The sequence below is a fragment of the Trachypithecus francoisi genome, unplaced genomic scaffold (genome assembly GCF_009764315.1).
Source record: "Trachypithecus francoisi isolate TF-2019V2 unplaced genomic scaffold, Tfra_2.0 Lachesis_group17, whole genome shotgun sequence".
NCBI classification, from domain to species: Eukaryota; Metazoa; Chordata; class Mammalia; order Primates; family Cercopithecidae; genus Trachypithecus; species Trachypithecus francoisi.
In genome coordinates this window covers 46,678,611-46,822,789 of record NW_022681462.1, presented here as the reverse complement: position 1 = coordinate 46,822,789, position 144,179 = coordinate 46,678,611, and the positions used below count along the sequence as shown (strand labels likewise).

The 144,179-nt window shown below is 41.9% G+C and overlaps 1 protein-coding gene across 1 annotated transcript; it reads right to left on the bottom strand.

The window, feature by feature from the left end:
• Positions 1-38,211: 38,211 nt before the first annotated feature.
• Positions 38,212-126,194, bottom strand: ST6GAL2 (ST6 beta-galactoside alpha-2,6-sialyltransferase 2). The gene is made up of 6 exons (XM_033175552.1): positions 125,941-126,194; positions 80,807-81,806; positions 71,539-71,636; positions 69,895-69,996; positions 67,398-67,572; positions 38,212-43,516 (listed from the first exon to the last, which is right to left on the bottom strand). The coding sequence occupies exons 2-6, from the start codon at positions 81,747-81,749 to the stop codon at positions 43,245-43,247; spliced, it is 1,590 nt and encodes a 529-aa protein (XP_033031443.1). The 5' UTR covers positions 81,750-81,806; positions 125,941-126,194; the 3' UTR covers positions 38,212-43,244.
• Between the last annotated feature and the right edge of the window lie 17,985 nt (positions 126,195-144,179).

Below are 144,179 nucleotides of genomic sequence, written 5' to 3'. Positions count from 1 at the left end.
CAAGAATGTTTAGCAGCTGCTGACATTGGGTGAGAGACCCAGTGGATGCCTTGCGTTAAAAACATGAGGAGATAGTAAACACACATTGCCCTAACTGAGCCTTGGAATTCTTTGAGGGAAAACTAAAAGTCAACAGCAGAAATTATCTGTGCTGCTAATTACACATCCAGGGACTTGGGCTAAAGGTCTTATTGTGAGGAATTGTGAAACTTTGTGTCTACCAAGGTCAGCCCTGTCCTGACATAACTTGCTGGATACAGTTATAAATGAATTAGATATGACAGCCTAAACCCTCTGTTAACTCCAAAGTCACAAAAGACTCTATACAATAAATTCACAACAGAATAGATGCATGAAATCTGATTTTAAGATAAAAATATATGACTTTGTTTTGCTTGGCTCCTACCAAACTTACAGCATTCTATCCTTTCATGAGGTTGTAGACAGCTTTTCTCTAGCGAAAGCCAGAAAATTCTCCCCTTTACTGCCTAGAAAAACTTTAATAACCAAGAATAGGCATAAAAATCTCCCTTTGCAAATCTCCATTTCTGGTACAGAGTGACAGGAAAATGAGCCCCAGCATTCAACAAATCCCCTTTGTGTGTTAATAATCCTCAAACATGGCTGTGAAAAATTAGGAAGCCTGCCCATTTGTGGTGCATCACCCTTAGCTGTGTGTGATTGGTTCATTTGCCTCCTGGTTCTTTGAGTATACTGATCTGCATGTCAATTTGGAAACAGGGTGAGAAGCTGTTGATTTTAGGGTAAAAAAGTTAAGAACATTTAATGGCTACATTTTTCTCAATTTATTCCCTCAAATCAATGAAACGTATAACTCAGTTTTTTTTTCTTATGTAAAATCCATCTAAAGTGGTAAGAGGTAATGCTCACCAAGTGCTTTCCATGCACCAGGTACCACACAGGGGTTTTGCATTCATTTATTCACTTACTCTCAACAACAGCCTTATGAGTTAGGTACACAGAGATATAAAAGGAATAGAGCCCTTTAAAAAATGGTATCTTTGTCTGTTTTGTGTTGCTAAAACAGAACACCCAAAACTGAGTAATTTATAATGAACAGAAATATATTGGTTCATGGTTCTGGAGGCTGGGAAGTCCAAACTCCAAGACCAACATCTGATGAGGGCTTTCTTCCTGTGTCATCTCATGGCAGAAGGTAGAAGGCGAAAGAGAGAGAGAGGGAGAGGGAGGGAGAGAGAAATGGAGAGAGAGAGAGAGAGAGAGAGAGACCCAAACTTCCCCTTTTATAGCAGACTCACTCCAGTGATAGTGATAGTGGCAATTCACACCACCCTCATGGCCTAATCACCTCTCATTAGGCCTCATCTCCCAACACAGCTGTATTGGGGTTAAGTTTCCAGTACCAGCTTCTTGGGAAATACATTCAAACCATAGCAAATTGGTTCCTGGGAAATTAGCTTTTATATGAACACCATCAAGAACAGCATGTATGTGCCTTGCACTAAATATTGCCTCCTGGCTTAGCTTTGGGACAATGAAGAACTGAAATGTGCTTGCCATTTCAATCATTAATATGCTACAAAAGACTGCAGTGAATTAGAGCAGAGTGTCTCAAACATTAATATCTACCCAACTCACCTGGCAAACTTGTTAGAATGCAGATAATGTTTTCATGGGTCGGAAATGGGGTCTGATAATTTGCAGATCAAGCTGATGCCACTTTGCCACTTCTCAGAGCACACGTGAATTGTGGAGAACCAGAAAACAGACTTGATAGAGCCACAAGACAGGAAGGGCAGCTACTGAGCATCTTCAAGATGACAGGGATAACTGACCAAGGTTCACAAATGGCCAAGTGAGCTAACCAAGTGGATGGGTTAGGGCAGAACTATGGTGAGGCATGACAGGCACCAGGGCACAAAATCCAAGGAAGCCCCTGCTCTCATTTGTCTGTGAAAGTGAGTGTCGTCATCTTCAATTTGTGTTATAGACATTTTGCTTGCCTTCCTCTAGTTCCTGTTCTGATTTGCTTATCAAATCGATCTCATCCACATGAGAGATGTTACCTCATACTAAATTTTCCTGGTAATTCTGGGCTCAGGTGGCTCCAAGTCACAGACAAAGAGAGAGAGGAGTGGGGCAGCCTGGATAGCACCCAGGAGCCTCCTTCCCATGTCAGAGACACTGTCAGCTGAGATTACTAGATGGGCTCCAAGTGAGGTTCTGTGAGGATCCACACAGTGGGGATGCTGAAGCCATTCCATACTGTGCCCCAGAGGGTTATGCTACTTATGTGGCATTCACCCCAGGGAACCCTACGTTGTAGATTCTGGTTTTATTTGCTCAAAGTTATTCATTAGGCAGGGACATTCTGTTAATGGCATTCAATAAATAAAGTCTCTTCCTCCTAGCAGATATTGTTAGTCTCTTTCCCCATTTGTTTCGTTGCCACAAAGCTCAGACCAGAGGCATACTACTGTAAAGCAAGCGAATGGGTACAAGGCCAGCAGCTTCCACTCTTTCCTCCTGCTTCCCTGAGGCACAATTTTTATGTGTTCAGTGATTTTTGTCTCACTTGGTAATAGTATTATCAGCAGTTTGCAGGAAGTTTGCATAATTCATGCAACTCATGTAAATGGAGGAGTCAAGAGTAGTTCTCAGCAGTTGACTCCAGAGCCTATGTTTTTAATCACACAATGGACTCCTTTGAAGTCTGTGCTGACCACAAACCCTCCTTCCTTCCCACACCTTTCTGGATCTGTGAGCCTGGCCCATATGGATGGCATCAGTGGGCTTCCTTGACTCTAGCCTCCTGTCGACTTGGGCCAGTGGGGATGGCAGAGATCGAAGAGAGGAGAAGATGAGGCTGGGCATTTATTCATCCTGATCCCCTGCTCCAGTGTTACCTCAGGCTGGACTTCATCCCTGGACTAGGTCACAGCTGCTCTCAGGTGGCCGTCTCTCTGAACTGGGTTTGAGTGATCCCTCCTTCTCTTGCCTCTTCAGTTCCAGAGGTGCCCAGGTCCTGTGCTTTCCCTTATGGTCTCCAACACTACGCCCAAACCTTTACAAACAATCATTTGATTAAACTTCCTTGAATGATGCAATCTGAGTGTGATGTCTGTTTTCAGCCAGGACTCCCCCAGTTGGACTCTCACATACCTGTGGACCTCAAGTGCTCCTTCATATGTGTTTTCAATGAACTTCATCCAAACCACACCCAATGGCTGTATATAACACTAAGGAAATGTCATATTGTCTCCTAGTCCTCTACCACGGTAGGTTAAACTTCCATATTTTGAAAGTTCTCCCTTATTTTTAATAAAACAAGCTGTATGTATCCTATATAGCCCATGAATCTTTCTGTGTGGGATGTCATAGACAGTGACATTCGGGATATTTTGAGTCCTTTCTTCCTCTCAGCTCTCTTTGGACATAGATTAAAACTGTCATCTTCAATTAAGAGAGAAGCCAACTCCAGCAGAAAGCCCGACTTTCTCAAGGCCACTGCAAGTTGTTGACCAGGGCAACATCCAAGCTCTGGCTTCCTGCCTTTCCTATCACTTTCTTAGACTTCTGCAGAAACCCTGAAGTGTGTCCATTTTCTGCCTGGTGTGATTAGTCCATGGGATGAATTATTTGGAAAACAAAAATAATAACTGGCATAAATATCCCTGATGAATATAGAGGCAAAAATCCTCAATAAAATACTAGCTAACCAAATCCAACCGCATATCAAAAAAATAATCCATTATGATCAAGTGGATTTCATACCAGGGATTCAGGGCTGGTTTAACATGTATAAGTCAATAAATGTGCTATACCACATAAACAGAATTAAAAACAAAAATCACGTGATTATATCAATAGACACAGAAAAAGCATTTGACAAAATCCAGCATCCCTTTATAATTAACTAGCAAAATCAGCATAGACGGTACATACTTAATGTAATAAAAGCCATCTATGACAAACCCACAGCCAACATAATACTGATTGAGGATAAACTGATTTCCATCACGCTTTATTAAAGAACTGAAAATGGACTGAGGCAGCCCTAAATCTGAGCCTACTGTGGTTGTAGATGTTACTGGAAGTCGGTGACCACTCTGGACAGCCCACTGGGACTCTTTAGGCAGCTCCTCCCCTCTCCTCACCCCAGCTCCTCTATTCCCACTATAATTAAAAATTTGTCATGGCCCCAAAATAGTAGCATGGGACTCTGCAATGTACCAGTTCATCAAATTTACTACGTATTTGTAAATTGCTCTGGATACTAGTTGGATCTTAACTGCCTCTGTTTGATTGTTTTTAATACAAAAAGGTGAAGTTTATTCTTTAGGAAATAAGTTTACAAAGGACCACATGTGTGATTCTAGCCAAATTTGCTTTGAACATTTGAAAACAATAAGAAGACATGACAGACTCCTTGAGCTGTCCTGAGAACTTATCTTAGGGACAGAATCAAGCAAGAGCTGTTTTAGCTTGACCCCTTGGGCTTGCTTGGGGCATTTTTTTCAGAGGCAATACAGGGCAGGGGTCCTACCCTGCTCTGATCCTTAAGAGATGCACACTCCCCTGTTCCACTGTGTCTTAGTAGGGGCTGCAGGTGAGTTTTCATCACATGTTTGTGTGCTCCTCCCTCTGCGGTTGACTTTGCAGCTTTCTTCCTGTCTTGGACTGTCAGCAGGTATTGGAGGCTGGAGAACTACCTGAGTCTCATTGAAGAATTTTCACTATAAATGAAGGCACTGCAGTCTCAGACTATGACAACACTTGATATTGTCTGTTTCTACCATAGGGAGACACTAAGATGTTTCACCAAGTATCATGATATTTTAGTAGCCTCTGTAAATAAAATGCAAAATGCTGCAGCCCAGCCTCTTATTTCTTTTTTTTTTTTTTTTGAGACGGAGTCTTGCTCTGTCGCCCAGGCTGGAGTGCAGTGGCCGGATCTCAGCTCACTGCAAGCTCCGCCTCCCAGGTTCCCACCATTCTCCTGCCTCAGCCTCCCTAGTAGCTGGGACTACAGGCGCCACCACCTCGCCCGGCTAGTTTTTTGTATTTTTTAGTAGAGACGGGGTTTCACCGTGTTAGCCAGGATGGTCTCGATCTCCTGACCTCATGATCCGCCCGTCTCGGCCTCCCAAAGTGCTGGGATTACAGGCTTGAGCCACCGCGCCCGGCCCCAGCCTCTTATTTCTGCTGCTGGAGGCTGGGAAGAGAGACAAGGGCGGACATGGAGGATGTGAAATCTACAAAACTCTTAAACTTCAATTGGCTGAGGGTTTGTAGTCTCCTCCCTGGCCAAACTGTCCAGAAGAATTGTAAACAAGAGTACATTTGCTTGATTTAAGTTTTACTCATCATTTTATTATGAAGAAATGTAACCATATAGCAAAGTTGGAAGAATTTTACAGTGAACATCCGTGATATGGCCTGAATCATATTTTTATGTTAAAGTCATAATCCCCAGTATCACATAATGTGACTGTATTTGGAGATAAGATCTTTGAGTAGGTAGCTAAGTTACCATTATGTGTTAGGGTTGGCCCTCATCCAATCTGACTGGTGTCCTTCTAAAGAAGAGGAGATTAGGACATCCACATGCACAGAGGGAATATCGTGTGAAGACACAGCAAAAAGGCAAAGAAAAAGGCTGTAGAAGAAACCAGCCCTGCCAACAACTTGATCATAGACTTTTAACCTCCAGAACTCTAAGTCAACAAATTTCTGTTGTTTAAGCCACCCAGTTTGTTATGGCAGCCCTAGCAAACTCATACGAGCCATGGTGATGATACTGAACTATAAATGTCAAGGTGTGCGTGTGAATCCCTTTCCTCCCCAGGAGTTTCCATGGACCCTGTGTGCATTTGTCCACCCTGTCCCAGGAACCTTTGAACTGAGTATGAAGCAGGGAAGGCTTTATAAACATGAAAGGAAGTCTGATTATGTTATTTTCCCTGGAACAAAAGGTGTCAATCTACACCCATCACATAGATTCTACCGTTATCATCCTTGCTTTATTGTGTGTCTACTCACCCCTCCATCCCTGTCATCGATCTTCTCACTTGGTTTAAATTTACATAAGCCCAGAAGCATGTTAGCCGGAAAAGATGTTCTGACCCGAGAATAAGCCCCCAATAGCCCTCTCTGTCCCAAGGATTTCAGACTAACCTGGTCATTGAAGTTATTCAAGGTGGAGCCTCAAATGGAACTTCAGAGAGAAGTGGTCTCATTGCAGTCCGCTCCTGATAATCTTCACAAATATGGGTAGAAAGGCTCCTGGAACCTTGGTTCAGTACTACCATGTGAATTTTAGGGCACTGCTCTGGTTAGAAGAGAACCCCACTTCAGTGGCTATACTAAACTGCCAAGGACAGGCCCCTGTGGCCCTACAGGGAAGATACTGGAGGGAGAGGTTCCTTTCCTTTTTGTCTTTTGAAAGAGACTCAGTTTGTCCTTGTGATCTTTTTCTTAATCAATCATGCTTGACAGTGTGTACTCATCATTGATATCAGTGATAACTGTGCATTTCTGATGCACAAGTAATTGTGTGTCTGAGGAAGAAATAGTAAACAAATGAATAAAAACAATAACTCTTTTCCCTTCTTTGATAAAGAGGGTCTAAATTCTAATGCTGTGCCTCACTGATCTCCCCTCGAAAATTCCTGTGGTGCCTACCATGCATATCACCGATCTTGGCCCTTCCAATCCACTCAGTGTCACTCCACTTTTAATTTGACCTGACTGCTTGGTTGCAAGCTCTTAGAAGACCCATCCAGTCTAAAACATACTACTTGTTCCTGCCTCATCCACCCAAGTTCCCTCCCAGTGCACATACTAGGTCCTTACTAAACATGTTTTTAATGAAGGGCCTGATGGAAGCATTTCCATCTATCTTTTGTGCAAACCAATACCCAAAGCATCACTGATCTCCTGCTAGTCCCTCTGTTAGCGATCATGGCTCTGGGGTCTCTGCAGGAGACAGACACAGAGTGAAATGATCCTCGTGAGTTCAACGGGCAGTTGACTGCAGTCAGTTGATGCCTCTGTAACCAAAGCTTTTCCTCTTATTAATCATTGTCTCCACTGCTCTGCTCAACTAAAGTCTCCCATCAAGGTCTAGCCAGACACTTGTGTCTCTAAAGCCTTCCCTGAATACTCCATCCAAAGTAGTACATTGTGGCAAAGAACAACCAACCAGTTCCTGATAATATATCTAATAAATATGATATATAAATACATGCATATATATACACACACACATACATATATATACACACACACATAATATGCTTTTTTACCTTCAACATTTTTACATTTGGCAGTTTAGTTTCAAGTGTAGTAAAATAGTATAATGTTATTTTTAGTAGTATAACAAATATGTCCCCTTCACAGGTAGAGGGTACACATTAGGTCGCATTACTTTTATTAATCAAATTTAACTTCTAGGAGTCCCCATTCTGCCAAACCCAAGAAAGCATTTTGCTTCTTTGACTTCCTGGGTGATAAATTAATCCAGAATGTCAGTTCTAGTGTTTCGTGCCTTCTAGAGAGCTGGAAAATCCACTAAAGCAGAATCTCTTAAGCTTCCATGTGCATGTAAAGCCCCTGCAGACCTTATCGAAACGCAGGTTCCAATTTGGTGGGAAGGAGGCCCAAGACTCCATATATCTGATGACTTCCCTGGAGATCCCTGCACTGCCACTTTGTACACCGCATTCAGAGCAGCAAGGCAAGAGGAGGCCCTGTCATGGCAGGCTGGGCCCTTGTTCATTGCTGAGCTGTGTATGTCTGGTTCCCCAAGCCCAACTGTATCCCAGGGCCCTCCCTGCTCGTGGAGGGATTTAGTTAGGTGGCTGAAGCCTGCACTGCTGTCACTGGTGTGCCAGCAACAGACATCTCAAGGCTCCCTCTAAAGAAAGTCTCTTGCATACAGTACTATGGTCACTCTGTAACTCCAAGTGCTCAACCCCCACCAGTACAGCTTTGTACACACACACACACACAGATACACACACACACACACACATATTTTCCCCCAGGAAAGCTCATAGTGTTAGTGTTTCCAACATGACCACATGCTGTAAACAGAATGAGTCTTGTCCCTTCACACTCTAAACCCGAAAGTAGAGCCGAGGACTATTCTAGGCTTTTCTTTCTCTTGTGCTATAAGTGAGAACTTTCAGGTCCCTGATGTCCTTGAATGCCAGATTTCTTATATGAAGTCACCCCTATTCTTCAGCGGTGTGGTGATGATATTGAAGGTGTGTGTTTGAATCCCTTTCCTCCCCAGGAGGTTCCATGGCCCCTGTGTGCATTTGTCCACCCCGTCCCAAGAAACTTTGAACTAAATATGAAGCAGGGAAGGCTTTATAAACATGGATGGAAGCCTGATTATGTTATTTCCCCTGGAACAAAAGGTGCCAATCTACTCTCTGTCTATATATGTTACAGGAATCGCACATACTCACACTAAAGGCCACAGGTAGAATACCTCTCGAGCTGCACTGTATAATTTGGTGGTTATGGTTACATGCACAAGTGTGGCTAGTCTGAATTGAGATGAGCTGTGTGGACCCAGAAAATCTGAGACAGGTCTCAGTTAATTTAGAAAGTTTATTTTGCCAAGGTTGAGGATGTGCACCCTTGACACAGCCTCAGGAAGTCCTGAGGACATGTGGCCAAGGTGGTCAGGGCACAGCTTGTGTTTATACATTTCAGGGAGGCAGGAGACATCAATAAATTTATGTAAGAAGTACATTGGTTCAGTCTGGAAAAGTGGGACCAATCGAAGCGAAGGCAGGAAACTCCAAGCAGGGAGAGGGCTTCCAGGTCACAGATAGGTGAGAGACAAATGGTTGCATTCTTTTGAGTGTCTGATTAGCCTTTCCAAAGGCGGCAATCAGATGTGCATTCATCTCAGTGAGCAGAGGGATAGCGTTGAATAGAACAGGAGGCAGTTTGCCTTAAGCAGTTCCCGGCTCTACTTTTCCATTTATCTGAGTGATTTTGGGGGCCCAAGATATGTTCCTTTCACAGTTGTAACTAAAATACATGCAGAATGTCAAATAATTTAGTAAAACAATGAAAAGAAGATTTTAAAAAGAATATATCTCATTGATAGTGTTTATATTGCTTATGTGTTGATGGAGTGGAGGATAAAAACTTTTCTTCTATCCTCTTAGATTCGGTGCCTGGGATGAGCAAATGCGACTGACAAAAGAAAGATGAACATGAGAAAAGACATATAAATTTTTATTGATGTTAATATTTTTACATGCACAAGTACTGCACAGAAAAGTATAGACCCCATAAAGTGATTGGACTTGGGGGCTTAGATAGCTCTTTTTTGGGAGGCAGGGATGGAGTTTCTCTGTTGTTGCCCAGGCTGGAGTGCAATGATGCGATCTCGGCTCACTGCAATCTCCGCCTCCCGGGTTCAAGCAATTCTCCTGTCTTAGCTTCCCGAGTAGCTGGGATTACAGGCGTGCGCCACCATACCCAGCTAATCTTCTTTTTTTTTTTTTTAGTAGAGACGGGGTTTCTCCATGTTGGTCAGGCTGGTCTTGAACTCCTGACCTCAAGTCATCCACCCACCTCAGCCTCCCAAAGTGTTGGGATTCAGGCGTGAGCCACTGCTCCTGGTGGAGACCTTTTTAACAATGGGTGATCAATTGAGGAGAAGTGACTAGACAAAAGAAAGGGTTGAGGCTTCCAGGGGTAATACGTGACTAGGAAATCTATGAGGGGAACCAATGGAAGGTAGGGTTATTTTAGTAAGGTTTAATCCTCGTGATGCTGGCTCCTCGTATCCAGGGATAAGGGTCACCCCTTCATTCTAGTCCAGGAGAAGAGGGAAACCTACACTCCGATTTTAGGCAGAAAAGGAGAGAGCAGAGAGCTCTTCTTGCTCCTGCTGTTTCTCAGTTGCCATCAGCTCAACATAATCAATTTGCCACAGTAGCACATTTTTGGGTGGCATATTCTAATCCTCTTCATTGAAATGACAATATTTTGAATGCTTCAGGTTAAATAAAATACATCATGAAAATTGATTTCACCTGTTTCTCTTTTTTTTTAATGAGGCTCATAGAAAATTTTAAATTACATATGCAGCTCACATTTTATTTCCATTGGACAGAGCTGCTCTAGGGAGAAAACAGTTGTTTGTTAAGCAAATTATTTTGGACCCTTGGAAAGGGAGAAAATCATCCACAGAGTAAGGCATGAAAAGAGAGGAGGAAAACCACAGAGCTGGAGATAGGAGTTTGAATTGGCAGAAAGAGCAGAGGACACTTGTTAAAAGCAGGAAATCCAAATATTCAGTTACATTGTTTTCAAGTTAGTGATGTAAACCTTCTTTGTCTTTCTTGAGTTTCAGGAAAATCTGCTCAGCGGCTTTCAAGGAAAATAAAGGGTAAGAGGCTAGTCCAGCTCTCTCTGGTGTGAAGTGGGGTTACAAAGCCACAGATTGTGAAGTAGTGAATGGCAACTTGTCAGAAGCAGAAAGTCCAAATCAGAAGCCTGTACGCACAATGAGAGGCTCCAGAAAAATACAGAATTCTTAGGGAGACAATTGAAATCACTAAGAAGCCATGAAATGGGCTTGTGGGTCTTGCAAGTGGGAGAGCCTTACAAAAGGGGTCACCCAGATGTCATTTTCAGGACAGTAGAGGCTCTACCCATGAACACAGCATAGTTTCCAGCACTTTCTTATGAAAATTTGCAAACAGTCATCAAAGTTGAGATAATGTTATATATACTCACTACCTAGTTCTATCATTAACATATATATAATTTATAAATATAAATATTTATAAATATATATATATATTTAATTGGCTAAGTGTGGTGACTCATGCCTATAATCCTATTACTTTGGGAGGTGAAGGCAAGAGGATCACTTAAACAGGGAGTTTGAAACCAACCCTGGCAACATAGAAAGCCCTCATTTCTACAAAAAATAAGAGAAATAGTCAGGCATGGTGTCATGTGCCTGTAGTTTCAGCTACTTGAGAGGCTGAGGTGGGAGGACCTTTTGAACCCAGGAGTTGGAGGCTGCAGTAAGCCATGATTGTGTCACTGCACTCCATCCTGGGCAACAGAATGAGACCCTGTCTCAAAAAAAAAAAATTACAAATCTATTTCTTTATCAAATCCTCCATTTATTCATAATTCCTCTTATGTTTGATGCATTTGGAAGTAAATTTCATACCTCAGTATACATCCTTTTAAATACTATACTGTGTGACTGGGTACCGTGGCTCATGTTTGTAATCCCAGCACTTTGGGAGGTCAAGGCTGGTGGATCATCTGAGGTCAGGAGTTTGAGACCATCCTGGCCACCATGGTGAAGCAACCCTGTCTCTACTAAAAATACAAAAATTAGCTGGGCATGGTGGCGGATGCTTGTAATCCCAGCTACTTGGGAGGCTGAGGCAGGAGAATTGCTTGAACCCAGGAGGCAGATGTTGAGAAGGACCAAGACTGTGCCATTGCTTTCCAGCTTGGGCAGGAAGAGTGAAATTCTGTCTCAATACAATAAAATAAAATAGAAATACCATAGTGTGCATATTGCAGGGGATCAAGGTATGCCTCCCCAAAATATGCCACTTTGGCCTAAGGATTATTTTGAGCCATAGACAATTGAGAATCAACGGATGCAGGAAGAGTTCTCTCTCTTCCCCTTTTCTGCTGAAAAAGAAGGGCATACATTTCCCTTTGTGAAGTGTTTCTCTGTCCTATACCAGAAAGATGAGAGCAACTCATCACCAGAGACAGAGTTGGCACCAACGAGTTTGCATAAACAGACCTAAGGAAAATAACATTCAACCTCCATTAATTTCGCACGTAAGTTGGTGCAAAGGTAATTGCAGTTTCTGCCAAAGTAATGACAAAACTGCAATGAATTGTGCACCAACCTAATATTTCCTAGTCACTTTCCCATAATTTATCACTCCTAGAAGCTCAAACCTTCTTTCCTTGGTTAAAATGGTATGTAAGCCCCAAGTCTGCTTCTTTGAGTTTATCTTCTTTTCTGTGAACTCCCGTGTGTGTAAAACATTAAAACATACTGTGTTTCCGTCAATCTGTCTTTTGACATTCTTTGTTGTTGTTATTTTGCTATTGAGACAGTCTTGCTCTGTTGCTCAGGCTGGAGTGCAGTGGCGTGATCTAGGCTCACTGCCACCTCCACCTCCTGGGTTTTACCAATTCTCCTGCCTCAGGCTCCCGAGTAGCTGGGATTATAGGCATGTGCCACCATGCCAGGCTAATTTTTGTATTTTTAGTAGACACAAGGTTTCTTCATGTTGGCCAGGCTGGTCTTAAACTCCTGACCTCAAGTGATCCACCCACCTCGGCCTCTCAAAATGCTGGGATTACAGACATGAGCCACCGTGTCTGGCCAATCTGTTTTCTTCAGTTAAGTTTGCAGCCACTGTAAATTTAAAAAAGCAACGACTCTTCTGATTTTTTTTCCTACCATAGGTTAGTTTTGCCCCTTCTCGAAATTCATGTAAATGGAATCCTACTGTGTGTACTCTTTGATAAGGCTTCTTTTACTCAGCATGATATTTTGAGATTCATCCATGTTGTTGCAAAGCACAGCATTCAAAGGCTTTCCTCACTCAAACAAGCCAAAACAATTTTATTTCTACTAGACTAAGCATTCAGTATGAAATTTAACATGAAGACATAGACCATCATCATAGTCCATCTTACCCAATATTATCTTTCTGATGTTGATAATAGTAGAAAGAAATATCTGCGGGCCCCGTAGTATCACTTCAAACGTTCGTGAAGTACAACAATACTAAAACATCGTGTCTTCCTTTCAAGGACATTTGATGAATTCCTCAACCATAAATAGATCATAATGTTTCATTAATTTAGTGTATTCATTTCTTTTCTAATTTTTTATTGTAGTAAAATACCAATAAGTTACAGTTTACCACCATAACCATTTTTAAGTGTACAGTTCAGTAGTATTAAGTACAGTTAGATTGTTATATAACGATTACCATCATTTATCTCTAGAACCTCACCTTCCCAAATCAAAATCCTGTACCCATTAAACAATAACCCCATTCCCCCTTCCTCTAGCTTCTGAAAATCACCGTTCTACTTTCTGTATCTATGATTTTGACTACTCTATCTGCCTCATGCAAGTGGAATAATGCAGTCATTGTCTTTTATTGACTGGTTTATGTCACTGAGAATAATGTGCTCAAGGCTCATTCATGTTGTAGCATGTGCTGGAATTTCCTTTCTTCTTCAGGCTGACTGATAAGGAGAGACTTACTTTTGTCATTTTGCTATTTGTTTTCTACATGGCTTATAGCTTTTCTGTCTTTCCTTTCTTGCCTTACTGTCCTCTTTTGTGTTTAATTTTGTATAGTGAAATATTTAAATTCCTTTCTTATTTTTGTGTATATTCTATAGCTGTTTTCTTTGTGGTTACTCTGGAGATTATCTTTAATATTATAAAGTTATAGTGCTCTAATTTGTATTTAAACCATCTTAACTTCAATAACATATGAAAACACTGCTTCTTTACATCTCTGTCTCTGCCCCCTTTCAGTTGTCAGTGTCCCGTAATTACATCTGCATACTTCGTATGTTCAACAACATAAACCAATAGTTTTTAAAAGTGAATTAGTCTCTTAGATTATGTAAGAAACAAAATGTGGTTACAACCCAAAGTTACAAAAATTCTAGCTTTTAGACTACTCGTTTCTTATTTTGTTTTTTAAATAGTCTTTTACACACACTGAAGATCTTGTGAAGATGGTCATCTATACACCAAGTTGAATGACCCTCAGAAGAAACCAACCCTATGGACAACTTGATCTTCAACTTCCAGTTTTCAGACCTGTGAGAAAATAAATTGCTGTTGTTTAAATTTAAAAAAAAAAGTCTTTTAAATCATGTATAAAACAAAGCGGTGTTACAAACCATTGTTATATTACTAGCTTTTGTAATTGCCTATGTGTTGATCTTTACTGAGACGTTTATTTCTTCATATGGCTCTGAGTTACTGAGTAGCATCCTTTTATTTCAACCTGAAGAACTCCCTTGAGCGTTTCTTGCAGGGTATGTCTAGAGGTAACAAATTACCTTAGCTTTTGTTAATCTGGGAATATTGTAATTCTCCTTCACTTTTGAAGGACAATTTTACCAAATATAGAATTTAGGGTTCATATTTTTATCTCTTTTAGCACTTTGAATATATCAGCCCACTGCCTTTTGGTCTCCAATATTTATGATGAGACTCTCTTTTTAATCTCATAATTTATTATTTACTTTTTTAATAGTAATTAAACATATTTGTGGGATACATGTGATATTTTGATGCAAGAATATACAATGTGTATGCTGTGTATTCAATATACAATCAATGATCAAATCAGGATACTTAGGATATCTGTCAACTTGAATATTTATCATTTCTTTGTGTTGGGAGTATTTTACATCTTCTCTACTAGCTATCATGAAATATGAAACATTTTCTTGTTAACTAGTCACCCTACTGTGTTATCAAACACTAGAACTTATTCCTCCTATGTAACTGTATCTTTGGACCCATAATCTTATGGATGATCATTTTGTGTGATGAATCACTTTTCTGTTGCAACTTTCAAGACTCTGTCTTTGGCTTTTGACAGTTTGATTATATTATGTCTCAGTGTGGATCTTTTGAAGTTCATCGTACTTGGAGTTACTGAGTTTCTTGAATATTTTTACTTACGTTTTTTATCAAGTTTACAAAGATTTTGGCCATAAATTCTCCTAATAGCTTATCTTCCCTGTTTTCTCTTCTCTTTCTGAGCCTACCACCACACATGTGGTTGTTCTGCTCAGCAGTGTTCCAGAAGTCCCTTAAGCTCTGTTCACTTTTCTTCAATCATTTTACTTTCTGTTCCTCGGATTTAATGATTTCCTTTGTCCTATTTTCAAATTTGTTGGTTCTTCTTCCTTCTCATATCAGCCTTTGAAAAATCCTCTAGTGAATTTTTTATTTCAGTTATAGCACTTTTTAGCATCAAACTTATTTTTTGTTTCTTCATAGGTTTTCTATATGTTTACAAATATTTCTATTTTGTCCTTAGGTCATTTTCTTGGCTTTTTCTTCATCTTTCTTTAGCTCTTTGAGTATCTTTAAGATAATTGTTTTTGTTTAGTAGATCTGACATCAGATCTTTTTCGGGAGCAGCTTCTTCTTTTTTCCATTAAAATGGGCCATACATTCCTTTTCTTTTGTATGTCTCTTGACTTTTTTGTTAAAAATGGACATTTGAAGCTAATGATTTGATAACACTGGGAATTAGGTTCTCTCCATTCCCTGGGGTTTGTGGGCTTTTGTTCTTGGTTTTGTTTTTTGTTGTTGTTGTTGCTTACTGTTTTTTTTTTTTTTTTAATTGTTGCAGGCTGTCTCAGTGCTGAGGATTAGCCTGAGGTGTAAACTTAAGGTCTTCTCAGGTCTTTCTGAGCCTGTACCTTTCCTTGGGCATGCATAGTCACCTTCCAATGTCCCCCATATATGCAGTCACTTTGGAATGTTCCAGTCTCTAATGGATGTCTCCCAAAAGGGGAAAAGATAAAAATTAAAGAGAAGAAAAATAATGCTGGGCTTTTAAGTACCCTGGAAGTCACTTCAGCCAGAGAGAGGCTAGCAATAATGAGTATGGGACAATAGCAATGGCCACCTGCCTCTTTGTCTATACTTCTGTGATAAGAAGTAGCAATCAGTAATCACAACACAGATATTTGGAGGACTGGGTCCTTATTGCCCACCCTGGCTCCCACAAACTGTATACAGATTTCTTCAGGTGATGTGCACAGCCGCCTGCCACAGGGCTGGGGTGGTCAATAGGTAGTTACTACTGTGCTGAGTCCAAGTTGACCAAAATTAACTGAAATTTACTTCTAAGACATTTCCTGGAAGTTGCAATCCTTCAATAGACTCCAGAATTCCAAAATAGTTACATTAGGCAGATTCTGCCAGTGCAGTTGTTGTCTGGATGGGGAAACAGATTCCTGGAGCTTCCTATTTCAGCATCTTGCCAGAATCCTCTCCCTATGTGTATTTATTTTATCATGTCTTGAGACAGTTTTTGTTTCAGAAGTTTGCCATCCACTATGCTGAGTAGAACTTCAATAGCTGCCCCTGTGTCTAATAGACTAGTATTGGTAGACCGCAGCCCGGAAGTACACACTGTGGTAACACCCAACCATATGGCAGGAAATAGTCTACTGAATTTTTGGCTGCCATAATTCTTTGGCATTTCTGGTTTGGTGGCCATTGATTCCTAAATATTAAAGTGGTTCCTAGCATGTATCAGTTGTTTGTTTGTTAAATGACCTTAAATGTTCTGACACTTGCAGAAATGAAAAAAGCTAGTTTCTCTGTCAATAAGACTCTGATCTGAATGTGAATAAATATGCATGAGCAGTAACTTGATGCACATCTTGAAAATATGCCTTCTTAGAAATGTATCACTATTTTTTCTAATTTGGAGAGTTTTTCTCAAGAACAACTGAATATAATCAAATTTAACGAAATGCATTTTTTTTTTGTACTTTTTAGTAGAGACGGGGTTTCACAGTGTTAGCCAGGATGGTCTCGATCTCCTGACCTGGTGATCCACCCGTTTCAGCCTCCCAAAGTGCTGGGATTACAGGCTTGAGCCACTGTGCCCGGCCCCCCAGGAAATGCATTTTACAAAAAAGTATGCAAGACTTTATTAAACATGAACTCTTTACTTGAAGAAATAATGTGGTTTAAAAAAAATCTTGTGAATTGGCTCTTGGGAAGTTTGTCAGTGATTTCTTTCTTTCTTGTTCTTTTTCTCCTTATATAAAGTAGCCAAGCTTCATTCCTATAAGCTGTAAATTTTAACAGAAAGCAGACTCACACATATTTATTGACATTCCTAAATTCTCAACATCATTTATTAATCCCTTAAAAGTCATTCCTTCTTTATATTAAGATAATGGCAGCCATGAAGATATATAGTTTCATTATGATGTTCGTGTTTTGTCTCAAGTCTCTTCTGAAATGCCTCCACTGAGTTGGGTGATAATGACAGCACTCAGACATACAGCACAGAGGCAGGGGACAAAGGAATCCCAGGAAATAAGTAGGAAAAGGTATTTGGTTAGAATTTAAAGTCAAGTGGAGGAATCAATGAGCCAGAAAACAGACAAGGGAGGCTGCTTGTTCACCTGGAGCCTACAGCAGCAGCAGGAGTTGGAATTCACAAAGCAGATGACTGAGATGCATCTGCCGGAGCACAGGAGTAACAGACCAAGGTAGGATGCGGCAGCCTCTACTCTGGGAAGAAGGTGGCAGCCACTACTGGGCACCATCTCCTTTTGAGGGGTGGACCCACAGAGCATTTAAGGAGAAAGCCCAATAGATCTAGTTAATTAACATGGTATTGGGAGTCCCTAGAATTTAAGTCCAAAGCATGGTGTGATTTTTCTTTGTTGAACTACCATATATTGAAGTTCAGGAAAGAAACCATCCAGTTGATGTAGCAATAGTATAAAAAACCTGCTGGATTATGAGAAATTTCCAACATTCTTTATTCAACAAGCAAACACTTTTAATGCTTACCTGTGATAGGTTTGGAACTTTTTTTTCCAAGTTGTCACACAGAAGGGAAGCAAGAAAGAAAGCATGAAGACCAATTAGAAGGGTCCTTCAATATTTCTCAGAAAAGAAGATGATGGTTGAGACCAGTGGTGATGTTCAAAATCTCACAAAGGTAGAAGACTAGCAACATTTGTGACTGAATTGGATACGGGGGTGTGTGTGAAAGGGAAGAGTCAAAGGTGACTTTATTCTTCCTTTTCTGGGAAAATGGAGGAAGGGAGATTGTGTTTATTAAGATGGAGGTCTGTGGGAGGTTTTGAGGGGAAAAATTGGGAGCTGAATTTTGGACATGTTAACATTGAGATCTCTGTTAGAGATCTACAAGTCTCTATAAGTAGAGATGTCAAGGAAGCATTTCGGTATAAAATTCTAGAATCCAAAAGGTAAAGAATTGGTTGGTAGTTGTTGGTATGTAGATAGAATTTCAAGCTGTGAGACTGGATTTGATCATCTGAAAAAATATTTAACTTAATATCTGAAATGTCTATTAAGTAGATCCAGAAAAAACAAAAGGACATATTAACTAAAACATCAGTATTCAAGGAACAATAAAGATAGAATTTATAATTGGGCTTCTGAGAGAGGTGGACAGATTTACAGAAGACTGGAGCTGGGGAACACCTAACCCCAGCTAAGACACACAGTGGTTGTCTAATTTATGCCTGTACCTCAAATGGGTGGCAGAGTGCCCAAAACATCACAGATGGCCATCTAATATCTGACAAATGATAAATGAATGGATGAATAAATGAAGGAAAGAAAGCCTGGTGGAAGGGCAGTCAGGATTCCTGGAGATGGGACTGGATTGAGGGGGTACTATGTAGCAACTGGGTGTCCCTAGGTCTTCCTCACACTGGCTGTTTTCTTGGTTATTTATGACTATTCCTTTGGCTATGACTCTTTGACTTTCTTGCCTGTGGTATGAAAATTAACCTTACTATCTACCTTTTCTTTTACAATAGGGATTCATGGATGAGTGCTCAGGAATCACTAGGCTGAGAAGGGGAAGGGTGAATAAACCAGATACCCCCTAGAGAAGCTCAGGGAAAGGCATTATTGTAGGGTTTACTTCCACAATCACATTCTTTTATCTTGCAGCACAAGTTCTCGGCATAGAATAGCAATGAGCTGAGGCACATTACTAATTTGCCAGATTGACATAACCTCTAGGGAGAAAAGCAAAAAAGCATTCCTATTAACTTCAGCATTGGGATAATTTGAATCTCTCTTCTAAGACATCTTGTCTCTTTTTTGGTTAATTACTATGGCAAACCTTATTTTCTCTTTAAATTAAACCCTGAAACGCCTTTAATTCAACTAGGCTGCTACTAAAATGTGGTCTTCATGGGAAGGAATTAGAAGTCTTTCTTTTGAGAAAAAAACATATATCATGTTGACTGTTGTCTCTTTGCCACTGATCTTGGAGAGGATGACCTCATGTCACTAGCCCACACCTGTGGAGTAACACGCTTACTTACAAACCTGCTCCCAACAAGAAGGTAAGGATGCCTTCCCTGCACAGTCATGAACGTCTGCTGTTCTTCTTGAAAACCACCACCTCTTTCTCTTGTAGCATTAAGTGAGTGCTGTTTGAGAATCTCTTTTAACTTAGAGAGCTCTCAGGCACAGTATTGGCTTAGGCAAATTTCTGTGGTTGCTGCTCAGCAAAGAATAGGCAGACCTCACATGTGTAGAGCGTGCGTTGTATTATGGCTGCCTCCCAAGCACTTGATCCATGTCCACTCATCGAACACCACAACACAAGAGATTGGGGATATGAGTATATCCTCACTGTAATAAAAAGAAGAGACCAAAGGAGCTTCAGCAATTTATCAGCTGACTTGCTGCTAGTGGGGAGCAGGACTGGACAATAAACTTACCGTCACTGCGGTTTGGTCCTTCCATGCTCTCTAATTGGATGGTTCATTTATTCTGTCATTTCAACTGTACTGCAAGCTTCTAGAGGTCAGGGATGTTTTCATGGTGCTCATTCCAGGGCTGCGGGAAACCCCAGTGCTAACACCAAGCCAGACAGCTGACTGCTGAGCCTGTCCTGTGTACCAGGCTTTGGCCAGGCATCCCACCCTGTGCCCCATTCACGATGTAACATATATGCGCTGTCCTTTCTTAAGGACATGCTGATGGTACTACATTTCCTTTCTCTCCTCTAGAGAGAGCATTCCCCGAGAGTAGGAACCATTGCTTTCCATCTACCAACCCACCTCTTCTCCTAACTGACTCTGGGTGGTTAACGAACATGCCACTCTTCAGGTTGCTGTATATACTGTGTCCTCTTACTTTTCCTGGATCCATGTTATTAACTAGTATGGGGTGAACAAGAGAGAGAGAACAAGCAGTGGTGTCCATTGGGCAACTATTTGCAAATACTTGTATCTCTCTTATGAGATGCCCAAAAAGCAGAGATCTTGTGTTTCTCTTTGTTGAATGCCCCACCTGCTAGAATAGTACCTGATACATAGTACATGCTATTTGAAGGCATCACACAAAAATCCACATAAAATTTTTTGGATGAATTCAGTGCTGATTATTTTCCTTTTTTGATATTGTCTTTCTCCATTGTGAGTGATGAAAACTAGTATCCTATTCAAGAATTATTTTAAGAGTGTAGTTAGAGTGAAATGATTAAAAATGAATTCAAGACTGATGGTCTTAATTGGGGCACACTTCATAAACAACAGCAAATAAAATCTCCATGGCAATTTTAATATTTTTTTCTCCTACTGTTAAAAATTGTGACATGTCTTAATAGGCATGCATAGATGCAATAAGTGCTCGTATGAATGCAAAGCTTGCTCTGATAATTATATATTACTCAGTCACAGAGATTAGTGAAGTGCACAGAAAGAACACTAAGAACAATGCTATTTCATAATAGAGACTAAAGCTGCTGAACTTTTGCTATAGAACTTCTGATAAATGATGAATGATATGAATAGAATTGTACCAATAAACTAAGCCGAGATTCTAGTTTGAGTCTTATTTTAAAACTCAATACACGACAATAAGCACTCATTGTGTATCTTTTGTGTGCCAGGCACTGAAGATACAAAGTCAGTGAAACACACAAAAGCTAACAAAAAACTCAGAATGCTTAGATCTTTGACTTTCCATGATCATTTTACAGGTTGGAGTTATGTAAAATAAAAGAGACAACTGAACACAGCTCCTTTGGAAACAGCCAGGGCAGTGGTATTGTCTTAGTCTGTTTTGGGCTGCTATTAGAAAATATCACAAACCGGGCAACTTACAAACAATAGAAATTTATTTCTTATGATTTTGGGGGCTGGAAAGTCTAAGAACAAGGAGCCAATAAATTTGGTATCTGGTGAGGGCCCGTTTCCTGGCTCATAGAAGGCATTTTCTCACTGTGTCCTCACATTGTGGAAGGGACAGGGAGTCTTTCTTAGGCCTCTTTTATAAAGTCTTTAATCATGTTCACACCGATAATTAGGACTTTGTGGGAAGGCACGAACATTCAGATCACAGCAGGCATTTATATGCAAGTAAAGGAGTCAATTTCAATTTCTTTCTGATACTCGGCTTTGTAGGAGCTGGGAGATAATTCTCCAGGGGCAAGGATCTTTTCAAATGTTCTTTAAAAACATGGAGGAAAAAACAAATGAACGTTTATTGAGCATCTACTGTTGCACAGACAAATAACTCACAATGATAGTGATAAAGATTACTAAAAGACTTGTAAACAGTACAGATTTCTGGGCTCCACAACCAGAGGTTCTGACTTAGGGAGTCTAGGAATGTGGCATAAGAACCTGTATTATAATATGAGTGGCCTGAGGGTAGCATTATGAAAAAACGGATCTTGGTGGAGATGAGAAAGATGAATCTGAAGCAAATGTCTGTTATTTCTGGGCTCTATGAAGCTTGGCTGAGATCAACAAAATGTGGCTTTTCATTACAAACTAGATAGATGTCTGGTCTCAGACTTCTGTTTCTGGCAATATGGGGAAATAGGTACCCTGGGAACCCTCACCCTACAAAATGCCTCTGAATACTAAGTCAAATAGAACAAACACCACCTACTAGTCTTTTATATGAATATTTAGCTCTTCTCAGTATTGAGTAATACTAATGCAGCTTCCAACCTGATTACGGCTCCCAAGCCATTCTTATTTTAAAATTTCAGAGATTCTGGAACTACCTATAGTAGGTCTTTTTGCCTGACTTGACTGATTTACTGACTGGCTTGGTTCTGCCTCAGGTGTCACCTCTGACTGTCTCCCACACTCCTTCACTGAGCTTACATGGGTCTTGTTCTGGCTTCAGGCAAAGAACAAATATAGGTTTGTCCCAAGAGAGTGGCTCCTAAGTCTCTAGGTTCCCACGGCTTAGTTATTTACTATTTAAACTGTTTTCTCCCACATGCCTGCTACTCCTTTATGATTCTGTTTATTCCCAAACCTAGTTTCCTCATCCCCTCAGCTACCAGATGTCTGCTTTAGATGAAGATCAACTGCCTCACCCCTTACTGGCTCTGCCATCGGATCCTACCACGGGTGCTTTTGCTGTGGTGTTTCCAGGCCCTCTCATGAGTCACAGGTTCAATTCCATGTCTCCTCCTTTACCCCAAACTCTCCCCATCTGGGTCCTCAGCTAATCTTAAGTCATCCACTCAAGCATGGTGGAATCACACTCTTTTCACCCTTTGAAGGTGTTTACCCTCTTAGAATTCAGACCAGTGGTATTTTCACATGAATATGGGTCTCTTTAAGATAACAATAACAACCACATTTACTGAACATACAGAAAATTTACTGAACACACATGGAGAGGTCCAGAATACGCCACTTCAAAATATGCTACTTTGGGATGAGGATTATTTTGAGCTAAAGGCAGTTGAGAATCAACACATGTAAGAAAGCTTCTCTGCCTTCCCCTTTTCTGCCTAAAAGCAGAGCATAAATTTCCCTTTGTGCAGTGGCCTAAAATACCCTCAACCCCAGTCCCCATAACAGGATGAGGAGAGCGACTCTTACCACCACAGACAGAGAAGTAGAGCTAAGTTTACATAAATGAACCTTACTAAAATAACTCTTATCTTCCATTAGTTTTTCCTACATATTAGCTAGTTCTCTTCCCATAATTTATTGACCCCAGAAGCCCAAACCTTCCTTCCTTTTTCTAGTCACTTCTCCACAATTTCTCACCCTTTGTTAAAATGGTATATTAGCCCCCAAGTCTAACGTTCTTTGGGTTTTTACTTCTTTTCTGTGAAGACTCTCTGCACATAACAATATTATAAATATTATATGTCTTTTATTAATCTTTTGTCAGTTAATTTGCAGTCTACAGGTTTGAACCTAAGATGGCAGAGAAAAAGTTTTTCCCCATTATGTGTATTGTGTATCAGGCACTGTGCACAATATGGGCTAGATTTTATTTTAGCCATACCTCACATAGCCATGTAAGGCATTTCTGCTATTATCCACCATGGTTTTAAGACTCAGGAGTTTAACTGCTTTGCCTGAGACCAACAAGAAAGCAAACTGAAGAAAGTATCCCCAATAGAGAAGGTTTGGGTAATGGAGCACAAAGGGGCTGTGTGGAGGAGAGAGAGGCCATTCAACTATTGGTAAAATTGTAATTAAATGCACATTTATATGTTCAATATTGATTAGTGGCCTAGGGAATTGGGAAAACAGAAGGAGACAATCAGTGTATTATTCAGAGTAATGTTAGTTGGAATAATATATCAACCCCACAATATACATTGGGTTAAGACAAGCCTAAGCTTGTTTCCTGCTCATATGGCAGTTCCTAGTAGTTCAGGTCATTTGGGGAGCTTGGTTCCACGCAGCCATTAAGGAAAGAACCTGGAGCCTCATCACACATGAGAAGTGTTTTAGGCCAGCCCAGTAATTGGTACCTGTCACTTTCAGTCACATTCCATTGGCTAGAACTCAGTCATGTTGCCCCATTTAATTGTAAAGGAGACTAGGAGATACTGTCTAGCTGAGTATACAAAAGGCAGAATAGAACATGAAGTCTTGTGTTCACATTCTATTGGCTAAACGCAGTCATGTGACTACCAACAGCTGCAAGGAAGGCTGGGAAATGAAGTCTTTGTGTGTATCTTGAGTCAAGGCTCCTGGGAAGAAGGTTGAGAACATACCTTCTTCTTTCCCTAGAGGAGACAATTTAAGACCTACCCAGATACCACATCAAGTTTAAAGTCCAAGTTCTCCTGGTTATGTGCAGTCTATTCTACCAGGTCTGCAGGTAGCTTTGTATGGTTTGACAAACTAAAAGACAAGTTACCCTCTTCCTACCCTGCCTGGCATCCTCCATTATACTCACCCATAATGCTGAAGCAGGAATAAGATAACCACAACAAAAATGTCCCTATTAAAAAAGGGAATGGTTTTGCACATACAGCAGTCATTAGTCCGTAGCAATAATAAAATCCCTACAGGCAGGAATTGCAAGCCTCTGCCCTGGCATGGGGCAAAGTTCTTGATACAATCCTGTTGCTTCTGTGTAGCCTAGAAGGAACTTCCCTATCCATCAATGTTTGTGCTTCTGTCCTCTGGGAGGGCTTTCTTATTCTTTATTTTATGTGTTCACAGCAGAAGGGAACTTCAGAGTATTAGAAAGGATATCCTCTTAGGGACCATGAACTTTCACTGCCCACTTTCTGCTCATGTGAGTTTGAGGAGCCAAGGTTGCAGTAAGACTCAAACCATCAAAGGCGTTTGTTTTTGTTTTCATTTTGTCTGGCCTTCTTGGCAAGGTAATTCTTTCAAACCTCTGAAGGCTTCAGTCTAATCTATGTGATTCCACTCTGTTCTGTGTGGGAACACAAGACTTTTCCTAGATGTAATTATCAAGCCTGAATTTATTTTCTTCCTGGACTCCATTATAGCCTCAATGTAATGGCAGCTGCTCTGAGGCCATTTGAATCACTAGTAAGGGTAGGGGAGAAAAAGCCCCACCCTTGATCTGATACTTGCCACAGGACAAGTCACTTAACTGAGAAAACTTAATGGGTCATTATTGATGGAAGCCTTTTTTAGTCTTTTTCCTAAAAACATGTGGTCTAGATATTTTCTGCTCCTTTTAACCCTGCCAGACCCTAAATTTATGCACATTTTCTATTCTCTCTCTTTCTCTTTGATTTTTTTTTTTTTTTTTTTGCTTACAAACTTGCCAGAATTTCCCAAATTCATCTCTCTCTTGCATCATGTTAAATGCACCAGCAGGCAGCATTTCAGCTGGTTTCCCTCCTTTCCAAGTTGTGTTAAGCAACCGTTTTACCAAAGTTTTTGTCTTGACCTAACAGGGATGTGTATCGCTGTAGAACTCAGGATGATGGAAGGTCTGTCATTTTCAGAGTGGCTTCCCAAGGTCACATGGCCTTTGTCACTTGGTTGCAGAGGAGGAAAGAACTTGGACATGCAATGTGGCAGGTTTGTAGAGGCTATGGGCGGATATGGTGTGCACCATCTCTGCTCACATTCTATTGGCTAAACTCAGTCATGTGACTACTGACAGTTGCAAGGAAGGCTGGGAAATGAAGTCTTTGTGTGTATCTTGAGTCAAAGCTCCTGGGAAACTAGTCAGGCCCAGTAACTTCCCACTCACTCTTACAAAACCCAAGACTGACTGCTTTTAAGGCCCAGGAACACATCCTTCTATTGCAGGATTCTCTCGATCCTTGCACATTCCCCAATCTGAATATCTCATACTGACCTACTTGCTGGCCTCAGACATGCGAGCCTCTATGAGAGCTCTGAGCTCTCACAACCCAGATTACCCAAAGTTCCCATACAATCCCCTCCACCCAGCATTTTCCTTCCTCTAGGATGTAACACTTTGCAAATAAAGACTGAAATGTATGTTTTAGCCTCAGAATAAAATTATTTTGTACTCCGAAAGAAAAGAATCTGGATTTTGGAGAGCACTGACAAGGCTGACCACAATAAGGAAAGAGAAGCTTGTTCGCAGCACTTTTGGGTAGGGTACAGGATAACAAAGAAGAGATTTTTGATCTCCTGTAGCCTTGGAGTTTTGCTTTTGTTATTTTTCTTTGTGGGGTGAGGACTGGGAAGGGAAGGCGTTTCTCCATTAAGGCTGTTCACATATATCAAGGTATTCTTCTCTGCCATTGAAGTACTGCCTGCAAGTAAAGCTTGGGGAATATAATACACTGTCTGCTCACTCCTTTGGGAAAGGAATTATAAACTTGACATTTGGGCTCATGAAATTTTTAATCTCAAATGCTGCCTTTTAGAAACTCCAGGGTCAGCTGTCCGTGTCACTATTACGCTAAGTCCCCCAGGAGCTGTGGCAGCATATTAACTCTTAACCTTCCCAGAGCTCCTTTCCACTGCCGCTAGCCAACAAAGAGATAAATCAAAATGTCAAGGCTTGATCCTACATATACATCCCATTAGCACCTGCATCATTCTTGATAAGCATTTAATTGAGCACAATAAATGGTTTAGCACTGAATCATGGCAGACTGTACACTTGGGGTCTCCTGTAAGGTATCTGGGGAGGGAAGAAACATGGGCAAGGCATGGGTTGTGATTACAAGCCTAAAAAATCTTCAGTCAATTCTCAGCAATGTGCTAGAATCCACTGCCAGACTCTCACCTAAGGAGAAAACATCAAGTCCAAATGGAGATTTGGGTGAACCATCTAGGCTTCTTTTGGTTGTAAGAATAAAGCTTCAGTAACAAAAAAATAAATAAGTTGTGGCCTTTCCTTTAGGTGCAAAATGTCTTTAATCAACAACAAAAAAAATAAGGTTAGAACAATGCATGACTTGGACATATTCACATCTCTTCATGCTCAGTTGGCATCAGGAGTCTCATAACCAACGTCCAAGATCAATGAGGTGGAAATGGGGAGCCAATATTTTGTTGGCGGTTATGAGAAGTTCCTTGTATTCTAGTTCCAGGCAAAATGACAATATATATTGGTCTCTGGTCACATTGCTATTAGCTTGTTGATGCTACAATTTGTAGTGATAAGGTGTATGGTAAAACCAGTGGATTCCATGGGTATAAGGTCATCACCACACTTCCTGCATTGTAAAATGAGTTACCTGATCGGAAGACTTGTCCTGTGGAATACGACAGAGAATAAGGTCTTCTAAAAGTCCAATAGAGGCACCAGCAGAGGTATTGCAGGCAGGGAATGTGAATCCATATTCAGAGGAAGTGATAATTCCAGTGAAGGCGTATCCCTTCCTCTGCCCCCACTTGCTGTGATGGGGGAGGGGGTCCAATGTATCCAACCAGCTGGCCAGCTGACTGCCAGAAAGAAAGGTGCTAAATTAGAGGGCTTGGTGTTACCCTCTGCTGTGGTCAGGGTCAGCACTCAGTAGATGCTATGGCTGGGTCAGCCTTGGTGGGGGAAAGTCCATATTGTGGAGCTCATACTTGACCATCGAACCTGCCAGTACAATTACTTCACACATGAGTCTAGTGGGCCCACTTTGGGGAGGTGGCAGAAAGAGTGATTGATAGCCACTCATCAGGCTATCTTATTCTGCTGTTTGATAAGAGCCACCTCTATCATAGTTGGGAAGAATTTCCAAGGGGCCCAAGTCCTCATGCTCTGTGACTTCAGAAAGGTCCGTTCAAGCACTCTTTTCCCAGAGCATTGATTTTTCACTTCCAAGTACCTGAACATCCCATGATGCCATTAGGCGTGACCTCTCACTCAATATGGTTCCATACCTCTGGCCCCTCTCCTCAGAGGTATACAGAACAAACCTGGGAGGACCCCCCTTTCCATTGCCCTTGAGGTCATTCCCCTGTGGTGCTGTAGAGCTGCAGCTGCTGGCTTTCAAAGATGCCAGCAGAACCATATGAAAATGAAGTCAAGGTTTTTTTGTTTTGTTTTGTTTTGTTTCCTATTCTTCTTCTTCAATCCACTGGTGTGGCGTGAGTTGAGGTAAAGGTGTCAGTGCAAAAGGACAAGCTGCACAGAAGTTGAAGCCACTTGTTCAAGCAACTTACTTGTGCCTTTAAGCCCAATTTCCCATATAGCAGTTCGACTTGATGATGGACAGCAGCTACCATACCCAGCTTTATGGCTCAGTGACTTACAGCAGGGCTCCGTAATTCTTGGGCCATGGACTGGTACTGGTCTGTGGCGTGTTAGGAACCAGGTCTCACAGCAGGAGGTGAGTGGTCTGTGAGTGCGCATTATCACCTGAGCTCTGCCTCCTGTCAGATCAGCAGCATCATTAGATTCTCATAGGAACAGGAATTCTATTGTGAACCATGCAAGCGAGGGATCTAGGTTGTGTGCTCCTTATGAGAATCTAATGCCTGATGATCTGAGGTGAAACAGTTGGATCCTGAAACCATCCTACCCCCCACAACCACTGTTTGTGGGAAAATTGTCTTCAACAAAACCAGCCCCTGGTGCCAAAAATGTTGGGGATCACTGACTGAGAAAAGATGCACCTCTCAATGTGCATCTTGAGTTACATAATGCTACCAGGGCCCAGAAACAAGTCAGGAGTTATTTCTTAAAAGGAGAGGAGTTATACGAAGGAGCGGATGATCTTATTCCAAAATTTTAAGGGATTTTCCACATGTAATCTTCTGTCAGGGCCTGCTAATGCCCACACTGGACCTGCTAGACATATGGCCCCTATATAAGGCCTCTTGCCCAGCAGGCTAGATCAGCTACAGAGCCTTCTGTAACTATGGCACCCATTTAAATCTGGCAACCTGATGGGTAACAGATTGGAATAGTATGGTCAAATAGAGATTTGACCAGGAATCTATTTCAGAATCTATTTCTATACATATTCCTCAGGTTATACTCAATGTAAACCAATAAAATTTTGTAATTATTATTATTATTATTTTTTTTTTTTTTTTGAGACGGAGTCTCGCTCTGTCGCCCAGGCTGGAGGGCAGTGGCCAGATCTCAGCTCACTGCAAGCTCCGCCTCCCGGGTTTAGGCCATTCTCCTGCCTCAGCCTCCCGAGTAGCTGGGACCATAGGCGCCCGCCACCTCGCCCGGCTAGTTTTTTGTATTTTTTAGTAGAGACGGGGTTTCACTGTGTTAGCCAGGATGGTCTCGATCTCCTGACCTCGTGATCCGCCTGTCTCGGCCTCCCAAAGTGCTGGGATTACAGGCTTGAGCCACCGCGCCCGGCCAATTTTGTAATTATTTTGATGCATATTGTATTAGTCCATTCTAACACTGCTATAAAGAACTATATGAGACTGAGTAATTCATAAAGCAAAGAGATTTAATTGACTCACAGTTCCACACACTGCACAAGAAGCATGGCTGGGGAAACCTCAGGAAATGTACAATCATGGTGGCACGTTGAAGGGGAAGCAAGCACATTTTCACATGGTGGCAGGAGAGACAGACAGAGTGAAGAGGGGAGTGCTACACACTTAAACAACCAGAGGTCATGAGAACTCACTCACTATCATGAGAACAACAAGGGGGAAATCCACCCCCACGATCTAATCACCTCCCAACTGGTGCCCCTCCCAACACTGGGAATTGCAATTTGATATTAGATTTGGGTGGGGACACAGAGCCAAACCATATCACATATAGAATCTCTTTTGAGATCACATTTTATACCTCTCCCCTGATGGTCCACAGTGAATCCATAGCTGTTATTTTATTTTATTTATTTATTTATTTATTTTTTGAGACGGAGTCTCGCTCTGCCGCCCAGGCTAGAGTGCAGTGGTGCGAGGTTGGCTCACGGCAAGCTCCGCCTCCCAGGTTCACGTCATTCTCCTGCCTCAGCCTCTCAAATAGCTGGGACTACAGGCGCCCGCCACCAAGTCCGGCTAATTTTTTTGTATTTTTAGTAGAGATGAGGTTTCACTGTGTTAGCCAGGATAGTCTCGATATCCTGACCTCATAATCCACCCACCTCAGCCTCCCAAAGTGCGGGGATTACAGGCGGGAGCCACCGCGCCTGGCCCATAGCTGTTATTAGACTCTAATTACAGATGTGAAAGCTTTGAGAGTTGGTGAGGTGGGTCTGAGGGAGAATCATCACCCCCTGCAAGCTAACTACTTCAAATGCGGTTATTACACAGTCTTCAAGTAAGAGGAGGCTCACTTACTTTGCTTGGGAAGAAAGGGCTACTTTGGCAGGGTGGGGCGCTTGCTGGGATGTGGGATTCTAGGTCCTCAGAATCACAGGAATAGGATCATATTGATCCCATTCTAATCTCAGGGACGTTCTTTCCTGATCAACACTTTAACTTTGCGTAAGACACCAGACAACACTGCAATTTCAATTTGTATTATAATTCAGCTACTCTCAGGATTCAGTTTTGGCTTGGTTAGCTTCCCTGAGTCCTGGTTGTTCAACTATGAGAAATAAGGGATTTCTTGAGGACAGCTGTAGAACCTCTCTATGCATGCCTTAAGATGAGAATTTAAAGTGACAAGCGTGTCACTGCCTTTTCCCCAAATTTTTGGTCCAGTGAGAAATAACCATTAAGCCCCACATTAAATCTTGGACTCTTCATTTCCATCAGAACAGTCCATGTAGCAGCTGCTCAGTTTCCCATACTTGGCCTTCTATAGGCACTTGGTTCCAGGCAACTAACTGCATTTGAGAACTTCAGTGGCTTTGCCACAACATGTCATGGGTGGTAAACATCCCATTTTCCACTGGCAATAAGGTGTCCACTACGTTCATATCTGGTCAGACCTGAGGAATCCTTTGGTAAGAAAAACCGTGTCCTTCAACATTCAGATAGCGAACAGAAGCCACACTATGCACTCAAGGTTTAGAGCCTTTAATGTAAGGAAATAGTGGCTTGCACAAACAGTTGGAAGAGCTATGAGTGAAGGTCGGGGAAGCTGCCACCAGTGATCTCCAGCTGGCACACCTGAGGGCAGTTCTTAAGTGCACCCCAGGAAGCCCCCATAATTCTCCAGAACTTCTGGCAAGCTCCTGCCATTCTCCCAGTAGAAGCAATGAAGTAGGGGGGTCTTCAGAAGTTGCTGGGAAGCTGCTGTGAATCACGCATCTGCTCACACCTTTGTCTCCAGTTGCCTCTAGAAACTCATGGCCCTTCACTCTCTCTTATCTTTGTAACCTCCTCTGAATGCCTCTGATTGACACTCTTACCCAGACCCACATGGAGTGAGGATTTCGGGGAGATGGGGTGCACAGCCTCTTTTCTGCATTGTAGAGGGGACCCCAGGGTGCAGCACTGGCCATAGCGAGTCAACTGCAGACTGTCCTGTGCAAGAACATCTCTCTGCTTTTCCATGGGTGGGGAATCTTGCTCCCAATTTGGATGAAGTCATGGGAAAATGGAAACACAGTGACTTGGGCAAGGAGCAATTGGCCTGCAGCAGGAGAAGTGAGGGCTCACACTCAAGTGTGGTGAGCTGCTCTACAGCCACCAATTGTCCCATCCTGACACATGTCCCTTTTCCAGGGTCATTTGGCCACCTTCTCCCTTTTACTCTCTTAGGACCCTACTTTGAGGTCTGCTGGAAGGGACCCACCCTGGCTCACTGGAGCCTGAGCACCTCCATGGAGGAGAAAGGAGGGAATCCAGGCGATGGTCAATGCCACCTGCTGGACATGTGAATGTGACCATCTCGAACCGCCCAGCCCGGCTGCCTTTCCAGCCGAACATAGCTGCTGGAGCGTGCCAGGAGAAGCGAGCAGAGGAGCTGCCCAGCAAAACCTCGGAAGCATGAGGAATGACACATCACTCTTGTTTTGAGCCACTGCCGTCTGTTGTGCCACAAGATAACCAATACACCACAGTGGGAAAGCTCCAGGATGGCGCAAAGCTGGAAAGAAGAGAACGCAGAGGATCGCTGTGCTGTTACAACACTCCCTCCTTTTGCTAGCTTCATTTGTTTAGTGGGTGTGTGCATTCTGACAAGCATCATTTAGACATCTTTGATCCCGTCCTTGGGGCCATGAATCGGAGACCTCTCAACAACAGACGCAGATCCTCTATATGGAAAAAACAAAACAAACAAACAAAAAGCACAGGACAAGAAAAAATGTTGAAAAACATTTTTACCTATATTTCTCATTTCACGAAAAAGGATTCCTGCAGAGTTTTGTTTAGAGGACCTTGAAAACAAATCATCACCACAAAGACTTGGTTTTATTTCACTTTTAAAAATTAAGCAGATGAAACTCCCCTGAAAAAGCAACCATCTGCAACGTCTAGCATTCATCAGTGTTCTCCTCTATTAATTATTTAGATATACTGGACTGGGGAGATCAAAATATAATAATAATAATAATACCACCACCAATTCATATTCACTAGGTGTCAGACTGTGTTAAATAATTTATATGCAGTGTCTAAATTAATAATTGCAATAATTCAATGAGTAGGTACTGTCAGTATCTCTATTTTATGCATGAGGAAACTAAACTCAGAGAAAATAAGTAATATACACAAGGTCACATAGCTAGTTTGGGAGGCAGGGACTGACCCATGCCTTTCTAATCATAATGTGATCTCAGGTGCTTGCCCCAAGGGCTTGGATATAGATGCAATTCTGGTCACCGGGTGCTATGCAGCCTGTGTTGCTGTGGACATTTGGGGCTCTGGCCCTCATCACACTTGGATTAAAACAATGCAGAAACAAAAATCAGGATGTGAATGTTCTTCTCTGATCACTCACACCATTTATCAAAGCCCAGTCTCTTTTCACTAGACCCCAAGTCTTCCCTAATATTTTTTAAACTTGCTTTTTAAAATTTGTGATTATATTTACTGTCCTTCTAAACATGTGTGTGATATAAGATATTAGGACAAGAGAGAAACTACCCTTTTCCCCACTGCCCAAAGATGATAACTATTGTTATATTTTGACATCTTTAAAGATTTTGGTTTTTTGTTTGTTTGTTTGTTTTGAGACGGAGTCTAGCTCTGTCACCCGGGCTGGAGTGCAGTGGCCTGAGCTTGGCTCACTGCAACCTCCACATCCCAGGTTCAAGCTATTCTCCTGCCTCAGCCTCCCAAGTAGCTGGGACTACAGGTGCCCGCCACTATGCCTGGCTAATGTTGGTATTTTTAGTAGACACGGGGTTTCACTATGTTGACCAGGTTGGTCTCAAACTCCTGACCTCAGGTGATCTGCCTGTCTTGGCCTCCCAAAGTGCTGGGATTACAGACATGAGCCACTGCACCTGGCCATCTTTAAAGATTTTTAAGTCATAGAAGTATATAGGCAGGACTCATATACATATATCTGTGTATAAATTTATAAGAAATATATGTGTCTATATGAATAATAAAGAGATTATGACATAGATAGCTTTCTATCATACTTGTTTCCCTTAACATTACATCATATTAGTTCCCGCATCATGCACTTTTGTTTGAAGACATGGCTTTCATGGCCGCATGGAACTCCCCAAGGCTTTGTTACAGTCATTCTATGATGTTTTCACTGAGTTAGGACATAAAAGAGCTAGAGTCTAAGACAGTCTTCTTGGAAATCCCATTCACGGTGGATGTCCCCATGTTTTTGACACAGGCAAGCCCCCATCTTTGTACGCTTTGTTCCTTACGCAAAGAAGTGGGGGTGAACATATTAGAGACTTTGAGCCAAAGGACCTAGGCTGATATCCTGCCCTGCCACAGTGACCTTGATCAAGGAAGAGAGCCTCCTAGAGCCTCTATTTCCTTGTATATCAAATGGGGGTGATATCTGTCTTCCAAGGATGTTGTGAGAATTAATGAGGTAATGTTGGTGCAGCATCTGCTACCTAGTGGGTGTTCAGTCTCAACATGTATGTTATTTTCTACTTTCCGGGCCTACTTTTCTTGGGGAAGGGAGACAGAGGCTAAATTTTAAATACTAATTATTTGTCTCATACTGTCCATTAAGTATGGCTGTTTAGTATGTCTGGTGGCTAATAAGGCTTTGTGGCAGGCTCCTTTTAACAGTTGATAACACAGTAATAGCATAACAAAGGGATCAAGGGCTATGGAGCCAGCTACCCGGATTGGCTCTGCCCCTTACCAGCTCTGTAACCTAGGTTATTTCTCCATGTCTCAGTTTTCTCATTTGTCAAATGCAAAATCAATGGTATTTTGTCTATAAGATTAAATGCATTCTTTCATGTGGTATGATATGGTAGGACATTAGGCAGAATGAAGTGCTCAATAAATATCAGCTCTTACTATTCAACATCATCTTCCAAATCAGGTAATATACAAGGTCACATAACTAGCATGTGATTGATTTCAGCACAGTGGGCAGAAGTCCTGCATACCATCCCAGGCTAGACCTGAAAGTGCCCAAGAGGTCCTGCAGCTCTCTCCCCATCTGGTGGCTCGTGCAGAGGCTGCGATGGGGGGCGCTGCAGCCTTCAGGCAGGGGGAAGAGCCTCAAGGTGTAGAAACCTGTATCTGCATTCCCCATGTGGAAGGATGTTGACCAAGCACTCTATTGAACTATCATGGATGCACAACCCAAATTTTATATTTGGGAGTTGTTACAACAACTTGCTTTATTAATGTAGTAATCATTTCCTAATTTGCAAGTGTAAAAACTATGATAATTGCTAAATTTTTCTCAATGTAAAGTATACCATCCATATTTTTCTCTTAAGCCGTTGGCCCCTACTGTTGTCTGCTAATGATGCCAGCAAATGACAAAACTATTAAGTCACAAATGAAAAAAAATTGTAAATTCGAGGAATAAATTATCATTCTTTTTTTTTTTTTGAGACGGAGTCTTGCTCTGTCGCCCCGGCTGGAGTGCTGTGGCCGGATCTCAGCTCACTGCAAGCTCCGCCTCCCGGGTTTACGCCATTCTCCTGCCTCAGCCTCCGGAGTAGCTGGGACTACAGGTGCCCGCCACCTCGCCCGGCTAGTTTTTTTGTATTTTTAGTAGAGACGGGGTTTCACCGTGTTAGCCAGGATGGTCTCGATCTCCTGACCTCGTGATCCGCCCGTCTCGGCCTCCCAAAGTGCTGGGATTACAGGCTTGAGCCACCGCGCCCGGCCTAAATTATCATTCTTAGCTCAGAAATTTGCTTTGTTGATCTTCACGCATACTCATGGTTATAATCACAGAATGTATCAGTAGCTTAGAAGAAAATCCTGGAAACAGTCATGGAGTGCTCTTTAAAAGTAGTGCATTGTCATTGCTTCTGATGGTGCAGAAGACAATTTGGGATAGAAAAAAAAATCATAGAAATTGGCTGGGCACGGTGTCTCGTGCCTGTATTCCCAGCACTTTGGGAGGCTGAGGTAGGTGGATCACTTGAGGTCAGGAATTCAAGACCAGCCTGACCAACATGATGAAACCCTGTTTCTACTAAAAATACAAAATTAACCAGGCGTGGTAGCATAAGCCTGTAATCCTAGCTACTCAGGAGGCTGAGGCAGGAGAATCGCTTATACCCGGGAGGCAGAGGTTGTACTGTGTCAAGATTGCACCATTGCCCTCCAGCCTGGGCAAAAAGAGTGAAAACTGTGTCTGAAAAAAAAAAGAAAGAAAAAAAGGAAGAAGTACCAAAAGAAAAAAAGAAAAAAGAAGAAGTAATTAATGATTTCTTCAAAAGGTGATTCAGAAGAGAACTACTGTAAATATAACTGTTTTAAGAGTAATTTAAATCATCAGTTTCACACATATTGTGCTTTCTTTTATATCCCTTGGTGATATGTAATGAAAAATCTATGCCTAAATAAGTCTAAAATGGTTTTTCAGCAAATAGGGAAGTTCGAAGTTACTATTGTTTACTGGAAATACAATGTGAGCAGACAATTTTAAATCTTCTAGTAAGCATGTTCAAAGATATAAAAAGGAACGTCAAAATTAATCTTAGTAACATGTTTTTATTTGAAGAAATATATTGAAAATATCAGTTCAACATGTACTCAATATAACAAAGTTATTGAGTTATTTTACATTCACCTTTTCATACTAAGTCTTGGAAGTCCAGCCTGTATTTTCCACTTCACACCTCAATTCAGGACTGGCCACATGTCAACTACGCCAAATTCATATGTGGCTCACGGCTACTGTGCTTCACAGTGCACACCTAAGTGGGACAGGAGACTCATGTTCTAGTTTGATTGCGTTTTTCTTTGTACTGGGGTGCAAAAGAATGGTGCATTTTATACTTAGCGATGTCTTAGATTAGATGAAATAGGGTAGTTTTTACCTTGCTTTGAAAAGGGGATTCAAGGTAAGAAATAAATTTAGTTAGGGAAAAATATTTGTTTCTCACACATACCTACTATGTAGTTTTTAGAAGAAAGTCGTCCGAGAATGCAATTACTTGCACAATATTCCTAAAAAATGAATTCTGTGAGTCACCATCACTGCTGGCTCTTCCTCTACTTGGGCCCACATGGGTGGCCAAGGTCCCTGGATGTCTTCTTCTAGGTTTTCTAGCACCCACCTGGGCTCTCCCATACCCTCTTTAACCTCTTCATGCCAGCATTGTTTTAAAAACTAAAGAGCATGTTGCTGTTTCTATCTCCTTTTTTTCCCCATCCTTGGGATGGTAAGCCAGCAATGACAAGAGAAGACATATTTTTCAAAGTCATTGATTTTTCTTTTGCTTTACTTTTCTAATCAGTTTCTCAGAGGGTTCCTCATTCTTAAGTACTGCCTGTTTCTCCAGCATGATACAATTGAGCTAGGAGAGTGGCTGAGCACAGAGTTTGTGGAATGTCAGTCTTTCCTGGCTGCGTTCTCTACACCGCATCAGAGGCACTCTTTACACTGGGCTGTGACAATCATAGAGGCTGCCTTCTTATAACAAAATAATTGTACTTGACTGGCTCATACAGTTCAGGATTCCGGGGCTCTGGGGATTTAGAGGACAGGAAAAGCCTCTGGAAAAGCCCAGTGTTAGTCTCCATAAATTTGAAAGCACAGTTTCTCACAATATTCAAAGTGCAATGATCCTCTGTAGAATTTTTGAGTGTTAGGGCAGCATCCCAGGACAAGGCTGCTGTTAGAAGACTAACACAATGCTCCTGACCAAAGGCTTTGAAGCCAGTCAGAGATTGCATGCCTGGCTCTGTTATTTCCTGGCTGTGTGTCAGAGGCTGACACCTAACCGCTCTGACTTCAACTTTACTGGGCTAATATAATACCTATTTTAGAAGGTGGTCTTATGATGATTGCATGTACATCATCTACCACAAGACCAGCCTAGAGTTTTCCACAGATTGTATTCATGATCAGAGGTCAGCAAACTGTTTCTGTAAAGGGCCAGGTTGGCATGGTGGCTGCAGAGTCTCTGTTGCAACTCAACTCTACCCTTGTAGGGTGAAAGCAACCATAGACATGTGAATGAATGAGTGTGGCTGTGTTCCAATAAAACTTTATTTACAAAAGTAGGCTGTGGGCCAGCCCCTGCTCTAGGCAACGAGGGGCTTGCAGAGATCTAGTGCAGGAGGGCCTTCTCCCTGCCACGCTGTGTGCACCAGGGTGTCTTGAACATAGCGCTTCAGTGCATTCAGTGGGATTGCCTGGGTAGGCCTTTGGTTGTGAGGTAGTTCTGTTTCTGAGTCGTTGATTTTGATATGCAAATGGCGTCTGGGACCCCTGGACTTACTTTTCACTCCCTCTCACTTTAGCCTTCTCTCTCTATCCTGCTGTTCACTTCACCTCCTCCCCCTAGCTCCTGCCGTCTTGTGAGTGCAACTTATCTTATACAATTCCTTTCTCTTCCTCTGAATCCTCCCAGCAGCATATAGCGCTGACACCAAGTCTCCTATGTGTGCCCCTCAAAGTCCCTGGGGCTTGCGCATGCGTGGCTTCTCCGAGAACATGGAAAAGTATCCTTCCAGTGATCTACTCCAGCCCTTCCCGATCAGGGCTGGTGTAGCCATGTCTACCTCTTAATTACCTGGAAGAAAGTGGTCATCTGTGGGGAATGAAACATGACAACAGCACGAAGGTGGTGGGAGTCCTCTCTGATTCAGCACAGCTGTTTGCGGTGATGGAAGACTCTGAATTTCCTACCTGCTCACACTGTCCTCACACCAAAAACCCCAAAGACTTCCTTGATTTGAGGATTTCCTCACATTCTGAACAGAAAGCGCAAATGACCGAGAATTTCTTTCCAGGAGCCTAATTAACTGACCCTTCATGTCACAAGTATGAAAATACCAAGGCTAATTTGACTTTGTGGTGGGTTGCAGGTGACTCAGCTGTCTTTAGGCTTTTCTCAAATAACTTATTTATGTTTTCCAAGACGGAATGCCCTGTCAAGCCGAGGAAGAGTCTTCCAAAAACCATGCAATCATCAAAATCCTGGCTTAAGTCAACATCAAGATTTGTTAGCCTCAATATGCCTTTTCCACTTGATTTCGCCACTTTCATTCTCCTGCATGTGGCAATTAATCCCTGGAAGAAAAAAACCCGCCCACCTGTGGTTTCAGGCCCAGGCTGCGTCCATATTCATGGCTGAAGGCCCGCTGCTGTTCCTTCTGTTGCCACTCAGTCTTCTAATTAGATTTCAGCTTTGCCATTTGTTTTCCTAGGGATGGATTGTTATTTTGCCGCTTGCTCATTTGTATGTGTAACTTCTATGAATTAAAACAAGAAACTTCTAGACAAATGAAAACATGTTTTATTTACAAGAAAAAAGTCTGTACATTGTGTATACATAAAAATATACAAAACCAAAATAGAAAATATCAAAGTGTTAAAATGTGTACAAACACTTTTAAAATGCGACTCCTGGAAAACTTCAAGCCTTAATTAGTTGGAAGAGTACACATTTCATTTTAAAAGTTATTATACAAAAGAATTCCCAAAGCTGTTAAAAAAGTTCACTGGTTTCCACTGGAAGAACTATTTTATCTAGAGTACAACAGGATTTGTTATAAATGTTAGATTTTAACACTCCCAGTGCAATTTCTTTGTTTCAAATCTACCTGGCAAGAAGACTATTTTCCATAGAACCAGTAAATGTTTCTTCTAGTCTTTGAAAGCCATGAGCGATAGCTAAGCTTCCCTTCAAAGTTCAGTGTTAAATCAGGCTTCTGACTAGGATACAATATTAAGGTAGTGTTCTACCTACATAGTGCCTTTTAAATAATTCTGTCAGACCATTTTAACGTATCCAAGATGTGCAGAGTATGAGTGTGCGGGAAGTGGTTGGCAGAGGACTGAATTTTTTTTTTAACAAAGGATATATAACATTTGCTTCCTTCTCTTAAAATATTAGTGGTTACATAATTAAAATAAAATTTATAGTAAAGGTTTCAGTCAAAAATATTGGTGAAAAAGCAATATGAAACCAACCATGTTTGTAGATATGTATATACACAATTATATAACTATATCTACTACATGTACGCTTTTTATACTAAGAACTAGATCGATGTCTTTAATTCTTTAATTTCATTAGCTCAAGTTTGAACAGAAACATGTTAGATTACTTTTTTTTTTTAACCAAAAGGCTTCATTCATTTAATAAAACAAGAACTTACATTTTATTTCCTTGAACGGGCAGAGAAATACCTTTCATTTATCAAGTGTGTAAATAATGCCCATGTGACACAAACATGCATAATAATCTCACAATGAGAATATCCAGAGTATAAAAGACAAGTTGAAACTCGGGAACGTTTTACCTAAGCAATTAATTTCCAGATAGAGTTGCCTTGATCAGTCATGTAACCACTGGGTAAGAGTTCTAAACTACCAGAAAGTCAGAAATCGAAACAGACAATACAATAGAACAGACTTGGAAGCTACCCGGCCAATAGGTTCACTCATGTCTCTCTGATAATTCCCCTGATCCCACCTCACTCCCTTTCTCTGTCTCTTACCACAGCGAAGCAGAAATTCAACCAGGTAACTGACCACATGTACTGCGTGTTGATCGATAAGAAAAAATGGAGAGAAAACTTGAATCATGGCATTTGTATATATGAAATTCTTCTATCACATACTGGCACTCATCTAAGACTGATCCCACTTAATGCACCCGAACGGGATCTACCTAATTAATGCAGGAGATGTGTTACTGCTTAGAAGAGTCTACCAGCAGCGTAAGTATGATCTGTCCCAGCAGAATGACTTGGCTCATACACATGTAAGAGAGTGACCCAGCTACTTTGATTTCCTAATTTTGAAAATGCTAATGATTATTTTAGCACTTCTTTTTGTGCAGATGCTCTGGCTACAATGACTGAGGACTACTGGAGAGTCCAGGGTTGATTAAGTGTCTAGCTGAGAGACCAAGAGGACCAGACACATGGGAAGTGCTATTCCTCAAAGCTCTGCCTTCAGGCAGACAAGGAAAGACCTGGTCATTCAATGATGTATAAAAGCCCCCCCTTGCCCATTGTAATGCACAAGCCTGATGCTGACATGCAACTTTTAATTGACCATCCCTTGGTCCTGAGCACAAAGTTCTCTGTAAGAGCAACTCTATAAGGACAGAGTGGGAAAGGTCAGCTCCCTGGGATGGGCATTGGTATTCCATGAGAACACCAGGTCTGTTAAAGGTTACCCGCCTGCTTGGTGTGACCGGCTGGAGAAATAAGTTAGAGAGAGAGAGTCTAGATGTGGTTGAATTGTCACTGCTGGTCAAAATTTGTTTTTTTGTGATAACAACAACAACAACGGGTGAAATTATCTTGAAATACAAAAGAATGTTTGTTGGTCCTGAGAGTGCAAAAAGGAATCCTTAACAGCTTTGGCTTGCACCAAGAGGATTTTTTATCAGCTTCCCTTCATAAGAGAGGATGGAGGATTTTGGAAGAGACAGAACCTGGGAGAAATTCAGTGAGCTGCCACTTATTGTTAACTACTCCACAGAAGAACTGTGTGTTTACTGGACTTCTGTAAATGTAAGGATTTAGGCATGTAAAGATTTAGTCAGTGTCTGGCAAAATACGGCCACTTAGGACCCATTTGGCTAATACTGGAAGTAGTCATCATGTTAACTATAACTGCCTAACATTTTTTAGAAGTTAAATAACTTAAACTTTTATAGAAGAATGCCCAGTCAATACTATATTAATATGTGTATTACATTTACTGACTGTTGAACAGACCCTGATTCCCAAGAGTCTTTCAGGCCATAATAAAAGCAAAAATTGTAATTAAATTTCTGTCGTACTCTTCGGTCTTTCTTGTAACCTCAATGAAACTGAAAGTACTATTTTAAAGTACAATGATTACAACAAAATTCTATTTAAAAATCTTTTAAGTGTGGGGTTCTGAGGCTTTTGAACTTGAATACTTACACTGACCCCAATAAATTCTCCTCTAACCAAGTTCTCATGTCAGCCAAGGGGAATTGTGCTGGATAGTAAGGATGCCTACAAGTAAATCCACTCGCAAAACTATAAAAGGAGATTCAATAGTCAGGGGTATTTAATGGCCGGGAAGATCTAGAAAGATCCAAGGATTGTAGGGAGTAATATTCACCCACCAGAGCCACCTCACCCACATTCCAGAGTTGCTGAACTTATTACACACATGTAAACATAAGGATGAGACCAAGTTCTTTCAAGAAATTAGAAAGGAACAGCCGGGCACGGGTGGCTCACGCCTGTAATCCCAGCACTTTGGGAGGCCACGGCAGGCAGATCACAAGGTCAGGAGTTTGAGACCATCCTGGCTAACACGGTGAAACCCTGTCTCTACTAAAAATACAAAAAAGTAGCCGGGCGTGGTGGTGGGCACCTGCAGTCCCAGCTACTTGGGAGGCTGAGGCAGAAGAATGGTGTGAACCCAGGAGGCGGAGCTGGCAGTGAGCCGAGATGGCACCACTGCACTCCAGCCTGGGTGACACGAGACTCCATTTCAAAAAAAAAAAAAAAAAAAAGAAATTAGAAAGGAACATGGCTTAACCATGTCTATTTAGACATAAGTTAATACATAGGACAAAGTTATCTATCCCTTCTCATAGACTTAATAACAAAACTCTCAGAATGGGCTTTTATTGGATATTGTTGTGATTAAAACTTTCCAAGTTCTCCTTCACTATTATAATAAGCTATAGGAGATGTCTGTTATTCAGCTCCATATCTGCTGAATAGACTAACCAAACAGAAGCCACCAGTCTCTGTAAGCCGTTCTTGCTCAAGAAAATAGTCCTGAGAACAGTCTAGAAACCAATCCTGAAACAAAACTTTTCCACTAAACTCTCCTGACATTCATACACTTTGCAAGGGAGAACGCCTTTAATTAAGCTGCTACTGTCATTGCAACAAGTCTTCACTGTACCATGGAGATACGTTTTGGTTATACATTGAAATAATAGCATGTTTAATTAAGGTATTACAAAATGTTTCTGTTTCACTATATTCTTGGCAAAAAATGTTCAATATATCAGTGACAGTTGAGATTTAAAAAAAAAAAAATCAGCCCTGAATATAGCTAATATATTGGGATGAAAATTTCCCTCCAGGTGCCTTTCTCTCTGAAGCATCTAGATATTTTCCTTGTTAATAAGCAATGCTTTCGCATAAATGATTTAATTATATGGCTTTGTCACGCTGCCGACATAAAACATATCTGCGAAAGCAAGGATTGGATTCCTAAATGTCTGTAGGCAGATTTAGTGAAGATTCAGTGCTCATCACTGTTGAGCTCCCCCTGGCTGATAAAAACCTGCCAGAACCCATACAATAAAGACAGGCATGCATCCCTAGAAGCACAGGGTGACGGCTCCAAAATCTTTCCTTCTAGTTTGGAAGGAGCAAGGTGTTTCCTGTCTTCCCCAGCATGGCTGTGCCAATTGTCAGGTGTGTCACTGACTATGCAAAAGCTGTGGGGTAGATCTGCAGGTGAGGAGGTACAAGGCAGAAAAGCCAGAACCAGGGAGTGTCCAGGGGCACCTGCAGCCCCGTGATTCTGCAATACTTGCCAGTGATGTGCCTCCTGGTGGATGTGGTACTAATGCTCCTGGTTGAAATACTGCAGGGAGACAAAGGGCCTCCTCTGTGGTGCTATATGGAATTTGGCTTTTTCTTGGACCTTTCAAGGTGGATGTTTTCTGGTTTTAGAACTCCGTCTTGACGCACAGAAAGCAAAGCATTCAGTGGGCAATGGGAAGCAGAGATGGAGAATGCAACGGTTGGAAACACAAGCATTTGCCAGGATGTGCTGGGAATTTTTGCTGTTAAACACATCTGTTTGTCATGTTTGTCATAAAACCTAGGATATTTAATGATGAAGGCATGTATCAGTGATGCACTCGATGCTGTAAATGATGTCCCTCAACTTGGATGTTTCTAAATATAAACCACTTCATGTGGTCAGGAGCATCACCAAAACCTATTACTGAAACCAACCCTGATGAGGGGTACTCATGGCAGAAGAATAAGTTGTTAACATTTCTGGAGGTACCATACCCATGGTCATACACATGTTTTCTTTATAGCTATCCTTTGTTCTGCATCTTTCTTGTGCCCTATTTTTTAAAAAATCCGTTTCTATATTCAAAGCAGTAATAAATACTCAATGGCTTAGAAAGTGAAGAATTCTCATGACCACCACTAAATTACAGTTTAAAGACTCAAAACTACGTTGTCTAAAATCTATCTTCAAGTATTCATTTGTGACTTTGAGTACAACAGTAGTACCTTATTGCACATTGATTCCCAAGAAACCCTTTTTAAGAGTGTGGAATGACCGGACTCGGTGCAGGGCAGTGCACCGTCTGGAAGCCGGGTAGAACCACCTTGCCCTTCCGATGCAAATCCCCCTGCGTGCCCGTGTTCAGGCGCTGCACCAGAAGCTTCTCATAGAGCAGCGGGTGGTACGCCCCGAGGGTGCAGGCTGCGTCGTAGTACAGCTCGTGGTAGTGGCACAGCTCCGTCTGCCGCACGGATGGGATGTATTCGTACACGTGCACCTCTCTGCACATGGACATCATGATGAGGATTCCTGACATGAAAATGAAAAATTAGAATCTAATGAACAACTCCACATGAGAGGAATGATTGTTTTGTAGGGGGAGGTGGCTGTGATGGGGTATGACTGTGGCCAGAGACACTTGCTTTGCATTCATTTTTTTGTTATTGTTACATTTGCAATGTTATAACTTCCATTAAGTGGTGTGTATGCAGTTCATGGAGTATGGGTGCATATTAAAATGTAATATTATATACATATATTTATTCACTCATTCAATTTATCACTGTGGGCCTGGTAAGGAGAGATGAAAAGAAGTCAGTGAACTTAAGGGAACCACACTCTAGTGAAGGACAGATTTGCAACCCCCAAATCAGAGTCTCCTATATCACATTCTACACACATGTCCCATCTGGTTTGCAATGGTGGGACTGTTACGTTCCAAAGAAACAAATACTATAAAAACTAAATTATAAAATAGTTGCTTGATTATATATTGACTATAATACAGTTGTTCAAAGAGTTGTAACATAAAACTGTACAATGGACCAGCTCTTATAAAATACTATAGTTCTCTGAATGGAAAGAAATGGAGTTAGAGGGACACAGAGTTTAAGATTCATATTAACAAAATTATTTTTCTCACTGCACTATCACTGCTAAAGGTTTAATTTTTTCATGTTTCAAATAGACAGCTATAACAGCTAATCATCACTGAGTACATTTTATTTTATTTTATTTTTTTTTGGAGACGGAGTCTCACTGTGTCACCCAGGCTGGAGTGCAGTGGCGCGATCTCCGCTCACTGCAAGCTCCACCTCCCAGATTCACGCCATTCTCTTCCCTCAGCCTCCTGAGTAGCTAGGACTACAGGTGCCCACCACCACGCCTGGCTAATTTTTTGTATTTTTAGTAGAGACAGGATTTCACCGTGTTAGCCAGGATGGTGTCAATCTCCTGACCTTGTGATCCGCCCACTTCGGCCTCTCAAAGTGCTGGGATTACAGGCGCGAGCCACCGCACCTGGCCTGAGTACATTTTATTCTTGATCTAGACTAATGGCTTTCTTTCTTTTCTCAACACCATCAGTGCCACTATTAACTTGAAAGTTAAAAAAAAAATGCTTATCTGCTTTCTGAAAGGGATATCCCTTGTTATAAAAAACATAAAGCAGCACGGTTATTCTTGTTTTATAGCCAATATTTATCTGAAGATGACAGTAATATTCCCGAATTAGTCAACCACGTGTGCAACACAGAAATCCCATATCAGAGGAGTCCTGTATAAGGGACACTGGGAGAGAAGAGAGAAGGGGCCTAATTTTGCCGAGGGGATCCAGAAAGGCTGCACAAAGGTGGAGAAGTGTGAAGCTCAAGGGGCTGCCTGGTAGAAGGAAACAGGAGAAGGGATACTGCTCCAGGGACAGCAAGGATAGCTTGCGTAGAAGACGTCTGAGTCATGATACGGTATCATAGTTGAGAGTAAGAAGGGGATTATGCAGTTCAAATTCTATGCAGTCAAGTTGCTCTCAAGAGCGATGGTCAGAACCTCAAGTTACTGGATCAATTCCTCTTGTTTTTCTCCCAGGTCCTTCTACCAGTTTCCTGCCTTCTTCCATGGCTGCCTGGCTGCTGCCGCTCCCTTAGGTCAGCCCAAAGCATGTGATTCAGGCATTCAGGTGGCACCAATTGAGAACAAGGACGCAGCACCCCCCAGATGCTCGGAGTGTCTGCACCCGTGGAGAAACATGGACGCAGGTGGTCAAAAGTTTGCCTCCTGATTAGCAATGACTGCTCTCAAACATTTTTTCTCCCCTGCATAAAATCATATACAAGGAATTCACATGGTGAATGGTATCTGCCCATGGAGAATTAAATTATTTTATTTCCAGTCACTTGCCGACATGGTGAAATCCCATCTCTACTAAAAATACAAAAAACTACCTGGGCATGTGCCTGTATTTTTAGCTACTTGAGAGGCTGAGGCAGGAGAATCACTTGAGCCTGGGAGGCGGAGGATGCAGTGAGCCAAGAATGCACCACTGCACTCCAGCCTGGGCGACAGAGTGTGACTCTGTCTCAAAACAAAACAAAACAACCCACAGACAAACCTAAACAAACAAGAAACACTCTGGTGTGAATGTTCTCTGGTGGCTGAAGTTTTCCCAGAGCCTGTGTCTGTGGAGCTGAGGACAGCTGCATGCTTTCCAATCAGGGGCTACAGACCAAGTTGCTGTGCATTGCCTAGTGTTGGGGGCTCCCTCTCACCTGGGCATGACATATGCTCTGCCAGCTCTGCACAAGGAACCACGTTGAAGGGGGTGGACTTCATCACGGGCATCATTAATCAATATATTTATTACAACACTTTCCTTGCACATGGCAGGGAGGTGGCTCCAAGGGTGTCTTTTGCACAAAGTCACTGTATAACCTAGCAGTGGAACTGTACCCAGAAACCACAATTCTTTGCTACTTGGGCATTTCTATGAGCTAATAACACAATGGCATCCGTAAGGACTGGAGTCAATTGTGTTGGAGTTGTGACCTTTGCAACTCTGGTTCTTAAACTGCATGGTTTTCAAAAGCCAATCTTATACTTAGGGGAGTATGTTAGCCATGCAGTTGATCCTCCCCATAAAGCAGTAGTCCTCAAAGTTCAGCATAGAAAAGAACGACACAGGCAGCTTGATCAAATGCAGGTTCCTGGGACTTGTCTTCATTTCCAGAAATTCAGGTTCCATTGGTTTGTGCTGGGGTCCAGGAATCTGAATTTTTAACAAGCATTCCCTTTAGGTGAAAGGCCAGTTAGAGAAAAGCTCCAAACTATCACAGACCAATGCTTTTGTAAAACACCATAATAAGGAATTATGAGAAAAATGATCACCTATTTGGATGCCATGCCTATGTGAAATTGCTGTAAGGTGTCTAAAGCCTTCCAGTTTCTACAGTCATCTAGTTGCAGAGCAGTAAGACACGTTCCTGGACCAGTGCTGGTCTAGTCTCCTGCTTTAAAGAAAAGGTTGTTCTAACACACATTTTTTGAGAACTGCTGAGGAATCCCTAAGTTGTCTCATAAGCAGGAAGACATTCTGCACGTTGACAGCTAATCTAGATTTGAACTGCTACCAAATCCAAGTAACTCTGGGGAGTTTCCCTATACATCCTTGCTATCCTCTTGGACTCAAAGAGCTATCAGATGCTTGAATCTGATTGTTTTTCCAGAGAAAAATTTTACCCTTGCTGCTAGTTAACCATTCTATCTTAAATCATGTTATCTGCTAAATATACAATATAGATTTTGTCACAGACTATGCAAATAGTTATGCTTTCAATATATGTAAATAGGTACACTTTTAGTATTTTCTTATATAAGTACTCTATATTTAAAAAGAACTTCTTCAGCTTCAGAAATAGAGGGATTTGTCAGTTAGCTCATGGCAGTCCAAATTGAAAGCCAATAGATGCTATGAGAATGGGTGTTGGTCCTAAGTTTTCTGCACAGTTCTTCCTGATTTTTGCCTATTGGATACACATTTAGCAACAATGATTTCTGCATCTTGTTTTGTAGTCTCATGAACTTCTGGCTGCCTGAAACTATGAACCATGGCTTGGAGCATCCTAAAATTAAAGTAACAGTAGAATCTACCCTGAGTGTTTAAGTGGCAGCCAGCTGCAGCCACTGATATGGAATTGGTATGGAGGCATCTTCAAAAAAAATGAAAAAATTAATTTAAAACTCACTATGGAGTAAGGCGTGCGGTGGCTCACGCCTGTAATCCCAGTACTTTGGGAGGTCCAGGCAGGTGGATCACTTGAACTGAGGAGTTTGAGACCAGGTTGGTCAACATGGTGAAACCTTGTCTCTACAAAAAAAAAAAAAAAAAAATACAAAAATATCAGCCAGGCATGGTGGCTTGTGCCTTTGGTGCCAGCTACTCAAGAGGCTGAGGTGGCAGGATCACTGTAGCCCAGAGGTTGAGACTGCAATGAGCCATGATTGTGCCACTGCACTCCAGCCTGAAAGATAGAGTAACATCCTGTCAAAAAAAAAAAAAAGGCCGGGCACGGTGGCTCAAGCCTGTAATCCCAGCACTTTGGGAGGCCGAGACGGGCGGATCACGAGGTCAGGAGATCAAGACCATCCTGGCTAACACAGTGAAACCCCGTCTCTACTAAAAAATACAAAAAAAACTAGCCGGGCGAGGTGGCGGGCGCCTGTAGTCCCAGCTACTCGGGAGGCTGAGGCAGGAGAATGGCGTGAACCCGGGAGGCGGAGCTTGCAGTGAGCAGAGATCCGGCCACTGCACTGCAGCCTGGGTGGCAGAGCAAGACTCCGTCTCAAAAAAAAAAAAAAAAACTAGTAATAAAAATAAAACTAATTGTGTTATGTGAAAGGTAGACAAGGAGATTTATGGTGTCAAAGACGTAGAATATTCTTTAATATTTTTCAGACAGCATGATCAATTCATTTAGCATATGCATACTTTGCTTTTTAATTTTCTTTAAGGCTGTTGTTACACATAAATTTGAGTTTAGATTCAGACTCTGTCATATAATAGTGAAAATTATTAGTATTAAATTTGATTCCATCTACACATCAATTTTCCTAAGAGTTAATAATAGTACTTAGTAATACACAAACACTTGAAGAGTAAATTTCTTTATACTTTGCAAAAAAGAACTAGGTAGATGTCAATGTTTGGACATATACAATAATAGCTCTTACATGGTTCAGAATGGGGTATGTGGGGAATAGATACTGCAGGCAGGCAGAACGGGGACAGGATTAGGGAAGAATAGAGTCTTTAAGTGCTGTTTGAGGCCTCCTCAATTAAATTAAACATCTATCGGCCGGGCACGGTGGCTCAAGCCTGTAATCCCAGCACTTTGGGAGGCCGAGACGGGCGGATCACGAGGTCAGGAGATCGAGACCATCCTGGTTAACACGGTGAAACCCCATCTCTACTAAAAAAATACAAAAAAAAAAAAAAAACTAGCCAGGCTAGGTGGCGGGCACCTGTAGTCCCAGCTACTCTGGAGGCTGAGGCTGGAGAATGGCGTAAACTCGGGAGGTGGAGCTTGTAGTGAGCTGAGATCCAGCCACTGCACTCCAGCCCGGGTGACAGAGAGAAACTCCGTCTCAAAAAAAAAAACAAAAAAAAAATTAAACATCTATCAAACTGCCTACGGTACTAATCATCAGAGATTTAGAGCACCTTTCTTTAAAAATAAAATGAAATTAAACAAAACTAAAGATTTCACCTTTAAATTTAATGACAGATAGAAGGCCCATGACCATTCTCAGGATGGCTTGAAGAAAGTATCCTAAACGTCATACTGAGAAAAATGTTTATGAACTACCGTCAGATCTCTTCCGCAATGCCCCAATGCTGAGCCTTGTCATTCACAAATGACTACCAACAGCACACAGCTCTCAGATGAACTCTGCGTCACCACCATTAAGGTAGTCAGTTCCCAACACACCCTTAGGTTCAATGATTCAATAGGAAGACCCAGCATCTAGCACAGGGTTTTACTCACGATGATGATGTATACAAAATGATACAAAGCAAAATCAGCACAAGGAAAAGGTGCACGGGGTAAAAAGTCCAGGGGACACCAGGTGCGAGCCTCAAGAATCCTCTCCCAGGGAGTGGCACAGGGACTGAACTCCGCCAGCACTGAGTTGTGACAACGGCTATGAACCAAATGTGTCTCCATCCCCCACTCACAGGTTGAGATCCTTCCTAATCCTTAATGTGATGGTGTTAGGAAGTGAGGCCTTGGGAACTGATTAGGTCATGTGAGTGGAGCCCTCATGAATGGGATTAGTGCCTTTGTAAGAAAAGATGTTGTGGAGATGATTTCTCTCTGCAACAACACCATGTGCGGAACCAGCAAGAAGGCTCCGTCTCCGAACCAGGAAGAGAGTCCACACCCGGAGCCCAATTGACCAGTGCCTGCTCTCTAACTTCTCACTTCCAGAACCATGAGACAGAACTTTCTGTTGTTTAAGACATCCAGTCTACGGTATTTGTTATAGCAGCCAGAAATAATGGAGACAGCAACACAAATGAAATGTTGCCAACCAGGGAAGCTTTTCAGAGACTCGGTACTCAGTGTTTTTATTTGAAACTGGTCATGTCAGCAGTCTCTGGCTGGCGTGTACTAAAATTCCAGACTCTCGGAAGGAAAGCAAGTATACAGCATAAAACACATTTCTTGCATAAACAGTACACACACAGTGAACAATGCTTATCAATTAGAGGGGTGGGAACCTTCCCAAAAAATCCAAGTTCCCAGACATCAGCCAAGGACCAGTCTTGCAAGCACGCCTTCCTGAGGATAAGCAGTCAAGCTGGCCGTGTTGTCTTTTCTGCCCCGATACCATATATGCACAAATTCAAAGTCTCACATTACTTCGTAATCATTTCCCCATGCCAGATTGATGTGGGGAATTCACATCTGGTTATGCTAAAAATGTTATTGATTCTTTTTTTATTTCCTCTCTTATGTCTGCTCAGGATGACCCAAAATGCAAGAAGAATACAAATCATCTAATAATATGCAATTCAGTAAAGGACAGCTTGTAAAAAGCATTTAAGAAACTTTTATGTTAAGTAATATTGTTTAAGGACTACCAAAAATTAACAACTTTAATCACTAATAAAAGTTTTACTGCTTTCAACATGAGGCTGGACTTTTTGATAGGCAGATCAAGATTTAGACACTTTTTAATGTATTTTTCCAAGCCAATCAAATGGGTGTGGGACCAGCTGTTTAGAATCTTTAAACGGTATGAATGTTAAGTTTCTTATATGGCCAGTTTTTACAAATGAGTCCATATGAGGGATTCATTTGAAGAAAATAAGCATTAGTATTTTCTAGGCAATTATCACTCAAGAGGCATTCATTTGCTAAACTGTATGCTTTTAAACGTTGTATAATGGGCCAGGCGCGGTGGCTCAAGCCTGTAATCCCAGCACTTTGGGAGGTCGAGACGGGTGGATCACGAGGTCAGGAGATCGAGACCATCCTGGCTAACATGGTGAAACCCCGTCTCTACTAAAAAATACAAGAAACTAGTCGGGCGAGGTGGCGGACGCCTGTAGTCCCAGCTACTCGGGAGGCTGAGGCGGGAGGATGGCGTAAACCTGGGAGGCGGAGCTTGCAGTGAGCTGAGATCTGGCCACTGCACTCCAGCCTGGATGACAGAGCGAGACTCTGTCTCAAAACAAACAAACAAACAAACAAACAAAAACCAAAAAAAAGTTGTATAATGCAAGACAATTATCAAAACAATTAAAAAGCATTTCTACTGGTCTTTATAAATGTCATGTTATATGATTCAGCATAATAAGCGGAATGAGCACTTATTTGTTCTAAAACCTGAATAAAAGGCAAACTTTGACACATGTACAGATTATCACAAATTCTAGATGGCTGAGGTTTCCTTTATACATCTTTAATTGGCATATATAGATATATTTGATGTGTTATCAGAGTCTAGTATAATCATTTAGCATTTAGCTTAACTGTGGTTATGCCAAAACTATCTTGTTTTTCACTTGGCAGAATATTTAAAATAACATCCCAAATCATTGAGAAAAACAAAATTTTCTCCTTGATGAAAATAGCCTTTCATTAAATAGCCAAATGAGCTATGGATATAAAACAGAACATAATACAAATAACAGGAAAACTACCAGTTTAAATCAGTTCTAATAAACACTTGAACATAACTCACACATGAGGTAAATTAGCAGTTTCTAAGAGTCACCAATAGAACACTGCAGAACACTTTTCTGAATGAGGGGTGAGGGTGAAAGGCTAAGTGTATTAAATATGCCAGGCTAATAAAACTCTAGCAGCTGTTTTGTGGTTTCTCCTTAAATTCAATCATAAAATGGAAAATAATGAGAGCTACACTTGAGATTCTTGAAGAGATAAAAGTGACTTTTTAAGTGGCAGTTCTAGAAAATATTTGTAACTAAAAGATGCTTTGGAAATTTGAACCTGATGTAATTTAAGAAGACTCTACCACCCTAAACAAAATAATATAATGCAAGAATAATACTGGAAGGTCAATTTTTAGCTCATTATTTCTTGTTATCACACACTCAGGATTCATTATTTACAGGAAAATACAAAAAATTGTTCCTAACCAACAAAATTGCGACACATTTTACACAATCCTAAATATAGATGTTAAGTAGCTTATTATTTTGTGCTAATGTTCTGAGTTTGGGTGACATATTAAAAAATGGGATTCCAAAAACCAATATAAAATGGAAAAGAAAGAAGTTATGACATGTTTTTAAGCCTATTATTCTTGTGCATATATAAATTAGCCTGAAATTACAGTGTTTGCACCTGTAAACTTCAGAAATATTAGTTATAATATTATGAGTAGTGGTTGCGTTAAAAAAAAAAAAAGGGTGGGGGTGTTGGTGGCTTCTGCAATAAAAAGAATTGGCAATTGTACCTTAAAAAGGAGTTCCACGTCCGTGTATATGTCAGGCGGAGCCCCTGGCTACAAGGTCTGTCTGCCTGTCAGCACTCAGGCTGGGAGCCAGGGTGGGTGAGGCTGGTGCCTGCTGGTGTGCCTGGATGCCCTACTGCATGCAGATGGCAAACCCATCCAGCCATGCTTGAAGACCCCAGGTGAGATCACTCACCTATAAAAATATGTCATTACGTGGGCAAAATAGAAGCTGCAGGACTCCAAGTAATATTCCTTATCCTCAGTCAGGCACAGTCAAAATGACTTCATTGCACGGAATAACAAGGTAAAATCTCTAGTATCTGACTAGGGATGAAAGAGAGAAATGCTCTTCATATGTGAACAAGTAGCTCCCAATGGGCTGAGTGTAAGGAAGCTAATAAGATGGAGAAGTTGTTCCAAAGAAATGAGTCCTTATGGATCATCTAAATTACCCTGATTCATGTTACATCTTTTTAGTTTTAAAAATACATGTGCAGTCCAATAATAGGTGTATGAATTCCTTTATTGCTTCTCTAGAGAAGGAGATAGTACATGCAATCCAATCTAATGTATCTACTAGTGTACTTTCTTCTGTGAACCCACAGGACAAATATGGAGTCTAATTAGAAACTCAACTACATAATTCTTGGGAAAGCAATATATCAGCTCTTATCAATAATCACTAGAATGTCATACCCTTTGCACTGGCACTAATACTCCTGGGAATTTATCTTAAGGAAATAGTTTAAAGAAAAGCCTATATAGTCACATACTGCACATAATTTGTATTAACACATAAATATAGTAATGACTTGTCAACATAATTGTTTGATAATATCAAGCACTCTGAAACAACCAGAATACTCAACAACTAACAAAGGCATACATTATGATACGCCTGTTTGATGTAATTATATGATCTCTGTAATAGCAAAGAAAACAAAAGTCTATTTTCACCTTGATTATAGGTCCTAATGAAAGAACAGTCCTTTTCTGTTTGGGAAAGAGTCTTATTTGACCTGGCATAAGTTTTTAGATGACACACATTACAATAACAGCAAATAGTAAATATTAGTTATTGTGCTTAGGCACACGGTAATTCAAAGTTAAAGGTACTATCAGCATCTTCATTCTATAGATGAAGGAACTGAGGTTTAGAGATGCTAAGTAACTTGTTCAAGGTCATATAGCTATTCAGTGGTAGGGCCAAGATTTGATTCTGGTCTCTGTAGAATCTAAGGTCTTAGCCACAGTGCACACATAAAGTGACAAGCCAGGAGGGTGGCCACCCTTCTACATATGAGACCAGTTAAATCAAAGGTGAGAATCTGTAAGATGATATAAATTACAGCCTCCCATTCATTCAATTTGTTTTTTCATTCAGGGAACACCGTGCACTGGGCTGTGGTGCTTCACAGTGAGGGAGCCTCGTTCATTACAACAATGTTAAGATCTGGATGTGGTCAAGATTTGGAAGGGTATACACTGAAGTCAAGTCAGGATGGCAGTACCAGAAAGTGGGGTGGACTTACTTGGTGTTTCAAAAAATGTGTAAACATTTAGTTATATTGTTATTTTCTTTCTTTTTATAAGGACTGCAAGGTTCTAGGGGATTATTCAAAAAAGTTGCAAAGAGAAACTAATGAAGTAAGGCAGAGTCATTCTCTTCCTTAAGGTTTGGTGAAAGCTTTGGACACATACTTATGTGAGGATAAATAGTAACTCTAAACCTCCTCTGCCTTACATATGTTAATAAAATGGGATTTCTTAAAAAGCTATCAGGCTTTGACTGAATTCCAAGTAATAATCTTGATACCAAAAGTCAAAACATATTTGCAAAGTTATGGCTTAAATGTTTTGTAAAATAATTATCAATAATCGATATGCAACTTTGATTCAGGTTTCCATGATAAATTGCAGTAAAGAGTCAACTCTAATAATGATTCTTCAGAATATTTTGTTAGGTGGAGTTGCTCAGTAATAACAAAAATCTGATGTTAAAAACATAGAAAACATGATTAAAAAATATTAATTTAGAAATTTGAGAGGGCTAACTTCAGTAAATATTAGTTTTAAACCTTCAATAAAGATATAGGGAGGCAGAGCAAGATGGCCGAATAGAATCCTCCACCAATTGTCCTCCCAGCAGAAACATCAAAGTCAACAACTATCCACACAAGAAAAGCATCTTTATAAGAACCAAAAATCAGGCGAGTGATCACAGTATCTGTTTTTAACTTCCTATCACTGAAAGGAACACTGAAGAGAGTAGGAAACTCAGTCTTACACTGCCAACACCGTGCCTCCTCCATCCATCAGCAGGGAGGAGAACCTGTGCACTTGTGGGGAAGGAAAGTGCAGTGACTGGGAGACTTTGCAATGGAACTCGGTGCTGCCCTGTTACAGCAGAAAGCAATCCCGGGCAGAACTCAGCCAGCACCTATGGAGGCAGCATTTAGACCAGCCCTGGCCAAAGGCAAATCATCCATCCCAGTGGTCACAATCTGAGTTCTGGCAAGCCTCACCACCAGGGGCTAAAGTGCTCCTGTGTCTTCAGTAAACTTCAATGGCAGTCTAGGCCACAAGGACTTCCGTTCCTGGGCACATCCTAGTGCTGTGCTGGGCTCAGAGCCAGTGGACCTGGAGGCATGCGACCTAGTTGAGACACAAGCTAGGGCAGCCAAGGGAGTGCTTGTACCACTCTTCCCCCAGCTCCAGGCAGCACAGGTTGCAGCTCTGGAAGAGACTCCTTCCTTCCTTGTGAGGAGAGGAGAGAGAAGAGTAAAGAGAACTTTGTCTTACAACTTGGATACTAGCTCAGCCACAGTAGGATAGGGCACCAAGTAGAGTCCTGAGGCCTCCATTCCAGGCCCTAGCTTCTGAATGACAATTCTAGACACACCTGAGCCAGAAGGGAACCTGCTTCATGGACAGAAGGAGTCAGTCCTGGCAGGATCCATCATCTGCTGACTAAAGAGCTGTTGGGTCTTGAATAATCAGCAGTGGTACTCAGGCAGTACTCACTGTGGGCCTTGGGTGAGACTCAAGAGCCATGTTGGCTTCAGGTGACACTCAGCATTTTCCCAGTGGTGGTGGCTACAGAGAGGAACTCCTGCTCGAAAAAAGGAGAAGGAAGAGTAAAGGGCACTTTGTCTTGCAGCAAAGATACCAGCTTGGGCAAAGTGGGGTAGAGTACCAAGCAGGCTCTTGGGGTGCCAGATTCCAGGCCTTGGCTCTCATACAGCCCTTCTTGACCTGCCCTGGGCCAGAGGGGGGCCCCCTGCCTTGAAAGGAGACTCCCAGGTCTGGTAGCATTTACCATAAGCTAACTGAAGAGTCCTTGGGCCTTAAATGTACATTGGTGGAAGCCAGATAACGCTCACTGTGAGTCTGGGCTGGTAGTGGCCATGGGAGACACTCCTCTGCTTGTGAAAAGGGGAGAGAACAGTGGGGAGGACTTTGTCTTATGCCTTGTGTGCCAGGTTGGCTGTACTAAATACAATACCAGGTAGACTCCTAGGTTTCTGACTCTAGGCCCTGGCTTCCAGATGGCATTTCAAGACCCACCTGGGGCAAGGGGGAACTCATTGCCCTGAAGGGAAGGACATAAGCTGGCTGGCTTCATCATTTGCTGATTGTAGAGTCCTGGGACATTGAGTGAACATAGGCAGTAGCCAGCCAGTGGTTACCATGGTCCTTAGGTGAGACCCAGTGCTATGCTGGCTTCAAATCTTACCCAGTACAGTCCCAGTGATGGTGGCCACAAAGGTGCTTTTGTCCCCCGTTCCCCAGTCTAAGCAGCTCAGCACAGAGAGAAAGACTTCGTTTGTTTGAGACAAAGTGAGGGAAGAGAACAAGTCTCTGACTGGCAATCCAGAGAATTCATCTGGATCTTATCCAGGACCACCAAGGCAGTACCTCTACAAGTCTGCAAGGGCCAGAGTGCTACTGGGCTCAGGGTGCCCCTTAATGCAGATACAGCTGAAGTGACCAAAAACTTAGATCATAATACCATACAACTCCTTTCAAAAACCTGGAAAGCCTTCTCAAAAAGGCTGGGTACAAACAAACCCAGACTGTGAAGACTACAATAATACGTAACACTTGAATGCCCAGACACCAGAAAACATCCACAAGCCTCAAAACCATCCAGGAAAATGACCTCATCAAACAAATTAAATAAGGCACCAGTGACCAAACCCAGAGAGACAGACATATGTGACCTTTGAACAGAAAATGCAAAATAGCTCTTCTGAAGAAAGTCAGTGAAATTCAAGATAACAGAAGGAAGAAATTCAGAATCCTATCAGATAAATTTAACAAAGAGATTGAAATAATTAAATACAATCAGGCAGAAATTCCAGAGTTGAAAAATGCAATTGACATACCAAGGAATGCATCAGGGTCTCTTAATAGCAAAATTATTCAAGCAGAAGAAAGAATACTGAGCTTGAAGACAGGCTATTTGAAAATATATAGTCAGAAGGGACAAAAGTAAAAAGAATAAGAAAGAATAAAGTACACCTGCAGGATCTAGAAAATAGCCTCAAAAGGACAAATCTAAGAGTTATTGATCTTAAAGAGGAGGTAGAGCAAGATATAGGGCTAGAAGGTTTATTCAAAGGGTTAATAACAGAAAACTTCCAAAACCTAGAGAAATATACCAATATTCCAGTATAAGAACACCAAGCAGATTTAACTTGAAAAAGAATACCTCAAGAAATGTAATAACCAAACTACCAAAGGTCAAGGATAAAGAAAGGATCCTAAAGGCAGCAAGAGAAAGAAAAACAAATAATAATAGCATACAATGAAACTCTAATATGTTTGGTAGCAGACTTCTCAATGGAAACCTTACAGGACAGGAGAGAGTGGCATGACATATTTAAAGTGCAGAAGGAAAAACAAATAACACTTTTATCCTAGAATAGTATATCCAGCAAAAATATCCTTCAAACATAAAGGAGAAATAAAGACCTTCCAAGACACACAAAAACTGAGGGATTTCAACAAAACTAGACATATCCAACAAGAAATGCTAAAGGGAATTCTTCAATCTGAAAGAAAAGAATGTTAATGAGTAACAAGAAATCTGAAGGTACAAAACTCACTGGTAATAGTAAGTCCATAGAATATTATAATACTTAATTGTAGCCTGTAAACTATTCATATCTTGAGTAGAAAGACTGAAAAATGATAAAAAATAATAACTATAACAACTTTTCAAGACACAGACATAAAAAAAGATATAAAGAAAAGCAACAAAAACTTTCAAAGTGGGAGGATGACATTAAAGTGTAGAATTTTTATTGGTTTTCTCTTTATTTATGCAATCAGTTTTGTCATCAGTTTAAAATAATGAATTGTTAAGATATTATTTGCCAACCTCACGGTAACCTCAAATTGAAAAACACGCAACAGGTACACAAAAAGTAAAAAGCAAGAAACGAAAATACCACCAGAGAAAATCACCTTCACTAAAAGGAAGACAAGAAGGAAGGAAAGAAGGAAGAGGAGACTGCAAAAACAATCAGAAAACAACAAAATGGCAGGAGTAAGTCCTTACTTATCAATAATAACACTGAATGTAAGTGGACTAAACTCTCCAATCAAAAGACACAGAGTGGCTGAATGGATAAAAAAACAAGACCCAGTGATCTACTGCCTACAAGAAACACACTTCACCAATAAAGACACATATAGACTGAAAAGGAGATAGACAAAGACATTCCACGCTAATGGAACCCACTTCCCAACTAAAAGCAGGAGTAGCTACACTTGTATCAGATAAAATAGATTTCCAGCCAAAAACCTATTAAAAAAAGGACCAAGTAGGTCATTATATAATGATAAAGGGGTCAATTCAGCAAGAAGATGTAACAATCGTAAATATATATTGGACCCAACACTAGAGCACCCAGAACCATAAAGCAAATATTACTAGAGCTAAAGAGAGAGACCCCAAAACAATAAAGGCTGGAGACTTTAACACCCCACTTCCAGCACTGGACAGATCATACAGACTGAAAATCAACAAAGAAACATTAGACTTAATCTGTATCACAGACCAAATGGACCTATAATTATTTACAGGACATTTCATCCAATGGCTGCAGAATACACATTCTTTTCCTCAGCACCTGGATCATTCTCAAGGATAGACCATATGTTAGGGCACAAAACAAGTCTTAAGAAATTTGAAAAAAACTGAAATTGTATCAAGTATCTTCTCTGACCACCATGGAATAAAACTAGAATTAACAAGAGGAATTTTGGAATTAAAAAGATGAATTTTGGAAACTATATAAACACATGAAAATAAAATGGTATTCTCCTGAATGACCAATGATCCAGTGAAAAAATTTAGAAAAAAATTTTAAAGTTTCTTGAAACAAATGATAATGAAAACACAACATATCAAAACCTATGAGATAAAGCAAAAGTAGTAGAGGAAAGTTTATAGCTATAAGCATCTACATAAAAAAGTAGAACAACTTCAACGAAACAACCAAATGATATATCTTTAAAAAGTAGAAAAGCAAGAGCAAACCAAAACCAAATTTAGTGGAAGAAATAATAAAGATCAAGCAAAATAAATGAAATTGAAATGAAGAAAATGATACAAAGGTCAATGGAACATAAAGTTGGCTTTTTGAAAAGATAAACAAAATTGAAAAAATCTTTAGCCAGACAAAGATAAAAAGAAAGAAGACCCAGATAAATAAAGTCAGAGGTGAAAAAGGAGACATAATACAACTGATGTCACAAAAATCCAAAGGCTCATTAGAGGCTACTATGAGCAACTATACACCAATAAATTGGAAAACCTAGAAAAATGAATACATTCCTAGATGCATACAATCTAGTAAGACTGAGTTATAAAGAAATCCAAAACCTGAACAGACTAGTAACAATTAATGAGATCAAAATTGTAATAAAGTTTCCCAGCAAAGAAAAGCCAAGGATTCAAAGGCTTTATTGCTGAATTTTATGAAACATTTAAAGAAGAACTAATACCAATCTTACTCAAACCATTCTGAAAAATAAAGGAGGAGGGAATACTTCCAACCTCATTCTACAAGCCATCCTGATACTAAAACCAGACAAAGGCACATTACAGGCCAACATCTTTGACAAATATTGATTTAAAATATCCTCAATAAAATATTAGTAAATTGAATTCAACAACACATTAAAAAACCATTCATCACAACCAAGTGGGATTTATCCCTGGAATGCAAGGATGGTTCAACATACACAGTCAATCAATGTGATACATTAACAAAATGAAGGACAAAAAACATATCATCATTTCAACTGATGCTGAAAAAGCATTTGATAAAATTCAACATTGTTTCATGATAAAATCCCTTCAAAATAGTGGGAATAAAAGGAACATAATTCAACACAATAAAAGCCATAGACGACAGATCCATAGCTAGTATCATAATGAATGGAGAAAAATTGAAAACTTTTCCTCTAAGATCTGGAACATGGCAGGGATGCCCACTTTCATCACTGTTATTCAACATAGTACTGAAAGTCCTAGCTAGAGCAATCAGACAAGAGAAAGAAGTAAAGGGCATCCAAATTCAATTGGAGGCAGTCAAATGATCCTTGTTTGCAGATGACATGATCTTATATTTGGAAAAACCTAATTAGAACTGATAAACATTCAGTAAAGCTGCATACAAAATCAACATACAAAAATCAGTAGCATTTCTATATGCCAACAATGAAAAATCTGAAAAAGAGATCATGCAGGTAATCCTATTTACAATAAGTACAAATAAAATACATAGGAATTTACCAAAGAAGTGAAAGATCTCTATAATGAAAATTATAAAACATCCATGAAAGAAGTTGAAGAGGCCACAAAAATATAGAAATATATTCCATGTTCATGGGTTGGAAGAATCAATATTGTTCACATGTCCATCTGACCCAAAGCAATCGACAGATTCAATACAATCCCTATCAAAATACCAATGACATTCTTCACAGAAACAGAAAAAACAATCTTAAAATTTATATGTAATCACAAAAGACTCATTCAATAGAATGACCCAGAATAGCCAAAACTATCCTGAGTGAAAAGAACAGAACTGGGGGAATCACATGACCTGACTTCAAATTATACTAGGTTGGTACAAAAGTAATTGTGGTTTTTGCCGTTTTTGCCATGCAGTTTCTCCATTAATAAGAATCTTATGAATATTGAAGTAAGCTTGTAATAAAAGCACAGTTTAATTTCATATTAGAATGTGTTTATATTGTGTCAATAATATAATTGTTCACATGTTTTGGAATTCATTTATTATAAGGAAAACAGAATCATTCTTATCTTTGATAAATTTCCTGTGTTCGTAAATTGCAAACTTCTGAAATCAGGTGTTTTTCCAACAATAAAATGACTTTTGTTGAAGAGGTTCTTAGAGTTTGCTTTCTTCAATGGTAGGTCAATGTGTTCTTCAAATTTTGAAACTTACTATTCTTTCTCTTTAAGCAGAAAAGGAAGCCCTGTTATTTTCAGAAAAACAGGAAGAATTTATTTGGTTACAAACTAAGTATTTCTGTCCAAATCTGATTTCACTAGGAAATCTGATTTTCTTTTCCATAGGAAATAGTGCACAGATCTTACAGCACCATAGAAAAAGCTCAGCCCTGCCTATGGGGTACTGGATCAATGACGATTCTGATGTCACAATATCTCCAGGCCTACTAACCAAGAAACATTCAGACTGGTGCACTGAATAGAAGTTGCTTCTATACTCCTTTTCCTTTTAATATTTATTGCTTTCCTTTTCCCAGCAGAAAACACACGTGCACGCATGCACACGCACGTGCACACACACACACACAGAGAGAGAGAGAGAGAGAGAGACAGACAGACAGACAGAGTTCCTAATCCAATAAGGCAAGACCATGTGATATATGAGCCATCAAAGAGACTACTGGCACTGGGCTAGGGGTTGCTAATGAAAGTGCAAAAAGTATGTTATGCTGTTTGAGAGGAAGGTGTTGGCTGAATGCTTTATTCCATTTGGGCTGCTGTACCAAAATGCAATAAACTGGGTGGCTTATAAATGACAATAATTTATTTTTCATAGTTTTAGGGGCCTGAAAGTCCATGAACAATATGCGACAGATTCAATGCCTCGTGAGGGCCCACTTACTGGTTCATTGATGGCCATCTTTCTGTTGTGTCTTCACAGTGAAAGAGGCAAATGAGCTGTCTGGGGTCTCTTTTACAAGGGCACCAATCCTATCCATGAGGGAAGCTCCACCTTCATGACCTAATCACCTCCCAATGGTCCCACCTGCTAATATCACCTTGAGGGTTAGAATTTCAACATACAAATTTTACAGGGAGAAACATTCAAGTCGACCACACCGAATTTCATCTGCCCAAATGTTAGTGAGAGAATGCCTTCCTGAAATCAATGAGAGTTGGAACTTTGCTTGCTTTTTACAAACTTATACCCCACTAATCAGTATATCCAAGAATCTGGGTCCCAACTTGATAGGAACAAACAAAAATCCACTTTTGAGGAAAACATTTACAGGCCACACTGTTATGTATGTCATTTGACAATAAGTTTTAAGGACAAAACCTGAGTTCATTAGTAAAGTGAGTAAATTTTATAGTTATGTCTTCCAAAGAAACAAAAAGAATAATTGTATTGATAATTAAAACATCCAATAATGCTGGAATAGGCCAGGCACAGTGGCTCACACCCATAATCCCAGCATTTTGGAAGGCCAAGGTGGGCAGATCTTGAGTTCAGGAGATCGAGACCATCCTGGCTAACACGGTGAAACCCTGTCTCTACTACAAATACAAAATATTAGCCGGGCATGGTGGCATGCACCTGTAGTCCCAGCTAGGTGGGAGGCTGAGGCAGGAGAACTTCTTGAACCCAGGAGGCGGAGGTTTCAGTGAGCTGAGATCGCTCCACTGCACTCCAGCCTGGGCAACAGAGCGAGACTCCATCTCAAACAAACAAACAAAAAACACACAGACACATCCAATACTGGTGGAATATAGGATTTAATGTTACAGAATTTCAAAAGGCAAAAATATATAAAAAGTTATATTTTTAGTAATATGTTACATTATTTTAACTAAACACAAATAAAAATAATTATCCCACTTGGGATTGAAGATTGCAATAAGTACATGATTAGTAGTTATTCAAGATTACTGAGTCCTCCTACTGAGCCAAATGCATATCATGATGCTGGTACATCCATCAGTACAGAGCCTGTGGACTAGACTTCTGAAGTTCTTAAGATTCCACAAAGCTAAAAGAATGGTTCTCAAAGCGTGGCCCCTGAACCAACAGTGTCAATATCACTTGGGAACTTGTTCGAAATGCAAATTCTCACAATCTCCAGCTACTCAAAAACTCTGGGAGTAGGCTCAGTAATCTGGTTTACAAAACTGTGACAGCCACCCTCCAAACTGACTCCATAATGATTGGTGCCTGCTATTCATGTTTTTGTGTAGTTTCGTCCCATAACAATGGTGCTGACTTGTGTAACAAAGATAATGTAGCAGATGTGTTAGCTTATGACATCATAAAAACATTGGGCCTTCCTCCTTGTTCTTTCTCAGATCCCCTGAGATCCCCTGTTCTCTGGAAGCCAGCTGCCATGTTGTGAGGATGCCCAAGCAGTGCTATGGAAAGAGGTTCATGTAGTAAGGAACTGAGGCCTCCTGCCCTCAGCTATGCAAGTGAGTCATCTTGGAAACACATTATCCAGCCTGAATCCAGACAGCTTGATTGTAACCTTAGGAGACACTGTGAGCCAGAATCATCCAACCAATCTGCTCCCAAACTACTGACCCATGGAAACTGTGAAAGAATAAATGCTTATTATTCTTTTTAGAATCTAACCTTTGCTTCACAGGAATGGTTTATTAGCACACAAACCTTTTGTGTGATTCTGACACATGCTAAAATTTGAAAAACATTGAGCTAAAACATTCATTCATTCACCAAGTAATTATTATTTGTATCTACTCTGTACCAGGCTAACAGCAGAAATACAATGATGGGCAAAACAGACACAGACCATTCCTTGATGCATTCTTTTCTTTTCCTTCGTTGGACTTATCATACTTTATAACGATTTTATTTACGTCTGTCCTGCAAATTTTGGGTGGGGAGGACCCTTGCCTGGTTTCTTCACCACCAGGTTTCTGAGGCCCAGTCCTGTGTCTGGCACATAGGAAGTGTGCAATTAATATCCACTTGAGTATGACCCTTACCTTCCTTGCTCACCACCTTTTGCCTGTATGAAAGATTCAGGCCCCAGTAACGAGGCCTTGAATAGCACTAATAGCACTACATTTAAGGGGCTCAGTAACATCTCCCTGGGAATCCAACTGCCACTGGATAATCTCCATACGAAGAAATGTCTTTTGTGTTCAAAATAGTCAACTTTTTAGAGTCTCTCTCTTTCAAACATGCAGATTCCTAAGCATGTATAAAGAAAATGTATGCAGTGGATGTGTTAGTCTGTTCTTGCACTGCTATAATAAAATACCTGAGACTGGGTAAAATATAAAGAAAAGAGATTTAATTGGCTCATAGTTCTGCAAGCTGTGCAGGAAACATAGTGCTGGCATTTGCTTCTGAGGAGGCCTCTGACTTTGGAAGGCAAAGTCAGAGTTGGCACTTCACATGCTGAAAGCAGAAGCAAGAGACAGAGTGGGCGGGAGTTGGTGCCACAACGATCTCAAATAACCAAATCTGTAGTCCCAGCTACTTGGGAGGCTGAGGCAGGAGAATCGCTCGAACCCGAGAGGCAGAGGTTGCAGTGAGCCGAGATCATGCCACTGCACTCCAGCCTGGGTGACAGAGCAAGACTCTGTCTCAAAAAAAAAAAAAAAAAAAAAAAAAATCAGAAAACAACCAAATTTCATGAGAACTCACTATCATGAAGACAGCACCAAGCCATGAAGGATCTGTCCGCATGATCCAAACACCTCCCATGAGGCTCAGGTGAAGTGGGGATTACAATTCAGCATGAGATCTAGGTGGGGACAAATACCCGAACTACGTCAGAGGGTTTAGAAATGTAAGTAATTGCATGAGAGACTATAAGGATGGACACACTAGTAAAGGTTTTAGTTCAAAAATATTGGAAACCAAAAGCCCTATGAAGCCAACCATGTGTGCAGCGATGTGTATATATATGTATCTAATGAGTACATCAGTAAAGGAAGTGGGGCACCCTGTTTCACCTCCAGGACAGCCCCTTGTGGATCAGAACAACCAGAGGCCCGGGACACTGCCAGGGTGATCTTTTGTGATGGTGACCGTCCTGCTGACCGGTGTACCCAGGGCTGAAGATGGGACTGTGCAAACTGAAATGTTCTAATCCCTTCTAACAGCTCTTCGATGGATTTTTTCATTCAGTAGCTGACGTTAGAGGTTAGAGCACTTGGAAACAATGAGGTGCTGAGACAACAAGTCAATGCCTTCTCAACATGACCTCAGTACATGAAGGGGGCATTTGGAGAACATTTTTTGATAACAGAAAAAAAGAAAAAAAACAGTCACTGATTTTTAAAATTCTCATAGCAGACAGATTGAGATGTGGGTGACATCATTTTACTGCTATTTAAGGATGTCGGATAAATTATAAAACAGATTCTGGCTCTCAAGCCTATTTATGATCAAGATCAAAGACGAGGGGCAAAGACTACTGCAGTCTTGTGGGTAATCAGAAGGTGCTGGAGGTTTTCTGAGCAGAACTCATTCAAGCTTTCTCCACTGCCCATCCTTGGTGAGGATTCTCACATGCTTCACCATGACAAGGCACAAGGGCCACAAATAAACTTAACAACGCCAGACCACATCTTCTGTTGCCTCTTCTATCCTCGCCCGACCCTAACCCTTACCCACAGAACGCAGCCTGCCCAGTGGGAACGGAGGGATTTCTTATCGACTTGCTGTTTTTCATTCTTTTGTGCCTAGCAAAACATAACAGTGCTGTCCTTCATAACTTTCTGGCACAATGGAATTGTTCTGTCTCTGCACTATCCAATATGGTAGCCATCAGGAGCATGTGGTGACTCAGAATTTGAGATGGGGCTAGTGAGACTGAGAAACAAAAGATTTCCTCTTATTTAGTTTGAAGTCATTGAAACATAAGTAGCCATATTGGTCAGTACAGTGTTAGAAAATAATAATGATTATTAGTACTTCCATTTCTCATCTGTGGATATGCAGGGTCAGAGGATTAAGTAACTTGCCCAAGGTCAGCAAGCCAGCAAGCGGCCGAGGGGAATTCAAACTCAACCCATTCTGTGCCACCTCAACCTCTTGCAATGACATCAAACTGCAGCCCCTTCTTCATGTCAAAGAAGCCTTAAAGATAATCTTCAGCTTCTGAAACTTTAAATTCTCAGTAAATAGCTTTAAAAGGAAGCTGGCTATATGTGGCATGATTTCTTTTAGCAAAAACAACATAGGAAAGTACTTTTTTTCAGTTATGACTATCTAACTTGAAATTTTTAAACCACGTGTTGATAATAAGTGTATCTGACAGGCCCCTCTAACTGTGCTTTAAAACTTTTGCTCTAATCAAATATTAGCCACATGAATTTATGAGAGGGTGAGGATATGAAAAAGGCTTTATTAAACTTCTGCCACATCTTGTTATGCTGTCTAGGCATTATTCTATCCTGTTTACTCTTTGCTGACAAACTAGATTATACTTTTTTTCCTAAATCAACAAGATCCTATGAAACCACACAAAAGATAAAGAACTTAGGATTTCAAAAGAGTGATTCAGAAACAAAGAGTGTCAAAGGCATGAGTTTAAAAGGGAGAGAAAAAGCTGAGCTTATGGAAAATAGTATGCAGTCATATTGTACATTTTTTTCTTAAATTTATATGTAAAATAATTCACATTACTATGATACCAAAAACCCACTCTAAAATCTGCAAGCTTCAATTCGGGATACCTGTGTGTCCTGAATTCATAACCAAACCAGTGTTATCTCCACAAGTCTTTCCTTTATTCATGGGGAACCACTGTGCAGCCCAAAAAAGGAAAAGGGTTGTAAATTCATTGAAATTGGGGAAGAGAACATTACAGTTCTTTATAGACAAAACCAATATCGTTTGGTTCTTGTGTAGGTTTTCATATTGCCAAAAGGGTCTAGGATATTCCTTAATATTACCCTACTCAGGTAATATCAAAGAGACAATGGGGTGATGAGCTAGAACACAGATAAAGAAATGAGGTAAAAACCAAAAACTCTGAGGATCAGAGCTTGACTGGAAGACAATGTAGGCCCAGTGTGATGCTCTTGTTACATAAAACCCATCTGTAGATGAAAGATGGTGTACTCTTCGGTTAAGAGAGCTAAATGAGATACTGGAACTAGTCTCATCAAAGCCCATACCAACTCATAATCTTGAAACACAACACACTCTCCTGTAGTCACAGATTCAGCTCCACAACCAAGCATGGCATAAGCTCCGTGAACAGGCATGGGTGGTAGATTCACAATGCCGCACATTGCTGGACATGCCTCCCTCACCTCCCTCAAGAGGTGGGGTCTATGTTTTCTCCCCTGGAATCAATAAGCCCTGAAATGACTCTGGCCAATAGAATTGCACCTGTGACGCTGTACCAGTCCCTAGGTGTTGGCCTTAAGAAACTGGCAGTGGCAGAGAAGAATTCAAATTCTTGATTTCCTGTGTTTTCAAACGTTCTCCCTGGGATCCATAAGCTGCCATTTAAGAAGTCCAGTTACTTTCAGACCACCATGCAGGAGAGACTACGTGCAGGCACATGGTCAACTGTCCCAGCCCAGCTGGGCCTTTAGCCATCCCTGCAAAGGGACTGGACGGATGTGGGAGTGAAGTCATCCCATAAAGCAGTGGAATACCCCAGATGACCTCCATGGATGCCATATGAAACAGAAAGAACTGCCCAGCCAGGCCTGTCCTGGCCTATAAAATCATGAGAAAAATAAAACAGTTCTTTCTTTTACACCTTGAAATTTTGGAGTAGTCTGTTACACAAGTGTTTCTTTTTTCCTTAGTTAACCTACCTTTCCTCCAAAACCACCTGTTAATGGCTCTTACTGTACAGGTGGAACATGTCTAATCTGAATAACCAAAAGCTGAAATGCTCCAAAATTCAAAACTTTTTGTGTGTCCACATGGCACTCAAAACAAAGGCTCATTGAAGCATTTTGGATGTTTGGATTAGACATTCTCAACCAGTTAAGTATCTGTGAATATTCTGAAAACTGAAAAAAATCCAAAATCAGAAACACTTCTGGTTCCAGGCATTTCAAATAAGGTATTCTCAACCCATATAACATGACTGTATATTTGTTAAATATTAGATCTCATCCTGTCTGCCCCCCACTCATTCCAATTTTTAATACGACACCTACCAATGAAACCAGAAGAAGGTGGGTTTGGCTGAATCTTCTCTTTAGTGTTCTCCTGGATAATATCCCAGAGCTGCCATATAAATTTAGGATGAAGAATGTAAAATGGCTGATTTGGGTTTCTCTGACGATGCTGAATATATGGAGTGAACAGGTTGTAATCCGGTTTTTTGTACCACTAAGGAAAAAAAAAAATCAATGCAGTGAAGTAGAAAGAACTAAACCGTGAAAGGAGACAGGGCATGGCTGGTTGATTCGAGGCAGAGGGGCCAGGTTGGGGCTAGAGGATGGGGAAAGATCACGACTTATTCCATCTACGGACACTTCCTCATTGGGATAGGGGATGAGAACAAAGAGAGACCAGGGTGCTAGCCCTAGCAGAGATAATGCTTTGTGCTTTAGTCAAATGAGGAAAATGGACTAGATCACGGATCAGCATACCTCTTCTGCAAAGGGCCAGATAATGAACACCTTGGGCTTTGCAGGCCATAGAGTCGGTCGTCTCTACTCAACTGTACCATCGTAGCACAGAAGCAGCCATGGACAATAAATACTGAATAGGCGTGCTGTGTTCCAATAAAACACTATTTATGAAGGCAGGTGGTGGCTAGATGTGGCCCATGGGTGTAGCTTGTTGGCCCCTGGGGACTGGATCAGTGTATATCAAAAGTAAGTTTTCCAAATTTCATCTATAGTGACAGAAATTGTATCGTTGCTGCCTGGGCCTGGGTTGGGGCTGGGAAGATTGACTAGGATGGATTGACAACAAAGGAACTCTCTAGGGTGAAGGAAATATTCCAGTTTTTCATTATGATGGTAGATACATGAGTATATAGATTTGTTATCATTCATCAAAATGTACACTTATATTTGTTTACACAATGTATGTTATTGTATCAAAAATCAATAAGGATGTTTTTCAAAAAGGAAGTTTTCAGAAGCGTCTCAGCTGTAACCATGACATGGATTTGGAGAGGGTGGGTGGGAAGAAGCTTAGCTCATAGAACTCCCTTTAAACAGACAGCAGGGGTGTATAGTGGGTATACATTAAGATCACAGGTAATATTCCACTAATGAAATGGCACTGTCGCTTTAAAAGCTTTGAGAATGACTGGACCAGAGTATCTTTCATAAACGAAGCCCCAAGCCATGCGGCCCTGGCAAGGGAGCAAGAGGAATGTGGGGTCAGAGCGAGAGTCGCTCCTTTACCCTCCTTCCTCTTGGGGCCTCACATGGCAGCAAAGGCCTTACAGAAAGCAGACTTGCCACTGGGATTTTAGCACTGCCAGGTGGCCAGCTCTGTGCCCTGGGCTGGGCTTCTTCCAACAGAGGAAGAAATAAGGTCCAACAGCCAGAAACTCTCAGTCTGTTCACGAATAGCAAGAAAGCTGCAAGAGTTTAAAACCAGGGAGCCTCAGGCTGGAAAGGAAGTTGAAAAGTTCAAACACCCATCTGATGCTTGATTCTCAGTGGAGGGTACATATGAGAATCAAAGAGCCCTCTCAAAAAATATACATCGAGGCTATATATATCCTACATTTCTGGAGATGGGGCTCTGACAGATTTTGAAAAATACTCTCCAGGTGATTTTGACTTGCACGTCTGGTCAGGAATTGTAAGTAATCATACAAGTAATCATCCAGCCTCAGTCTCAAGGTCAGCAGTGACCAAAATGCTCCTTCTCCAGGAGCCGCTTCTATCTTGGGAGGTTACCTCTCGAAGAAGCAAAGATCTTTCTCTGACACTCATCTTAAGAAGGTTGCATCCTCTCTGGTCTTCACTAAACAAGTCAAAGACACTCGTTTACAGAAATGACAGCATCTCTTACTAGGCTAAATGCTATCCATCTTTTCCAGTCCTCATTGAAAAACAAGCATGCTGGCTTTTCATGAAAGGTTTCACCAAAAGTAGCTGGTTGCTTGTTTAGATAGGCAATGAGTTACCAGAATATCCCAAATATAACCTGTTTGTGTTTTTATGGCCAGCAATAAACTTGTTTCAGCCCTATTGCATAAAATTAAAAAGATTCAGAAGCAGAAGCCAAAGAGGAACACACTCAAGAAAAGCCTGGAACAGGCCCCATTTAAATAAAAATGAGCTGTGGATTCACAAAGTTGAGATTTGCGTACCAATCACTTTCAATTTATTTCAAAAGGTCTTCCAACTACTTGAAAGGTAATGTAGCACCATCACATCACAGTGAAACAATTCTGAGTTTAATCAGTCAACCCTTTAGTGTAACTAGAAATTTCTGAATATTTAGATATTCTACATTTCCCCCATCCGGCTGCCCTGCCCACCAATTCTGCATAAAAGCCTAATGTTCACAAGTGTGCTACTGTAACTGGGTATCAATGTGGTCTTCACAAACATGCATGAAATTGACATTGATGGGTACTTTCGTTGTCTGTCAAAGCTTAATCCTTGCCTAGATCTTATGATCAATTAGTCAAAGCCATTGTCTGACAGTTGGGGTGGGTGAATCCACGGAAACACTTACCAGGTTAAGATTTGCGGAATACGGGGCAGGATCCCAGGCCACCAAAATGACGTCTTTATACAGTGAACTGTCAATGAAGTGATGGCTGGGGTTGGTCAGAATCTGCAAACACACAGAAAAACCATTTCAAAGCCAGGGTTTGGTTTTTAAAAATTGCATTTTAAAAAGAGGTGAAAATTAAAAAGAACTAGGGCAAGAAAAAGGTGGCTCTGACTTTGTACTTTCTTCTGGGGGAGGGAGAGAGGCAGGCATTGCATGCAGAAGCACTTAAAGAATGTTTGAGGAAACTACTTTTTTAAAAAAAAAAAACACACGTTCTGACATTTTCACCAGCAATGTACTCATGTCTGGTGGTACTGAATCCAGATCCTGAAGGGTGCAACTCCCCAGCTAATTCAAGTCCCACAACCTCTTCTACAATTGCCTCCACATGTAATTTGGAGAGACAGTTGCAGGTGTGGATGAAGTGAGTTCTGAAGGAGCCTCCAGGGTGCCAGCCACAGCCTTCCCTCTGTGGCCCTACCTAGTTCTAAATGAGTTCTTCAATCTCAGCTGCCAATCATCTTTTTAAAATTATTGTTTCAGGAAATAACGTATTATTTTCCCTCGATTTTAAGACTTTTTTTAAACCATTATTACGATGTACTTTTTTCCTTCATATGTTAAAGTTTCTAAGTTAGAATGTATGTTACAGATGATATGTATTCTAATTTGGTGGCATTTATGTCCTCCTTTGCAAAAAGTTGTTACGAAATGAATGGCAGATTTTACAGTTAAATGACATCTCTGAATTAAGGAAATATGGTAATTGTTTCTTACCTTGCGGCAGGCTGCCTGGTGCAGTGAACTGTGCAGAAAGCTAATCTTTTGCTCTGTAAGCAACTCACCATAAATCACTCATCACCTCATTTTTTCTTTTTTTTTTATATATATTTTTTATTATACTTTAAGTTCTAGGGTACATGTGCATAACGTGCAGGTTTGTTACATATGTATACTTATGCCATGTTGGTGTGCTGCACCCATCAACTCGTTAGCACCGATCAAGTCATCATTTATATCATGTTACCTCATTTTTTCTACATATTTTGAAACTCCAGAAATTGTTGTGGTTTGTTCTGAGGATAATTTTGCTATACATTTGCAAGGCATTCTTATTAAGAATGTGAATAAATGAGGTATTTTCATTTCCAATTAAATAATTCCTTTTCATTTTTTAGAATTTCCAAATGGCAGACTAAAGTTGCAAAGATCTCCTATGAACTCTCAGATTTTATACTTTGCTTTTCTCCCCTTTATCCTCTGCTTTCTTTATTGCCATTTCTTCTAAGTTTAACTTTCGTCAGTTCACAAAATGCAACATGCTAAGTCTATGATTACAAATATATATATATTTCTATTTCTACTGATTTTTCCTTTTAATAGTATTCATTTCCTCCTATTCATGTCATGTCTAAATTACCATTTCTCTGCAGTTTCCCTCATTAATTTGCATTAATTATAAGATTGATAGAAATAAACAAGTACCTGGTCATAATTAACCAGGTAACTTCTCTTCACTCATCCAGTTAAAACTCATTTCTCTTCACTCATCCAGTTAAACCTAAGAAACATACATTCATGAAAACACTCCATCTGTCTTACCTGCGAATTAATGATGCGTACGGTGGTTTTATTCCCAACATCTTTCTCATAACCACGTGTAGGAGCAGAGTTAAATCTCAAAACTGCGTCATGAGAATCTAAGGGTACATAAGTGACAAGCTTACTTTTGTTCTCTGTAGAATCACATAATCTAGGAAAAAAATGTTAAAGCAAACCTTTCAATACCTGAAGCTAATGATACACCATCAATAAAGTTAAGATGTCCCCACATGATTTTCAGAGAATTTACTCTTCACTGAGAATGAGATCTTGGCTAGAGGAAACATCAATATGGAGATATATATATATATATATATCTAATCTGTTCAATTATGGGCGATAATGTATCATCTAAGTGATATTTAGATAACTGCTACCTTTACGGCATTCTTTACAAGTGTCATGCTTGATGCAGCCATTCTCCCAAAGCTTCCAATACATCTTGAGGGAGACTCTAATGGAGCAGATAAGGAACTGGGAGACTCTAATGGAGCAGATAAGGAACTAGAAGGCAAGAGCTGCTTTTTGGTGCTGATGTATGCTTAAAAAGCAAGCCAGCCCTTCAGCAGAGATTCTGCATTGAATGTCGAAGAAAGCAAGCAAGCCAGCCCTGACTTCCACGCAACCTTACGTACTGCTGCCGATGGCAAGAATACCTGTGTGACAGCAACCTTAGAGCATTCTGCGTTCACAGCAGACCAGACCGCTGTAGCCCCGAGGACGGGCAAGATGGAGAGACCACCAATGCCACCAGCTGCCAGGGCTCTTATGTTCTATAATCACACACTGCGCTTCACCGAAGTTGAACTATGAATGCAACATAAATCTACATCTCACTTCATTCAACTTGACAGCCCGACTTGCCCAAGTTCTCTGAATGCTGGGCTGGGAGGACCTGGATGAAAACAAGGTACCCCTATCCTGGAGGCTGACAAGGAGGTGAGGAGTGGGAGGCACAGGAAAGTGGGTTCACCTGATTCAGCACTGGGAACAGGAGATATGTTCCCTTTGCATAAGGCAGTCTATAAATATACATGTGTCTTGAAATTCCTAGAAACCAGCCTGAAGAGTCAATGAGCAAGAAAGCAATTTTCTAAGGGCCATCTTTAGCTGCAAATATCTCATGCAGATTCCAAGTTCCGCCTGGAGCAAGGACAGTGCCTGTCTGTGAGGGAGAGGTGAAAAGAGGTATTTCTGTCATGCCCAAGGGGAGCTGCATGTACAACCCCCGAGCCCCGCACAAGTGCCTAAGGCAGCTGCCTTCTTCCCCAGTCCCTGCTACCTGCTCATTTGGAGTCTTCTTCTTGCTCCCCAAATAGTAGAAACTTACCACGCATGTCCCCACTAAAACAATGTGAAAAAAAGTGTCTTCACTGACAAGCCTTGAACTAAAAGAATTCAAAGTCCAGCTTTAGCACCAAAATTAATCCACTTTTGGAACACGTGAATGCGTAAAGTGTAGGTGGCTATGTCATCAAAACCCTGCAATGTTCTTTTAGGGGAAATTTTGCAGGAGTTGGTAAACTACGACCTTCTGGCCAAATCTGGCCTGCCACTTCTTTTAGTAAATCAAGTTCCACCATGACATCCACTGTACACACTGTCTATAACTGCAGAGTTGAACTGTTGAGACAGAGACAGAGATATGGTTCACAAAACCTAAAATATTTACTACCAGGTTCTGTAAAAGAGTCTGCCAATCTCTAGATTCACGGGGATCTACTCTGTGTATAAATGATGCCAACATACATGAATGTCTCCAAGTTAAAACCTATTCTTTACTTCACAATTTAAGGATTTGTTCATACTTTATTGAGATAATGGATTTATTATTTATTTTTATTGAGTAACGTTTTGTCAAAAAATTCAAATAATATTTGAGGTGGAAAAACTAGATTACCCAAAACAGTAGACTCTTGAAATTCATTGATAATCCAAACACTTTTTAGGCATATGGAATATATCTACTGATATTTACCATACTAGAAAGTAAAATAGGGAATTTAAAAATGTCTATTAATTTATTTTAAAATAGAGTTTTTTCAATTAAAACAACCCCTATATTTTCAAAAACCAACAGAATACTGAGAAGACTGGCACCGTTTGAAATGTTTGCAAGTCTCTTTTAGGTCTGGTTTTTTAGAAAGTTGGTTTCTCATATCTGCTTTTGAATTCAACTTGTTGCAGTATGTTGTTTTATGTGAAGTATATGAAGGCTCAGACACATTGTTGAATTGAGAGAGCTATTTAAAGAATCCTTCCAAAGAACTGTGAATATTCTTCTTTGATACCTAATAAAACTCTACAAGGGCTAGTTTCTTAGGGTTGGTTATAATTTGGAATCTGAAACCTGTCAATGAACTTTTTGTGCTCCGTTACATTAAAACTTGTGGTCTGTTTTGCTCTTAAAATGGACCTTTCACTCATGCGTAATTGTATAATATTGTACAATGATCACCTGAAAACTACCAGCTAGGCATAGTTATATATAAGTTATATATATATATATATATGTTAGGCAGATCTTCCAAATGGTGATGCATTTTGTTATAAAGAGTTGAAACACTGGCTGGGCGTGGTGGCTCATGCCTGTAATCCCAGCACTTTGGGAGACCTAGACGGGCGGATCATCTGAGGTCAGGAGTTGGAGGCCAGCCTGACCACCATGGAGAAACCCCGTCTGTACTAAAAATGCAAAAAAAAAAAAAAAAAAAAAAAAGAAAGAAAGAAAGAAAGAAAATTAGCTGGGCGTGGTGGTGCATGCCTGTAATCCCAGTTACTCAGGAGGCTGAGGTAGGAGAATTGCTTGAACCCAGGGGGCAGACGTTGCAGTGAGCCGAGATCGTACCATTGTACTCCAGCCTGAGCAACAAGAGTAAAACTCCGTCTCAAAAAAAAAAAAAGAATGGAAACACCACATTGGTTAGTATCACCATGGAGTTCACCAGTTTTTAAAGTCTGGATAACTTCCAAGTTCATGGTTCAAAGCTTGAATTTTATCATTGGCAAGAAATACTATCAGTTATTTTCCTAAAAGTGACACGCTCCCTTGATTCCTTTTTGAGAACATATCTGTCAAATATCCAAGTCTGAATAATTAACATTTCTTTTCAAGTTGAAATTGCATTTCATGAAAAAAAGTGGCTAGTTCAGCCCACAATGCAATTACACAGAGGCTTTTCCTTTGTGAACTGGCACACATAAGCGCTTTTCTCCTATTTCCCCATGTGTCCCACTGAATCTGAAAAACCAAGTATTCAAAGGTTGAGCTTTGGGTTCTGCTGCCCTGACTTGTGCTAAGAAGCCCCATTCTCACGCATCATTGTGTTTGTACCACCAGTGCAAATGTCAACAACTGGAAGGAAAAGAACTCTGAGTATACTTACCACAATCGTTTTTTTCTCATGGACCCTCGAAAGGGCCTTGGAAAGTCTAAGGGTAAGCTTAGATCTCACTGTTCCAACTGCCAAGCCAGGGCAACCCTCTGGTTGCAGACAGTGAGAGGAGACTCCAGACAGCGAGGTGACTGCACGTGCTGGGAGGGAGTTACCCCAAGCCTGAGGGGAAGTGTGATGCCAGCAATCCTCAACCCCAGTTCTCTCCAAACTACGCTGCCCACCCCTCAGACACAGCCCAGCCAAGGGCCCCCAGCGGTGGGTGCATTTCTATTCGTTGACTAATAAATCTGAATTAATTGCATCGCCCTTGAAAACATCCCAGCATTTAAATGCCCGTTGTCTTATTGTGGAGCTGTGCCCTAAACCATCCAAGGACTTCACGAGGCACAGGGCACAGAAAGATAAAGCAGTGTAATTCCTTTGGAGGCGGTATTAGTCTGCACAGTTAAAAGGCCACCTGCGTAGAGATGACAGGGAGGTAGGGTCATGTAGGCTTGTGGCTAGGCCCAGTGCAAGCCCTCTATGAACAGCCTCCATGAGCAGCGTGGGGTGGGGATAGAAGGGGAGGGTGCACTGAGACTGTCGTCTGTCACACAGACATGTTTGGTAAACGTACACCTGGCTGTACATGCCTTGATAATGCACTGTGAGAACAGAAGCTGTCCATTCCTATTTAGACAAAAAGATATAGGTCAGACAGCAAACACAAGGGGAAGAAAGTCAAGTTTCATTTCTGGAGAAGGCATTCCCAGGCCAGAACCATGCTGTGTTGACCTTGAGAATGGAGCCAGACAAGTGCATCCATGGAAGGAAAATTAAAGCCCTTCAAGGAGCTCCTGGGCCAGCAAGCCCTCCAGCATCCGGTCACTGCCCTGCCCTGGGGCCCATCCCCCACATCCACCTCCTCTCCTACTCTGATGAGAAAATTCACACAGCAGGAGAGCAAGCCTCCAGTCACTAGAGAATGGCCTGCCTGGGATTGGACAAAGCGATGCTTTCCCACCACCGCGGAGGCCCTGTTTTTCCCCAGGACCTGTAACCCTCACCTCTTGACTTACTTCCCTCGCAGCCTCAAGCCCAGGCTCTGGAGTGATCTCTACAGCAACTATCTGCAATGGCTGTGCATTGCCAGCACAGGGGTGAGAGCTAGTGTTTCTGGAGACCCACACTGGGGTTTGAACCCAGGCTCTGCACATGTGACTGGAGGTATTTCCTTATCTGTAAAATGGGAACAAACTTATCTATCAGTTAGGGTTGTAAGGTTTACAACAGTTAGCACAAAAAGAGCATTTTGGGCTGGGCACGGTGGCTCATGCCTGTCATCCCAGCACTTTGGGAGGCTGAGGCAGGAAGATCACTTGAGGTCAGGAGTTCAAGATCAGCCTGGTCAACATGGTGAAACCCCATCTCTACTAAAAATACAAAAAGTAGCTGGATATGGTGGTGGGCACCTGTCATTCCAGCTACTTGGGAGACTGAGGCAGGAGAATTGCTTGAGCCTGGGAAGCGGAGGTTGTAGTGAGCCAAGATTGTGCCACTACATTCCAGCCTGGGCAACAGAGGGAGACCCCCTCTCGGAAAAAAAAAAAAAAAAAAAAAAAAAGCATTCTGAACAGGGCCTTGTCTGTACTGTAAGTGGTATCTATGATTACAATTATTAAGTGAAGTCTAATTTTCAGAGTGGCTTGCAAGGACATCTAGGAAGATGATCTGCCTTCCAAGTTGGCTTCTCTCTTCTGTCCCTATGAGCTCGTGTACTACCTGTAGCTCTCACCACCTGTACACCATGCTGTTTCTCACTTCCATATGACGCTGGGCTTTCAGCTCGGTCTCCTCTCCCTGGAGCAGTCTTTACCAACCTCTTCCCTCTGCCCAGCCACTAGCCCTCAGCGGAGTTAGGAATTCATCATCATTTCTGCCTTGTCAGCCTACATATCTCCCTGTCCTTCTCCAATCCACAGCACGGGAATTGTCTGTTTACCACTGAGGTGTGCCAGTATGGATGGTCGGGCCCGTGACCTCTTCAGTTTTGTGTCTAGCACAGGATCTGGTGGAGAGTTGGTGACCAATAAATAACGCTCATTGGAAGAGCATATGCACTGCTTTCTTCTTTCTTGCTTTTTTAAAAAGTAACAGGACACGTCAAATCTCAAGCCCTCTCCACCAGTCTATGCATCCCATCCCCAGTCTCTCCCTCCACGTCCCACTTCCCATGCACTTGCCAGAATTTGAGTTTCAAGTACACAGATCTTGGTTTCCCACATGAAGGCTATCACTGGGGGTTTAGAGCAGAACTTTCTCCTCTCTAACGTGTTTCCACATGGATGCCAGTAGCACTGCACAGAAGCAAATTATTATTGCTTATATGCAGGGGTGAAAACAGATCATCTTATGACTCTAGGAGAGAATGATCCAGGTTTCCAAAACAATTAGTTTGTTTTTCAATAACATATTTATAATGGAAGTGTTTACAAATGCTATATTTTTCTTTTTTTTTTTTTTTTGAGACGGAGTCTCACTCTGTCGCCCAGGCTGGAGTGCAGTGGCCAGATCTCAGCTCACTGCAAGCTCTGCCTCCTGGGTTCACGCCATTCTCCTGCCTCAGCCTCCCGAGTAGCTGGGACTACAGGCGCCCGCCACCTCGCCCGGCTAGGTTTTTGTATTTTTTAGTAGAGACGGGGTTTCACCGTGTTAGCCAGGATGGTCTCGATCTCCTGACCTCGTGATTCGCCCGTCTCGGCCTCCCAAAGTGCTGGGATTACAGGCTTGAGCCACCGCGCCCGGCCTACAAATGCTATATTTTTCTAAACAAAACCTATTCCTTTGTATGACTCAGTTCCAACAGAAGGGTAGGGGGATGGGGGCCGCACTGCCAGTGGAACAAACACCAGTGGGAGCTAAAGGGCAGCCAGTAAGCAAACCTGAGACTGACTGGGTCTTCCCTGGACATAAGCGTGTAGAGGTGGCCTCCTGGCAGAGCGGAGGTAGGGCTGATAAGCACTGACCATCTGAGATACTTTCTAGTTCTGTCTTCAATTTTTCATAAGACTGTGATCTTTGGTAAGTCTTTTGATCTTCACTTAGCCAATTCACAAGTAGATACTTAGGGGCCAACATGAATTTAGCTGCAGCTGCCCCCAATATTCTAAGGTGCCTAAAGGAATCTGCTGCCAGAGTTTGTTTGTATTCTGCAAGCCATTCATAACTACGTGGGTTTGCTTGCATATATTCAGGTGAACAGGAAGGAGCGAGGTCGGCACCTGGCATGTAAACTGCTGATGCTGAGATACCAACTTATACAAATGAAACTTTTGGTTTATACAAATTGAGCCACGCTATGGTTACATGTTCTTAAAATAGTAGATACACAATCTGATCCAAAGGACCCTAGACAAAACAATAAAGAGAATTTTAAAGAAATTTCCAGGCATGTTCTTCAGTTGTGATTCTACCGTTCTTAAAGGCATGCAAAATAAATTAGATTTGGATACTAGAAATTAACAAACATATAACTGGCATTTCAAGTTTCCCAGAAACACGGACTTCTCAGTGTCTCTCACGCTCTCTTCCAAATTCTAGAGTTTACAAGGTTCTGGTCAGGGATATTTACACAGAAATAAAGAACAAGGGACTGCTCACTGGCATGCAAGAGCAATCCGGATCTTCACCTCTGATGCAGAGGTGTTTAAAACAAAACCAAACCAGAAGCAAGTTACTGCCTGCTTCAAGCATAATACTTAAATTCCTTCTCTACATTATTAATATTGGTCCTCAGAAATGAGAAAGAACTGTGGTGTTATTTCACCCCGGGGACCTCTAAACCACTGCTTCTTCTTAATAAATTGCAGGCTGCTCTGCTCTGGCTTTGGCTACAAGCTTATGTGACACATGGACTGTGTTATTATGAGCCTGCTGTAATGTCAGCACAGGGACACAGGGACCCCAGACCTTGATTCCAGACTTACTATCTTGTTTTTTTTTGTTTTTTTTTTAACTTTAAAAATATTTCTCATTTAGCCTCATGAGGCCCAAGGACTTCTGCTGAGCTGAGGTCTGGGCTTCTGAGCCTGTCTACAGTGGCTTCACCCTATTCTAAGACAACTCTGGAACATGGGCCACTCTTCAAGGACACAGAACAACTAATGGATCCACTTAAAATGAAGACAAAAAAGATTACTTATTTGCAAAGACATTCCCTGAATGTCGCTTTCAGACCAGTTATGACCTAACACTGAGAGTGTACAGGACATGATTGTCTTACCTCTGGACTTGAGGCTAATGCTGTATTTGATTCACATTTGTTTTACTGTTCCTAGTACAGAGTCAAGCACATATTAGGGGCTAAACACGTATTTGTCAAATGAATGAGCCTAAAGGGCCAAGCTGCTTGCTGACTGGTGCAGCAATGGAATTAGCCTGGGAACGGGGGGAGTTCTGGGAGCAAAGGGATCTGAAACTGCTGAGGGAGAGCCCAGCTATGGGAACACAAGAGCCTGGGTATCTCTGGCAAGACAGGGTGAGAGGCCGGGGCAGGTAGGGAAATGAATGTGATCCAGCCAGGAAGGGGAATTCTGAGGAGAGCCAATGCTGGCCCATCTGGTGCAGAACCTACACCACTCTGCAGGAGGGAAATGTATTTGAACCCTGCCATGCCCCTATCAATCAAAAAAGATTAGAACTGGCATTTTACTTCAAAACTAGGAAGAAATAGTGATGGCTAACGTTGTGTGCCATCTTGGCTAGGCCACAGTGCCCAGCTGGTTGGTGAAACACTGGTCTAGATGTTGCTGGGAAGGTGTTTTTAAGATGTGATTAACAGTGAAATCACTAGACTTTGAGAAAAGCAGACAACTCTCACAATGCAGCTGTGCTTCCTCAAGCCAGGTGAATGCCTTAACAACAAAGACTGAAGTTTCCTCACCAAGAAATTCTGCCTCAAGACAGCAACACAGAAGCTCCGCCTGAGTTTCCCATCTGCTGGCCTGCACTACCTATTTCAGACTTGCCAGCCTTCACAATCACGAGAGTCAAGTCCTTAAAATAAATCTTTCTGTCTCTGTATAGACACATATCCTCCTGGTGTGAGTCTCTGGAGAACCCTGACTGATACAGGAGTCGGGAAACAGATGTGTTCCAGGGCTCTTGACAGGGATGTGAAGACAGAGCCTGGCAGGGAGGGAGGAAGCCCAGGTGTTGCATGTTATTTACCATCTTGGAGAAGGTCCCCGGTAGGTGCACTGGCAGTGCCCCAAAGGTTGGATTTGCACCAACAGTTGGGAGGCCAGAACTTATTCTCCCATGGGAAAGATGTTCCCACCAGCAGCTAGCTGGGCTCTTCTCAGAGCCCACAGTAACTAACATCATCTTCATGCACCCTGCTCTTTGGAGCTGATGCCCTGATTGAGCAGCTCCTGCTTTCCTGCCTCCTCCTCTTGTTCCCTTCCCATATTCCCACTGCAAGATGGGTTCACCTGGCTTTCGGGGGCCAGCCTGGGAGCCTATTCATGCAGACTGCGGTTTCTATGAGATACGAAGTCTGAACAGCCAGAAGGACACCGGAAGCAAGGGGCGGGGCTTTCTTTCCACTGCCCACTGGCATCAGCTATGGGGAGGGCCCTTCTTGCTCCCCAGCATTCCCCAAATCCTTGCTCTAAGAGTCCCCCGAAGAGTACTTCTGCTGTGACCCCAGACTCATTCTGCGCCAGCAAGGGGAAATCACCTGAAGAATCTCCAGCTAACATAACAAACACCTGGTGTGGAGACCCCAGCCTGCCCCGCCAGTGAGATCCAGAGGGGCGCACTGAAAGAACCAGCTCCCAGGGACACACTGGCTCAAGACAAGGAGACCTGGTCCCCGCACTGAGACCTACCTATTTCCTCGCCCAAGGAGGAGTTGAGGATTGAGCCTGCAGACATGACGACAGCGCAGCTGCGCAAGCCGCGCGGGTGCAGCTGGCTCAGGGGCACGGCCGGCACCAGGCGCCGCCAGCCCAGCGCAGAGAAGGGCGCCTCGGTGCCGTCCAGCGTCCGCACGGGCGCGCGGCTCCGCAGCTGGCACAGTAGCTGTGCCCTGCTCAGCCCGGTCTCCCGCTTCCCGCGGAAGCGCACCCCGTGCTTGTTGGCGGTCAGGTAATCCTTCATCGCCTTCTGCAGGCGCGGGTTCAGCATTTTGGAGGAGACGTTCCCCTTCCAGAGCCGGTACAGGAAGGCCCTGGACATGGAGGAGTACAGCCTGTCGCCGTCGTCGCCCTCCTCCAACACGTGGCTCCTTCTCTGCCTCCGGTGCCTCTTCTTCACCCGCCTCCTCTGGACCTGTGCAGCCGGAAAAGCCCCATCCCGCGGGCCTGCCTCCCCGGGGGAAGGGAATCCCAATGTCCCCTGAGTGTGGCTGTGCCACCCTGGCTGCCCAGCAGCAAAAAAGTAGTCGTCATCCTCCGGGTAGAAAGCACTTTGAGATTTTCTTCTCACCTGGGATGAAAAAAACTCTTCATGTTCAAACCCATCTTGGGACTGGGCCCATTTCTGCGGGTCTCCAGGCCCCGCGTGAAAGGAACCGGCTGGGTGGGCGCGGGACAGCGCCTGGCGTGCGTCCAGACCCCCAGGCGGGGAGGGCTCATGCGCGGCGCCCATGATGGCCCGCTGCTTCCCCTGCACCGGCAGGAGCCTCCTGGTCTCCAGGAAGGAGAGGGAGCTGGGCACAGGCTCAGCGGGGTTGCTGTCGGTGAAGTAGATGAAAATCAGCAAAAAGAGGAGCCCCCAAGCGAATATTCCGAAAAGCATTCGTTGTCTCCATTGCTTCAAGTGTGGTTTCATGGCAGGTCTCTGCGGTCAGCACCTTGTGTCTTAAAGCAGATGAGTGGCAGAATGAACCTGAAAAACAGCCAGATGGCACAGTTAGCCAACATAGGGCATCTGCTCAGATGCTGCTGGGGACATTCTATCCTGAGCAGTGTTTCTGTAGGTGGTGGAGTGGGGTTGTAGAAGGGGTAGAAACCAGAATCATCCAGGAGTTTTAGCTAAATCCAGGTGTCATATCTGTCCCCCGCCCCAACCCCACCTCCCACCAACCTCTGCAAAACAAGGGATCTCACCATTTCAGGTGAGTCTTTGGAGAGAGGCGATGGATGAGTGTATATTTGCAAAATCCTCCCCACGGGACTCAGGGACAAGTCTGCCTTCCCACTTTGATAAAACAGTAGGGCCCCTGCCCAGAAGTTCCCCCTACTTTTGAGATTATAAAATTCCAATTTGATAAAGCAAACCCAGAGAGGTAAGCACAGTTTGCCCTCTCTTGTCTGCTTCTCAGACCACCAAAAGCTCACAGCTCATAGATATTACAGTAGCTGCTGTGCACTTCTAAGGAGTGACAACCATATCTGATTCTTCCTGTTCTCCCCAGTCTGGAAGGCTGCCTAGAACATACCAGAAGTCCGCCGATGGCACTGAATAAAACAATGCTTCACTGACTGTGTCTGTGGGTGAATGTTATTTCAGGGTGCCTGAACAATGTCCTCAAGACTACCCTCCTACTTCACCCTTACCATGAACTTTTGGTGAGATAAAAGGGAAGTACATTAAAACTTTAAATAGGAGGAGAGATGAAGAGAGAGCTTGCTGATTCTAGATGAGACTCAGACAAAGGGTACAAAAGGGGCAGAGATGAAAAGTAAGATACAATGAAAGACAGAATGAACCTCTCCTCTGTACAGCATTGCAACTAATATGTATTGCTACGTGGGTAGCACAGCACTTGGTACCAAAGGAAACAATAAAACATTAATAAGAAATGCTCCTAACTTCAGGAACTTAAGCAAAGTCTTGGAAAGGGAATATAACCTAAAGTATGTTTGTGGAATAATAAAATAATAATTAAGCTTGCTGGAACTTCAAGCTGAGCACAAAGCCCAGCACAGGCAGATATTCAATAAATATTGGCTGGGTAAATGATGTGAGCTTGTGTTTGTGTGTGTGTTTTGCAAAGGGCCTTGTGTGTCTGTGGCGATGCATGGGTGTTTTGGTGGGGATGCTGAAAGAAGAAGCAAGACCATTTGGGGAAAACATAATTGGAAAGCTATCCTCTTCCAGCTATGGAGGGTCTGTAGTCCCTACCTGGATGTATGGGACAGATGCTGTATAAGACATAGGAAGAAAGTGAAGTTCTGAGAGCAAGGGAGTGATGCACTGGTTCCACGGGCTTTCAGGAGATTCCTTGGTGGCAGGTAAGGCAGAGAAGAGTGCAGGGAGGCACACAGACTACAAAGAGGTCACTAGTAGAAATCAGATACTCAGAAAGTAGGCTGATTCTGAGGGGAGGGTCTGCCAGGGGAAATCTGTGACCCCCATACTCCTTCCCCAGTACAGGCTGACCAATGCCAAAACACAAAGGCATGTAAGGCATAGCTGTAACACAATGGTTGTGTTTTCACTCAAAAAGAAGGAACTGCAATCAAAATGAATATTCCTACCTCAACGTGGTCACCTTGGGAAGTCATACAATGTCGCTGGTGGGAAAGGACATGCTAAAGTAAGAGAACTACATTCCTTTTGTAGCTTTATGGCAGGTTAAAGGTGGACACAGATTCTTTGACCCTCCACCTAGAGAGAGGCAGGGTCTGTGTCTCCCCCTGCTAAATAACGACAGGCTCAGTGACTGCTCGGAGTAGTAGAATATGGCGGTGGTGATACTATGCCAGTTACCAGGCCCAGATCTAGCATTTTCCACTTCCCGCCTCTCAGAACACTCACTCTGGGGGAAGCCAGATACCAGTGAAGACATGTCCCTAAGCTTAGCCCAGCATACATCTAGGAAACCCAAGCTAGGAAAGTCCACATGGAATGAGAGATACCCAGCCAGCCCCAAGCTATTCCAGCCATCCCAGCCATCCCAGCCCAGGCACCAAATGTGAAACGCGAAGAAGTCATTCTGGATGTCCAGCCTGTTGCACTTTCCAATGACTCCATCCCCAGCCACCATCTGACTGCAACCCTGTGGAAGGCCAGACAGGAGAGCCAGTCTAGCCCAGTCAGTCAATGGTGAGTGATAATGATAGATTGTTGTTCTAAACCACAAAGTTATTTTTTGTTGGCTTTGGTTTGAGATATGTATAGATGTGTATAAATACATTTATATACCTATATATGTATTTGTTTTAAATTTTAGATTCGGGGTACACGTGCAGGTTTGTCACAGGGGCATACTGCACAATGCTGAGTAAACTCCTACATTTTAAGGTGATTTGTTACATCAGAGGATCACTGGAACAGGTTCTAATGGAAATGCTAAATAAGTTCCCAGAATCACCAGTAACATATACAACTATCTTGTACCCATAATAATTAAAAAGAAAAATTAAGCAAAAAAGAAAAAGTCCTAAAAATGCTTTCAACAACTGCAACATTTTCAGATAGGACTGTAGCATCCCAGAGGGATTCTACAAAAAGCAACATTCGCTTACATGTATAAATTGTGGCTTTTAAACAGTGTTTGCTTTATTTTGTATTCACATGAGAGCAAGGCTATAGATTTTATATACAGTAATACATCAAACCTACATAGACAGAATATACTTTAACCAAGCCAGGACCACGGATGCCAAGAAGCGAACGTAGAAGAATTAATACCTCAGTTAACTTACTATATATACAGGTTTGTGGTTAGCATTTGTTCTGGATTATTTTATTTGGTCTTTCCAGCATCGAATTAGATAGGAAATACTGTCATATCCCTTTTCTAGATGAGCGAACTGAGTCCCAGAGCAATTAAGTAACTTGCCCAGGACCACAGAGCTAGCAAGCAGCAGATATTACATGCAAATCCATCTGCTTCATCCTATGGCTCACACCTCTCACACTAAGTTCTAATTCCATCTGATCATACCAACCAAGGCTATATTTTCTAAATTTACACTCCTCAAACTATCTGTGGTGAAGGATAATTTTTTCCCCAAACTGTCACTGTGTGATATTTTAATATTTCCATTTCTGAATGTCTTGGCATTGTCCAAATGCTATAAAAGTTTCTAAATGCCTGCTCTCAAGTTCTGTAAACACCTTACCAGGAACTGTTAATGAACAGTTGTGGATGTGCATAGTCTGGGCCCACACTTTGAGGGGCACCTTCCGCATGATCTGTCTAACCTGTCCACCCAGGGACAGTGCTTTGAGCTGTAATGCTCAACATAAAGGTCTAGAAGCCGTTTCTAATATTTCAAGACTTCCATAAGAAATTGCAAAATTATCCTTAATAACAGTTATTCTGTTGCATCCCACTGGGTGCACGGCAGTATAATTCTGACACTTGCTACTGGGAGTTAGTGCAGACCCCATGTGTTAAGGTCTCAGGCCTCCAGGAGACTGCCCTCATTTCACATGCCAGCTATGTGGATTTGCATGTAGTATCTGCTGCTTGCTAGCTCTGTGGTTCTGGGCAAGTTACTTACAAGTTACTCAAAGCCACTCACACTTTTACCTGTTCAACTACCGATCCCCAGACTCCAGGACACACTTCAGGTTTGATAATCTGCTAACATGACTAACAGAAGTCAGGAAAGTACTATATTTATGGCTATGGTTTTATTGTAAAGGATGTACACAGGGTGAGATTTGGGGCAAAGGCAGTTCCACGTTCTTTCCCTGTGGATTCTGGGTGTATCACTCTCCCAGCACATCAGTGTGTTCATGAATCAGAAGCTCCAGTGAACCCTAGAATCCAGAGTTGTTATTAGGGTTCCATTAGATAGGCATGATTGATTAAATCACTGGCCATGTGAGTGAACTTAATCTCCAGTGCCACTGTTCTCCCTGGAGGTCTGGCAGCCCAAGGTTCAAAGAGTTCAAGCCCTGCAATAACCCTGAAATTTCTTTTTTCTCCTTTTCCTTCCTTCCTTCCCTCCCTCCCTCCCTCCCCCCTTTTCTTTCTTTCTTTTCTTTTCTTTTTTTTTTTTTTTTAAACAGAGTCTCACTCTGTCACCCAGGCTGGAGCATGCAGTGGTACAATCTTGTCTTACTGCAACCTCTGCCAACCAGGTTCAAGTGATTCTCCTGCCTCAGCCTCCTGAAACCCTGCAATTTCATCTGGTTGACCTTTCTGGTGATCAGAGCCCAAGGTGAAGCTATCTGGGAGCGCAAAGTAAGTTCCCTCATTAGCAAAATGAAAACAGTCCTATCACTAAGGAAATTCCACAAGTTTTAAAAGTTCCATGCTGGGAATACCAAGGCTGCAGCAGCTGACTTAAAAGCCAGTCTTTTTGTTTCTAACTGGTAGTCACCATTTCCTGGTTTCCCTGCACTGAGCAACAGCTCTGGTGGGCAACTGAAAAACGAGATAGGTTTCGGATTTCAGCATTTGCCCCAGAAAATATTTTTAAAAAACAGAGGCAAAGATGAGATGTGTGCAGAGTGATGGGAAGTGCAACAACAACAAAAAAGTGTTGAGCTGTTGGGAGGAGCTCAAAACCTCTGGCCTAGAGGGCTTGGGGCTGAGAGCCAGTGCCCCCCACACCACAGAAGCTAATACGACCTTGGTTTGATGAGTCAAGAAGCTGCAGGAACTCTAGCTGAGAAAGTGAACTTGGGAAATTTCATGGCAGGATTCAAATGATCAGATGTAAAATTAAATAATTCAAATTTAAAATAATTCAAACTTAAAGCGATTGGAACTTGAAATTATCTTGAGCCTTGAGAGGAATGTAGCTATGCCGCCTGCGTCAGACAGCTGCAACTTCTGCCTTTTTGTTCCTGTAAATAATTAGAAAGACCAAGCAGCACCAGAGATGAGACCCTCTCAGATCATTACACCTCCTCATGGAATAGTAAAGTATTCTTGCTTAAAATGGAACAATCTGTAACCAATCAAACAGCTGTGGCATATATACCTGGTCTTGTATGGAAAATGCTGTGATCCTGCTGGAACTCCTCTGTCTCTGCCTATATAATTGAAACTTTAACTTCTACATTTTGGAAAAACTGACCCCATTCATCCGCAGTTGGTGCTTTCCCAGGTGGCCAGCCTCAAGCTTTGCGCTCAGATAAACTCTGTACTTAACCGTATTTTCTGAACCTCATTATTTAAGGTTGACACAGATGTAAACTAAAAATAAACTCCTAAGCCCCTCAACTGACCCCGCAGACCCTTTGTGGCCAGACAGACCCCAGAGAAATCTGAAAAACTGAATTTCCAGTCATGACTGGAAGGGAGGTCAGACAGGCCTCCAGATAACCCCTCTCCCTTTGGAGTTTGGACACAACTGACCAGGATTAATATTAACATAGACGTCATAAACCGACCAAACTCTTCGTGGTGATAAGATACCAAATTCCAACCTGACTCTGGTATAGCATCACATGACAGATAGCAGACCCTGAAGGAAATAAAAATATTTTACCCCAAAATATATTTCTTTGACATATTTTGAAATGGCCAAGCTAAGCTGTCTTTTGTGGGGCAAATTTGCATTGGTAGAGAATCTCCATTAATGCAGCCTACCTTTCCTGTTCTAGGCCTTTCCTGGACCTAGGAGAGATTAAATATGAGTGTGACACCTTTAAAGTCCCAAAAGAGACATGTACATCCATCCTCTCTGAAGGATATTCCCTATGAGGCATCATCTCTATAACAAGAACCTTGGCTTCCACAACCCCTCTTAACTCAGGCAAATATTTCTACTGACTTCAAGTCTTGAGACAAAGGTTGACTCTTTCAATCAACTGCCAATCAGTTGGTTGCCAATCAGAAACTCTTTGAATGTACCTATGACCTATAAGGCCCCATTTCAAAATATCCCACCACTTTAGGCTGAACCAGTGCACACCTTTCATGTATTGATTAATGATTGTATCCACAATTCCTGTCTCTCTAAAGTGTGTAAAACCAAACTGTGACCCAGTTGCCTCAGGCACATGTTCTCAGGACTTCCTAAGACTGTTCCCTGGGCCATGGTCACTCACATTGGCTCAGGTTTAAATATTTTACAGGGCTTTTTTGTTTTTCTTTGTATCAACACAGACATAGCCTCCATTATATGAAAACGCCTGGTTTCGAACCAGAAGATGGGAAGCCTTGTTTGTCATGGGGAGATGACATGCGAGAAAGGAAGAGAGAAGGATGAGAGGATGTCAGAGGACACAAATAAAGAGAAGAAGCACCTGGCAGGATAGAGGGGGCTGCATCGGTGCCATGACCCTGAGGCAGAGTTTGCTCTCTCTGCCTGCTGTGCTGGGGAGTAGAAAGAGGCAGGATTTGTGAAGCTCTCTGGGCATCTTTAAAGGAGTATTCCAATGCAAAGAACGAAGACTCTTCATTAGGTGGAGCTTAGGTGGCTCCTAATGCACAAGAATAATAGGAAGGAGTGGATTTGCTGCACTGCCTCAATTTGTGATTAGGTCTCAACTTTTAATAATCCAAAAGCCTCCGCTACAGCCTCTGGAGCTGCAAACCTTCTGCTGCCAATTAAGGGAACATTCTCCAAAATGATTAAGTCTCAAGGCAACGTCAAATCCTCTGCTAGCAAAATGCTACAGAAATCACGATCTGCACCATGGGTCTCAGTCATCAGCATATCTGTAACAAATCCAGGTTAGAGAGAGGCGAGGGACGTCATCAATGTTACAGCCCTGGATCATTGTTTTCTTTGAAATGACCATAAGCCTAATAATAGGAAGGCTTGGCTAAGCAAGAGAAAACACGTCTTTTCCTCTGATATAGTATATCTGAAATAGTATAATTATACAGCTTAAAGAAAGTTGTCAGTAATACTCACTGCCATATCCCATCATTAGCTGGTGTGATATAAATGACATCAGGGGATATAAGAGGCCCATCAGGCAAATTGTCTGTCCCCAGGCACCAATGGGAAAGTGCTCCTTAATCACACCTTCACATGTGCTTTCTCTGTGATGGTTTAAGTGACTGGGGCTGTCGAGTTCTTGCCAGTTTTCCCCTGGGAAGAGCACTGGCAAGATTATACTCATACTGGATTGGGTGTGACTTTCTTTTCCTTTCCACTGCAATTCTAACATTATTACCTGGCAATGCAAAGGTCTGAATTCCCAGTGGATGTTCGCTGCCTATTTGGACTACTTTTCTCCATTTCCATTCTTTCTCCCTGTTCTTTGCCCTTTCTGGCCAGGCCTCTAGGGAACTTCTATTTTTAGAGGCAAAATCAAAAGTGCCCCTCTGCTGGAAATCTCGGTGATTGTTCCACTTGCTTAGGAAGAAGTCAGTATTCATATCTTAGATACTAATTCCCAAACAAAGACACGAGTCACATTTCTTACGGATATTCGAACCAGCACAAAAGAGTGCTTAAATTCTCCTTCAAATTGTTCTGAGAGAAATCCCACTTTCCAAAAGGCACAATTTATTAGGAGTTGTCAGATGAAACTATGAAATGTAAACACTGCCACAGAGGAACATTACAATGCAGCTTAAGGTTAATGCAGCTAACTTCTTATTTTGTTCAAGGGCAAAGAGAAGTTAATTCTAGGTCTTACCACTTTAACGATGTCCCTCTTAAGCCTTGTGGTTGACAAGCTTTATTGCCCATTTTCTTGACTGGAGAGTGGTTTTCATTTTTTTTCCCACACTTTGATTGATGTGTCTGCTATGAATTACCAGCTGCCCAGGTTTTCTGTGGGTCTGAGACACCCTCACGTCCTTTTTTGTGTCGAAGAGTTGTCTGGACTAATGTTAAGTCTAAGTGTTTATTTTAATGTTGAAATAATAAAGAAGATTTAGCATGTGAGCTGTGGTGAGATACTCGTGTATCTTAATGGCCTTCAGGAGTCATTTTCTTTCAAGAATCATTTTTTCTAAAATTAGCTCTTGTCACATATCCAAGAAAACATCCAGTCTACAGCAAAGAGGAAGATGCCTCCTGCAGCTGGAATTCTTTTATCTCTTAACACCCTTATTGGCACTTTTTACAAACGGGCCCTTCTCTTTTCTTTCTTTGCTTTTGGTAAATGTGAGAATGTCTCCAGACTGCTAAAGCCAGAACACCAAGGAGGCACTCCCTCATTCATTCTCCCTCTAGTCTCTGTCTATTCTTAAGCCAATGTCCAGAAGAAAAGAAAGAAAAAGGTCGGCCAGGTCAGCGGAGCCTGTGGTGGGGGAGGCCATCCCCCTCTCTAAAGAGTACAGCCCTGCGGGATTGCAAGTCCTTGCCTCCTCAGAAGGGCAGCTCCCCTGCAGGCAGCGCCCCCTCCTTGTGATGGCGCTGTTTGACACCAGAATGCATGGGGCAATCCCACCTGCTAAGAAGGGCGCCGCTGGCCGACCCAGTGACCTCACTTGGTTGAGTCATAAGTTTAAAACACTGGTGCCTGGGCTTCCGGTTAGTGTAAAATTCAGATGTTTGAGTAACCCTCAGTGGGGATGCCTGTAAGGTTCCTGAAGGCAGGGACTACATCTTATTCAGTCTTGTATTCCCACCAACCAACGTGGGCTGGCCTGTGGAAGGCTCCCAGTAAATATTCCTGAAATCAATGAATGTCTGAAATGAAGAAAATAAGTGGGGGAAATGTACTGTAATGGCACTGCCTGACCAGGGGCTGTTGGTTGGTTCTGGAGGGCAAGGGTTCCTCATCTACTGTGTTTCTCAGCCTGGCAGAAGTGTCTGGGTGTCTCCAGGCAAAACCACGGTTAGGCTGTTGTAGGGTTAGGTCCGAGTCATTAACAGCAGTCGTGGCAGGAGTCAGCAGGCTGGTGGGTACACGAGCAGCAAAGGTATCCCAGGCTGCCACTGGCCAAATGCCTATGCTGTGCTGGGCACCGTATCTACCTCACTCACATTGTCTGTTTTCAATTCCTCGTCTCAGTTTAATCTTGACAACAAATTCCTTAGTAAACATGATTTGTCTCTAAGCTTAGGCCTATGAAAGCTCCAAGTGGTTCCCTTCCAGTTTACTGTCCCAAAGCCCCTGTCTTTTTTTCACTAGAACACGAAGCCAGAAAAAATTGCTGCAGTCAACTCAAGCACCAGCCTTAAAATTTTAATAAGATTTATTTTTCCTTTTGGCCACAAAGTACTATGTCTAATTTCACTCCAGCTCCCTACATTTAGCAGAACAAGTGATCCTCTGACACCCCTATCTTTGTTTGCTGGAGTAAATGATGTTCCTAGTTAGGCTTTACAATCCACACCTTCGCATGCCCTGCATTTGTCAGAGATAGCTTAGTCTTGGGACACCTGCCAAGCGGATTTTGCCTGGGCAGAACGGGCTACCAATTTACTAACATTTCCAAAGAGACTACAGGTGTTAGGCCCATGGTTGCAGGGGTTTGCTGCCTCGGCAGGAAGGCAAAACGGTTCTGCCTGCATTGTTGCTTGGTCCCAGGACTGCTAAATAAATGACAAGCAATATGGATTAAAGTAAGCCTGGAAGCCTTCAAAGAAGAGGAGGTCCAGAGCTGGACCTCGAAGGATGCATGGGTGTGGAGGAGAATCAGTGATTTCAAGCCAGTGGAATGCCTGGGCCCAGTGTGCCAGGGATGAGAACGTGTATGCTGGACAGACTCACGGTGAGCTGGGGCTGGACAAGGGTGAGCTGCTCTTAGAAAGGTGATACCATTATCTTTCTGGGTCAGGTCATTCCAGCAGTACAGGGTTTTTGCTCAAGAGACAGGGCAGATGGAACTAGTTTAAAAGGCAAAGATTCACATATGTGAGCCACTCTGGGCAGCTCCCAGTCGAGGAAGGGGGAGGTGGAAATGATTCCAGACGTCTATCAGTGATTGTGCAGAGACACAACACAAGCTGCCTACTAGTTAGGGTCTGCTGGCTTCCAGAAACAGCATTCATCTGCTTTGGACTCAGTGGCCTGTTTGTTTTACAATAATTAGCATTCAAATATTTATACTTCATACCAGAAATGTGCCAAGGCTCATGACTGGAGCTGTAAATTCGCTTCAGTCCTGATGGCTAATACTAAGAAGATGGAAGATGCCACTGAGACTTGAAAGATTAGGTGAACTCCTAAAATGTGAAGCGGGCTTTGAGGTAAAAGCATAGGTGGCCAGCAGGTGGCTTTTACAAGGAGGCTTCTGTACCAGCGGAGGCCGCATTTCTTTCAGTGGGTGTTACAGAGTGAGACAGATAATGCTACCTACTCTGAGGAGTAAAGGCCATGCACGGTTGACCAGAAAGCCCTGTTGGCAGCTGCATAATTTTGGATAAGCCCTGATTTTGGATAAGCCTCAGTTTCATCAAATGTAAATTGTAAGATCATCACTGCTTTATGAGATGAATGAATAAAGTAATGTGCTTAGCACTGTGCCTGGCCCAAAAAGAGAGCACAATAAATACTTTGCAGTCCAAGTTTTGAAATTCTGTAAAAGTGGACAAGATGGTATAACACACATGGATTTCGCTGTATTAGTGTATTGTATTGTATATTACTGTATATTATACTAAATAAGTTAATATCTATTACATACAATAATTTGTTACATTATATGTATTATAATATACTGTATTGGTGCCATGTGTATAAACTTGAAGGTTTACCAGGAGGCACCTCTCTTTAACTGACCATAAACTGACATACTCCGGTTTAGATAAACACGAGTATCTGACTCAAGCTAATAAGCATTGAATAAGGGCTGCCTAAATAAAGACCTCTCTCTAGTGTCTCAGTCATAAAAAGTAACCCTGTCAGGGACTGCATACCTGATAAATGTCTTCTAATGGGTTCACTGTGCTAATCAGCTTATTATAACTTATGCTGCTATAATTCAGCAAATATTATTAAGTCTATCATAAGGGGGCACATATAGCACATGATACCTTGCCCTTGGAGAACTGACTCTGTTCTTGGGAAGCATTTAAATTCTTGTGTAACAAGCGTGAACAAAAGGATACTGTAGATTCAAATTCCAGAATCTCTCTTCAGTCCAGACCAGTGGGGCCTCTTACAGGAACCCAGGAAAGAAAGGGTGCTTAGGGGCACCCATCCAGAGGACTGCAAAGGCCTCACATGACATCTGTCTCTCTCTTTGGAAATGGTGTTTTATGTGGTAAGAGCTACACCTAAAAAGATAAAGCAAAGCTAAATCTCTTAGCTCTGTCTCTGTGGGTCAACTTCCTGTGTAACAGTTGAGAGAAAAATAGAGGCTGCAAAACAAACATACAGAACTGGGCTATTTATGTAAAATGTTTAAACACATAATATAAACCACCAAGTAGCTACCTCTGAGGAGGGAGGAAAGGGGTCTGGATGAGTGAGAGAGGGGATGCCTGCTTCATTACTAAAGTATTTCCTTCCTTACAGAGAAAAAATTGGAAGTAAATACGGCAAAATATGAGTATGTGTTACATCTAGGCACATAAACTCTCTTATATTAGTTTATCCATTTTACCACATAAAGTATATAATAACTTTAAACAATAAAAATTTATAAAAACACAGTTGTAATAAAAGTTGTAAAAAGTTCTAAAGTAAGAGAAATAATACATATTTCATGTCGATTTCCAAATCAATCCCCTTAGGTAACAATTCTTGCTGATCTAGTAACACAAAACATACATCTAACATTTTACACTGAACTCCAGATTTAGTTAAAGCTTTCGTCTGGTCTTGACATGACCAGTCAAGACAAGAATTACTGAATGCTATAATGGTTTATGAAAGCGTCGCAGAGCGCTCAGCTTCCGGTGGAACAATCCTGACTCCTACTCTCCATGTAAACTTGGGCAGGTTTCTTTACCTCTTTGTGTCTTGGCTGCATCTTCTGTAAAATGAAGAGCATCCCAACCTCACAGAGTTGAGTGTCGTAGAATAACACATTTTAAAAGAGAAAATGCAAATAAAGTGTAACTCCTATAAATAATAGACATGTAAAAATCCCAGCTCTGCTGTGTGCCTGCAGGCTGAGCTAAGCACTCACGTATTCCATCTTGGCTCCTAACTGCCTGGGATAATGGCGTATCTCCTCTTTCCATGTTAGGGGACAGTCCAAGGGTACCATCCCTGGCTTCTCACTCCACCTTTTAATCCTTCCCACAGAAAAGGAGTCCCCGGTCCACTGAGAGACATGGATCATGGTGTGAGTCTCTGGAGACCCAAACTGTCCCTCAGATGGGTTTGTTCAAGATCTAGACTTGAGTGTGGCAGGGAAAAGGGAGGACTGGCTACCCAATTTGTTGCTCACCTCCAGGACACAAGCTTCACTTGGCTTTTTCACTAGCATCCTTGAGATTTTACCCTCCTCTGTTTGACATCCATGGCACCAACTATGGTGTTGAGCAGTTACTATTTCAGTTTCCCTCATATCCTATGACTGAGGAGCTATGGTCAAGCCCATTTTATGGATGAGAAAAATGAGTGATAGTGAGGTATTAATTACTTAAAAGCACCACTTGTTACTGTGTGGTGAAGGTAAGACAGGACCTGGTATCTTTGAAGACAGTCAAAAGAAGGATATTTGACAATGACATTTGCTCTCATCACCTCCCGGTATTATTGAAAATAACCAAGAAAAAAATGCATTGGCAAGAACATTTTGAGTTTAGATGTTCTACCAGTTTGTTCAATTTTCATGACATGAGGAACAGTCAATAGATTTAATAATATCCCACAGGAATCTGGGTCAATTTTTGGTTTCATAAAATAAGTGTAAATGAAAAGATGATCCTGGCATGCAGAAAAATCACCTTGGCAGATGCAGAGGGGCCAGTGAAAGTCACAGATAGGTGAGCATTTTTCTGGGCATGTGCAGATGGAAGTTTGCTTTGCAAGGCTATGAAGAGGCTGTGGTAGAGTAGTATCGACACTACTTAAGTTTGATTTCTGAGGATGGAATGTTAAGACCTTATTCAAATAAAATGCCAAGTTGCTAATGACCTAACACCTTGCCTTTTATGATGGGATACATTATCCATAGAAGTCACAGGAAAAGTCAGCCATGGGGTGGTGATTTTAATAAAAGACTTGGGCTGAGAGAAACCCATTAATTTTTATATTAAAACACATATACGGCCAGGTGCAGTGGCTCATGCCTGTAATTCCAGCACTTTGGGAGGCCACGGCGGGCAGATCACCTAAGGTCAGGAGTTTGAGACCAGCCTGGTCAACATGGTGAAACTCTGTCTCTACTAAACATACAAAAATCACCTGGGCGTGGTGGCAGGTGCCTGTAATCCCAGCTACTCGGGAGGCTGAGGCAGGAGAATTGCTTACATCCAGGAGGCAGAGGTTGCAGTGAGCTGGGATTGTGCCACTGCACTCTAGCCTGGGCAACACAGCAAGACCCCATCTCAAAAACAAAACAACCCCCCCCCCCCAAAAAAACACACACACACACACACACACATACACACACGTTTTGGAGTCAAATATAAAATCAACTTGAAAATTTAATACAAAATATGGCCCTTCAAAGAAATTTCTTCGTGTAGGGTTTTCAGCTCTGCCCTCTGATCATCTTGAGCTGAGTGTTCTCTGTCCGTAGAGTGGCCTCTCTGGGCAGGTGTGAGCAGCACGCCCTTAGGAGGTTGCTGGGGTGACACTCAAGAACAAGGCCTCGGTGCTAACAAGAATAACCTACATACAGGTCAGGTGTTTTCTCTCCAGTCTACTTGTCCAGTGTTCACTTTTCAATGCCAGTAAAAATAGATACTAGATTCTGAGTAATTTCTGAATATTACAAAATAAGTTTTGAGGTTTCTATCTCTGAGCACTATCTCGCTGTCATATCTTCTTCTTTTTTTTTTTTTTTTTTGAGGCGGAGTCTCGCTCTGTCGCCCGGACTGGAGTGCAGTGGCCGGATCTCAGCTCACTGCAAGCTCCGTCTCCCAGGTTTACGCCATTCTCCTGCCTCAGCCTCCCGAGTAGCTGGGACTACAGGCACCCGCCACCTCGCCCGGCTAGTTTTTGTATTTTTAGTAGAGACGGGGTTTCACCGTGTTAGCCAGGATGGTCTCGATCTCCTGACCTCGTGATCCGCCCGTCTCGGCCTCCCAAAGTGCTGGGATTACAGGCTTGAGCCACCGCGCCCGGCCCATATCTTCTTCTTATCAATAAACTCGTCATGACCAGTCAGTGAGTCACTGTTCCCATGTGAACAGCAGCATAAAAGCTTTTTTGTGTATGTGCGCCGTGTGTACACATGAGCACAGAACTGATCATGAGTTACACATTCACCTACTTTACTCATTTTACTTTTTTACTTGCTTTACTCATGTTTTTTACTCACTTAACTCATTTTGCAGACATTTGAGCACCTGCTCTGTATTGAAGTCTAGGTAAAAATGCTGAGCAAATCAAAAAAAACTTCTCCCGCATTCAGCTGACAGTAATGTGGGAAAGAGAGAAATTATACAAATTCTTCAGGACACTGTGTAGTTTTACTTGATTTTCTTCCATTCCCTTTAACCCCATGACCTTCCTCGATTCACAGTGATAAACTCAAGACTCCCTAGCCCTAAAGGATAATTGGGGCAAAGGAATCAGGAGAGTTATGTCAATTCTTGGCTTTGAAGTTCAAACGCTGTGTTTCAAGGATTGAAGAAGGGAGGTCAAAAAATGGGAAGAATACTTGCTAAGCCAGTTTTCTTTTGGCCAAGGGAAGATAAAAATTATCTCTGGGCTGATGGAAAACAAGAGTGGGAGTAGATGAGTTAGACACTGGCAAGTGTCTCCAAAGAGGATTCCCATATCCTGCCTACACCAAACCCTCTTGGGCTAGCACCAAGAGGAAGAGGATGCTAGAGCCCTAGGTGAGTTTGGGGGTTGAATGTAGAAGGGATCTTGACCCCCTCTGCACCTCTGAATCTTAGATGTGAGGATTTTGCAGGAATTCCCTACCCTACTGGAAATGGAAGCACTGTGATGAATGTGTGAGCCAGAGTTGTCTGTGCTCAGAATGGCAAGGGAGGACAGCCAGATGGGCCCCAAAGAAGGAAAAATCTGCACAACTAAAGAAGAAGGTGTGCAGGCATGGGAGTGGGGGCAGGCAGCAGACGGCAGCACATGTTGTAATGCTTCACAGAATGGGAGACCAGGCTGGCTGCCAATGCTGGGACAGTACAACATATGTGCAAGTGGATGCTAACTAAGGACCAGACAATCTTCCTGATGTCATGAGGCTGTCTATGCCCCCAGGAATTAGAGGGAGAATAAAGAACCTACGTTTACAATGTCAACTTTATTTAATCACCTAAAAGCGTTGGCTGAATTGGCAGTAAAATTTCCCTGTTCTCAGTGGAATGTGGTCTCAAAATATAGCCTAAGTCGAACTTAGATAAAGTTGCATTTTTTGAATACTTGTGGAAGTGGATGGAAAATACACATCTGCTACACACATGCACAGTTATAATTATGCTGTGTTCTCTATATACGGATGTTGCCATGTTGACATCTATACCATTGGTTTCTCCCCAGGACTGTAGATCCACATAATCAATTAACTATGGTATATCACCACTTAAATGTGTTCTGAGAATCTCATACTTAATGTCCAAACAAGTATTTGTTATTCTTTTTTTCTTCCTTAGTCCCATCCAGTAAACAGCACAGCCAGTCATTCAGTTGCCCAGGTGTTGTTCTTGATTCCTTTTTCCACTTACAACCATATCCAATCCCAACCACAAGCAAACCCTGACAATCCTAACTCCAAAACGCATCTAGACTTTGACAATGTGTTGCCTTCTCCACTGCCCCCACATGGACCCAGTCACCTCTCACCTGAACTGTGTAAGAACTTTTGAACTGGTCTTCCTGCTTCCATCCTGTCTATCTTCTGTAGATGCTCCATGCAGCAGTTGGAGTGACACTTTTCAAATGGAACTTTAACGTGGAAAATTCCTGTGCTCAACTCTCCATTATTCTTCCTTATACTTCAAATTAAAAAAAAAAAAAAAGACAGACCCTTTGCAGTGGCCTGCAAGGCTGTGTCCCCGCTTGTCTCTCTGCTCTCATCACTTACCCATTCCCTGGCCTCCTTGCTCCCTCCTACCCGGCCTCTTGCTGCCCCTGAGTCAGCTCACGCAGCTCCTGGGCATGTGCTTGGGCTCTTCCCTCTGCCTGGCACAAGTCTACTCTAGAACCCGGCTTGGCTTCCTCCTAGTTTTGTTGAAGTCTTAGCTCAAATGCCACCTATTCAGTAAGGGTTTCCCTCTAGCACGTTTGCATCCCTTTCTCTCTACCTCTCTTGGTCATCTTTGCTTGGATTTTTGGTAGTGACGCCACCGGATATGCTTATTTGTTTACTGCCTTTCTTCTCTAGTGAGCCCTAAGATCCTGCAGAGAGATCTCTCTTTCTGGCTGACCATGCATCCTCAGAGCCTGGAACAGTGCCTGGCACGTAGTAAGAAGTCAGTCAGTCCAGGAAGGAGGTCGAGGAGGAAATGATTAAGGTGCTGTGGTGAGACAAAAGACTTAGGGCATAATTTCAATGGGGGAGCCTGGGAAGGTCTTTTGGAGGCAGAACAATTTAAGCAGAGAACAAATGGCTAGTGAGGAGTTAGGTACTTGGGGACGGAGTGCATCTCACGTGCAGGAAACAAGAGCTGCAAAGGGTAGGGCAGCTGAGAGCTGTACACCGTGTACTGCAACACGGGCAGGTACATGGCTGTATCACAGGTCCTCTTTACAAAGATCAAACCACCTGTTACTGACTCTATAAACACATTGTGAAAGAAGCTTTTATGAAATCGACTAAACAACTTTTGAAAGATAATTTTAATGTTTTTATCATGTCTAATTACATGAATAAGGTGCAACGGGTTTCAGCATCCACATCTGAGATCAGTAAAGGCCTTCCCTCACAAATGGTTTTGGCTAAAACTCAACCATATACAATTGGGATATGAAAACTTAGAAGTATGTGTGAAAGCTTATTTTGTGTTGTATGGAACTAGAAAAATAGAAAAGTGAAAACAATAACATAGCTATACCCTCCCCGCTTCGACTGACTGCACAAAATTTTGCTGGCTTCAGCAGTTTTACAGTCTAACATGCTTAGGAGGCACCAATGCCAAATGCTAGAAACCTGAATCTGCTCTTGAAGTGTCAGTGATAGAAATTAAAGGAAGAGTAGAAGAGTGAGACCCTAACTGTGGCTAAATCATCAGACTATGAACATAGAACTAACCAGGATGACACAGGAAAATAGCACAGCAAAGGGGAAGAAAAATGCTATCTAAAAATTGTGTGTCTCGGAGATGTCACCAAGAATCACAAAGCCTGATGAACTCTGCTTTAATATTCATATTAAACAAGTCATCTGTTTATCTTCTCATCTCAGCCCATCCCGGCCCTTTTTTCCTTACTGCCCTAACCTCCCTCTGACCTATGGAAATCTCTTTCTCCCAATTTGTAAATAAGTCATGGCATATAAACTGCCAACCTACCCCTTGATAAGAATACCCATTTTTATATATAATTGTGTGTGTGTGTGTGGATTAGACATTTATTATATATCCAGGCACTGTGCTAGATGGTGGGGATTTAAAAAGACAATACAACATGGTCTTATCTTCCATGATCCTACAATTTAGTGGAAATAACTGGTGAAGTCTTCATTGTGCCTGTGTCAGCCAAGAATATTTCATTACTAAGTAAAATCGATTTTTTTTTTTTTTTTTTGAGACAGGGTCTCACTCTGTCACCCAGGCTGGAGTGCAGTGGCCGTGATCTTGGCTAACTTCAACCTCTATCTCCCAGGTTCAAGTGATTCTCCCACCTCAGCCTCCTGAGTAGCTGGGACTCCAGGTGCCCACCACCTAGCACCAAAACGGACTAATTTTTGTAGTTTTTGATGGAGATGGGGTTTCAGCATGTTGGCCAGGCTGGTCTTGAACTCCTGACCTCAAGTGATCTGCCCGCCCTTGGCCTCCCAAAGTGCTGGGATTACAGGCATAAGCCACGGCGTCCAACCTCATTTATTCTTATTTCATACTCTTATGTAAATATACAAACGGAATTACAATAAGGGTATCTGCATCTAATCTCCACACTGATTAAATGACAGTTCTGTATCACAAAAGAAAGCACGAATCCAACACTTATTCACTCAACAAACATCTCTTGTAAGCCACAGAGTCAGACATGAAATTATGAGTGATGATTCCGTATATGATATGCAGCTTAAATGAAATGCTAATGCTGCTGCACCAGAGTCGTGAAGCAGTACCAGTCTTTATGTTGCCTCTCACTCCAGTGTGCTTTTGCTCATTTTATTTCTGCTCCTGGCAAGATTTAAATAAAGGCTTTTTTCCTTTGCTCTACAAATGTTTGCAGCAGCTATATTACAGTGACTTAACACAGCATTAACTACAGTACAAATACATACTCCCTAGATTGCTTTTCAAGAAAGGAAAATGTTTATGATCTCTATCAAACAAACACTGAATTCATCAGTCTGAAATTTATTTCAAGTGTCAGATGAGTCTGACAAAAATCTATACCGAGAATTCATTTCTGAACAGTGTAGGCTTATTACTTTGATTTCAAAGAAAAAAAAATACCCTAAAAAATGTTCTGGCTCTCTTAGAATGTAAAGTTCAAGTTAAGCCGTGTATGGCTACTATGGGTTTACAATGAATTATGAATTATTTCTGGCTTGCTTGCTTAACTTGCAGTAAAATTTTTAGTCCCAATTCTGCAATAAAACAAAATATCAGTCTAAGTGAAAACAAGTGAGAAGCATGGGCTGAGAGGAATGTACTTTCATTATGCTTTACTTTATGACCCAGGCACCAACCTGAGGCAGGGCACAGAAAAAACAGTTCTAGACAGAGATAGGGCAAATCAGCCAAGAAAATGACTAAGTGCTGGAGAAAACAAATCACTGAGCTATTTTAAATCTAATTAATTTGATAAAATATTTTTCCCAATCTAAAAATAAATGAATACAATAATAGAATCATGAGTGCATTGCTTACAATGTAAATGTCTTTTTTTTTTTTTTCCTATTAAAGAAGTTAAAGAACAGGGTATTCCTGGGGATATTTTTCTCCCTTGGAAGTTTGCCATCATGTGTGTTACAGCTGGGACAGGCCTTACAAGGACTCCAGATTTCTTTCTTGTACAAATGAGGAGCCCGTGGTCTGGAGAAACGAGGCAAGTTACCTATGGTTACAAAGCTAGCTGGAGGAAGACACAGAATGAGAGGACAGGTTGCCTGGCTCATGTTTACCCTCTTGTTCTCCGTCATTAAGTGATGGAAAGGGACCGAAATACTTATAGCCTACAGAAATCTATTCCACTCACGATATGCTCCTTGTCATCCAATGATACAGAACAAATTGGATCATGGATTTTTGCTTCTTGAGTGTTTTAGAGTTCTGTAGCTAAACAGGATGCTGCAGAAGCTGGGAATGAGGAACCTCAAGAACAAAACTTCTACACTGTAAAGTATGTAGAATCATTCCAACAGAGTTCAAAATATTTTGGGGAGCACAGATGACCCCTTGTCTAATGCACAATGTTTCTGAGGCTGGTTCCCAAGCAGACCACCATGAGGTGGCATCGTAGAACATGTGGGCAGCAGCCCTGTGGGGCACTGTGCAATCAAGGAAATACACCTGCAAAATACTGAGAAATCTGGGTCCTCCACTTGCTAAAGGTAGGACCTGGCACTACTTAATTAACCTCTCCTATCCCCAGTTCTCCCAACTGTAAAATAAGAAGAGTAATTAAGTGCTCTGAACATCTCACAAGGTAATCGTGGGGATCGATAGAGACTGGGTATAAAAGATGATATGGAGCTAGGAAGAGATATTATCATTACATGCGTATTCTTTCCTCTTACTTGGGAAGACAGCACAGAAGCCACAAACCAATATTATTGCTGGAAGTGTGGTGCCTGGTGCTGCCTCAGAACCTCTAAGGAGGTGTATTTAAAATGCAACTTCCTGGGTTCTATCCCAGATTCACTGAAATGAAATCTGGGGGGGAGTGGCCCATGATCCTGTCATATCAAAACTTTCTTTTGGATTGCATGCCCCTAGAAGGGCTTCAGTAGAAGGGATCCAGGGACTAAAAGCCAGAGGAGGCTGGGAAGATGGGCAACCACATTCCACAGAAACAATGTTCAACCCACTGGTTGGAATCTCCAGACTACCCACAGATGTCTGTCTGGTTTCAATCCTGTAATTCTTGTTACCTCTACCAAAACCAAGCTCTCTCCCTGCAGCACTTCAAGCCCTGGAGACTACAGGCACTGCCAGACACACACCTGCAAGCCTGTGCAAGGGTTGTTTTCTTAAGCCTCCTGCTCTGATGGCCCCTGGTCTTCTCTCATGTTCCTGCAACACTTCATAGGTAACTATTCCTCCCTGGGCAGAACCTTTACATGACCAGTGACTGGCACATTTTACTTTCAGCGTGTGATGTACAAACACTTGAATGAAAGACAGAATATGGAATTCACAAAAATCTTACTATAGCATTTAACACTATTCTTTTTGCAAAATGTATTCACATTTCTGTTCGAGAAGGCAAAGATAGTAAGCATTTGAGTAACAAATACCTGGATTCAAATACATTTCCAACATAAGTTTTTTCTCATTTATTAGCTGTATCAACTTGGGCAGGTTATTAAACCTCACATCAGTTTCTTCAACTGGAAGACAGATGTAATATCATACAACCTAGCCCGCCTTTGGAAGATTTTAATTGGGCTCCATAGGAAAGGCAATTAATGTATTGCCAGGCACAGATGCTCAAAGAATGTTCATTCTCTTCTTGTCCTTTTCCCTTTTCACACTGTCTAATGGGTTCTCTAATAGTCTGCAATAACCACAGCTTGTTACAAATCTTCCAAAAGGAACTGCGACAATAAATTTGATTCCTACTCAGTAGTGTGCTATTAAATGTTTTACAATCACCTCTCAGGGAGGGGGACTGGAGGAAGAATCCTGATTGTCAGTGTTCGCCCATTCTATGGTGTAAACGCTTCCACTATAGCCAATTTCAAACTACCAATGGGATGTTACTGAACAGAACTGGGATGCGATGTGCAAGAGCTCATTATTGTATGAGTATTTCCACCACACAGATACAATAAGAGTAAGTAACTTCAAGAGCGCAGATAACATGAAATGAATTGCAAAATGAAATAAAATAATCAGAAAGTGATGAGTGTGCAGCATTTGCCACCTTTGTTTTTAAAGTGGCTCATAAAACTCCTGAAAAGGTACAAGCCAACTCCAGCACACTACTGTATCTTACTCCATCAAGAAAACTCTGCCCTTAGGGAAGTATTCATTCCAGGCATTTCCACCTATCTGGAGAGCTTTATTTATGCAGGACCTTTTAAAGAGATGTAGAAAACATGCTTAGAGTTCCTACAGAGGTGAAACATGGCTATAAAACAGTACGTGTCTATATAATACCGACGTGCTGTACATGTACATCAGTTCTGCTAGGGAAAAACCTTGTCTGGGCAGAAAGAAAGCTGCACAGTGCTTAACACACGGAAATACCCTGTCAACAGTAATAGGTAGTAAGCAAGAGTAAAATTTGTTACACCTCTTCTCTCCATCTCGTCCTTATCACATACATTTATTTATGTGGCTTAACTTTTACCTTAGGTCCATCCTCGCTGTACGACACTAAGCCATGATGTAGTAATTTTTAGGGCCCATGTCAGACACGTGTGCCACTCCCACTTCAGACACAAGGAAATGGAGGTACAGAGGAGGAAAGCAAGCTGCCCACAGTTAAAGAGATATAGGACTGGAATTCAGGCCTTATACTTTTATAAAATGGATTAGCTCTCCAAAGTCTTTAGGCTACAATATTTTATTTGCTTATTCATTTGTACGCTGACTGTTTTCAAGAGATAATAAAAATATATTTGTGACGTATACAATTTTGTTTGCAGCCTGCTCAGTTCTAGAAGTGACATTTAACAACCCTGACTTGCATTTGCATTAGGCTGTCTTTACCACAATAGAGCCATCATGTTTGAAAACTTGCTCCGTAGAAGAAGTGGTAGGAATTAATTTTTATTAAAGGTTTATTAGGTACCAAGGATATCAGAAAATAAATTACAAAGATGGCTTCATTTAAACAGAAGAACCACCTACGAGTTAGGTAATATGATGGCCTCAATTTTATGATGAAGAAACGAAGGCTCCTTGAGGTTAAGAATCCATCAGAAGTCTTTAGGGCTGGCTTCCTGGGCATGTGACCTGTGTAGTCATGTGGGACCCCACACTCACAAGAGCTACACTTGTTTTAATGCTCTCCTGCCACTGGCCTGAAGTTCTCAGTAACTCTGTCTTTGACTTTGTGCGCTGTACCTGAAGTTAGATGGGAGACAGTGGAACGATGAAGCAGACAGAGGTCATATGTGTACCACATCCCGTCCACCGTTCCTTGCTGCCCACTTGCAGACAACATTCATGATGCCTCATGAGCACAGGACTCTGGTGAGACCACAGTGCTTGGGAGTTCAGCAGGACCGAAAACGAGTGCACGGTGAGTATGACACCTCTACGAGAAGCGGAGGATCCCACAGCTCCCAGAGGCCATGCTTTCTGTTAGAACCAGAACTAGCTTCAAACACAAAAATAAGGCAACTGTACTTTAAGAAACACAACCGGCCAAGGCCCCATCATGTCCTTTCTTATTTTCTTGTATTAGCCAGCCACTCGTGCTCCAAATGGTGACAGAGAAGGAAAGTCCTGCCTTACTCATCAGGAAGCTGAAGGTGGAATGTGTTGGTAAAACATGCATGTATCAATAAGTGAAATAAAAACAACAGGATTAGTTTTTGGCAGCATTTTCTCTGTTCTGGTCAGAAATAAATGCATAGGCATGTAACTACTATGAAATACAAATTGTGTAACTTCAGTGATTATGCAAACAAGCTAAATGCTCTTAAATTTGCATTTAAAACTGGCATCGCACGAGTTAATAAATAGAAAAAATCATACCAATGACTAAATTTTTAATTTTTCTTTACTTAGAACATTAAAAATACTGTGACAATTCAAGAGGGAAGGAAGAGAAGGGAAAGGAGAGCAGGGAAGCAGTGGGAGGGAAAGGGCAAAACATTTTGTTTTAGCACCTTGGAGGGCACTTCTTTCCTGTTTTTTGAATAAATGGCTCCACATTCTAATTTCGCACAGGGTCCCACAGCCAGCCCTGGCTGTCACACAACTTGGAAGCATCAGAGTCAGTATCTGAATCCAAACTGACTCCAAAGCTCCTTTGCTTTGATCCCATTTTATTCAGCCTTTTATTTTAAGCAACAGGGCTCTTCAGTTTCAGAAAATTTTTGTCATGATTCCACTGTTGGCAATCTGGACATGTGACAATTGTTTATCCCTCTTCCTTTTTCTTAATTTTTTCCCTTTCCTCTGAATCATTTAAGCTGTGCTTTCTCCATTCACTGAACAAGTATTCGCTCTGTGCCAGGGACATCTAACTCTGTTACCCGGTGGTGCATCGGCAAACCCTAGGATTTTAGAGACAACAAAGGCGAAGTCATTTCTAAGCACCTCAAAAATCCCAAGTGACGAGGTTTATGTAACTTTAAAGTCTTTCTGCTTTTTTTTTCTCCTAATACTTGATTACGTCTCTAAGCAGAGGCTGCACTTCATGCAGGTCTAATCTTTCAGAGTACAGTATGGTTACGAACCCATCCCCCACCCGACCCCCACCGCCAAAATAAGCACTGGCTGCTAAGCAGGCATTCAGTTTCAAAGAGGGTTTGTTCCACTGAACACCAAATGTGGACTAGAAGCAGCAGATTAAAATTCTGTTTGCTTATGTCCCATGGAGGACTCAAAGTCAGGGGATTTCTATCCAAGACTTTCTGTTTTTCCTTCCTCAACTGCTCCCTCCCCCTGCAAAAAGCCATTGTCTGGGTTGTAAGTTAAATCAATCATAAGTCATCTCAAAGAATAAGGTATTATATAAGAAGGTAAGGCAAGAGCGGAACTAAAAACAAAACCCTATGCCACTTATGCTGCTTAAGCAAGAGCCAAAACATGTGCTTGACATGTCGCCAATTCTATTTCTTTTAATTCTATTGTGTCCTAATGATAATAGCCACAAATGCTACCTTTGAGCCCAGCACAGGTGTGCTGGCTGGCAATTTAAAATACTGTTTGTCAAAAGAAATTGACTAGCCATAAATAGAAAGCTGAAACTGGATCCTTTCCTTACTCCTTATACGAAAATTAATTCAAGATGGATTAGAGACTTAAATGTTAGACCTAATACCATAAAAACCCTAGAAGAAAACCTAGGTAATACCATTCAGGACATAGGCATGGGCAAGGACTTCATGTCTAAAACACCAAAAGCAATGGCAACAAAAGCCAAAATTGACAAATGGGATCTAATTAAACTAAAGAGCTTATGCACAGCAAAACAAACTATCATCAGAGTGAACAGGCAACCTATAGAATGGGAGAAAATTTTTGCAATCTACTCATCAGACAAAGGGCTAATATCCAGAACCTACAAAGAACTCAAACAAATTTACAAGAAAAAAACAAACAACCCCATCAAAAAATGAGCAAAGGATATGAACAGACATTTCTTAAAAGAAGACATTCATACAGACACATGAAAAAATGCTCATCATTACTGGCCATCAGAGAAATGCAAATCAAAACCACAATGAGATACCATCTCACACCAGTTAGAATGGCAATCATTAAAAAGTCAGGAAACAACAGGTGCTGGAGAGGATGTGGAGAAATAGGAACACTTTTACACTGTTGGTGGGATTGTAAACTAGTTCAACCATTATGGAAAAGAGTATGGCGATTCCTCAAGGATCTAGACCTAGATGTACCATATGACCCAGCCATCCCATTACTGGGTATATACCCAAAGGATTATAAATCATGCTGCTATAAAGACACATGCACACGTATGTTTATTGCGGCACTATTCACAAGAGCAAAGACTTAGAATCAACCCAAATGTCCATCAGTGACAGACTGGATTAAGAAAATGTGGCACATATACACCATGGAATTCTATGCAGCCATAAAAAAGGATGAGTTTGCGCCCTTTGTAGAGACATGGATGCAGCTGGAAACCATCATTCTCAGCAAACTATCACAAGAACAGAAAACCAAACACCGCATGTTCTCGCTCATAGGTGGGAACTGAACAATGAGATCACTTGGACTTGGGAAGGGAAACATCACACACCGGGGCCTATCACGGGGAGGGGGGAGGGGGGAGGGGGGAGGGATTGCACTGGGAGTTATACCTGATGTAAATGACGAGTTGATGGGTGCTGATGAGTTGATGGGTGCAGCACACCAACATGGCACAAGTATACATATGTAACAAACCTGCATGTTATGCACATGTACCCTAGAACTTAAAGTATAATAAAATAAGAGAAAGAAAGAAAGCAAGCAAGGAAGCAAGCAGATCATTTACTCTCACTTTACGGGGGAAGAAACTGAAGCCTGGAATACGGTTAATTTTTTCGTGGTTTGTTAAAACAAACAGAAGGAGGCCGGGCGCGGTGGCTCCAGCCTGTAATCCCAGCACTTTGGGAGGCCGAGATGGGCGGATCATGAGGTCAGGAGATCGAGACCATCCTGGCTAACACGGTGAAACCCCGTCTCTACTAAAAAATACAAAAAACAAACAAACAAACAAACAAACAAAACTAGCCAGGCGAGGTGGCAGGCGTCTGTAGTTCCAGCTACTCGGGAGGCTGAGGCAGGAGAATGGCGTAAATCCGGGAGGCGGAGCTTGCAGTGAGCCGAGATAGCGCCACTGCACTCTAGCCTGGGCAACAGAGCGAGACTCCGTCTCAAAAAAAACCCAAAAAAAAACAAACACACACACACACACAAAAAAAAAACAGAAGGAAAAGAAAGAAGGAAAGAAAAAGGTAACTCACACAAATCCCCGCAAGGTGCAGGGCCTGGAATTTAAGACTAAAATCTGTGGACTCCAAAGCCTCTGTCTCTCCTCACAGGCTGCCCCCTACAGGCTACAAAGTGCATTCCTGCACCGCGCATCTCAGTGCCATATGGATTTCGGATTAAATGTCCAATTCTGACCTCAGTTTTACTGAAAATAAACTCTTCATAGTTCATAAATTTTTAGAACCGGCCATAATAAACTAAATATCTGTGTACAAGTCCCAAAGCGAAGATCACTGTACCGGAAGCCGCTAGCAGTGCTTCAAACATGCTTGCTGCTAATACTTAGAACTGCTGTTATCAGAGACAGAGACGGGAGATGAGAAAGAAACGGACTGGGAGAATAGAAACTGAAGAATGCCAAGGAGAGAACCCAATATGACAAAACCGTCATCAATCTACCTTCTGTGTAGAGTTTGGGGGTTTCAGAGACATCATAGGTCAACCTGTTTTTCAAATGTCTGAAATTTTGCCCCCACATGCGTGAATCGTGGCTAAAAAGCATGAATCAGGGAGTGCAATACAAAACAACCCCACTTATTAAATGCATTATTTATTGAGGGAGTGTCATTACATTCCGCTGTAAGCTGGTGGTAAGATTCAAAGTAGACTGGCGGTGGGCCATTGTTAGCTTGTAACAAACCCACTACGGTGAAAGGAGCTTCTTTTATTTAACAAACATCTATGGAAGAAATTTGCTGACCACTGGGGATATAAAGGCAAATGAGATGAGCTCCCATATCTTAAGAACTGGTGGCTGGGGAGGGGTGGTGGGCTTTGGAGGGGATTGTGGGAGTGGTGAACAGAATATTCCACAAGTACAAGACAGGTACTCCAGGAGAGGAAGGCCTGGAAGGGAGTTGCAGACTCCCTAGAGTTCTTCATTTGGAGGGGAAGGGCACTTTTCAAAGAGGTGCAGCCAATGGAGAAAGGGGTGTGGGCCTCTGGCAGCTTCCTTGTGCACAGAGCTTGTCTTCTTCCATTGAGATATTTGGACAAAAACAAAAGTAGGGCTATTCTGTTAATTTTCTGCAGCAAACTGTAACACATCTTGTTTCATCCTTCCATCTTCTCCCCCAGGAACTTCAACATATCGACCGCCCTTTAAACTCAGGGATAACTGCTCCCATCCTTGGAAGCCCATGATTTGGAAATGGGGGCGGGAGAGGCTCCAGCTCCCACCCAGTCAGGGAGGGCATGGGCTGACTGTTCACAAAGTGCAGACACCCCCTCCCGCTGCTGCTTTGGCTCTCTGGGCAGAAGCAGGGCCTTCAAAGCTGTCAGTCAGACCTTTGAGAACATGAAAGAACCCTGGGGAGGGAAGAAAGGGTTTGTTTGTTTTTAAGCTCTTCTCATTAAGTTGACTGATAGGGAGGCTCACACACAGCAGTGGGGGGCATCCAAGTCTGATGTTTGAGCCCAGACAGCTCCAAGGGGACACCCGTTGGCTGCTCTCCCTCGCACCTGCCCAGGTGGCTGGGCCTCCAACTGTCCTCTCTGCACCTCACCCCTTCCAGACACCAAGCAGGACTGAACAGACGGCCCTGCCCACAAGGCACCTGACCTTTGAGCCAGGGAGAGAGCCAATCCTTTATTTAATTGTGGAGACTGTGATGAGGCTAGCCACTGTGCTGTGCCACTTTCCCCTCCACCTGGGTGACGGACCAAAGCAACTAACGAAGGTGACGTGCCTGGGGTCTGTCTGCAAGATGGCCAGTGAGAGGAGGGTGGGAAAGCCAGCTCTGTACAGGCAGTCACCTAGGGGGTAGGGGGTGCCACACTCAGCTGCTTTTTGCACAGGAATCATCTGGTCCCCACAGAATGAGATTTTCCCCACCCTTCATTGGCCAGAGAGAGAGTCCTGGAATTGTGCAGAGCCCCAGCCTGATGCTAGTCTTCTGTTTCCTGGACACCAAGAGACAGCCTTTCTTTCCAAAAATGAATAAAGATGGTTATTTTGATGTATAAACTGAATGTTTAATAGTAATTCACTAACAGGGTGAAAACATGTGAAAACTTCCACTTAGCTCGGATAGTCACGAAATGTAAACAGGTAAACCCAGGCCACTTCTTCTTCTTAGATCCATGTTATTTATTACCAGTTTTCGAGGAAGCCACAAAATTGTGTTTACTTTCACTGCCTGAGAGTACATGTTCTCAAGGAATATAAATCAGTTGAAAGAGCAATCTAACAAATAAACAAGCAAAACACCAAACTCATTACTGAAGGTGCGCCCAGGCCAGGTTCATCTCTTCTCCCAAAAGCTTGAGATCCTTTCAAATCCAGTGCCAATATCCAATAATTACGGGTTTCCTGAAGAGTGCAACATTCTTCAGGTTGACAGGTTGGTCTGGGCACAGGATGAGGGCTTCCTAGACATTAACATTCCGGAATACAGTCACAGACCTTTCTAACCACATCCAGTCATCAAAAAACTTCTCCAGGACAACAATATAATTAAAAAGTGCAGAGAAACCAACCGGCAATGTAAACCCTATTAATATGGCAGAGCATGGCTCATAAGGAAAATGAAAAGGGCTTGGGGGTGTGCGGGGATCTAAGGTCATTAAGCAAAGTGAAAGAATTTTAACAGATTTTTAAATGTAATACAGTCATGCCTTGCTCATGACAGAGATACATTCTGAGAAATGCATCCTTGGGCAATTCCATCGTTGTATGAAATCACAGCATGTACTCACAAAAAATCTAGATGGTACCGCCTATTGCACACCTAGGCTATGTGGTATGGCCTATTGCTTTGCTCCTAGACTGCAAACGTGTACAGCATGTCATTGTACGACACACTAGGCAATTCTGACACAATGGTATGTGTGTGTCTAAACATATCTAAGCATAGGAAAAGTACAGTAAAAATATGGTATAAAAGATTTTTAAATGGTACAGCTGTACAGGACACTTAACATAAATGGAACTTCCATGACTAGAAGTTGCTCTGGGTGAGTCAGTAAGTGGTAAGTGAATGTGAAAGGTCTTAGGACATTACTATATGTTACTGTAGACTTTATAAACACTGGACACTTAGGCAAATTGTAAGTTTACATGAAATTTACAAAAAAAATGATTTTCTGTCTTTAATAATACATCTTAGCTTAAGATTAGTAACTTAGCTTAGTAACTTTTTAACTCTATAAACTTTTTATTTTCTTGGAACTTTGGACTCTTTTGTAACACTTAGCTTAAAACACAAACCCACTGTACAGCTGTACAAAATACCTTTTCTTTATATTTATTCTATAAGCATTTTTCTATGCTTAAACTTTTTAATTTTATTTTTCACTTTTTAAGCTTTTTTGTTAAAAGCTAAGACACAAACCCACAAATTAGCCTAGGCCTACACAGGGTCATGGTCATCGGTATCACTGTCTTCCACCTCCCATATCTTGTCCCACTGGAAGGTCTTCAGAGGCAGTAACACGCATGGAGCTGCCATCACCTATGATAGCAACACCTTCTTCTGGAATCCTCCTGAAGGACCTGCCTGAGACCATTTTACAGGTAGCTTTTCTTTTTTATTAATTAGAAGGAGTACACTCTAAAAGAATGACGGTAGTATAGTAAATACACAAACCAGTAACACATTTATTATTGTTATTTTATTATCGTTTATAATCAAGTATCATACCCTGTACATAATTGTATGTGATAGACTTTTCTATGACTGGCATATAGTAGGTTTCTTTATACCAGCATCATCACTTACAAGTAATGCAGTAATGCACTGCAGTACAACCTTACTGCAGCTACAAGTCTCTAAGAGATTGGAATTTGGTAGCTCCATTATAATCTCCGGAGACTTCCGTGTTATATGTGGTCTGTCATTGACTGAATGTTGTATGTGGCACATGACTGTATACTCTCTGAAATAACTGCAATGCTGAAGTGCTCTAGGAACCAACTTAGGTTCCTAATAGAAGACCAAGTTTTCTTCTTTGCCTGGTGCATGAGTCCAGGGCCAAACCTGAGTTTCTGCTTACGTTGTGGAAACCAGGAACAGCCCCGGGCAGTGGTGGGGACTGCCAAGCTGACACAGTCAGAATGACAACCACTAACAGTCAGCATCCACGAAGTCACTGAAGTCCATTTCAGTTGCTTATGAAGGTGATTTAAAATGATTTCCACGGATGTGAGGCATCCACACTTAGGCTCTTCTTTCTTCACGTGTATGACAGGTCCCTTGTGTCTAACATAAATGGAAAAGTGACATCATTTATTCAAATGCCCCACATACATCTTTTTGTTATTTATGTATGTATGTATTTATTTATTTATTTTTGAGACAGAGTTTAGCTCTTGTCGCCCAGGATGGAGGGCAGTGCCATGATCTCGGCTCACTGCAACCTCCACCTCCTGGATTCAAGAGATTCTCCTGCCTCAGCCTCTGGAGTAGCTGGGCTTACAGGCGCCTGCCACCACACCCAGCTAATTTTTTGTATTTTTAGGAGAGACGAGGTTCCTTTTGTTTTAAACTTCATGTGCCTTCATTACATCCTGTGAAGTTCTATTTAACACTGAAGATCACTTAATGTTCCTAACTTCATTTGCTGGTACTTTTTAAAATTTCGATTCTAGTACAGATTCAGAGTAAGGAAAAGTGTCCTTTTAATTAACTGATATGTGTCAGGCATGCCCCTGATTTTAACCTCGCCTTTGGGAAGCTGCAAAATTTCAAAAAACAAAACTAAACAAAACACTCACTCAGAAGGATGTGAGTCTGGGAAGAAATTCTGAAAATATATAAAGTTCCATATAAACTCTAATGACCCCAAACGCTCACTAACCCTTCATCTATCTCCGTAGATGTCCCCAGCCCTGTGGCCATCTCCTGCAGGGAGCGATGGCAGAATGAGGTCGTGGCCATGCATCTGATACACACAGGCAGGGGACAGTGTAGCAGCTTCCCTGGGCTTTAAGCTAAAGGCGTGTGTTAGTTTCACCATCTGCAATGGTGTTGGGCTGAACCCAAGATTAAGGCCCTGTTATTTATTATTCTTCATGGACAACTGATGTTGTATACTCCCCTGGTGTAGAAGTACCTTTTTCAAATTTTAATAGCTATTCATAGACGATTCTTGGGCGGGCAGCATAATAACAAAACACTGCTGGGCCCATTCGTTCTGGAACAGCCTTATTATCACACCAGGTGCTGAAAATGTATGTAGTTCTAATTGTAGGATTTGTACAACATTTATGTATCCAACACAAAGTGCTTTTATAAATTCCAAATGGACAGATCCAACCCAAGATATTTACTAATTATTTACTGATTACACACGTCCGTTAGTTCTGAATGCTTTGGTGAAGGAAGAAACAAAGATGCTGAACCCTATTTTTAATCATTTTCAAGAGAAATGTGAATTTCAGGTTTTCTCTGTGAGATTCACAAGCGGCACAAAAATTATGAGGTTGAATGGTTTAGCAGTGATTTCCTAACATTGCTAGTAAATGTGTTTCTCCCAAGTGATTAGTGGCAACTCTGAAGCATAGGACAGTGTATGTGCAGAATGGCCCATCTGGGCCATGGTCTCTGGTCTTTAGAGAATATACTGTTTATAAATGGATCACTAGAATTTGAGGAGCTCTGTTCACAGCGATTCAACTTGAAGAAAGAGGGAAAAAATCCAACTTACTCTCTTTTGTTTTAGAAATCACATTTAGGGAGTGGACAGCCATCCTTCCTATCTAACAGGACTCTTAGATCCATCCATTCGACATAGATTCACGAAGAACCTCCAGGGCTCAGTACCACACAACATGCTCGATAGCTGGGACACAGAGTTCTGGAGGCTGCCTGCAGGGAACTTACAGTTTAGCAGGGATGGGAAGGGAGCAAAGTCAATTATAACAGAGTAGCAAGTGTAGCAACAGAGGGATGACACTGTGGTGCAAGTAGGGACCATTAAATCATGTTAGGTGTGTGTGTGTCAGGGAAGGTTTGCTGGTAAGTTAATGGGAGCTGGTGGAAGTTAGGGGTTGGGAGGCGGTCAGAAGGAGAGGGAAAGAACCAAGTCCATAACAATCAGGCCAAGGAGAGATCCTGAAGGTACTGTGGCTAATAGGGAAATAGGAAAGTGGAGACCATGAGCTTGGACCCAAGCCAGAAGCACATGATGTTCTAAAAACGGCAGACAATGTTCCATATGCAATGGAGGATGACTGGGGAATCTAAGGAGGAGAGAATGCACACAATCGAGCTTAAGGTTTGGAAGGGAGGACTCTTGGCAAAGGGATGGGTGTGCAGGAGGGGCAAGAGTAGATGGAGACATCTGTAAAACGAATTCTAATATAAAAGGCTCCGTTAGCTCTGAGCAGTGCATGGCTTCCACTCAATTTTTTCCTTAAAGAGTGCGATAAACACTGGATGCTGAAGCCCAAGAAACACTTCACCCTCTAAAACTGTAAATGTCACTGTTTCCATAAGGGCAGAAACTGTGGACAAGCACGTGAAGCATAATCACATAGTTTCAAGCCACTTAAATAGCACATGCCCAAGGGCACGTTGTAGACAAGCCAGCATTTGCAGCAGCAGGTAGCGGAGGCAGCTTCCTCTTCAGGAAACAGACACCAAATCATCAGAACCTTAACGCTGTGTCAGCTTTGGCTGCCAAATATGCAGCTCCACACCAAATGGTACCATTTGCATCTGGCTGTGAATTTAAGCCAACTTCTTAGGCTTTAAGAAAATTCTGAATTTATACAATATAAGTACATCTGACCTTCATTAGGCAGTCTGCCTGTTCTCCTTTTATACTTTTGAAATCACATTTATATTTCTTATTCTCTTCCATTCTACTCAATTTTAAGATATCATTTTACTTTTTTTCTTTACTTTTCTTTTCTTTTTTTCTTAAATGGGGTCCTACTCTGTCAGTCATCCAGCTTGGAGTGCAGGATGCAATCTCAGCTCACTGCAACCTCCGCCTCCCAGGGTCAAGCCATTCCCCCAACCTCAGCCTCCAGGGTAGCTGGGACCACAGGCAAGCACCATCACTCTTGGCTAATTTTTTGTATTTTTGGTAGAGACAAGGTTTTGACATGTTGCCCAGGCTGGTCTTGAACTTCTGAGCTCAGGAAATCCAATCATTTCGTCCTCCCAAAGTGCTGGGATTACAGGCGTGAGCCACTGCGCCCAGCCCATTCTACTTTTTCTTTATATTCCTTTGAACGTTAGTTTTTGGTATCATGGACACATCTCTCAAAACTGGCCAGCACACTCCAAGTACGGACCAGCAACTGATGGGGTATGGGACAGGCCTGGACTGGGTTTTTATATTTACATTTATTATTTCCAAATTGCAAGGCAGAATTTCTCTATAAGAACAAAAACTACCAGGAATCTATATGACTTTAATCTTCCATGTCCTGATGAACTTTTCCTGATGAGCTAGTTCTTTAAAACATCTCCGAAGAGAATCTAATTATATTATGTATAAAAGCTTCTAGAACTGTCCACATAATAAGCTTCCATATTATAATGGGAATAGATATATATCATCTAGAAACAACAGAGGTTCCTTGGACTAAGAGTCCTATATCAATGTCCACTTGCAATATTAAATGTTTCCAAATTCACAATTCAGAGGCTACAAGTTCAATGCCAAATAAAATTGAATTCAGTTAGTAAATTTCTTTTTTTGTAAATAGATGAGGTCTCGTTCTGTTCCCAGGCTGAAATGCACTGGAGTGATCAGAGCTCACTGCAGTCTCGAACTCCTCTAGGCTCAAGAGATCCTCCTGCCTCAACCTCCTGAGCAGCTGAGATTAAAAGTGCAAGTCACCATGCCTGGACACAAATTGCATTTTTAAAGTGTGTTTTTTCCATATAAATGTTATATGTCCAGCATTTTAAAAAATAAACTGGAATATATTAAAATACATCTTTAAGATTTAGAGTAAAATGTACTGGCTTGTACTATATTTTAAAACTTAATTTTGGTCTTCTGGTTATAGTCAACTGAAGGAAGATCTACAGCACTAAACAAATGGCAAAACTAAGCTTTTATGTTATAACAATCCTGGGGTTGTTAATACCAAAATGAACTTCAGACAGCATGAAAGTTTCAATGATGAACGAATATTGAAGTTTTGTATTTTAATGGCACAACCAATACTTCATTCCTGGTTAAATTTTACTTTAACTTTAAAAACATAAATTGTTTAAAAGTTATTTTGTTTAAACTTTAAGTATAAGCTGGTGAGCAGGTGACACAAAACTAATCTACTCTGATATAAATCAGAATAGTGAGTACCCATTGGGGGACAGTGACCAGAAGAGGGCACCAGGAGGCTTCTGGGGTGCTGGTAAGAATTGCTTCTTGATGTGCTGGTTATATAGGTATATTTAGTTTATGACAGTTCATCAAACCATACACATGCTCTGTGCAAGTTGGCACTGGCAAAAGATTTAATAATTATTTTTTTCATGTAGCAATTTTCTGGTTAAGGTATACGGCTGAAGAAAACACGACAGGTAGAGTAACTGCAGAGTAAACCTGCACCTTGGAGGCAGTAGGCGCCATAGCTTCCTCCCTCCGCTTGTGGATAGAAGAGGCACATTGGTGAAAAAGACATGCTTAGAGAGGAAGAAAATGAGGAAGAGAAATGTTCAGGACTCCAAAGAGTCTATTTAGAGAGAAAAAAGGTGGCAGGTGGGGAAAAGTAGAGCTGACATGCTTCTTTGTACCCTTTTCTCCTCCCAAATCCCATCTGACATCATGCAGAAATGTTCATTTGACATTTCTGGTTTGAAGACTATGAGGGGAATGCATCCCATAGGCTAGTGGTTACTGACTACAATACCACCTTTAGAAAGTTTAGGAAATCCTCTTATCCTCTTATGGCCTCTGTGATGTTCAAGCTGGGGATATAGCCAAGTTGGCTTCTTGTAGGCCTTCGGTCCCAGAAGTTGGTTGGGGGGTAATATTCCACCTTGATCTTTTGTACTTGAAGTTGATGAAATCTGACAGGTGAGATTACACGGAGCTGACAATGTCACATGAAAGTAAATCTGGATTAAAATATTACATATATATGTATACACACACGACAGAAGGCCTGGGAGCTCCACACCTTCGTTGTGTGCAGTGACGTCACTCACGCAAGCGTCTGAACGCATCAGCACCTGTGAGCTTCTTTTGGTAAAATTTAGTGTCTACCTCCCATTCTACCATCACAAACAATGGGGCCTGTGACTTAGTCTCTATTTCTCCCCGACCTTAGAGACTGTCAGTACCAAATGAAGAAAATTTTATTTTGAAATACACAGTTGAACATGCCAAGAGGCTTAACCACATCTCTATAAAAATATTTGGTTGGCACCTACACAAGATAAACAAGAGTGCTCAAATACCTTCCTGCATTCATTAATCCTTATTTTCTACCCACCATATATCTATAAAACAAACAAAAACAGGCATGAACACCTTCCTATATCCTGTTCCCTACAACCTCTCCTCACACACAGACTTGAATGCTACTGAAGGAGAAACAAACCAGTCAATGTGGGTATGCCTTTCAGTTCAGTGAGGAACAGCTCTAAGGAACAGCCTTGTGACCAAGGTCTTACTCTCTGGGTTCAGCAGGGACCTGAAGGGCTGCACCCTGGTGCCTGGCTGGAGGTTTTGTCCACCACCCTGAAAATTCAGTGGCTATTGCTTAGGTGCTGAATGTACACAGTAATTCCCAAACCAAATCTGTGTGCCAGTCACAGTTAACCCTCTGCATCCGCAGGTTCCACATCCACAGATGCCACCCACTACGACTCAAAAATATTTGGAAAAATAAATAAATAAATAACAATACAACAATAAAATTAATACCAATAAAAATACAGTATAGGCTGGCATAGTGGCTCATGCCTGTAGTCCCAGCACTTTGAAGGTTGGGGTGGGAGGATCACTACAGACTAGAAGTTCAAGACCAGGCTGGGCAACAGAGTGAGACCCTGTCTCTCCAAAAAATTTTAAAAAGTAACCAGGTGTGGTGGTGCACACCTGTAATCCCAGTTACTCAGGAGGCTGAACGGGGAGGATTGTCTGAGCCCAAGAAGTTGAGGCTGAGGTGAGCCATGATCACACTACTGTTCTCCAGCCTAGGCAACAGAGTGAAATCCTGATTATAAAAGACAAAAACCAGGCTGAGTGTGGTGGCATGTGCCTGTAATCCCAGCATTTTGGGAGACTAAAGTAGGAGGATCGCTTGAGTCCAGGAGTTCAAGACCAGCCTGGAGAGAATAGTAAGACCCCTGTCTCTCAAAGAAAAAAAAAAAAAAAATTCAGCATAACTGTTTAGATAGAATTTACATTGTATTAGGTACTATAAGTAACCTAGAAACAATTGATTTAAAATATACAGGAGAATCTGCCCAGGTTATGCAAAGATAGTAGGCCATTTTATATCAGGGACTTGAGCATCCATGGATTAGGGTATCCATGGAGAATACTGGAACCAATCCCCTAAGGATACTGAGGGATGACTATATTTCTACATTATGAAATCACCTCTCATTTCAACACAGTGTGGTAAGAACAAGATTGACCTAACTTGGGCAATTGAAAGACAGGGATCGACACGAAGTAAAATGGGTTTGTTTAGTTTTACCTGTAAAACATGCACATTAAGCCCTTGATTATACTCATGGGCTTCCAAATTATAATTGGGATAGATACACACCATCTAGAAACAACCGAGGTTCCTTAGGCCAGGAGTCCTTCCATTACCCCTTAAGAGGCACATTGTGTTATACAGTCTAAAGCTTTCCTTTCACCCACTTCTGGTTCTACAACTAATACTGTGTTTAACAGTCCTGAGACAATATTGAAAAAAATGCCAAACAAAAAAAATTAACCCTGCCTTTTCTGTGTATGTATCCAGTGGTGATATGTGGGGTATTATTAGGATACAGCATGACGTGTTTTAATACTGTGAGGCAAAGTGTAGAGTGAAGCAAGTAACAAATGTTTGGATTTAACTTATGGAAGCGATCACACTATTTTAAAGCCATATCTTTCAGACACTTTCTTACTACTATCAAGTCAACTTTGGAAACTCTCCCACCTCAAATAGTTAATGAAATTACCTACTAATGGCACCCCATGAATGTCATTCCAACATATCAAGTATTGAGTCAGGCCAATTACTTAATTAGTTCAACTCTCCCAGCTACTAATTTTGAACATCAGGCAGAAGAATGTCTTTTAACTACACCGTCACTCAGAGGGGGTAAGCTGCCCTTTAAACAACAGAAATTACAGACCAATTATATGCATATCTATTATAGACCAATTATATACATATCTAATATATACAATAGAAATTGTACATTGTAGATCAATTATATACATTATAGACCAATTATATACTATTATATAGACCAATTATATACCATTATATATAGACCAACTATATACTATTATACACACAGACCAATTATACAGACCAGTTATATACTATATATAGATAATTAGTCTATATATAGATATTAATCTATATATAAACTATAATTAATATATACTATATTATACATATAGACCTACATGTATACATATAGACCAATTATATACTATTATACATATAGACCAATTATATAGACCAATTATGTATTATTATATATACATATAGACCAATTATATACTATTATATACATATAGACCAATTATATACAATTATATATACATACAGACCAATACTATACTATTATAGACCAATTATATACATATCTAATGTATATAATAGAAATTATAGACCAATTATATACATAGCTATACATATATTGGCATATTTTTAAAAGAAAACCATATTACACTTGTCTATTTCCCATTTATTCATAAATTATTTAAAATTTACCTTAGAAATTAGAGCATATAGTTTTCTTTGAAAATAACTCTTAGGCTTATGGTCTTAATTATTTTGCCTATGTCTATAGTGATTAAAAGGCACTATAATTCAGTGCAATTCCAAATAGTTGCCTGTTCTCCAGAGAAAAGACTGAATCACCTATAGTATTTGGTGAACTTCTGGCTGACCTAAAATATCTCACGTGGTTCAGTCTCTGTCATCATAGAGAACAGCTAACCAATATGTAGGATTCCAGTCATCAGCCTGGGGCCAGGTTCCTGTAAGGACCTGCCTGAGAAGCCAATGTCAAAAGTTAGTCTCAACAGTCATATGCATTCTGCATATGACCAAAGGGACCAAGGGAGTAGAGGTTCTTGCATGCTGAGCATGATGTCTGCTGTCATCATAAAGAACATTTACACAAACATGCACACTCATATATATTTACACACATAAGTAAAAGTATGTTTTCCATATGTATCCTGTTTATAATAAACTAAGAGAAAGTTTAAACCTTAAACATTTTGGTTGGCTTCTCACAAGTCACATATAATTTGGAACATAAAATTTTCTCTGAGATAAGCCATATAGGAAAGAGAATATTCTTCCTTCAGTTGGAAGGGCTAGGCTCTTGTCCTGATTTTGTTAGGCAACAGCCATGAATCTCAACAATTAGTGCTCAAGTATCTTAATTCAAGTTCCCACTCCTGATTGCTGATGTAACAACACATAATGCAGGAATTTATTCCTCTGGTACTTACTTGCAAGTGTGTGAGTGTGTCTGTGTGTGTATGTGTGCACATATGTTCTTTTTAAAGACAATCCTTTTTTTCATATGAAAATTTCTTTTATTTATTTCTTTATTTTCTGAGATAGGGTCTCACTCTGTCACCCAGGCTGGAGTGCAGTGGAGTGATCCTGGCTTACTGCAGCCTCAAACTCCAGGGCTCAGGTGATTCTCCCAACTCAGCCTCCTGAGTAGCTGGGACTACAGGTGCACGACCCCACACACAGCTAGTTTTTTCTTAATTTTATGTAGATATGGGGGTCTTGCTATGTTGCCCAGGCTAGTGTTAAACTTCTGGGCTCAAGCAATCGCCTGCAGCAGGCTCCCAAAGTGCTGGGATTATAGGCACCGCACAGGGCCCATACAGAGATTTCCAATGGGGTATACTTGCCCTAATTTTAAAATACAATTTACATAGCAAGATCCCTCTTCTAACAATAAAAACAAATCCATTCATTTAATCCTACATGTACAGTTCCACTTTGTAACTGGGTTAGCTCTATCATTTAGAAAACAAATACTATATTAATTGTACTTTTTTCTACCCATTTGAGGTCAGTGGCACAATTATGGGGTTTTAACACATAGCAATATACTTACATTTCAGAAAAGTCATCATTACACTTTCAAAGAAGCTACTTTTACATTTTACTTCTGAATAATGAAAGCTATTGGATTATCTAAGAGACCTACCCTTTCCCATATTTAATTTAAAGCGAAGTCATTTTAGAAACCACAATTACCAACATGCAAGAACCTCTACTTGAAACATTTGTATGATTTGAACATGGAAAACCAATTGTTTTAAATTTAATAAAGCATTTTTCTCTTGGGCTCAAACAGTAGAAGCAGCCCAAAGTAGAACTTAATGTGTGAATTATAAACGTCTGAAAACAAAGGCTTATAATCAAGATATTGCAGAATTTTTCTTTACAGTATATTCTCTAATGCTTTAGCCAATGTATTTCTAAATGTACCAGGAGACTACTTTTTGAGCTTGCTCTCCTTACCCACCAGTAACTCAAAGCAGATGGATCATTTTCTTGAATCTTAGCCTAAATTTTTCCTTGGAAATTTCACTTCATATGACATGCTTCATATCAGCCCAAATCTCATTCTAATATTGACTGCCTGGATATTCCACATTTCATAGTCCATTTTTAAGTTGCAGCTTAAACCTTTTTCTGCTTCCAGGTTCTGATGAACACATGCTTTCTATATACATGGGTTCCCTGACATCCTCTTCCACTGCATACAATTTTCCCCATCCAGCAGGCCCAGCCTGGTTTGAGGACATGAAACTTACAGTCATAGTTGGTCTCTGGCCCCACACAATGGCAGGAGTTGTCATTCTTGTTTTCCTCTGTTGAGTGGATCTCAGTCTAACAGCATGGGTTTTGGACACTGAGACACAGGTTCAAATCCCAGCTCTGCCAAGGCACTTGACCTTTCTGAGGTTCAGTCTTCTCCTCTGTAAAATGGGCATAATGATACCTCCCAGGATTGTGGCTAAAGTGCACTTTGATAATCTGTGCAAAGCAAATGGCAGGATGTAGTACCTCATAAGTGCAAATTAGTTACTACTGTTACTCTTTGAATTACTCTTATCTCCTGGGGCTGCAGAGGAGTTAGCTTTTAAGTATGCCAAAACTTACAATGATCAATTTTGTGGAATCTCACACCAGAAGACATGTTGGAAAGGATTTCATGTAAGCCTTCCGCTTCCAGCCCTGGAAACTGAGCTCTGATAAGGCTGTCTTTCACCAGTGCTGGCCACTGCAGGAGCACCGGCCAATAGCTTTTCTTAGCTCTCTGAGAAAGTCCAGTGCAAAACGACAAACCTAGGCTTCACATGCTTCTAGCTTTGTAAAGCCACTGCCTGCCTTCAATTTGGACTTCTTCCCTAGACAGGACCACAGAGGGCAGCAGAAGCCAGGAGGGCACAGAACCGTTCTGTCCAGATAGAAGTCCCCCATAGTAGGCAGCAAGCCTCTGATGTCATTTCCATGCACAGAACAATTCCCCCAACCAACCAGTAGGCACTGGGTACTGTGGGATAACCAGGAACCTGTAGGCGGCCAAGTGAAGATAATAGTCCCACAACTGCGGGGACCCTGCTTTTACCAGGGCTAGGACCACTGCTAGGGCTGGACCAGATCACCAACTCCTGCAAAGCCTTAGGACTGCCCAGGTCATATTTCATCCCCTTTAAATGTATTTCACCTGTGGACTAGGTAGATTCCAAGTATTCTGAATTGCAACTGTTCCCCTAACAATCCAATGGGAGGCCAGGCGCGGTGGCTCAAGCCTGTAATCCCAGCACTTTGGGAGGCCGAGACGGGCGGATCACGAGGTCAGGAGATCAAGACCATCCTGGCTAACGCGGTGAAACCCCGTCTCTACTAAAAAAAATACAAAAAACTAGCCGGGTGAGGTGGCAGGCGCCTGTAGTCCCAGCTACTCGGGAGGCTGAGGCAGGAGAATGGCGTAAACCCGGGAGGCGGAGCTTGCAGTGAGCCGAGATCCGGCCATTGCACTCCAGCCTGGGCCACAGAGCGAGACTCCGTCTCAAAAAAAAAAAAAAAAAAAAATCCAATGGGAGGCGTGGGAGGTGGCTGGGACCAAGTAAGGGTAAACTTCAAATTTTGGAAGGGGCATAATAAATCCGTGTTTCTCTAACACTGATGTCTTTGCACTGTGTACTTAATAACATTTAGAAACAAATTTCTCAAAAGTTGGAAGGAGAGCTCTCGGGAAAATGGTAGCCATCTTAAAGTGAAAATGTGGTAATCGACTAACGGTGGCTGGTCATCCACAGCCCATTCAGTCTATGGCACTGGCATCAACAACTGGAGTAAGAACATTGAAAACTTCTGTGCAAATAGGCACCTGTGTTTCCCTTCTACTTTGCAAAATTAGTATATAATTATATGCAATTACTACTTTTATAGTCATTTGGGAATTTCATCCCATTTTTTTTAAAGGGATGGGTTTTCAGGTTTCAATGCTTAGAAAATCAAACCTTAACATACACCTGCCATGAGGGTACTATCTGATTCCCTTAGATATTTATGCATGTTGAATTAGGTACTTAATTTAACTTAAGCAATTAAATTTTAAGATCTTATTACAGAAAATCCAGGAGAAGAAAAAAATCGATCAGGAATAACACAATATTCTTAAAGAACAAATGCATTAACAAAGGCTGTCCTTATTATCATGCATAAGATATTTTTATTCAAAGTCTTACCAATGAGGTAGCAAATCTGCAAATTAATTAAGAGCTTCCCAGAGGACAAATATCTCCAAGGTTTTGGAAAGGAACCTATCACTTATTTACCTAAGCAGGAGGGGCAGAAGCCTAGAAATGAGTTTGTCATTTCAGAAAAGATTTAAGCACTTGAGAAATGCTTGGATAAATTCTACACCTGGAGGGTAAAATTTCAATCAGTATCAGTATAAGCAATAGAACAGAGCCTCACACACTTAAGTCATCTCAGAAAGAGGAGAAGCTCCGGATTGGGGGATGGAACCCCAGAAACAAGCACGTACAGGAATTTTTTTCAGCAGTCCTTTCACTATTTAACCAATCTTTGCTGGCTGGATTGGCCACAACACTCTAGACTCAACTTATGTCTTCACCCCACAGAGTAAACCTTTTCCCTCTTAATTATCCTCATCAGAAACTCAACACAGATAATTGCCCTCTTCTGCATAATAAATCATTCACATATTTTCAAATGTTAAATTGTCTCAACCTTGAATCCTCTAGTCTAAATATCCTCAATTTTGTATCCTTGCTTCCTAGATCGTGTGCACCACATAGCAAACTCAACAAATGTTGGTCTTTGCTCTGACCTCTTTCCAAGAGTATCCATCCAAAGCCTCTCTGAACTGTGGAGCTCAGTACTCCAGATAAAGCGGTGACTCCCATCACAATCTCTACAAGAGATTTAACTCAAAACTCCAGAAGCTTTCACAGTATCAAGCAAAAAGGTAAGATGCTATAATTCATACCTATTGAAGTAAGAATTGGATAGAGAATTCCAAAAAGTCTGAGTACCTTTTTAACTTTGCAGTAAAATTTAAGGCACTTCACCTATTATTTTAGGGTTTCATCAGTTTTGAGCACAATATCCATATACCTTTGCCAACAGTTTCTTGTAATGCGTTAGTATAAAATTCCTCACTTGCTATAAAAATTTTGGTTGTCAGTTCCAGAAAAATAATGGGGGAAGGGGAGTAGGTAAAAACTGGTTCAAAGCCACTCATCATTTTTCCTTTTAAAAGAAGTTTTAACCCTAAATTTTCAGAGTTTTCAGAAGTTTAACCCTAAATTTGCAGCAACAGGATGATATATATGTGTGTGTGTGTGTGTATATATATAAATCATCCTACGTGTATGTACATACATATACATCATATATATATTATATATATATATATATAGCACTTCCCTTTACTGGAATTCTTCCTTAGTCGTAAATTATATTTCAAGTTGGCAAAAAATGTTGATCAGAATTTCAAAAAATTGAAGCATCAAAGTAACCAGCATGGGGTTTTTCAAGTGTGCAGAAAGTTCTCTAAATGCAAAATGTGCTGCCGGCCCACCAAAGGTCCCCTCACCCAAGCAGGCAGTCCGCGGCGAGGAGGGCCAGCTTATCCCTTTATGGTCAGAAGGGCAGTGGTGCAAAAGACAATGATTTCAACCAAATATGGTTTGCCTCTCGCCAAATTTTTCGCATGTCCAATAACAATAAGTTCACAAAAATCCAGCCAAGCATTACTTTCCTCCCAAAAGTGCTTCTCAGATTACAAAACAGCTTTGAAAGTTCAGCCTGACAAAACAAATATGGTACTAGGAGGAGAGACCTGGAAGGCAATCACAAAAAGTCTCATTTAAATTCCTGGAAAGCACAGCTTCTCCAAACACAGCTATTCAGCTCTTTGGAAGGCAGCACTTGCGAGAGCCATGAGTTCCGTCCCCCAACACAGAACCGGCAAATCCGAATGAGATGGACGTCACACTCCCTACTCCAAAGAATGCATCAAATATCCACTCTGTACACCGCGGAAAGTAAACCCAAAAGCGGAGTTTGCCGCCTGCCAACTACATTAACACTCGGGTATTTAGGATTCTAAAGATCCCTACTACCCCTAACATTATAGCTACAGAGAACCAGAAATCAACAGAACACACTTTAACCTTTAAGAAGTGCAGTTTTGTGCTGAAGAAAGACAAAAATCTTCACTCCCTTCCAGAGCCAAAAATAAAAGATCACCGTTACTGAGCCACAGGGGCACAACTGTATCCGCCCTTCCCCAAAGTGCAAGCCGTCCTCCTGTTCGCTTCTCCAGAATTTCCTGCTTCTCCCCAAACCACCTTCAATATTCCCCACACACGGGTCTGGCTCCTAAACGCGGAGTGTAACTCCGCGCAGAGCAGCGCGCCGGCTGCAGCGCCACCGAGGAAGGTGTCGCCCACCCTTAGCCAGTGCCCTCTCTTACCAGCCTTCTGCCTAAGCCGCGCCGCGAAGCGCACGACACCGTGGTGCTCGGCGCTCCCCCTGGCCGCGCGGCACTGGAGTCCGAGGCGTGCGTGTCACATTTTATTCCCCAGCAGCCGCTCGGGTGCGCGCGCCACGCGCTCCCACACTCACACTGACGCCCGCTAGAGCTGGGACCCCGGCCGGGGGCTCCCGACTCACGCCGCCGAACTTGGGGGCTGCAAAAGGCGAGTGTGCTGCTGGAGTCGTCCTCGAGTCCTCCTCCTACCACTCCAGGGTCTTCGAGCTGCCCCGCGCTCCGGTCCCGGGCGGCCTGCGGGATCACCTCTCCCGAGCCAGCGCTGCTCCACGCCGGCGGCAGCTGCAAGCGCAGGCGGCGGGGCACAGCGGGTGGCTCGGCCTCAAAGCCGGCGGGGCGCTGCGCTCAGCCCCGCGCCGCACGCCTCATTGTTTCGGGCAACGCGGCGGCGGCTCCCGCGGCTAGAGGAACCGCGGCCCGGAGCCCCGGGGAGAGGCGGCGGCTCCCGGCCCCCGCACGGAGGCTGCGCCGCGCCCCGCCCCTGAGCTCCGCACGCCCTAGAGCCCCCTCCCTCTTCGCCATCCCTTTCATCCTCCCAGATCCAGGCTCACCTAGCGGGCGGGAGCCGCGCACTGGGAAGTTGGGCTGCCCCCTCCCCGCGCCCCCGGACCGATAGCTCGGCCCGCCGGCGAGCGCAGGCGGGGCGCTCCCTGGCTGCGCGCGGATCCCTGCTTCTCGCGGAGAGTGATTGCAGACTTGGGCTGCGTGGGGCGGTGCGGGGCAGCACGGCTGCCTAAAAAGGCGTGTTTCTCCCCGGCCGCCGCCTCCATCCAGCCCTAGTTCTTCCGAGGGTTACCTGCACAGTACCCGCCTGGCACCGCGCCTGGACACCCCCGGGACACTCGGGTCCCGGGCGGCGGCAGGGATGCAGGAATGCGCACAGGCTGTGGGCGGCGGGGAGGGAGTCCGGGCGCCTGCCCCGGCGGAAGTGAGTCTTTATGTACCCTCTCCAACACCTCCCTCCGCCAGCGCCGAAGGCCGGGCTACCTGCGCGCCTGGCAGCGCCTGGCAGCCGGCTGGGTGGGGCGCAGGGGAGCGCAGCATCCTCCCCAGCTCGCTCGCTCCCTTTGTTCCTCTCGCTCAGCCAGGCTCCAAGCTACTGCCTGGCCCTCGTTCCCGGAGCTTCTCTAAGGATCTGGGATGGACTTGGGAGCGGGCCACCTTCCATTTGGAAAGGGTCGCTCGCCAAGTCCGGTAACGGTGCTCCCTGGAGACCCCCACCTGCCCGCCCTTCCCCACTGCCAGTCCCCAGCCCCAAGAGGGACGGAAAGTTCTTGGGGTAGCGGCCTGCAGGACACGTGGTGAAGCGGCCTCGGGAGCCAGTGGGCGGCTGCGGGCCGGGCGGCTGGAGCCTGCGGGCGGGGCCGCGGGGAGGTGCAGATCGGGTGTCCGTCTGGTCGCGTGCGGAATGTCCACTTGTCACTGCGGCCCTTGCATTTTCTAGAGGCGGCGGCAGCTGGTCCTAGGATCCCGAACCGCGCCGCCCTTTGTTTGCTGGTAAATACTCTCCTCTGAACTTCAACGTGGCTCTCCGCGCGCTTCTGGCATTGGGTGCCCCACCCCGCTGGTTCTCTCGCGGACCCAAAAACCTGTTCAGGTGTAGGGGAATGCCAGGCAGATGGGTAATATTGTTAAGGTTGGGCCCATCTCAGGGGGACTGGTTAGTCAGCCCTCATCCCACCCCACACCCTCAATCGCTACAAGGATGCACATTTTGGAGACAGAGATCTTCCTTTAAATGTATTATTTAAAAATCCACAATTACGTTAATTTAAGTAGTTTACGCTTTTTTGGGGGGGTGGGGAAGCAATTAACTGGCTACCCAATTCGTTCAGCATTCATTAGTGCCTACCTTGAGCCTGGAACTCTGAGCTAGACAGTGGGCGCCCAAAACTCCCTCAAAGAGTTTACAGAAATGTAAAACAACACGGGAATTAAACTAAAATCGAGTGGGCATAATGCGCTGTGTTCAAACAAAAGTGTGGGCTGAAAACGCTTACTCAGTATTTCCCCAATTGTATTAATTATGTCTGACACATGGAATTCTGCGGAAATGCCTGAATGAACAATGTGTTACATAGATTTCTTAAAAAAGAAAAATTATATTTTATAAATGTGAAATACAGTGTGGTTAAAAGTGACAAAAACAAAACAAAAACAAAAACAACCTGATAGAGACCCATGGCTGGTGGGGATAGAGAAAGGAAATACTGCAGAATGTCTCACCCTCTTAGTAGCGAGGGGCACAGAGGGGGTTGCAAAGTCTGTGGGCTTCTGTTTCTCTTCTGTATAATGGGTATAATAGTACCTACCTTAAGCCTGACGCAGTGGCTCACTCCTGTAATCCCAGTACTTTGGGAGGCCGAGGCGGACAGGATCACCTGTCTCTACTAAAAACACAAAAATGAACCGGGCTTGGTGGCACGAGCCTGTAGTCCCAGCTACTCGAGACTGAGACAGAAGAATCGCTTGAACCCGGAGGCAGAGGTTGCAGTGAGCCGAGCTGGCGCCACTGCACTCCAGTCTGGGCGACAGAGAGAGACTCAGTCTCAAAAAAAAAAAAAAAAAAAAAAAAAAAAAAAATAGTACCTACCTTCAAGATTTGTTGTAAGAGGTAGAGATCATGTGTTGAAAGCATCTCCCCCAGTGCCTGACATGTTATACCTAATAAATTGTAGTAATTAATAAATGACAGTGGCCATTATTAAAAGTTTATCTTGAAACAGAAAAAAATTATACACTTCTTATAGTGTATATATATTTTATACACTTACTATCCTTTCTGCATAAATGTTGCCAAAGTTGATGTCTTAAAGAAATTTTAATGAGTTAAATAAAAGTGTCCCAATAACAGTCAACTTTATAGAAGTAGAAAAACTACCATCTTAAGGAGAATATGCAAACTACTGTTGTAAAATTTTAAGTGGATTGCGTTCATTACTTATGATCGAGGCAGTAAATACACAGTCACTAAACTGACTTAAATCTATTGCTTCCCAACGAAACCACAATGCCAGTTTATATACAGAAAGCTAGATGCTGATGATTGCTTCTGTCAAAGTGTAATGGTAAATAAAACATTTTGGCACCCTTTAATTGCTCAGAGACACCAGGAGCAGATTATTTAATTATTTTATTGATCTATAGATTCATGAGGAATTCCTGAGCTCCTCTGGCACTATAATATTATTTTCCTTAAAAAAAAAAATCATCAAAAACAACAAACCACAACAAACTTACTCCTACAGATAGGCAGCATTCAGAAATCCACTTGCTGTTATCCATTTGCTCATAGTAACATGAATTTCCTTTCTTTTTTTTAACTCAGGGTTTCTCAGTTCTCCTTTTGTCACCCCGTGTTAACTAACCAGCTAAGCTTTCACAGGGACAATTCCTTCCCGTATCAGGAATTTGAAGCACATCATGAACAATCAACCAAATCAGGAAGCTCAGTTACTCAGCTGAGAAGCACTCAGGTGGGCCAGGGATGAAGAGTAAATATTTTCAAACTCCACCACTGGGGAATCTGGGCTATTTTGTTTCACTCAACTATTGTTCATATCAACATATTTTTCTCCCATTCATTATGCTACTCAAATTTCGCAATAAACCTATATAGATTATTTTACAGATGAGAAAACTCACCGATAGAAACTTTTAGGACCATTTTCTCTAAACACGATGTCTTCGTTTTCTGATTTACCTGAGATTTTCCATCTGTAGCATTGCAGAAACACGTTGATTTCTTCCCTTGCTTAGGAAATTAGTACCTCAGAAAGGAAAATCTTCTGTATCTGGGCTCCTCCTATTTAATCAGTGAAACAAATTTTCATGTGGCCGATCAGTATAAAAAAAAAACAGAATTTCAGATTCTTGCTTTTCGGAACCCATTATCCACTGCTAAGATTAGGTAGAAACATTTATTTCCTAGCCAACCCATAGATTTTTTTTTTAAATAGTTCCCTTTGTCTTTGGAAATATTCATAAGGAAATAGACCACCATTAGAAAAAAACGCTTCAGGTATTTGTATACGTGTAGGGGCCAAAATCCTCGGCCAGCAGGAGCTTCTTCTACCTTTCTGTCAACATTTTCAGGTGGAGAGAAAAACAGTATTTTTTAGCATCAGATATAGGAATGATGCCATTTTCAGTATCAGCAGTAGGAAAGATAACACCACAATGCAATTGGTTGCCCTTAGGCTTGCTGACACCTGCGCTAGTCTGTGGGCTCCCATCCAGGAAATAGAGGCTGGTCTCAGAGGTGGGATCCTGGGGCCACAACCTGACCTCAGCTGGCAATGAGCTCTACCAGACAGAACAATAGAAAAACATGTTGGTGTGTGAGAGAAACTATCCTTTCCCAAACTTCTTGCAACCCACTATCCAATATTAAAAAGACAAGAACTGAAAGCTGGGATCTCTGGGTTTTAGTTCTGACTTTGTCCCTTCAGTGATGTTATTTGAACTTTCTGAGTTCAAAGAACCTCATCAGCAATAGAGACAAAGGTCATCAGATAGCTGCACACAAGAATCTGAGTTCATATCCAAGCTTACAGGCATTCACCAAACCACAATACTTCACAGTTTATGTGAAGACTTTTCTATCCATATCTCATTGGATTTCTCCAAACTCTAAATGATGAAGTTCAGGGATGAGGGAATTAAGGATAATAGTTTATAGGCCGGATAGAGGTAGCCTTGCCACTTCTTAATTCTATGATAATAATAATTACATCTAATCATTAATATTTTAAGGTCTATGTTCTAAATCCTTTGTAAGCATTAACTCATTTAATCCTTGTAACAGGTTTAATTTTAATTTCTTTCACATGTAACTTTTTATTTTGAAAACTTTCTGACTTACAGAAAATCTAAATAATACCAGTTGTCCATATTTCCCAAATATCACCACTTTCCTGTGTTTGCTTTATCATTCCTCGTCTGTTTATGCTTCCTCCTGAACTGTCAGGAAGCAAGTGACATACAACATACCCCTTTAAAAACCCTAAATACTTCATTTTGTGTTTCCTAAGAGCAGAAACATTGTCTTATGTAGCCAGAGTACAGTTATCATAATTAGGGAAATAGCATAATTAAGGAAATAGATAATAATATTATCTAATCTCAGTTTATTAGAATTTCGCCAATTATCCAACTAATGTCCTTTAAGCAAAAAACAAACCAGAAACCCCACATTCCATTCAGGATCCAATCCAGAATCATGTGTGCCAGTTAGCTGTCATGTTTCTTTAGCCTATTTAATCTGAAACAGTTCCTCTGTGTACTGGTTACATGACATTAACATTTTTGCAGAGTTCAAACTATTTGTTTTGTTAAATGTTCCTCAATTTGGGCTCATCTGTTGTTTCCCGCATGATCAGAGTTAGATTAAATTTAGGTTATGCTTTTTATCCTGTACCTTTATCTTTGTCACCAGGAAGTCCACTGAGTGTTATGTTCTTCTCAGTGCATACTTTGCAAAAGGCTATGTTTATTTGTTCCAATCCTGGATTAGATTAACTGGTTACTTGGTTAAGGTGGTACCTACCAGTTTGCCCCACTGTCAAGTTACTAGTTCATTCCTTTCAAATTAAAAGGTAACGTTTGTGGACATACTTGGAGGCTGTCTCAAAGAGAAACAGAAAGAAACAGTCACTGCTAGTTTTAGCCATCATTCATGGTTCCACCAGCAACGCTGGTGATTTTCTACTTCCATTGCTCCTTTGCACTTTGTGGTTGGTGTTTTGCTATAAAGAAGAGGTTTTTTTGTTTTGTTTTGTTTTGTTTTGTTTTGTTTTGTTTGAGACAGAGTTTTGCTCTGTCACCCAGGCTGGAGTGCAGTGGTGTGATCTTGGCTCACTGCAACCTCCCACCTCCTGGGTTCAAGCAATTCTCCTGCCTCAGCCTCCCAAGTAGCTGGGATCATAGGCATACATGCACCATCATGCCCAGCTAATTTTTGTATTTTTAGTAGAGATGGGGTTTCACCATGTTGGCCAGGCTATTCTCGAACTCCTGACCTCAAGTAATCCACCTGCCTCAGCCTCCCAAAGTGCTAGGATTACAGGCGTGAGCCACTGTGTCTCCGCCATGTGCAAATGCTTTTGGTCACCCCTTAAAGATGAGTTCAGTTCTAGAATTTGTGGATATAGATGTTAATAATGGAACGGGTGTCTGCTCTTACTATCTTGTATATTTTCCAGGAAAGAGAGTAAGCCAAACATACCCCCCTAACCAATCACACAGGAGACCCTATTTCTAGTTAGTCACTTCCAGCTCCTCCACACCAACAGCCTCCAGTCAGGGCATGCCTGGAGCCTTCCCTCCCCTCTTTCCACCAAGAAGGTTTCCCACTCCTCTGCTTGCCTTTGAGTCTCTGCCAACACAAGTGATGGTGGCCAACTCCCTTGCTATGGCAAGCTCTGAACAAACACCCTTCGTTTGTTCTTATTTCAGTGGTTTTTGTTTATTTCCACACAGGGAGAAGGGAGACAAATCAGAAAGTTACCAGAAGGACACCTAGCTCCACTCCAAGACCTTGAGAGGCTTTGACGATGGACTAAAGGGTAATTGAGAATTTTCCATTTTAAAAATAGTGCCAAGAGAACAAACAACCTATATGTGATGTTTCTTTGAGTACCTTTTCAAAGACCTCTCCCTAATAAGCTGGCAATATAATTAATTAAAACCCACCTCAAGTGCTGGGTAATTTTCCCTTGATTAGCCCTGCAATTTGTTATACATCTCTCACAAAACCCTCATCACTCTAAGGTGAAGCAGCCTGTACTGACGCACAATTACAGCAGAGTTGAAAACACCATTCCATTTCAGAAGTCTAAATCCTACAGCAATTTAAATTTTTTTTTCAGTCAATGATAGAACTGGTATAAAATAGCTTTAGTTATAGAAACTAATGGATAATAATGACGCTAATTTAAGAGACATCAGAAGCATGAATACAAAGTAGAAACTTTGGACTAAATTTTTTTTTTTTTTAAAAAAAACCTTACACAGTTTTTTAAAAGTAGTACTAGATTGTTTCATATTTCTCTTGTTCAGCTCAAGTTATTCCCCCCAACATATTTCTAGGTCTCCAACACAGCTTAAAATCAATACATGCTTCCCAAGAGTATTCTTACATGATTGCAATTGATGGTAAGTTATATATTAAATAGCACAATTTAGATATCCATAAATGTCTTAGTTGTTGTTGTTGTTTTGAGACAGAGTCTTGCTCTGTCACCCAGGCTGGAGTGCAGTGGTGCGATCTCGGCTCACTGCAAGCTCCACCTCCTGGGTTCACACCATTCTCCCGCTTCAGCCTCCTGAGTAGCTGGGACTACAGGCGCCCACCACCACACCCAGCTAATTTTGTCTTTGTATTTTTAGTAGAGATGGAGTTTCACCGTGTTAGCTAGGATAGTCTTGATTTCCTGACGTTGTGATCCACCTGCCTCGGCCTCCCAAAGTGTTGGGATTACAGGCATGAGCCACCGTGCCAGGCCTAGATAGCCATAAATTTCTTCATTCAAAAAATAAACAAAAGTGAAAAAAAACCCAAAGTAAACTGCATGCAAGAAATAATTTTTAAATTTTTGAGTGACTTGACTAGGGAAACTAGCTATCTTGTGACATGTAGAAATGTTAGAGAGATGGAATCAATTTCTTCTACCCTTTTAGTTCAGCTTAACTTATGGTGGCAGTATTGATGAGACATAATGAATAATTTGCTCTGAAAAGGTTAGCACTTTTTAAAATGTGCCCTTTTGTTTTATAGTTTACATGCTGATAATGTTTTGAAGGTTATCCCCTCTGAATCTCATGTTGAAATTTAATCCTTCATGGTAGAGGTGGGGCCTGGTAGGAGGTTTTTGGGACATGGGGACAGATCCCTCTTGTTGGGTGCTGTCCTCTGATAGTGAGTGAATTCTCAAGAGATCTGGTTGTTTTGAAGTGTGCAGCATCTTCCCCAACTCTCTCTCTTGCTCCTGGTCTGGCCATGTGATGCACCCACCCTGCTTAACCTTCTGTCATGAGTAAAAGCTCCCTGAAGCTTCCCCTGAAGCTGAGCAGATGCTGACACCAGGCTTCTACAGCCTGCAGAATCGTGAGCCAGTAAACCTCTTTTGTTTATAAATTGCCCAGCCTCAGGCATTTATTTACAGCAATGCAAGGATGGTCTGACACACATGGGTGCTGGAGGATGCTCCGGATGCTCCTATCTGTGAGTCATTGAGAGATGATAAGAGGAAAAATGCATATACCTTCATGATTTTATTACTGTTGGGAATGGTAATGTCCATGGAAGAATGCTCTAGAAGTCACAGTCCAAACATGTCAGCATACGCTGGCCACATGCAGGCAGGTTCTTGGGGCCACAGGTCTCTATGTGTGGCCAGGGGCTCTGGGGTGCTCAAGGCCCTCTCTAAAGGGCTGGTGGAGTCAGATTTATTATTTTTGTAATATTACTAAGTGTTATTTGCCTTTTTCACTTGCTATCTCTTGTGAGGCAACGTGGATTTTCTCGAGGTTGTGGCATGTGATGCTGCAGCAGAGTGACTGCACATGCAGCCATGAGGATCTACCAGTTTTTTTAAGCCAGACATTAAAGCAGTTTGCAAAAATGAGAAATGATGTGATTCATCTCTTGAGATTTAAAAAAATAGAGTGACTTTTCCACCAAAATATGTGCTTTCAGTTAGCATGTGCAGTATTCCTCCTATAAACTTGGTTTTGCTTTTGGAGGTTTTAGTAACCTGCAGAAATGGTCCATCACTGTTTGAAAATAGTCAATGGAAAATTCCAGAAATAAACAATTTCTGAGTGTTAAATTGTGCACTGTTCCAAGTGGTGTGATAAAAACTTGGCTGCACCACTGTCTTACCCAGGATGTGAATCCTCCCTTTGTCCAATGCATTCACGTTTGTCTCTGCCACCTGCCCCCTGGTCACTCAGCTGTCTCAGCGATCCGATACACCGTCTCAGTATTGCAGTATTTTTGTGCAAGAAACCATTATTTTACTTCATAATGGCCCCAAAGGACAAGAGTGGTGATGCTGGCAATTTGGATATGCCAAAGAGAAAGCTATAAATTTATTCCTTTAAGCAAAAGCGAAAGTTTCTGACTTACTAAGAAAAAAAATTAGATGCTGAGGTTGCTGAGATCTGCAGTAAGGCTGAATCTTCTATCCATGAAATTCCAATGAAGAAAAAAATTGTACTGGCTTTACTGTCACATCTCAAACTGCAGAAGTTATGGCCACAGTGAGTGCTAGGTGCTTAGTTAAGGTGAAAAAGTCATTAAATTTGTGAGTGGAAGACACAAAGGGAAACATGTTGGGACTGACAGTCGTCGGGTTCTGTATTTTCCTTGGTTTCAGGCATCCACTGGGGGTCTTGAAACAGATCTCCCACCAAGATGGCAAGGCTACTGTAATAGCTTATTTTTGTTATTTTTAAATGAATTATTTTTAAAATTTCCCACTTTTGATTTCAAATACAATAAATATCAATAGATAATGCTGATAAAGCCCACATAAATAAAAGTTCTTTGGGGGCTGCGGGCGATGGCTCAGGCCTGTAATCCCAGCACTTTGGGAGGCTGAGGCAGGTGGGTCTCTTGAGGCCAAGAGTTTGAGACCAGTCTGGCCGTCACGGTGAAACCCCGTCTCTACTAAAACTACAAAAATTAGCCGGGCGTGGTGGCGCTCATCTCTAATCCCAGCTACTCCAGAGGCTGAGGCAGGAGAATCGCTTGAACTCCCGAGGCAGAGGTTGCAGTGAGCCGAAATTGCGCCACTGCACTCCAGCCTGGGTGACAGAGTGAGACTCCATCACACACACACACGAGATAAATTTTAAAAATTAAAAATAAAAACATTAAAGTTCTTTGGGATCCTCAGTGGTTTTTAAAAGTGGAAAGGAGTTCTGAGATGAAAAAGTTTAAGAACCACTGTAGTGCAGGATTGGAGCACGTTTTTCCATGAAAATGTTCTAAAATGTGGCCAGGATGCTCAGCTCCTCCATAATAGCCAGAGCTCCACAGTCTCCGTTCAGCTTGAAAAAGGCCCTCAATAATTGCCTTCCCCTGCCTGTGAGGTTCACATGCAGTGGCTGTCTTGCAGCTCCCTCTTCCGGCTCGCACCTGTCCCCACACTCCTTGCACAGGGCTTTCCTGCCCGGCCCCTGCCTGCTCCTCCCTGCCTGGTGTCTGCCTTCTGCCTCCTTGATCCCGTTTCTTCTCAACCTTCTGATCTCAGTGAAGCGGGAAGTAGGGTGTGCGATGGGGGTGTGGCTCCCTTGTTCAGTGTCCCGCTGCTCAAACCTCTAGGGAAGCATACAGACAGGCAGGCTATTGGGCTCCGACCCCACAACCCCACGGATGTACTAGTCTAAGGGTGCATGTTTACAGCTGAAACCCCAGTAGACGTGTGTTACAGGATGCTCTTTTAGCTCAGCTTTCCATAGGTGGCTTGTGTTAGCTCAATTAGACCCCTGCCTTATTGCAAAGACAGAGGGCTTTCTGTATCCTGGGGTTTTTGCCTTGGTGTACCACAAGAAATGGATCACATGCAGGCGTGGCGAATGAGTTTAGCTCTCAGCAGATGGAGAAGCCAGAAGGGAGATGGTTTTCCCCTGGAGTCAGGCCCCTAGGAGGCCGGGGCTCTCCCAAGCTCCCAAACTCCGCATGGTTCTGCGGGTGGATGGTCTGTTGGCCTGCCAGTGCCTGTTGGTGCCTGCCTCTCGACATCCAGCCGCCAGTGTGTTCCTCCGCTGATGTACTTCTCTCGACCGCCGGCTGCCTGTGTGTCTGCCTGCTAGGCTCACAGGGTTATTATAGGCACAGAATGGGGCACCACCGTGGCAGGCCAGGGTGGTCTTGGGAAATGCAACATTTGGGCAGGAAAACAAAATGCCTGTCCTCACCTAGGTCCTAAGCACAGGTCCGGGGGTGGATCCCTAGATGGGACCACACCCTTCCCCACTTCCATATCATTTAAAGGGACCACTCTTTTCCCTTCCCATCACTTCCCTTACCCGCTTCCGTATCATCAGCTTAAATCTCATTTTCTCAAAGAAAGCTTACTAATACCCCAGACCGATCATGTTAAGTTCTTTTGAAATACAACGTCAAGGCATACAGTATTTTTTCTTGTTGTTGCATTTAACAAAACTGTAACTACATTCAGGAAATATTTATGGAGTGTCTTCTATATGCTAGGACCTGTTTCAGATGCTGGAAAACAGCAGTGAAAAATACGATTAAAAAAAATCCCAGGCCGGGCGCTATGGCTCACGCCTGTAATCCTAGCACTTTGGGAGGCTGAGGCAGGTGGATCACGAGGTCAGGAGATCGAGACCATCCTGGCTAACACGGTGAAACCCCGTCTCTACTAAAAATACAAAAAATTAGCCGGGCGAGGTGGCGGGCGCCTGTGGTCCCAGCTACTCGGGAGGCTGAGGCGGGAGAATGGCGTGAACCCGGGAGGCGGAGCTTGCAGTGAGCCGCGATGACTCCACTGCACTCCAGCCTGGGCGACAGAGCGAGACTCTGTCTCAAAATAAATAAATAAATAAATAAATCCCAGGTGTTATAGGGCTGACATTGTTGTGTGGGGTGAAGAGGAGATAGATAGACAATAAGCACATTCATACATGAATTATATAGTTACATTAGGTGATGATAAGAGCTACAGAGAAAAATAAGACGGAGAATTCTGGGAGTGGGAGTTTTGCTATTTTTAAAGGGCTGTTCAAGGAAATCCTTGCTGAAAAGATGAATGAGAAAATCCAATTGGATCAAGCCCCAGGATATCAGGAGAAGAAGGAATAGCAAGAAGCAATGATAATATAGGTGAGCTATTTATTAAATATTTTAAGGCAGTAAATACTTTTAAAGTATTATTACATATATTCTTTGACATCTCTTTCCCTGCTTGAATCAATAATAGCGAGGATGTCATCCGTTGTGTTCTGTGTTCTGTAAATATTGTTAGGCGAATGGCGAATGATCAGTGCTAGCTCTGCCTCTTCACCTGACATTCATGAGGTAGCTTCCATCTAAGTACACTGTCCTCTTGCTTGTAAAATCTGGCTGCCCTTGCTTTAGTTTCGTTCCCTCAACCTACCCTGCAAATGGAGGCTTCCCTCAGTAGGGAGAGGCTTGGCCCGTTCGGCTCCTCAGCGGCACAGCAGGATACCAGCCCGCTCCTGAGATGATGTCTCCCTGTCTAGGGGCACCTACTGACCTCTTCCAAAGGCCAGATCCAGGAGTGTGTCTGCCCACTGGGCACCTAGAACTCCTCAGGCTTTGACTGTGGTCAAACTCACCCCAACCTCCTTCTCCTCTAGTAAGCCCTGTGTCTGAGTTTAATGGGCAGTGTTTGCAATCCAGAGGGAAGATGGGTGTTAACTGTTACCCATGTGTGCTCACTGTAGAAAAGTTGCCTGGGTGCCTTTACTAATGGGCGTAGGTTTGACTTAATAAGACTTGACTTGAAAACAAAATCTGAAAATAGCCTGGAATGTATAGCCTTGGGCCCCTGAAACTCTAAAATTAGCAATATTCCATGTCTTCAGCATGGAATATGGTTTGGCATTGATAGAAAATGAAACAGTGATGGACACCAGCAGTGATGTTAGAGATCACCTGACGCATGGACTAAACTGAGTTTTAATTTATCCACAGCTCACAGGAGTGGAAAGAATATGAAAGGCAGGTCAGGATATAGCTTAGCTAATAGCATCATCTTCCACCTAGCTGCCCAATCTAAGAAGCCAGGAGTCAGAGGATATGTACACATCACTTTATTTCTAATAGCGAACTAAATCCTTTGAACTCTGTATTCACAACATCTATTTAATATATTCTTTTATTTATTTATTTTTTTGAGACAGAGTCTCACTCTGTCAACCAGGCTGGAGTGCAGTGGTGCCATCTTGGCTCACTGCAACCTTCACCTCCCAGGTTCAAGAGATTCTCCTGCCTCAGCCTCCTGAGTAGCTGGGATTATAGGCGCACACCACCATGCCTGGCTAAGTTTTGCATTTTTAGTAGAGATGGGGTTTTGCCATGTTGGTTGGCCAGGCTGGTCTCGAACTCCTGACCTCAGGTTATCCACCCACCTTGGCCTCCCAAAGTGCTGGGATTACAAGCGTGAGCCACCACACCCAGCCAATTTAACATATTCTTGAAAAGAGTATTCTCCTAATGCTTTGGGTAAGATTCTTATTCAACTTGCACTAAAATTATTATATGGGCCAGTCTCCATGCCTATAATTTCTCCTCAATTCAATCCACCCCTCATGGCCACCATGTTATGCTCCTAAAACTTAACAATAATACACACACACACACACAAACATGCACGTGCCCACATAAGTTTATCTATCTCTATGCATAGATATATCTATATATAAGCATATCGATGTACAGATTTACCAATCCACTCTGTCCTTTTTAAAACTTTCTTTGAATCTCTGTTAGCTTCAGAACAAAAACTAAACACTTTCAAAGTGATATTCATCTGTTAGTTCAAAATTCATTTTCCAGCCACATTTTTACCATTTCTCATACATTTTCTATATTGGAAAAATAACCATATTGGTTCTCTCTCAAACAGAATACAATTGATCCTTGACCACAAAAATGTTATGAAGAAAACAATGAAAAAGAGAAAATACATTTACTATTGATTAAGTGGAAGTGGATCATCATAAAAGTCTTCATGCTCGGCATCCTTATGTTGAGTAGGCTGAGGAGGAGGAAGAGAAGGTATTGGTCCTTCTGTCCCAGGAACAGTGGAGGTGGAGGAGATGGAGGAGGCGAGTGGAAGGGGAGGCAGGAGAGGCAAGCACACTCCACTTGTAATTTTTAAAACATTTTTTTTTAAGTTCTGGGGTACATGTGCAGGATGTGCAGGTTTGACACAGGTAAATGTGTGCCATGGTGGTTTGTTGCAGCTATCAACCCATAATCTAGGTATTAAAGCCAGCATGCATTAGCTTTTTTCTCTAATGCCCTCCCTTGACAGGCTCCAGTGAGTGTTGTTCCCCTCCCTGTGTCCATGTGTTTTCATTGTTCAGCTCCCACTTTATAAGTGGGAAGATGCAGTGTTTAGTTTTCTGTTCCTGTCTTAGTTTGCTGAGAATAATGGCCTCCAGCCTCATCCATGTCCTTGCAAAGATGCATGCATGTGCATGTTTGTTGCAGCACTATTCACAATAGCAAAGGCATGGAATCGACCCAAATGCCCATCAATGATAGACTAGATGAAGAAAATGTGGTACATATACACCATGGAATACAATGCAGCCACTTGTAACTTTTATTGAAAAAAATTCATGTATACGTGGACCTGTGCATTTCAAATCCATGTTGTTCGTTGGCCAACTGCATTTAATTTCCCTCTGGCTTTATACTTTCTTTAATTAGACCCACAGTTCCCAAAGAGTGTGCTGAGGTGCCCAGGACATCACAGCACATTTACTAAGATTCTGCAGGGTAGTTTAAATTTCCAAGGGAAGCACAGAAGACGCAATATTCCTGTGGGATAATGTAACCTACCAGTCTCATCATTAGAGCGTGCAATATTTGTATTGAAGATGTTACATCTTCTTGAAATTGTGTTTCCAGCAATTGTTGTTATTAAATGTATGTGAAAAGCAAAGTGGAACCAGAAACGAATGTGGTGGTTCTCGGTCTGATTCCACATTTGAGAACTTGTGTAACACTCAGCAAGAACACGCATTCTTAAGCAATTTGGGGTATTTAAGAATGAAGAAAAGGCATGTTTTTTCCTTCAATTTATATGTATATTTTTCAAATAACTACTGTTAATTCTCATTATCCGCACTAGTTATGTTCCATAAAGTCACCTCGGACGCTGAATTAGCTAATACTGAACTATTATTCCTAGGAGTAATACAGGAGTGGGTCCTGCGAGCTTCTGACCACAACAGTTTCATCAACCAACCAATACATAACCTTGCTTTATGTGAGCTTCTGTTTAAAAACACCTTATTTTATATATAGTGGGTTTGTTAATATAGAACTCTTGGCCTATGGCACAGTAATGTAACTCCTGCCTGAACGAAGAATATCTAACAAATATATGTTCTCTGTAAGTTACATCACAGCCTTCCTGAGCTTAGGGACACTAGAAAGCACTCCAATACTATGTTTCGGGTCATTTTAAACAGCAAATTCACTAACATAAAACACAAAAGATGAGAGAAATGTGGCACCAAACCACAGAAAGTACATTCAGCTTAACAAGAAGATAGAGCAATGCGTTGTCACCTCTGCTGGAAACATGTGGCTCAAGTGACTCAAAATGTTCACTATCTTGTGCATGTCCCTGACTGACTTGAAAAAGCACTGTGAGGCTTGGTCTTGGGATTACAAACACATTGTAGCAAGTAGGCAAATAATGAGGATCCTCTGTAAGCTGTCAAAACAGATACTTTTAAAATGGTGCCAACTTAACTAATGATTAAATGGAGCTACGCTATCAGATATTTCTTTTGGCCTAGATGCACCTTGAAGCATTTCTGAGATGCTAATGGTCATGATAAACTCAGTTTGAGGAACTTCCGTTTAAACTTCTCTCTTTCTCAAGTTATTTAGATCTCAGTTTTTTTCCCAACCCAGTGGAGCTATCCCTTCCTGACACTAGCCACTTCTTTTGACTCCCATATCATAATAGCTACTTCTATCATGAGACTGGTAACTCTCTGAAATCCAAGAAAGTATTTCTTTCTTTGCCCACCTTTAATTTTTTTTTTCCTCTAGGTCACAATATCCTAGCACCATCAACCCTAACAAGTGGAATTTTGCAAGCTCGTTTTCTGGTTCCTCATTGCTAGACACTTTGCATTGTCTCAGTCTCAGTCTTGCCCATTTTATTTCCAGGATTCCTGAATTTGGAGGAAGGAGGGAAGGGTAGGATCTCATTTGTGTTCAAAAAGCTTTCATATGCTTCAGTTCTTGCTGAGCGCTGTCTGCCCTTCAAGCTGTCGGTACCTCCTTTGGGTCCTGGGGTTGGCACAACAGTTTGAGGGTGCTGCTTGCTGTTGCCTCAGTACACCAAAGGTGCACCAGGAAGCATCCTCACCTATGGACTTCATCCTTCTTCCAAAACTACACCATTTTTATGGAAACATGATAGTGTCTTGGCATCTCTCCTCCCTTGAAACAGGAAATTTCTCTGTACTGTATAAAAAAGGGTTCATCCAAAGACATTACTAAGAGAAAATGCAATTCACAGAATGGAAGAAGACACTTGCAACATTTACAAATGAAGAAGCACAGCAGCTCTATAGAAAGTAAGCAAGACTGAACAGGTGACTCCCAAAAGAGGACATGCAAATGACCCACAAACCTGAAATGATAGTCAACCTCCTCTGTAAGGAAAGATATGAAAATTAAATCTGTCATTATTTTCCATAACAGAATTTTTACAATTTAATAAAAGACTGACAATACCAATAATTATAAATATCATCACTGTATTATTTCTATTATCCCAATCTGCAAGCATTCCAAAGTCCTTCAACCATAAAACATAAATAATGACATATCCATATGTGTAATATTATACTATAATAAAATAAGTAAACTATAGCTACATGCAACAACATAGGTGAGTCTCACAAACATAATGTTTACTGAAATAGTTTAGACACAAAAGAATGCATGTTCTTTGAGCATTGCTGGATCATTTTACATTCCCACCAACAATGTATGAGTGATCCATTTTCTCCGTATGCTTGCCAGCATTTGGTATTGTCCCCATTTTTAATTTTAGTTGCTCTGGTACATGTGTGCAGATATATCATCATAGTCGTAATTTGCGTTTTCCTAATGGTTACTTATGTTGAACATCCGCTCATGTGTGTTTTTGCGGTTCATATATCTCTTCATGCTGTTAGCCATTTTTTAATTGGATTATGTTTTTAATGTCGATTTCTGAGATTTTTTATACAGTATAGATTAGTCTTTTGTTATATATGAAATTTGCAAATATTACTTTGTCTTTTCATTTTAACAGGGTCTTTGGCAGAGCAAAAGTTTCAAACATTGTAGTCCACTGTGTCAAAATTTTTCTTTTATGAATTATGTTTTTAGTGTTTTATTTTAGAACTCTTCATCAAGACCTAGGTCCCAAAGATATACTCTGTTATCTTCTAAAAAGTTTAATGGTTTTATGTTTACCATTTAAATCTACATTGAGTTAGGTTTGAGGCTTAGGTCTAGGCTCACTTTTTGCCAATAGATAGCCACCACTCTAGCACCAATTGTTAGAAAGACTAGCCTTCCTCCATATAAATGCTTTTAGGCCTTTGTTATTAGTTGGTCCTAATTGTGTGGAGCTATTTGTCAGTCTTTGATCTGAACCATGGATCTATGTGTGTTACTACCCCAGTCCTACACAGTCTTGATTACTATAGCTATCTAAGGTTTAAAATTGGATTAAGTGATTCCTCCCACTTTATTTTCAGAATTGTTTTAGTTATTTTATCTAGTTTCTTTGCCTTTCCACATAAGTTATAAAATAATGGTGTCTATATCTACAGAAATTATTCCTGGGATTGTGATAGGAATTTTGTTAAATCCGTTTATTGATTTGGAGGAAATTGACTTCTTGACTCTATTGAGTCTTCTAATCTATTAATTTGGTATGCCTCTCCCTTTATTATCTACTTTGATTTCTTTCATCAGTATTTTGTAGTTTTCAGCGCACAACTCCTGTACAGGTTTTAGATTTATTTCTAAGAATTTCATCTGCATGTTCATTGCTAGTATATAAACATACAATGTATGCCTGTATGTCAATCTTGTATCATGCAAACTCATTGAGTTCACTTATTATTTCTACGAGGTTTTTTGTAGATTCTTTTGGGTATTTTCTACGCAGACTATCATGAAATTTGTAAATATAGACAGTATTATTTCTTTGTTATAATCTATTTATCTTTTATTTCCTTTTTTGTCTTCTTGCTCTGTCTAGAACTTCTAGTAGTATGTTGAATAGCAGTGTTAATAGTGGAAATCCATGCCTTTTCCTGGTGTTAAGGGCAAATAATTTACTCTTTTACCACTATGTGTGATATTAGCTGTAGGTTTTTAGAAATGTTCTTTATGAAGTTGAGGAAGTTAT

Bases quoted from the DNA above. Each gene is read 5' to 3' on its own strand.
- ST6GAL2 (XM_033175552.1), bottom strand. From the start codon at position 81,749: ATGAAACCACACTTGAAGCAATGGAGACAACGAATGCTTTTCGGAATA. The intron at 67,573-69,894 runs GTAAGTGTTTCC...TTTTTTCCTTAG, and splicing joins ATTCCGCAAATCTTAACCTG to TGGTACAAAAAACCGGATTA. The intron at 43,517-67,397 runs GTAGGTGTCGTA...TTTTCATGTCAG, and splicing joins ACCTTCTTCTGGTTTCATTG to GAATCCTCATCATGATGTCC.